The following is a 144,179-nucleotide window of genomic DNA, read 5'->3' as shown; positions in this document are numbered from 1 at the left end:
AAATGCTTGTGCCCTAGAAGCTTTGAAGATAAAGTTCCCAAGGAACCTTGTTCTTAGAATAAAGACCCCAATTCTTTTCCATCCTCCCTCCCCTAAAAACCTTGGTTTCTTCCAGGGCAGAATGCATGTACAATTTTTATGTCTTTTTGCAATAAAACAGAGCGGGCGGATCTACACTCATGGTGTATATCATTAAAATGTGTTATTAAAATGTGGCAGCACAGCAGTGAGCCACCATCAATGAGAAACTGCATTAAACATTAGAGAATATTACCTAACGACAAGGAAACTAGCGCTAATACACCCAGGAACCTCACCAAAATGCTGGAGAGGGTGCATCTCCACAGGCACAATACCTACACATGTGGTGGGAATGCCCCCAAATCCAACTATTCTGGACAGCAGCCATACAAGAAATGTAAAATAACTAAGCAAGTATTAGAAATCACCCCAGAACTGGCCCCACTAAACATATTCCAAGACAACAATGCTCACTCGCATCACAAAGAACTCATAACCCACCTACTCTCAGCAACCACAAACATCATAGTCAGACACTGGAAAGACCTGTCAAGAGTAAGCATGGACCAAGTGTACCAAATAGTATGGGAAACAGCCCTACTAGAAAAATTAACCAATAAACTGAAAGCGATAAAATGACAAATAGAAGAAGATACCTTCACTCCGGTATGGCTCCCCTTTATCACATACACAGCCCAACAAGACAATGACAAGAATCCACCAACAGCATATGAATCAATATGGCTAACCTGATCCAAAACACCCACCTACTCCCACTCCCACACGAAAACAAAGTTCACCACAAGCAACCACAAGCAAGCAACTGCACCCTAGGCCAACCCCAATCTCTCTCACCACCAAAGGAACACATGCAAATAGCAAAGAGCACCTGCACAATGTACACTGACACAAAACCCCACACTTCTATTTTTAAGCAAAATAGAAATATCGCCTCCCGACCCCACCGCCACGCACCATGGCCCCCTCCACCTCTTTCCCCCCTTTTCTCTTCCTAATGTAACCCTAATGTCTCAACAAATGAACTGACCTATGAAAATGTAACTTGAAAAAAGAGACACTGCACATACCTTTGTAAACCAAGAAAACTTTAATAAAAATATATATTTTTTAAAAAATTAGAGAATATTGTATGCAGTAATGTTTAGAATGGGACGTGGGTGGCGCAGTGGGTTAAACCACAGAGCTTAGGACTTGCCGATCAGAATGTCGGCGGTTTGAATCCCTGTGACGGGGTGAACTCCTGTTGCTCGGTCCCTGCTCCTGCGAACCTAGCAGTTCGAAAGCATGTCAAAGTGCAAGTAGATAAATAGGTACCACTCCGGCGGGAAGGTGAATGGTGTTTCCGTGCGCTGCTCTGGTTCGCCAGAAGCGGCTTAGTCATGCTGGACACATGACCCTGAAGCTGTACGCCGGCTCCCTCGGCCAATAAAGTGAGATGAGCGCCGCAACCCCAGAGTTGGCCACGACTGGACCTAATATTCAGGGGTCCCTTTACCTTTACCTTTAATGTTTAGAATATCAATGTATGTAGGTACACTGATGGAAAATCTTTACATTACAGATTACGGTCACATCTTCATGGTATACTCTCTTGAAGGTTAAGATAATTTCTTCATAGTGGCAGCTTTTACAGAGACAGAAGGGATATTATTCTACTACAGTGGTACCTTGGGTTAAGTACTTAATTTGTTCCGGAGGTCCGTTCTTAACCTGAAACTGTTCTTAACCTGAAGCACCACTTTAGCTAATGAGGCCTCCTGCTGCTGCTGCCACGGCGCTGGAGCACAATTTCTGTTCTCATCCTGAAGCAAAGTTCTTAACCCAAGGTACTATTTCTGGGTTAGCGGAGTCTGTAACCTGAAGCGTATGTAACCCGAGGTACCACTGTATTGTTAATAAACAATATTAATTGAGACCATACAGTGCAAATCTCATTGCCAATTTGCTCAGAATTTACTATAATAGCTTGTATATGGTGATATGGCATCTCTCACCCTTCTCATTTGAGAACATCCCAGGAGGACATGGATCACAATCATAACAACAGAACTTCTTCCCCTCCTTCTTTTTCTTCTCATAACCGGGAAGGCAGTTGGCATTACATAAGGAAAGGGGTGGCACCTATCCAAAGAGACACGAAGAAGTTAATATTAAGAAAATGTTTTAGGGGATTCATGTAACAAGAGGTGATCTACCAGTAAGTAGGAGGGCCAGAAATGTTAACTATAGGTTCTCTATGTGCCAAAGCAACACATACACAGTGGGAGAAAAAGTTATAGTTCTAAGCATCATACAAACACAAGAAGATTACAATGTTCATATCTAGATTGACCATTGCTACAACCATCAGATAATTTGATCTAACACACTACTGGTTATTTCTTTTTATGGTATTACAGCCTCCTGCTCTTTGCTGCTGTAATTTCACTTGATGTCCCCTTAGTGAGCTTCAAGGAGTTGGGATTTGGAGGTAGTGAATTACTGTGGTTTTGCTCCTATTTGGACAGCCCTATCACTTATACCATTGGAAAAAAGAGAGGCAGCGAAGATGGTGCACAGAAAATGTAGGAACACTGATGGAAAATGTATTGGGGTTGTGGTGGACTGGTTTTAGAAAACCAACTTCATAAAAAGCAGGGAACTACAATAAAATGTGTACATAAAATAAGTTGCGACTTTTTCAAAAAGACACATTTCCAACATTTTTCCAATGACCTTTTTAAAAAATATATATGATTTTGTAGGCAACTAGTGCTGACAAGCCTTGGATTGAATAAATCAGAAACATGAGGCTTTGAGAGGAGCCTGCAAGCCTTGTCCACAGCCGATGGAGTATATGGATGAGCAGCCAGGCTAGTAACCACTCCGAGCAAGGCATGGTTTGGGGGGCTACCCCTGGGCCTGGGCCTGTGGCAGGAGCCAACCTGACCCACAATTACGTACATCCCGGCTTCTAGCATTCCAACTCGACACTAGAGTTACAAGAGGCACCAGAAGATTACAATGTTAGCAATCTGTCTAATGCTACTAACTGGAAAACCGCCTTGGACCAACAAGCATGTTGGACAACACAGTCTGATGGCCATTGGTCCTTCCTGGTGTGACATGTCTTCTGTGCATATTGCTCTTTATGATTTTGTGGTTCATTTGTTATTAATAAAATTATTAGTAGCAGCATTATTAGTAGTGGCAGCAGCAGTTGGGCAGCACCTCCCCCCACAGTGATTTCCTTACCTGAGTGAAGAGACTGTGCCATTGGATTCCGTTCCCATTAATGATGAGTTCTTTGCCAGGAGGGGCCTGAGGATCCAGCTTTCCGACTTTGACCCTGACATAGGAATTATTTGGGAAAGTGACCAGGTTTGCAATATCAAAGCCAGCTGCTATTTCTCCATGTTCATTCAATGTGATTTCATCCCCAGCACTGTTGTTGAATGAGATCCTTTGCAGCAATGAGTGGATCTAGGTGGAAAGAGAATCAGAAGGCCTAGAAAATGTTGTAATATTCTTAAATCCCAGAAGGATTTAAGTTATTTTTCTACAAGAGTTATCCACTTCAAGCAATCTTTTTTTATTACCATCGTAGACGAGCATAAGTAGGGTGGGGCACTGTCATTTAAAATCTGTAAAATGGTTTGGAAAGCTAAAAAGTATTTAAACAGAAGGTACCGTATTTTTCCATGTATAAGACGATGCTCGTCTTATATGCGGATAGGCATATGCCCATGCACCCACAAATTGTTCAAGGAGGGGGTCAGACCAATTTTCTTAGTGCTCTTTGTGGGAGTTTTGTAGTTCTTTATCTCCTTGACCTCTGAAGGGCAGGTGTTACCCAGGGAAGGCGTCACTACCAAGAAGGCTCTCTGCCTGTTTCCTACTTAGATAGATGATAGATAGATAGATGATATATATAGATAGATAGAAAGATAGAAAGATTGATAGATGATAGATGATAGATGATAGATGATAGATGATAGATGATAGATGATAGATGATAGATGATAGATGATAGATGATAGATATATGGATCAAGGTTTCGAAGCTGCTAGAAATGTCAAAATTTGTTCATTTGTACTATGCTTTAATAAAATTGAATTGGTCTCTGCTCCAACTAAATCTTTGTCATTTTTGCATGGTAAAATCACAAATTTTATGGTCTGTTTTTTAGTAAACTAAAAATCCACTACTTATTTGGGGCTACCCCACATTTTCTTCGAAAAATTGCTTTGCTACCTTACAGTTCTCAAAATTTTCAAAAGCAGGGGTTCCATGGTTTAGCTTTTGAAAAATAGTGGATCCTCACTAATTAGCTAATTAGGAACCAATGGTCTAATTAAATGCCAGTTGAAATACTCGAACAGTGCCAGTTCTAAATGTTTAAATAGCAGCGTATTTTTAGAACAATTATTAACCTTTCAAGTAGTTGCTGCTATTCTGTCACTTATGAAAGTCTGTGTAATCTAAAGTCTGTTTAGTGTAATTGTAGGAAATAAAACATTGTAAGGTTAATCTTTCATGTATATATTATTTTCAGTTATTTACTTATAGATGAATACCAACTCACATTATATATCAGTACAGCACACAACACGGAATACTTTGCAAGGTGAACACTTTATAAGTTACCTGCCAAGGCTCTACATTCTGAGAAGAGAGTCTGTCTCCACCCTTTGTCCTTTTGCTGATGGCTTCAGAGGAGTACCTAATATGTAAGGCGTGTGCCAGAGCATAGACAGCATTATAGATACTGTAGCTGTGACCGGTCATGCTCATTTCAAAATATGGTGCAGCAAGGCTCTCCAGCATCTCCTCTCCAGTACATATGTCTGCTGACCCAGTGGAATTTGAAAGTGAACAAACAAATGCTTGTTCCCAGAAATCATTGGTAAAACCATCCGCATCTGCCCAGGAAGGCTTTACATTCCTCAGAAAGTCTGAGAAGTCTTGAATGTCCTTGGAGTGAATGGCAAAGGAGAACGCACCATGGCATATTTGTATATTTATTTCAATAGGTTTTTTTAAAAAAGCTAATGAGAAATCAATTTGGGCAGTTGTAATCCATACTTTTCCTACATGTTGCTTCCTCTTAGATGGAGGCAATAGCATCTGAATCATATTCCTTGCTTCTATAGCAACAGTTACCCACCAAATAGATTCTCCATATATAACAACCACATTTGCTTTGCTTGATATGAAAGCTGGGGTCAAAATCCCTGTGTCATCCAGCATATCCAGTATGTTACCAGTGAAATGCGGAATTTCTTCATTTTTATCTGTGAATTCTGAACAGATTCCATTCTGGAAAAGCATTGGTTCAATGATCTGCAAGAAATGTTCTCCAGCTTCATTCTTTGGAGTGATGAGCCCGACCCATTTCCATCCAAAATGCAGAAGTAACTGGATAATTCCCTTGTACTGAAGATCTTCATTGGGGACCATGCGGTAGAAGAAACCACGTTTGATTTGATCATTTGTGGCTGGTTCAAATGAACCATATGAAATCTGAAAAGGAAAAAGTCAAACCTTTCCATGTGAAAACAAGAATTCAAAACACACACATTTATCTGAGTATAAATCCTGTATATCCCATACTTACTAATCTTCGCCATGGCGAACCCCCATTTACATAGAAAATATATTTCTCAAAAACCAAACAAACAATATTTCTTATTAAATTCTGTAGATATTAATTCCTATTATTATGGTAGTCATCACAGCTGCATACTTGTACACACAGATTCTCTCCAGGAACAGGAGAGCTTTTATCCTTGCACTGTCTTCAATAATACTCTAAAGTGGACCAGGAGAAATACAAGTTATTGATCAGGATCTTTTTGTCTATAATCTTTAAAACAATAGTAGAGAGAGGTTGGTGGCATTTCTACTAAGAACTCTTGTGGGAGGATCTCCTGGAAATCCTGTACGTATCCTGCATATTGTACATTTTATTTTTTTGACCACAGTAAACCATATCCTATAAAAGTAAAATATCAGCAAAAATTAAGGCAACTAATATGAAGTCAAGTAATGCAGCAGAACAACACCATATTGATAAGAATACATCCATCCCCAAATGCCAGAAAGATAACAAGAAATTTGTTTTTGATTAGCTTCTGAAAATGGACAGTACTAAACATCATCATACGTACACAGGGAGTGGATCTTATGATTCCTAGGGTGAGAGACATTGTTGTCTCAAGTTATTTATGGCTTTGTAAGCCAGCTTCAGGGGGACGTGGGTGGCGCCGTGGTCTAAACCACTGAGCCTCTTGGGCTTGCCGATCAGAAGGCCGGTGGTTCGAATCCCCGCAACGGGGTGAGCTCCAGGTGTTTGGTCCCAGCTCCTGCCAACCCAGCAGTTCGAAAGCACGCCAAAAAGTGCAAGTAGATAAATAGGTACTGCTCTGGCGAGAAGGTAAATGGTGTTTCCGTGCACTGCTCTGGTTTCGCCAGAAGTGGCTTAGTCATGCTGGCCACATGACCCGGAAAAACTGTCTGTGGACAAACGCCGGCTCCCTCGGCCTGTAAAGCAAGATGAGCGTCGCAACCCCAGAGTCGTCTGTGACTGGACTTAACTGTCAGGGGTCCTTTACCTTTTTTTTTAAAAAAAGCAAGCTTCATCACTATGAATTGGGACTGGTATATCTGTCATGCAGCTAGGGCAGTGCTTTCAGGAATGATGTGATGTGAACCGATCAAGATGCTCCATTTATCAAACTGGAATATTCGAAGAATTTTCCATTAAATATACTGTACACACATTCTATAGAACCTGGATCATTTCATGTACATTGTTGAGTACTAATATTATACCCCCCAAAAATGTATCCATATATGGCAACCCATTTCCCCTTTCCATTTTACCAGTTCATATTTATGTATCAACAGATTCCTATTCAGTGGCGTAGCGTGGGTTGTCAGCACCCGGGGCAAGGCAAGTAATTTGCGCCCCCTAACCCATGGATTTGCGCCCCCTAACCCGTGGATTTACGCCCCCTAACCATAACCCCCAGATGTTGCGCCCGGTGCGCCCGGCCCCCCCTGCACCCCCCACACTACGCCACTGTTCCTATTGGAAGGAGAAAAGAGTGAAGTATAATATGAAATACCAATTTTTCAATACCCATATTCTACCTGTGGAATCTTGTGAAGACCTAAGATATCTGCCATGGATGAGGAGATTTCAGAGCTAAGTCCCCCAATGACTCCTACTACATTTTTCTGAGTGCCACATTTGTAGTTGGGGACAAAGTGATGTGATTTAAAGAGCAGATCCAGAGTGGTTCGGTAGGCCATCTTTGAATCAGAATAGCTATCATAGATGTGGAATCCAAGAGTGACATTGGGCAAGATCTTGGGATTCTCATTGATCTCATCAAAAGCAAACACCAAGGCAAGGAGGTGTTGGTAGGCTTTGGTCGTCACTCTGCAAATAAAGTGCCTTATTATTTTATGGGCAATTAAACAGTGCACAACACCTAGATCTGAGGGATACAACTGCCTCAATTAAATTGTGTTGGAAATATAGAAATTGTTTTCTGCCTTTAGAGCTAATGTTTGGATCTCTGTTCCATCCGAGAAAGATTTTTTTACTTTTCTGAACACATTGATTGAGAAGTGATCTTCACTTGTTTTTCTAACCATGCTGCTTTTTATCACTAGCAACATGCCCCGCTATTGACATCATTACTACACCCTTTTTGTCAGTTGTTGTCCCTAGCAAAACAAACTGGTATGAAATGAAAATAAAATAATTTAGATATAGCTATATGGGATTGACTGGCAGTGCAGACTTTGGTACTATGGCACCCTGGGCAAGGCCAAAATTTTGCTCCCACTTGGCCCTTCCAAAAGGAGGGTATAGCTGTGCCAGGCTTAAGGAAGGAGACACAAGGCTCGCTTGGGTAGGATCCAAGAGCCCCCCCCCCCCAGTTCCCAAAGTTTGGGAAGTGCTAACTAGGCTTTGGGAAGGAAGCAAGAGGACTCCAAGACCTCGTCAGAGCGCATGACTCCTTCCCAAAGCCAAGTGCCTTGCTTACCAGGTTAGGTTACAGCACTCCAATGGCTCTGTGTCCAATGTGTGCACACTGCTCGCAGATCGTAAACATCACCCTTGTGACTACTGAGGTCTAGCAAGCGATCTTTGCTTCATTGGAGGATAGAGAGATACCATGTATCTTGAAGCAGGTTATAAAATAGTCTTATAAAATCTTATTATTGGCTTTAATCTTCCATTGGGTTTCAAAGCAAACCAAGTGCTTTATAGTCAGATATAATTGTAGAAAGAATAAATGAAATGATCTTAAGAGCCGTTTACTTACATTGGGCTGTTAATAAAGACCCGAGATGGGTGTTCATGGAAGGAGATTCTGGGCAATATGTAATAGAGGTGAGTCACTATCTCACCAATGATAAGGTCACCTTGTTCATACCACTCATGTGGAATATGCACAGGATTATTTCCGCTGCAAAGAACAGTATGCACTTGGGGCACCATATTGGGAAGCAGCAAGAGAAGCAGCAACAACAACATCCTCATCACAACTATCCTTCTACACATGGAATCTCCTTTACCTGTCTACAATATTGTAATTGTCATCAGCCTAACTTGAACAGGATGTATTTTGTGACCACTGACTCTGCCAATTCTGTAGTTAATGGGGCAGGTATCCACCTGCTCATTAACTTCAACACTGCCACAAAAAAGTCATTGAATGCTATGATTTGAAATCTAAGCAATACAATGAAAAGCAAAAGCTGGCCTCACCTCTCCTTAGCTTACCTTAGCTCTCTATGGAACACCGGGGTGCTTTTAATCATTTCATATTTAATTATTTTTTCTTATTTCCCATTCAGCCTTCTGGAGCTTTTCCAGGTGAATTGATTACCATAATTTTAATAATTATAGAGAAGATAATTACTTTTGCAATATTTTTGGACTCTGTGTTGCATCAGCAGTAGGTGAACTGCCAAAGTAAACATATTTGTCACATCACAGAAAAAAAAGTTAGGAAGAAACCTCCAAGGTCTTCTTGTCCTATCCTCTTGCTATTGCAGGACATCCAGAACTAAAAATAACCCAAGAAAAAGAAAAGCACACTACCTGTAGACAGGCATCCATATTTCACCTAAAAACTTCTCTATCAAAATGTCTTTATAGGTGAGCCAACTGCATCCTTTCCCCATTTGTCTAATTTCCTACTGCTATTGGCCCTGACACTCTCTGACATATGTAATATTGATTCCAGTTGCTAGATCTTGGAAACAATGATGGAAATGGTCCAAACCATATCAGGATATAGAGACCCTGGACCCAGTCCAGCTACTTTTGAAAGAACATGTATATACCGTTTGAAGCAGAGTGACATGCTTGGGAACATCTAAGAGAGTGTCATGGCCTGGCTGGACGAGGAGAGTAGTGGCAGCCGATGGCCCAGGAGGCACCTGAGGGGGAAGGAGACTTTGAACAGGTTCAGACAGGTGGGACAGAGAGGAATCACCAGCAGAGACTGAACAGAAAAGGGAGAGGCTTGAGGTAGCCATGGAGGTGATAGAGAAGGATAGGATGTGTCTTCTGCTCTGCCATACAGAACTGATTCATCCCCTTCCCCTTCGCCATTCTCAGTGCAGGAACAAAGAGTTGAGAAAAGGCTGGAACAATTAAGAATGGAGGTATAAATAGGGGATGAAAGGGGCAGGAATTTACTTTCTGCAACTGACCTGCTTAGCTGATGGAAGTGCCATGTGATGTCTCGTTGGTTACTGAGCTATAAAGTTGATTACTCTCAAGCCCTGCCTTTTTCTGCTTACATGTTGAACCACAAATGGAAGGGCTTTTCTGGCAGCCTTACAGACAGAGGCTTTTGAGTCCATGGGTCACTTCTCCAACTACATTCTTTCTGTGGTACCCCTGTGAGGCTCAGGACCCCAGCTATGTTACCCGTTGCCTGCAGAGCTGGCAGCCTCCCACCTTTTTTTAAACACCCACCCTTGTGGTGTTTTCCCTCAGCCTCCTCTCCTCTGCCCTATCCTTGGGAGTCCTCCAGGAAGCTGATGCATCTGGAGAGCATGTAGCCAAGGCTGTGGAACCCTTTGGGGGACCGAGTCACAAGAGGGCATGAGAGGAGGGAGGGAAGGAAAGAGGAACAGAGGCCGGTGTTGTCCGTGGTACCCCTGACCATCATTCAAGGCACCCCAGTGTAAGGCACTGATAGGCACTGTTATGCCGTCCCGATGTTTTTGGTCTACAGCTTCCATCATCCTTGATAGCAGTGGTCTGTTGCAAGGCTCCATCGCAAGGATGATATTGATCCACTAGGGGTATGTTAGGTATTAGAGACATCTGAATCTGGAGCAGTCTCTACATATGGCAAGGTGAGTAACCTCCTGGCTCCCTGTACAGTCTTTTGTCGATTGAGTTAAGAGATTCCAGAAATGTAGAAATCCAGGTTTATACTGGGAATTCTAAAATTGGTTAGAGGTGTCTTTTTGTGCCTGGAATTTCTAGTGGAATGCCCATATGATTTTCGGTTTGGAGCACTTTTAAATGTTCTGCTTCCACATATAATGAACATCATGAATGAATTCATACATAAATGTAGACTCGTCAAAATGAATCACACAAAACATGACCCATGATTTAATAGAATTACTGTTACCATGAAATTGTCACTTTCCATTCATTTCTTAAAATAATCAATACATGTAGGGGAATGGTTGAGTTGGTAATGAACATAGAGCCATTTCTTGATTGGCTTCCTTGAGGTGTGATGACACAAGCTGGAAACTGAATCTTGAGAGTGGCAGTGGGCAAGCAATCTTTGGCCATTACTACTGGATTCTTACCTTCTTCTTCATCCTTACCTAAACATAAAGTATCTTTATTGCCTGGCTTCCTTCATTTACTTGCCTGAAATTTTTGAAATGGCTCAGCCTCTTTGCTAGTGCAGTTAGGCATATAGTGAAGACAAAGTATCCAGATCCAGTCTTCTGAAATTTTATGGCTGTCTAACATGAACCTGATAGACGGTCACCCAAAATAGGGACAATATGGCTTGGGGCATGGTCAAATCTGGAGCACAGCCCTGCTGGATAGACTCATGGACTCATTATAAGACAGCTTCTCAAATGTTTGTGTTCCTTTTCATCTCTTCTCTCTGTACCCCATCACCTCCTCCTCAGGAGAGGTTCAGGGCCTCTTGGGGGGCATTTCTTTGGATGCAGGAGAAGAGAAACAGAATGTATAGGCATTCAAAGTTTTTGCATATAATCCATGGTTTCTTAAATAAACATAACCCCGTTTCATTTACAGCTCATATGCAACTATGCTGGATATAAAGAACATAGATGATAACACCAGTGATCCCCCCCCCCCGGAGGGGAGATAGGGAGATGCATAACCCTGAACATTTTGTGCATCTAAGTTTGGCCTCATTAAGGGGCAGAATTTCAATATGAGTAGGAAACTGAGAGTACCACTAAACATTTTCTCTCCTTTTTATAAAATAAGCAATGGATAAGACAATTCTCTTCTGTTATTTTCATCATTTCATTTAACTTCCCTTCTTGAAAAAACACACAGTGAGATTACCATGCCAACAAGTCTACAGAGTCTAAATACAGAAATGACAAACTATACTGTTATTTACATCTTTCTCCGTATCAGCTGCTCTCTGTTATTCAGCTCAGGCCTCACGACAATAATGTAGCATTTAGGGGAAAAGATGCAACCCAGCAGCCCAGCACTGGAAGCCAAGATGGAGAAGATCTCCACAGCTACCATGTATTTTCCTCTGGTGCTCAAGTATGTGGGAATAAAGGAGAACCAAACACTGCAGAAGACCAGCATGCTGAAGGTGATGAACTTGGCTTCATTGAAGCTGTCCGGCAACTTCCTGGCTAAGAAGGCCACAGTGAAGCTGATAATGGCCAGGAAGCCCATGTAGCCTAAAACAGCATAGAACATGAGAACTGACCCTTCGTTACATAAGAATATAATTTCTTCACTGCTTGAGTGCATGTCCACATCTGGGAATGGGGCAGAGGTTGCCAGCCAGAAGCCACAAATTCCTACTTGAATCAAAGAGCAGGAAAGGACGATGGAGTAAGCCAGCTTTTTGCCTACCCACTTCCTGATTGTGGAATCTGGCTTGGTAGCCATGAATGCCAAAACCACTGAAATAGTCTTGGCCAAGATGCTGGAGAGGGCCACAGAGAAGACAATGCCAAAAGCCGTTTGTCGGAGAAGGCAGGTTGTCTTATTAGGCATTCCAATGAACATCAAAGTGCAGAGGAAACACAAGAGAAGGGACACAAGGAGAATGTAAGTGAGGCTTCTGTTATTGGCTTTGACAATGGCAGTGTCCCGGTGCTTAATGAAAATGCCAAGTACCATAGCTGTGATCAGAGAGAATAAAAGCGCAGAGAAAGTTGAAACAATGGCCAAAGTTTCCCCAAAGCCTAGGACGTGTGGTTTCTTGGGAATGCACTGATTCTGCTCTTCATTTGGATATTGCTCTGGAAGACATCTGGCACAGGTTTCCAATCCTGAAAAAAGGTAGTATGACAATTGGAAACAATCCAGTATATGCTTGAGTTTTTTTTTAAATCATGAGTTCCCTTACCGTAGTGTTTCCACGAGGATAAGTTTCAAAACTTCTAGTCGAAATGCTCGTGCCCTAGAAGCTTTGAAGATAAAGTTCCCAAGGAAGCTTTTTGCAGTATGGTAGCGCTGCAGAGAGCTTCCTGGGGAGACCATGCATTAAAAAGGGACTCAAAAAGTACTTAAACAAGGTTTTAATTACAAAAACAAAAACTCCTTTTACACTAAATACATCAACAAACCAGACCCAACCACCAACCCATCCCCCAGGGTAATGGGAGAGCTAGGTGCTGCTCCTTATATACTACACCCAGATGCTGACACACCTTAATCAAATACAACTCAGCAGCACCTGCTATGTTTCACAGCTGTAAAGCTGGGTCTCGTTATCTTGCTCTGGCCCTTGCTCTGGCCCCTTAAAGACATACACATGGAGTGGAACAATGATGAACCTTTACATTTAAAGAAACCATTCAACATTTCCCCTGCGGTTCATCATTGTGGAACAAAAACATAAAGCATACTTTGTACATGTTTTTCATGTGTAACCTTTGGAAGAGCTTTAGTAAAAATGTCTGCAATTTGACTGTCACCTGGAACATATTCAAATACAACCATTTCATCAGCAATTAGTTTCTTTACAAACTGTAAACGTAACCTTAAGACTCTAGTGCGCTGCGTATTGGTCTCTGAACACAGGATAGCAAGTCCTCTCTGGGAATCAAGGTAAACTTTTACTGGTAGTGTTACTTGCATCTGTAGGTCTGCAAATACTTGCAGATACCATTCTACATCACGAGTGGCCTGAACGCATGCACATAATTCACTCTCTGTTGTGGAGAGACAAATAATGGTTTGTGTCTGGGACTTCCATTCAAAAGGACAACCGTTATAACAAAACACTATACCAGACACACCCCTGCAATTATTTTGTTCCACTGCATGAGATGCATCGCAGAAAATTTCAAAACCTTTGTCAATACTTGATGTAAACCGCAACTGTCAGGGGTACAGGGACAGAGGCACAGGGAAGGCAGGAAATGGAGAGCGATGGAGAGGAATCCCAGGGCAGCGAGGAAGAGGATAGCAATGACGCAAGGGATTCCATGAGTCTCTCCAGCGAATCAGAGGATTCCCAGAAGGGGGCGCCTGTGGTAAGGGCAAGGGGAGCCCCAGGGGGAAAGTGTCAGGAGCGGGGGGCCAGCAGGGGACCCCAAAGCGGCAGCTGGGAATCAGGGCCAGCCTCCCCACCAGAGCGCAGCGAAGGGGGGGGGAGGTTCCAGTGTGTCAGAGGGAGCAGCTCCGGCGACAGAGAAAGAGGAGGGATCAGAGCAAGCCGTTCTCCAGGAAGAGGAGGAGGGCAGTGAGGGGAGTAGCATAACTGTCAAAAGGAAGGTCAGAGGTTGGGCGCGCGCGCCAAGTTCAAATGAGGAGGCGCGTGGAAGAACAGGGAGCCCGGAGGAGGAGCCAGGTCCCAAAGCCCGCAGGAGGGGGGAGGAGCAGTCTGGAGATTCCGCTTCAGGAGAATCCAGGAGGGGAGGAACCCCGGCGGGCAGAAAGACCCTGCGGAAAAGGAAAGAGAGAAAAAGGTGGAGCAGCATTAGCTTATTAAACTGGTGTAGGGGAGGGACCGATTCAGAGGGGACTTCTACCGTCTAAGGTTAACAGACGTGGGGGCTGCGCGCCTCGGTTGTGGAACTTACTATGAACTGCAATAAACGTCCTTGTATATAAGAAGAACCTGGCGTTGATCTTTTGTGAGCTGAGATCTGAGGCAGCCCTGACAGCAACCTATAATGTTTGGTATGTTTAAGGTACATTACCACTCTCTTAAGAGCAGAGAAACATTGCGTAGTGGGCTTTTCCACAAATTGATGCATCTTTTAACAAAAGCTTAACTGTTTCATATTTTACACTTGGTGAATAGCACAAATCATAATCTTCGCCTGGAATTTGTTGAAAGCCCCTAGCAACTAGTCTTGCCTTGTACCTTACAACTTCATTTTTGTCATTCATTTTAACTCTATAAACCCATTTTGAATCAATAAGTCTCATATCTGGGGTTTGTGGTACAAGAGACCAAGTGTTATGCTCTTTTAAAGAAGCTATCTCAGAGTTCATAGCTTTATACCAATTTACAGCTTGGTGCTTAGGTAAATTCTGAACATCATTGTAGCTTTTTGGCTCAAAAACCGCCTTATTGGCATACACAGTATTAAAATGTTCATCTGCAAATCGTTGTGGTTTCTGCCTCTTTCTATCTGAACGTCTCAGTCCGGAAGGAGAGTCAGACTCCTCAGACTTAATGGGACTAAGTGAACTACTAGTTTCAGGTTGTAAATCATCATTGTCAGACTGAAGAGATGCCTGTAGGCTAAGCTCACGGTCAGAAAACTCAAGAGAATCTAACCTCCCCTCGGGTGCCTGTGACTTTAAATCATCAAACAAATCAGATTCAACAGGCTTTTTGTCTTGTTCCATTAATTCAGAAGCATCATTTCCTCCTGCTGCTGCTGCTTCTTCCTCTTCTTCCTCAGTATCATTTATACCATCAGTATCTTGGAAAACAGCAACTCCATTCCAATTTACAGTTTGTCTCATCCTTCTGGTAATATGAAATTTGCCAGTTGCTTGTATGTAAATTCTGTACGCCCCCTGCTGGTAGCCCATTAATTTTCCCTGAACACTACGTTCACCTAATTTCTGCTTAGCGGGATAATGCATAATTACATCTGAACCCCAAATACGTAGGTATTTCAGATTAGGGCGTTTTTTAAACAGCTTCTCATAGGGGGTGACATCTAAACCAGAATGATAACTGCGATTTCTAACATAACAAAAGGCATTGAGTGCTTCAGCCCAAAACGCTTTGGGCAGATTAGCATCGTGCAGATAAGTTTTAACCCCTGCCTGCAAGTCACGCTGCACAACTTCAACAAGCCCATTTTGCCAGGGACTTCGGGGGCAAGATAACTCATGAGTAGTCCCCTGCGCTTCCAGGAATTTCTCAAAAATCCTCAGAAACAAATTCCCCGCCCCGGTCAGAAAATAGGTTCTTAATAGGTTTGTTAAAGTGCGTTTTTACCCAGTTGCAAAAAACCTTGTACTTCTCAAATGCTTGGGACTTCTCAGCTATTGCATAAGTCCAACAATATCTACTATACTGGTCTATCAGGGTAAGCCAGTACTTCGAACCTCCTAATGATGGTGGGAGTGGCCCAACTAAATAACAATGTACACGCTCAAATGGCTCAGTTACTTTCCTATCTGAGCACCTACCCTTGCGTGCAACCTTAATCTTATTCTTGCAACAGGATAGACACTGCATAAAGAATTTGCATGGTTTTAAGTTGAGGCCATTGACAATATTCTTTGTCCTATCTTCCGGGGGCGGCGCGAACGGCAATGGCGGTCCTCTTCTAACCGGGAGAGGAGGCTCCCCAGGCAACGGGTCGTCCGCTACGGCGAAGCGGAGACCCACTTCGGAAAACCCCAGGCGGCAAGAGCCTGGGGTCCTGAGGCTCGGTGGGCGCCTAGAGCGACCCTCCAAGTGCAGAAGGAACCCCGTAAGGGGCTCCGGAGCACGGAGGGGGGTTGCGGCGCTGTGAGCTGTTTCACAGCCTGAGGAGCGAAGCCGCGCTGCTACTGTCGGTGAGCGCTGATCCCTTTTCCTGCTAAATTACGGATCCGGACGAAAAAGCAACTAATTTGTGAGTAAAAGACTGAATCACTTGAAATTTGAGATTTTAAAAGGGAAACTTGAATTGGCTTGAACTTGGCTGTGAGCGGAGAGACGTGGAAGCAGGAAGTCCGTCTTCCGCAGCCATTGAACTTGAAAAAAAAGCAATCAGCTGGAGGAGTGGAGGCTGAAAGAAAGAGACTTTAAGTTTTACAGATCTAAGCATCTATTTGAACTTGCATTTTAAAGTAAAGACTTTAAGTTAAAGATTTGGGATTTCTATTTGCACTTGACTTTCCTCCTCTTATTGGATTACAAATTAAAAGGTGAAACCCAGAGTCAGGAGCTGCCTGAGTACTAAGGGAGCTGTCAGTACTGCAGATTTGGATACTGTATATTGGAACTTGAAACAATCTGAGGGTATTGAGACCTTTTAAATTTGAAACATTCTTTTTGGAGATAAATAAGCACTGTCTGCAACAAGGTGACCATTTATAAACTCTGCTAAACATTTGTATTTGAAGGTTCTTGGACATTAAATTAGACTCTGAAAGACAGATTAAGCTCCCTCTAGAGGATTGGATTATAACAGTGATTTTACATACACTTTTTACTTTCGATTCCTTTGCTGTTTGCTTGCTCTGGACCTTTCCATTCCCATGGGAACAACTCAGTGTGACCTTGACTGACAGATAACGTTGGAATGAGTGGCACAAGAAAAAGAGGGAGAGCTAAACAAACAACTCTAACAACTCTAACCTCAGCTTCACAGACACGCAGATCATCTGTGCCTACTTTGCCCTCAGAAGTGGAGGGTGAGGGCGAAGCAGAGCAGTTACAACTGGAAGATATGGCCTCAGGAGCATCTGCTTCTGTACTAGACAAAATCTTTGAAAAATTGGAAGCTTTGGACAAGAAAGCAGATGCGCAATCAGCAAAGATTGATAAAAATACAGAATGTCTAAATAAATTAACCACACAAGTGGCACAGAATGCACAAGCAATTGGACAGCTAACGGAGGCCTCAGCAGAAAATCGGAAATTGACTGAGGACACCAGACAAAGATTTGAAAATTTAGAGCAAGAGGTAAGACCACTCACTAAACAAGTTGGGGAACACCAGATTTATCTCTCGATGATAGAACTGCGAAACCGTGAGAACAACTTAAGGATTAGATCACTACAAGAGGCAGAAGAAGGAAATCTAACTGAGTTTTTGACCAAAGAATTCTCCAAGTTCTGGAACTTGGAAGAAAAGGACTTTAAAATTGTGTCAGCTTTCAGACTTGGAAGATTCATAAAGAAGGAGAGGCCCAGAGACTGTTTGATAACATTGAGATCAAAGGAGGAAAGGGATAAGATTTTGGGACTACACTTTGTAAAATCACTGGAGGTGTTGGATAGAAGAATTGAAATTTATAAAGATATCCCAAGACTACTGCTTGACCTTAGAACCGCCTATTCTGAACTTGTTAAACTACTAAGGAGCAACGCAATTCCATTCAGGTGGGAATTTCCTCAAGGATTATCTTTTACCTTTAGAGGGAGAAAGGTCAAAGTGAGAACACTGGAAGAGAGAGACAAATTCCTGTCTACACACGGAGAGGACCTTCAAAAAAGAATTGAACTACCTTCTGGGCCTGAGGCAACGCCAATACCAACATCAGCATCTGTGGAACCTGAAGACCCTGAGAAGATACCACCCCTTGAAAAATAACCAGATAGATCAGGATGTCTCTGCAATTGTTGAGCTGGAATATTAATGGTTGTAACATTCCGGAAAAAAGGAAGAAAATATTTCATATATTAAAAAAAGAACAATTGGACATTATTTGTTTACAAGAAACACATGTGACGAGGCTCCACAGAAAAGTGTTAATAAATAAAAGATTGGGCCAGGAATTTGTATCGTCGGACAAAGTTAAGAAGAGAGGCGTGGTGATATATGCAAAAGAGAGCCTGTCACCTAAATTCCTATTTAAAGATGAACATGGAAGAATTTTGGCTATTGAGATACAATATCAAGGAGAGAAACTGCTGATATTAGGAATCTATGCACCTAATGAAGGGAAATCGGAATTTTACAAGAAGTTGCAGGAGACAATGCTGGACTATCTAGACTACAACAACATCATAATGATGGGAGATATGAATGGGGTCGTATCAACTAACATGGACAAGTCACAAAGTCAAAATGTTACAAAAGACGGCAGACTACCTAAAACCTTTTTTGAAATGACTGACAATATGGATTTGATTGACATTTGGAGGACAAAGAACCCACTAGGAAGAGAGGGAACATTCTTTTCTGAAGCCCAACTGACCTGGACAAGAATCGACCAAATATGGATTTCTAGAGGCCTGGCACCTAAGGTCAGAAAAGTGGAAATCTGCCCAAAGACCTGCTCCGACCATAATGCAGTAAAGATGGATATGACACTATTACCAACTGGATCCTTTAGATGGAAGATGAATGACAATTTGTTTAGAGATCAGGAAATTACCAAGAAGGCCCAAAAAGTTTTGAAGGATTATTTTGAGATAAACATGAATAACATGGTGGAAAAAAGAATAATCTGGGACGCAAGCAAAGCTGTAATGAGGGGATTCTTGATACAACAGAATGCAGTGAAGAAAAGAACACAAAATGAGAAAAAAGATAAGATCTTGGATAAAATAAAAGAATTAGAGAAGAAACTAAGAGTGAATCCGAAGTCACAGCTAACTCTGAGAGAAATTAAACTCTATCAAACACAATATTCTAAATTGATAAATCAGGAAATTGAATGGAAGGTTAAATTAATGAAACAAAAAACGTTTGAGTCGGCGAATAAATGTGGAAAACTGCTAGCTTGGCAGTTGAAGAGAAGACAAAGATTAAATACTGTTACAAACTTAGAGGTTGATGGAAAAAACATTCAGAATCCAGTGGACATTAGAAAGTGTTTCCAGAGATACTTCAAAAAACTATACACCCAAGGGCCGCAAGATGATGTTGAGATTAAACAATTTTTGGCAAAAAACGGATTATCTAAATTGTCACAAGAAAATAGAACAATCCTGAATTCTAAAATAACACGACAGGAGATCGAACAAGCTATCCAGAACATGCAACTTGGCAAATCTCCAGGACCAGATGGGCTGACCTCCAAGTACTATAAGACATTGAAAGACTACTTGATACAACCTTTGATGGAGGTCAGCAATGAAATTATGGAGGGGAGGAGGGCACCGGAGTCGTGGAAGGAAGCGTTTATCACATTAATACCAAAGTCGGAAGCTGAAAAGACACAACTTAAGAACTACCGTCCCATCTCTCTCTTAAATGTGGATTACAAAATATTTGCAGACATTTTGGCAAATAGATTTAAAAAAGTTTTAAATGAAGTAATTCATAAGGACCAGGCTGGCTTTCTCCCAGGAAGACATCTGTTTGCTAATACAAGGAACATTATTGACATTTTGGAACTTTTGCAAACAGATATAAATACAAAAGCAGTTTTAATTTTTATAGATGCGGAGAAGGCCTTTGACAATATCTCCTGGAAATTTATGATGGGAAATTTAAAAGAGATGGGAGTGGGACGGGGTTTTGAGAATGGGATTGAGGCGATATATTCAGAACAGAAAGCTAAACTGATAGTTAATAATGTGGTTACGGAAGAGTTTAAAATTGAAAAAGGGACACGACAAGGTTGCCCTATCTCCCCTTTGTTATTTATTTCGGTTCTGGAAGTGCTATTGAACATGATTAGAAGGGATCAGTTGGTGGAAGGAATTCAGGTCGGCCAGAAACAATATAAATTAAAAGCTTTTGCAGATGACCTGGTTTTGACCTTGCAGAAGCCAGAGCCCAGTACGAAAAGAGTATTACAACTGATTAATGACTTTGGTCGGGTGGCTGGATTTAAATTAAATAAACAGAAAACCAAGGTTTTGGGGAAAAACTTGACTAATACAGAGTCAGAACGGTTTCAGAATGAGATGGAACTTAATGTGGTGAAAAAAGTAAAATACCTAGGGGTAAACATAACAGCAAAAAATCTAAGTCTATTTAAGGATAATTATGAAAAATGTTGGACAGAAATTAAGAGAGACTTAGATAGTTGGTCAAAATTGAAACTTTCTTTGTTAGGCCGAATTGCTGCTATTAAGATGAATGTATTGCCAAGGATGTTGTTCTTATTTCAAACACTTCAGGTTTTGGACAAAACGGAGTGCTTTCAGAAGTGGCAGAGAGACATTTCCAAGTTTGTCTGGCAGGGCAAAAAGCCCAGAATTAAGTTTAAGATATTAACCGATGCAAAACAAAGAGGGGGCTTTGCCCTGCCAGACTTAAAGTTGTATTACGAAGCCGCAGCGTTTTGCTGGCTAAAAGACTGGCTACTTCTTGAAGACACCGATGTGTTAGATTTGGAAGGGTTTAACAATACCTTTGGATGGCATGCATATTTATGGTATGACAAGGTTAAAGCAAACAAGGCCTTTAAGAACCATATTGTCAGAAAATCATTGTTTAATGTCTGGTCAAAATATAAAGACTTGCTGGAAAATAAAACACCAAGGTGGCTTTCACCTTTGGAAGCCAAGGCCCGAAAAAGACCCAATATGGAGGCTAAATGGCCAAAATATTGGGAAATACTAGAAAAGGATGGAGACAAATGGAAATTGCAGAGTCTAGAGAAAATGAAAGACAAAGTGCGAGATTGGTTACATTACGCTCAGATCAAAGAAGTTTTTAAAAATGATAAGAAATTAGGGTTCCAGGTGGAGAAATCGAAACTAGAAACAGAATTGTTAGAACCAAAGATTAAGGTACTTTCAAGGATGTATAACTTGCTGTTGAAATGGAATACACAAGACGAAACGGTTAAATCGGCTATGATAAGGTGGGCACAGGACATTGGGCATAATATCATGTTTGAGGACTGGGAGAGGTTGTGGAGTAATGGATTGAAATTTACTGCATGTAACGCCCTGAAAGAAAATGTAATGAAAATGATTTATAGATGGTATATGACCCCAGTCAAACTTGCTAAAATTTACCACCTGTCTGATAATAAGTGTTGGAAATGCAAAGAGTGCGAGGGAACGTTCTTCCACCTCTGGTGGACTTGCCCTAAAGTGAAGGCGTTCTGGGAAATGATTTATAATGAACTGAAAAAGGTATTTAAATATACCTTCACTAAGAAACCAGAGGCTTTCCTTTTGGGTATTGTCGGCCAAGGGGTGGCAAAGAAGGACCAGACATTTTTTATGTATGCAACAACAGCAGCAAGGATACTTCTCGCAAAACACTGGAAAACTCAAGATCTACCCACACTGGAAGAATGGCAGATACAACTGATAGACTACATGGAACTGGCTGAAATGACTGGCAGAATCCGTGACCTGGGAGAAGAGAGGATTGAGGAGGACTGGAAGAAATTTAAGAACTATTTACAAAAGCATTGTAATTTGAGTGAATGCTAAATAAGATGCTAGACTAAAACAACTGAGCACCACTAAATTTAGAAGTCTTTTTTTTTAAGAAAATAAGTAAGACTGTGAAAACTTAGCTCCTTTTGAGAATTATATGATTATGAAATATAGAAGGGATATAAGATTTTAAATAAGATGATAAATTGCTGACAAAATGTTTCAACGATGAAAATGGGAGCGGGAGATGTGAGGAAGTCCAAAGAAAATGTGAAAATATGTTAAGAATGATGTTACATTGTTTATCATGTCTATTTTTATTGTAAAATTTAATAAATTGCTTTAAAAAAAAAAGACAATATTCTTTGTCTTAATTACATCAGCAAAATTCAGGTGTCCCAGAATTCTGTGCGCCTCGTGGACACACCCAGAATGTGGCCTTACATTCCTCAACCCCTGGCTTGACTGTGCTGCTCTGCAATTTATAGACGATTGTGAGTAGGTGCGAAAATACAGTCTATATAAACCATCAGATTCCCGGGCATACAATAGACGTTTGTTCCCATCGAAAAACTCACACATAGACTTTATGAAACGCACAGTTATGCCTTGACGGGCAAAACACCTTACTGACAATAAATTGTCCATTGATGGGCAGTAAATGCAGTTCGCTATTGTAATGTTTAAAGAGTCAAGTTTAACCGTACCCCTGCCAAGCGACTGCAGGACTTGTGAATTGGCTAAATGTACATTATCAATTTCCTCTTCGAAAGAAATAAACAAGCTTCAATCGTTGCAAACGTGCTGAGATGCTCCTGAGTCGATAACAAAAGACTTCCACTTGGCATCTTTAATTCTTTTACGATCTGTTGTCCGAGCATGAAAAGCTCGCGGCTCGTTTCTGTCTTTACGGTACGATGTCGGCTGCTGGGCTGACGACCGCGATTGACGAACAGAAACAGGCTTGGGAGTACTTTGCTTTCTTTTGGATCTGCAGTCCCTTGCAAAATGTCCTTGCTTATTGCAGAACCAACAACGCTTTGCAGCTTTAAATGCAGTTGTATCACCACAGGTTTGCATATGGTGTTCCTCATTCTTTCTGGAAACAGGAGTGCTTATGGCACAAGCCTCCCTTCTATCCAACTCGCCCATTAATCTTGCCGTTACCCCTTCCACAGTTAATTGTGCTGGTGGAACGGCAGATATCTGGCTAGCTATACCATCAAAGTCCTCATTAAGAGAACATAGAATGATAAAAATATACTGAATATCAGGTATCTCCATGTCCCTTCGAATTAATTCGCCGCGTATCGCCTCCAGACGTCTTAAGTGTGCTGCCAAATCACCACCAGGCTGCAACTTCGTCTGGTACAACTGCTTGAAAAACGTCAATGCAGACGCTGACTCTTTTCTAACATGCACTGCTGCAAGACTGTCCCACATTTCTTTGGCAGTTTTCTTATTTCTTATATAGACTACTTGCTGGTCACTGACTGCCAAATTAATTATCGCCCTAGCTTTTGCATCTCCTTTCGACCAAGCATTAGTTACAGGGTTAGGAGGGTCATCAGTTACATAGGTCCATACTTCTCTAGAGGTCAAAAGCGCCTCCACCCGAAAAGACCATAAACTATAGTTCTCATCTGTTAGCTGTGGGAAGACCAGAGCCTTCTCAGCTTCAGGAACCCGGTCAACCATTCTGGATATCTTCCAGACCCACAAAAACTACGCTAACAGGAGAAGGAGTTTTCAAACCTTTCTTAGAGTCCAAAAATATGCAGTCATTCACTCAGCAGCTGGGCCCATAACCAAAGATGTTGGCTTTTTGCAGTATGGTAGCGCTGCAGAGAGCTTCCTGGGGAGACCATGCATTAAAAAGGGACTCAAAAAGTACTTAAACAAGGTTTTAATTACAAAAACAAAAACTCCTTTTACACTAAATACATCAACAAACCAGACCCAACCACCAACCCATCCCCCAGGGTAATGGGAGAGCTAGGTGCTGCTCCTTATATAATACACCCAGATGCTGACACACCTTAATCAAATACAACTCAGCAGCACCTGCTATGTTTCACAGCTGTAAAGCTGGGTCTCGTTATCTTGCTCTGGCCCTTGCTCTGGCCCCTTAAAGACATACACATGGAGTGGAACAATGATGAACCTTTACATTTAAAGAAACCATTCAACAGTTCTTAGAATAAAGACTCCAATTCTTTTCCATCCTCCCTCCCCTAAAAACCTTGGTTTCTTCCAGGGCAGAATGCATGTACAATTTTTATGTCTTTTTGCATTAAAACAGAGCGGGCGGATCTACACTCATGGTGTATATCATTAAAATGTGTTATTAAAATGTGGCAGCACAGCAGTGAGCCACCATCAATGAGAAACTGCATTAAACATTAGAGAATATTACCTAACAACAAGGAAACTAGTGCTAATACACCCAGGAACCTCACCAAAATGCTGGAGAGGGTGCACCTCCACAGGCACATACCTACACATGTGTTGGGAATGCCCCAAAATCCAACTATTCTGGACAACAGCCATACAAGAAATGTAAAATAACTAAGCAAGTATTAGAAATCACCCCAGAACTGGCCCTACTAATCATATTCCAAGACAGCAATGCCCACTCGCATCACAAAGAACTCATAACCCACCTACTCTCAGCAACCACAAACATCATAGTCAGACACTGGAAAGACCTGTCAGGAGTAAGCATGGACCAATTGTACCAAATAGTATGGGAAACAGCGCTACTAGAAAAATTAACCAATAAACTGAAAGTGACATGATGACAAATAGAAGAAGATACCTTCACTCCGGTATGGCTCCCCTTTATCACATACACAGCCCAACAAGACAATGACAAGAATCCACCAACAGCATATGAATCAATATGGTTACCTGATCCAAAACACCCACCTACTCCCATTCACACATGAAAACAAAGTTCACCACAAGCAACCACAAGCAAGCAACTGCACCCTAGGCCAACCCCAATCTCTCTCACCACCAAAGGAACACATGCGAATAGCAAAGAGCACCTGCACAATCTACGCTGACACAAAACCCCACACATACATTAAGCAAAATAGAAATATCGCCTCCCGACCCCACCCCCACGCACCATGGCCCCCTCCACCTCTTCCCCCCTTTTCTCTTCCTAATGTAACCCTAATGTCTCAACAAATGAACTGACCTATGGAAAATGTAACTTGAAAAAAAGAGACACTGCATATACCTTTGTAAACCAAGAAAACTTTAATAAAAATATATATATTTTTAAAAATTAGAGAATATTGTATGCAGTAATGTTTAGAATGGGACGTGGGTGGCGCTGTGGGTTAAACCACAGAGCTTAGGACTTGCCGATCAGAATGTCGGCAGTTCGAATCCCCGTGATGGGGTGAACTCCTGTTGTTCGGTCCCTGCTCCTGCCAACCTAGCAGTTCGAAAGCACGTCAAAGTGCAAGTAGATAAATAGGTACTCCTTCGGCGGGAAGGTAAAGGGCGTTTCCATGCGCTGCTCTGGTTCGCCAGAGTCATGCTGGACACATGACCCTGAAGCTGTACGCCGGCTCCCTCGGCCAATAAAGTGAGATGAGCGCTGCAACCCCAGAGTCGGCCACGACTGGACCTAATGGTCAGGGGTCCCTTTACCTTTACTTGTAATGTTTAGAATATCAATGTATGTAGGTACACTGATGGAAAATCTTTACATTACAGATTACGGTCACATCTTCATGGTATACTCTCTTGAAGGTTAAGATAATTTCTTCATAGTGGCAGCTTTTACAGAGACAGAAGGGAGATTATTCTACTACAGTGGTACCTTGGGTTAAGTACTTAATTCGTTCCGGAGGTCCGTTCTTAACCTGAAACTGTTCTTAACTTGAAGCACCACTTTAGCTAATGAGGCCTCCTGCTGCTGCTGCCACGGCGCTGGAGCACAATTTCTGTTCTCGTCCTGAAGCAAAGTTCTTAACCCAAGGTACTATTTCTGGGTTACCTGAAGCTTATGTAACCTGAAGCGTATGTAACCCAAGGTACCACTGTATTGTTAATAAACAATATTAATTGAGACCGTACAGTGCAAACCTCATTGCCAATTTGCTCAGAATTTACTATAATAGCTTGTAAATGGTGATATGGCATCTCTCACCCTTCTCATTTGAGAACATCCCAGGAGGACATGGATCACAATCATAACAACAGAACTTCTTCCCCTCCTTCTTTTTCTTCTCATAACCGGGAAGGCAGTTGGCATTACACAATGAAAGGGGTGGCACCTATCCAAAGAGACACGAAGAAGTTAATATTAAGAAAATGTTTTAGGGGATTCATGTAACATCAGGTGATCTACCAGTAAGTAGGAGGGCCAGAAATGTTAACTATAGGTTTTCTATGTGCCAAAGCAACACATACACAGTGGGAGAAAAAGTTATAGTTCTAAGCATCATATAAACACAAGAAGATTACAATGTTCATATCTAGATTGACCATTGCTACAACCATCAGATAATTTGATCTAATACACTACTGGTTATTTCTTTTTATGGTACTACAGCCTCCTGCTCTTTGCTGCTGTAATTTCACTTGATGTCCCCTTAGTGAGCTTCAAGGAGTTGGGATTTGGAGGTAGTGAATTACTGTGGTTTTGCTCCTATTTGGACAGCCCTATCACTTATACCATTGGAAAAAAGAGAGGCAGCGAAGATGGTGGACAGAAAATGTAGGAACACTGATGGAAAATGTATTGGGGTTGTGGTGGACTGGTTTTAGAAAACCAACTTCATAAAAAGCAGGGAACTACAATAAAATGTGTACATAAAATAAGTTGCGACTTTTTCAGAAAGACACATTTCCAACATTTTTCCAATGACCTTTTTTAAAAAATACATATGATTTTGTAGGCAAGACAAGCCTTGGATTGAATAAATCAGAAACACGAGGCTTTGAGAGGAGCCTGCATGCCTTGCCCACAGCCGATAGAATCTATGGATGAGCAGCCAGGCTAGTAACCACTCCGAGCAAGGCATGGTTTGGGGGGGCTCCCCCTGGGCCTGGGCCTGTGGCAGGAGCCAACCTGACACACAATTACGTACATCCCGGCTTCTAGCATTCCAACTCGACACTAGAGTTACAAGAGGCACCAGAAGATTACAATGTTAGCAATCTGTCTAATGCTACTAACTGGAAAACCGCCTTGGACCAACAAGCATGTTGGACAACACAGTCTGATGGCCATTGGTCCTTCTTGGTGTGACATGTCTTCTGTGCATATTGCTCTTTTTGATTTTGTGGTTCATTTGTTATTAATAAAATTATTAGTAGCAGCATTATTAGTAGTGGCAGCAGCAGTTGGGCAGCACCTCCCGCCACAGTGATTTCCTTACCTGAGTGAAGAGACTGTGCCATTGGATTCCGTTCCCATTAATGATGAGTTCTTTGCCAGGAGGGGCCTGAGGATCCAGCTTTCCGACTTTGACCCTGACATAGGAATTATTTGGGAAAGTGACCAGGTTTGCAATATCAAAGCCAGCTGCTATTTCTCCATGTTCATTTAATGTGATTTCATCCCCAGCACTGTTGTTGAATGAGATCCTTTGCAGCAATGAGTGGATCTAGGTGGAAAGAGAATCAGAAGGCCTAGAAAATGTTGTAATATTCTTAAATCCCAGAAGGATTTAAGTTATTTTTCTACAAGAGTTATCCACTTCAAGCAATCTTTTTTTATTACCATCGTAGACGAGCATAAGTAGGGTACTGTCATTTAAAATCTGTAAAATGGTTTGGAAAGCTAAAAAGTATTTAAACAGAAGGTACCGTATTTCTCCATGTATAAGACGATGCTCGTCTTATATGCGGATAGGCATATGCCCATGCACCCACAAATTGTTCATTGAGGGGGTCAGACCCCCCTCAATATTCTGCAGCCAGAAGGGCTCTGGTGGGCCCGCCTGCTACAGCAGTGGGCTCCTATGGAGCAGTGGGAAGGGGTGATGAAGCCCCTTATAGACTCTGAAGGCCACTAGGAGATACCCTAAAAAGGCCTCTGAAAAGCCCGGAGGGGGCAGCTGGGGCTCCTCCCAGTGTGTGACATCACATGGAGCATGTGACATCACACATGTTCATGGGACACCCACAATGTGGGGAGGAACATGGTGCAGGTGGCCCCAAGTGTCATTTTTGACAGCTTGAGATACATTCCACTTGGCCAATTGATGCCATTAACCTCATACAACAAGTTGTCTAATTCAGTGGTTCACTATTAGAGGTCTGGGGACCCCAGAGTTTCCACGGAACACACCCAGGGGGTCTGCAGTACCATCCCCTGCTGGGGTATTCACTTTTCTTGTTAATTGCACAGGGAAAACCTTCCACAGATCATCTCCTTGACCTCTGAAGGGCAGGTGTTACCCAGGGAAGGCGTCACTACCAAGAAGGCCCTCTGCCTCTTTCCTACTTAGATAGATGATAGATAGATAGATGATATAGATAGATAGATGACAGATGATAGATAGATGATAGATGATAGATGATAGATAGAAGATAGATAGATAGATAGATAGATAGATAGATAGATAGATGATAGATGATAGATGATCAATGAGAGATGATAGATAGATAGAGCTAGATATATGGATAAAGGTTTCGAAGCTGCTAGAAATGTCAAAATTTGTTCATTTGTATTATGCTTTAATAAAATTGAATTGGTCTCTGCTCCAACTAAATCTTTGTCATTTTTGCATGGTAAAATCACAAATTTTATGGTCTGTTTTTTAGTAAACTAAAAATCCTCTGCTTATTTGGGGCTACCCCACATTTTCTTCGAAAAATTGCTTTGCTACCTTACAGTTATCAAAATTTTCAAAAGCAGGGGTTCCATGGTTTAGCTTTTGAAAAATAGTGGATCCTCACTAATTAGCTAATTAGGAACCACTGGTCTAATTAAATGCCAGTTGAAATACTGGAACAGTGCCAGTTTTAAATGTTTAAATAGCAGCGTATTTTTAGAACAATTATTAACCTTTCAAGTAGTTGCTGCTATTCTGTCACTTATGAAAGTCTGTGTAATCTAAAGTCTGTTTAGTGTAGGAAATAAAATAATTTAAGGTTAATCTTTCATGTATTTATTACTATTAATTATTTACTTATAGATGAATGCCAACTCACATTATATATCAGTACAGCACACAACACTGAATACTTTGCAAGGTGAACACTTTATAAGAGGAAACACTACCTGCCAAGGCTCTACATTCTGAGAAGAGAGTCTGTCTCCACCCTTTGTCCTTTTGCTGATGGCTTCAGAGGAGTACCTAATATGTAAGGCGTGTGCCAGAGCATAGACAGCATTATAGATACTGTAGCTGTGACCGGTCATGCTCATTTCAAAATATGGTGCAGGGAGGCTCTCCAGCATCTCCTCTCCAGTACATATGTCTGCTGACCCAGTGGAATTTGAAAGTGAACACATGAATGCTTGTTCCCAGAAATCGTTGGTAAAACCATCCGCATCTGCCCAGGAAGGCTTTACATTCCTCAGAAAGTCTGAGAAGTCTTGACTGTCCTTGGAGTGAATGGCAAAGGAGAACGCACCATGGCATATTTGTATATTTATTTCAATAGGTTTTTTAAAAAAAGCTAATGAGAAATCAATTTGGGCTGTTGTAATCCATACTTTTCCTACATGTTGCTTCCTCTTAGATGGAGGCAATAGCAGCTGAATCATATTCCTTGCCTCTATAGCAATAGTTACCCACAAAATAGATTCTCCATATATAACAACCACATTTGCTTTGCTTGATATGAAAGCTGGGGTCAAAATCCCTGTGTCATCCAGCATATCCAGTATGTTACCAGTGAAGTGCGGAAGTTCTTCATTTTTATCTGTGAATTCTGAACAGATTCCATTCTGGAAAAGCATTGGTTCAATGATCTGCAAGAAATGTTCTCCAGCTTCATTCTTTGGAGTGATGAGCCCGACCCATTTCCATCCGAAATGCAGAAGTAACTGGATAATTCCCTTGTACTGAAGATCTTCATTGGGGACCATGCGGTAGAAGAAACCACGTTTGATTTGATCATTTGTGGCTGGTTCAAATGAACCATATGAAATCTGAAAAGGAAAAAGTCAAACCTTTCCATGTGAAAACAAAAATTCAAAACACACACATTTATCTGAGTATAAATCCTGTATATCCCATACTTACTAATCTTCGCCATGGCGAACCCCCATTTACATAGAAAATATATTTCTCAAAAACCAAACAAACAATATTTCTCATTAAATTCTGTAGATATTAATTCCTATTATTATGGGAGTCATCACAGCTGCATACTTGTACACACAGATTCTCTCCAGGAACAGGAGAGCTTTTATCCTTGCACTGTCTTCAATAATACTCTAAAGCGGACCAGGAGAAATACAAGCTATTGATCAGGATCTTTTTGTCTATAATCTTTAAAACAATAGTAGAGAGAGGTTGATGGCATTTGTACTAAGAACTCTTGTGGGAGGATCTCCTGGAAATCCTGTACGTATCCTGCATATTGTACATTTTAATTTTTTTGACCACAGTAAACCATATCCTATAAAAGTAAAATACCAGCAAAAATTAAGGCAACTAATACAAAGTCTAGTAATGCAGCAGACGAACACCATATGGTAACACTATACCCCTCCCCAAAGGCCTCAAAAATAACAAGAAATTTGTTTTCGATTAGCCTCTGAAAATGGACAGTACTAAACATCATCATACATATACAGGGAGGGGATCTTATGATTCCTAGGGTGAGAGACATTGTTGTCTCAAGTTATTTATGGCTTTGTAAGCCAGCTTCAGGGGGACATGGGTGGCACTTTGGTCTAAACCACTGAGCCCCTTGGGCTTGCCGATCAGAAGGCCGGTGGTTCGAATCCCCACGATGGGGTGAGCTCCAGTTGTTTGGTCCCAGCTCCTGCCAACCCAGCAGTTTGAAAGCATGCCAAAAAGTGCAAGTAGATAAATAGGTCCTGCTCCAGTGGGAAGGTAAACGGTGTTTCCGTGCACTGCTCTGGTTTCGCCAGAAGCGGCTTAGTCATGGTGGCCACATGACCCGGAAAAACTGTCTGTGGACAAACGCTGGCTCCCTCGGCCTGTAAAGCAAGATGAGCGCCGCAACCCCAGAGTCGTCTGTGACTGGACTTAACTGTCAGGGGTCCTCTACCTTTACCTTTTTTTAAAAAGCAAGCTTCATCACTATGAATTGGGACTGGTATACCTCTCTTGCAGCTAGGGCATTGCTTTTAGGAATGATGTGATGTGAACCGATCAAGATGCCCCATTTATCAAACTGGAATATTCGAATAATTTTCCATTAAATATACTGTACACACATTCTATAGAACCTGGATCATTTCATGTACGTTGTTGAGTACTAATATTATACCCCCCCAAATTTATCCATATATGGCAACCCATTTCCCTTCTCCATTTTACCACTTCATATTGATGTATCAACAGATTCCTATTGGAAGGAGAAAAGAGTGAATTATAATATGAAATAACAATTTTTCAAAACCCATATTCTACCTGTGGAATCTTGTAAAGACCTAAGACATCTGCCATGGATGAGGAGGTTTCAGAGCTAAGTCCCCCAATGACTCCTACTACATTTTTCTGAGTGCCACATTTGTAGTTGGGGACAAAGTGATGTGATTTAAAGAGCAGATCCAGAGTGGTTCGGTAGGCCATCTTTGAATCAGAATAGCTATCATAGATGTGGAATCCAAGAGTGACATTGGGCAAGATCTTGGGATTCTCATTGATCTCATCAACAGCAAACACCAAGGCAAGGAGGTGTTGGTAGGACTTGGTCGTCACTCTGCAAATAAAGTGTCTTATTATTTTATGGGCAATTAAACAGTGCACAACACCTAGATCTGAGGGATACAACTGCCTCAATTAAATTGTGTTGGAAATATAGAAATTGTTTTCTGTCTTTAGAGCTAATGTTTGGATCTCTCTTCCATCCAAAACAGATTTTTTTATTTTTCTGAACACATAGATTGAGAAGTGATTTCCACTTGTTTTTTCAACCATGCCGCTTTTTATCACTAGCAATATGCACCGTTATTGACATCATTACTAAACCCCTTTTGTCAGTTGTTGTCCCTAGCAAAACTAACTGGTATGAAATGAAAATAAAGAAATTTAGATATAGCTATATGGGATTGACTGGCAGTGCAGACTTTGGTACTATGGCACCCTGGGCAAGGCCAAAATTTTGCTCCCACTTGGCCCTTCCTAAAGGTGGGTAAAGCTGTGCCAGGCTTAAGGAAGGAGGCACAAGGCTTGCTTGGGTAGGATCCAAAAGCCCCCCTCCCCCCGGTTCCCAAAGCTGGGGAAGTGCTAACTAGGCTTTGGGAAGGAAGCAGGAGGACTCCAGGACCTCGTCAGAGCACATGACTCCTTCCCAAAGCCAAGTGCCTTGCTTACCAGGTTTGGGGACAGCACTCCAATGGCTCTGTGTCCAATGTGTGCTCACTGTTCGCAGATCTTAAACATCACCCTTGTGACTACTGAGGTCTAGCAAGCAATCTTTGCTTCATTGGAGGATAGAGAGATACCATGTATCTTGAAGCAGGTTATAAAATAGTCTTATAAAATCTTATTATTGGCTTTAATCTTGCATTGGGTTTCAAAGCAAACCAAGTGCTTTATAGCCAGATATAATTGTAGAAAGAATAAATGAAATGATCTTAAGAGCCCTTTACTTACACTGGGCTGTTAATAAAGGCCCGAGATGGGTGTTCATGGAAGGAGATGCTGGGCAATAGGTAATAGATATGAGACATTATCCCACCGATGATAAGGTCACCTTGTTCATACCATTCATGTGGAATATGCACAGGATTATTTCTGCTGTAAACGACAGTGGTCACTTTGGGCACCATATTGGGAAGCAGCAGGAGAAGCAGCAGCAACAACAACATCCTGATCACGACTATCCTTCTACACATGGAATCTCCTTTACATGTCTACAATATTGTTACTATCATCAGCCTAACTTGAACAGGATGTATTTTGTGACCACTGACTCTGCCAATTCTGTAGTTAATGGGGCAGGTATCCACCTGCTCATTAACTTCAACACTGCCACAAAAAAGTCATTGAATGCTATGTTTTGAAAACTAACCAATACAATGAAAAGCAAAAGCTGGCCTCACCTCTCCTTAGCTTACCTTAGCTCTCTATGGAACACCAGGGTGCTTTTAATCATTTCAGATTAAATTATTTTTTCTTATTTCCCATTCAGCCCTCTGGAGCTTTTCCAGGTGAATTGATTACCATAATTTTAATAATTATAGAGAAGATAATTACTTTTGCAATGTTGTTGAACTCTGTGTTGCATCACCAGTAGGAGAACGGCCAAAGTAAACATATTTGTCACATTGCAGAATCAAAGGTTAGGAAGAAGCCTCCAAGGTCATCTTGTCCTATCTGCTTGCTATTACAGGACATCCAGAACTAAAAACAAGCCAAGAAAAAGAAAAACACTCTACCTGTAGACAGGCATCCATATTTCACCTAAAAACTTCTCTATCAAAATGTGTTTATAGGTGAGCCAACTGCATCCTTTCCCCATTTGTCTAATTTCCTACTGCTATTGGCCCTGACACTCTCTGACATATGTAATATTGATTCCAGTTGCTAGATCTTGGAAACAATGATGGAAATGGCCCAAACCATATCAGGATATAGAGACCCTGGACCCAGTCCAGCTACTTTTGAAAGAACATGTATATACTGTTTGAAGCTGAGTGACATGTTTAGGAATATCTAAGACAATGTCAGGGCCTGGCTGGATGAGGAAGAGTAGTGGCAGCCAGTAACCCAGGAGGCACCTTAGGAGGAAGGGGACTTTGAACCAGGTTCAAAATGGTGGGACAGAGAGGAATCACCACTGGAGAGTGAAGGTGAAAGGGAGATAATTGAGGTAGCCACAGACACTGATAGAGAAGGAGTAGAGGGTCTCCTGCTCTGCCATACAGAACTGATCCATCTCCTTCCCCTTCCCCATTCTCAGTGCAGGAACAAAGTGTTCAGAAAAGGCTGGAACAATTAAGAATGGAGGTATAAATAGGGGATCAAAGGGGGAGGAATTTAGGGGACCACTAGGGGCGCATTGGAAGATGTCCGACAATACCATCTCTCTGACCCACACGGGGTAATTAAGAGGCTGTTATGGGAGTAGGCATCCTCCCTTGTTGCCCCAAGGGAATGGGGAACACTGCCCTTGCCTGATGTGCCCATAAATCACCCTGAAATTCGAAAGAAGGGGGTGAGGGCACTAAGCAGAATGCCCCCGTGTGGACCTCGGCTCTCCTGGGCACTGTCTCTGATCGCACACTAGCTGCAGCAATTTGGAATATTTAATTACAAAAGAAGCAAATGCACATATTTCAAGTGAAGAAGGGGAGTGAAGTCTGCTAATTTAAGGGACCTCTGCGAAAGAAGACGACGGGTTGGAGAAACAGGAATATTTTACGATGAAGATACACCAAAGGCTGGGTATGTCGGCAACGGGACTGAAAGGGGGGGGGGACCTTTTTTACTTTCCTTCTATGTGATTTACCAAGAGCCCCTCCTCATTAGAACCGTCGGTTTAACTGACCCAAACAGGATGATTAAGGTCTGTGTGGAGATATACTTTAACCAAAAGTATGCTTTATGGAGATCGAGAAGCAATAAGAGCTTTTGGAATGGCGCAGCAATTAATTCAGAGTCGCCATCTTGCCAAAGGATTTATAGCCGGGGGGAGGACGGACTTGTTTTCAGACTGCATTCCTGGTGAATCTCCTCAGAGGTTTGTGAAAGGAGGCAGACTGGTGAAGATTAATGATGCTAAGACTGTTTTGATGTATGGAAAACGTCTGGATATGGCTACTGGATAAAAAAATAATAATATCCATTCAGGATTACAAACTGTTTTAACCAGCTTGTGGAGACTATCAGAGGTCACAAGGAGAAAGGAGAAATATATGAAAATAACAACAAGAGATGTGGAAAAACAATAAGAAAGGACTGGATAGTACAGTGAACATCATATGGTTAGATTTGTGGACATTAAAACAGCAGCAAGAAGCAAGAAGTTGATTGGATCCCCTTCGGAACTTGAAATATGGGTACCCCCAACAAAAATTTAAAATTCGGCTGTGTAATTTGGAATTTATGTAATCTGGTTTGATTTGATGTGATTGGTCGGTTAATAAAAAATTATTCTGAAAGGGGCCGGAATTTAATTTCTGCAACTGACCTGCTTAGCTCATGGATGTGCCATGCGATGCCTCCTTGGTTACTGGGCTATGAAGCTGATTACTCTCAAGCCCCGACTTTTTCTGCTTACAGCATTGAACCACAAATGGAAGGGCTTTTCTGGCAGCCTGACAAGAGGCTTTTGAGTCCATGGGTCGCTTCTCCAACTACATTCTTTCTGTGGTACCCCTGTGAGGCTCAGGACCCCAGTTATATTACCCCTTGCCTGCAGAGCTGGCAGCCTCCCACCTTTTTTTTAAACACCCACCCTTGTGGTGTTTTCCCTCAGCCTCCTCTCCTCTGCCCTCTCCTTGGGAATCCTCCAGGAAGCTGATGCTGCTGACCCTGGTTTCTGAGCTGCCCCCTTACCCCAAACAGGGGTACCTCCTAACAGCCCTACTGCTGTGAAGCACCCCCTGGCCAGTCCCAGAGACACCATTCATCTGGAGAGCATGTAGCCAAGGCTCTGGAAACTTTTCGGAGACCGAGTCACAAGAGGGCATGAGAGGAGGGAGGGAAGGAAAGAGGAATAGAGGCCAGTGTTGTCTGCGGTACCCCTGACCATCATTCAAGGCACCCCAGTGTAAGGCACTGATAGGCACTGTTATGCCGTCCAGATGTTTTTGGTCTACAGCTTCCATCATCCGTGATAGCAATGTACTGTTGTAAGCTGGTGGGAGCTGCAATTCAGCAACATCTGGAGGGCCACAGATTGATGACCACTGGTGCAAATAAGAGTGGGGTGTAGAATAAGGCTCCATCGCTCGGATGATATTGATCCACTAGGGGTATGTTAGGTATTAGAGACCTCTGAATCTGGAGCAGTTTCTACATATGGCAAGGTGAGTCACTTCCTGGCTCCCTGCACAGTCTTATGTCGATTGAGTTAAGAGATTCCAGAAATGTAGAAATCCAGGTTTATACTGGGAATTCTAAAATTGGTATAAAAAGAGTATCTAAAAGAGGTGTCTTTTTGTGCCTGGAATTTCTAGTGGAATGCCCATATGATTTTCGGTTTGGAGCTTTTTTAAATGTTCTGCTTCCACATATAATGAACATCGTAAATGAATTCATCCATAAATGTAGACTCGTCAAAATGAATCACACAAAACATGACCCATGGTTTAATGGAACTACTGTTACCATGAAATTGTCACTTTCCATTCATTTCTTAAAATAATCAGTACAGGTAGGGGAATGGTTGGGTTGGTAATGAACATAGAGTCATTTCTTGATTGGCTTCCTTGAGGTGTGATGACACAAGCTGGAAACTGAATCTTGAGAGTGGCAGTGGGCAAGCAATCTTTGGCCGTTACTACTGGATTATTACCTTCCTCTTCATCCTTACCTAAACATAAAATATCTTTACTGCCTGGCTCCCTTCATTTACTTGCACAAATTTTTTGAAATGGCTCAGCCTCATTGCTAGTGCATTTAGGCATATAGTGGAGACAAAGTATCTCAGATCCAGTCTTCTGCAATTTTATGGCTGTCTAACATGAACTTGATAGACGGTCACCCAAAATAGGGACAATATGGCTTGGGGCATGGTCAAATCTGGAGCACAGCCCTGCTGGATAGACTCATGGACTCATTATAAGACAGCTTCTCAATTTTTTGTGTTCCTTTTCATCTCTTCTCTCTGTACCCCATCACCTCCTCCTCAGGAGAGGTTCAGGGCCTCTTGGGAAGATAGGGGGCATTTCTTTGGATGCAGGAGAAGAAGAGAAACAGAATGTATAGGCATTCAAAGTTTTTGCATATAATCCATGGTTTCTTAAATAAACATAATCCCATTTCATTTACAGCTCATATGCAAATATGCTGGATATCAAGAACATAGATGTTAACACCAGTGATCCCCCCCCCCCGAGGGGACGCAGGGAGATGCATAACCCTAAACATTTTGTGAATCTAAGTTTGGCCTCATTAAGGGGCAGAATTTCAATATGAGTAGGAAACTGAGAGTACCACTAAACATTTTCTCTCCTTTTTATAAAATAAGCACTGGATAAGACAATTCTCTTCTGTTATTTTCATCATTTCATTTAACTTCCCTTCTTGAAAAAACACACAGTGAGATTACCATGCCAACAAGTCTGCATAGTCTAAATACAGAAATGACAAACTATACTGTTATTTACATCTTTCGCCGTATCAGCTGCTCTCTGTTATTCAGCTCAGGCCTCACGACAATAATGTAGCATTTAGGGGAAAAGATGCAACCCAGCAGCCCAGCACTGGAAGCCAAGATGGAGAAGATCTCCACAGCCACCATGTATCTTCCTCTGGTGCTCAGGTATGTGGGAATAAAGGAGAACCAAACACTGCAGAAGACCAGCATGCTGAAGGTGAGGAACTTGGCTTCATTGAAGCTGTCAGGCAGCTTCCGGGCTAAGAAGGCCACAGTGAAGCTAATAATGGCCAGGAAGCCCATGTAGCCTAAAACAGCATAGAACATTAAAACTGACCCCTCATTACATAAGAATATAATTTCTTCAGTCATTGAGTGCATATCCACATCTGGGAATGGGGCAGAGGTTGCCAGCCAGAAGGCACAGATTCCTACTTGAATCACAGAGCAGGAAAGGACAATGGAGTAAGCCAGTTTTTTGCCTACCCACTTCCTGATTGTGGAATCGGGCTTGGTAGCCATGAATGCCAAAACCACTGAAATAGTCTTGGCCAAGATGCTGGAGAGGGCCACAGAGAAGACAATGCCAAAAGCTGTTTGTCGGAGTGGGCAGGTTGTCTTATTAGGCATTCCAATGAACATCAAAGTGCAGAGGAAACACAAGAGAAGGGACACAAGGAGAATGTAAGTGAGGCTTCTGTTATTGGCTTTGACAATGGCAGTGTCCCGGTGCTTAATGAAAATGCCAAGTACCATTGCTGTGATTAGAGAGAATAAAAGTGCAGAGAAAGTTGAAACAATGGCCAAAGTTTCCCCAAAGCCTAGGACGTGTGGTTTCTTGGGAATGCACTGATTCTGCTCTTCATTTGGATATTGCTCTGGAGGACATCTGGCACAGGTTTCCAGTCCTGAAAAAAGGTGGTATGACAATTGGAAACAATCCAGTATATGCTTAAGAGTTTTTTTAAAATCATGAGTTCCCTTACCGTAGTGTTTCCACGAGTTTCAAAACTTCTAGTCGAAATGCTTGTGCCCTAGAAGCTTTGAAGATAAAGTTCCCAAGGAACCTTGTTCTTAGAATAAAGACCCCAATTCTTTTCCATCCTGCCTCCCCCAAAACATTGGTTTCTTCCAGGGCAGAATGCATGTACAATTTTTATGTCTTTTTGCATCAAAACAGAGGGACGGTTCTACACTCATGGTGTATATCATTAAAATGTGTTATTAAAATGTGGCAGCACAGCAGTGAGCCACCATCAATGAGAACCTGCATTAAACATTAGAGAATATTACCTAACAACAAGGAAACTAGCGCTAATACACCCAGGAACCTCACCAAAATGCTGGAGAGGGTGCACCTCCACAGGCACAATACCTACACATGTGGTGGGAATGCCCCAAAATCCAACTATTCTGGACAACAGCCATACAAGAAATGTAAAATAACTAAGCAAGTATTAGAAATCACCCCAGAACTGGCCCTACTAAACATATTCCAAGACAACAATGCCCACTCACATCACAAAGAACTCATAACCCACCTACTCTCAGCAACCACAAACATCATAGTCAGACACTGGAAAGACCTGTCAGGAGTAAGCATGGACCAATTGTACCAAATAGTATGGGAAACAGCGCTACTAGAAAAATCAACCAATAAACTGAAAGTGACACGATGACAAATAGACGAAGATACCTTCAGTCCGGTGTGGCTTCCCTTTATCACATACACAGCCCAACAAGACAATGACAAGAATCCACCAACAGCATATGAATCAATATGGCTAACCTGATCCAAAACACCCACCTACTCCCATTCACACACGAAAACAAAGTTCACCAGAAGCAACCACAAGCAAGCAACTGCACCCTAGGCCAACCCCAATCTCTCTCACCACCAAAGGAACACATGCAAATAGCAAAGAGCACCTGCACAATCTACGCTGACACAAAACCCCACACATACATTAAACAAAATAGAAATATCACCTCCCGACCCCACCCCCACGCACCATGGCCCCCTCCACCTCTTCCCCCCTTTTCTCTTCCTAATGTAACCCTAATGTCTCAACAAATGAACTGACCTATGGAAAATGTTACTTGAAAAAAAGATAGGTAGCCGTGTTGGTCTGCCATAGTCAAAACAAAAAAATTCCTTCCAGTAGCACCTTAAAGACCAACTAAGTTAGTTCTTGGTATGAGCTTTCATGTGCAAGCACACTTCTTCAGATACACTGTGTATCTGAAGAAGTGTGCTTGCACACGAAAGCTCATACCAAGAACTAACTTAGTTGGTCTTTAAGGTGCTACTGGAAGGAATTTTTTTGTTTTGAAAAAAAGAGACACTGCATATACCTTTGTAAACCAAGAAAACTTTAATAAAAATATTTTTTTAAAAACAAAATAGGGAATATTATATGCAGTAATGTTTAGAATGGGACGCGGTTGGCACTGTGGGTTAAACCACAGAGCTTAGGACTTGCCGATCAGAACGTCGGCGGTTTGAATCCCCGTGACAGGGTGAACTCCTGTTGCTCGGTCCCTGCTCCTGCCAATCTAGCAGTTCGAAAGCATGTCAAAGTGCAAGTAGATAAATAGGTACCACTCCAGCGGGAAGGTAAACGGCGTTTCCGTGCGCTGCTCTGGTTTGCCAGAAGCGGCTTAGTCATGCTGGACACATGACCCTGAAGCTGCACGCCGGCTCCCTTGGCCAATAAAGTGAGATGAGCGCCGCAACCCCAGAGTCGGCCACGACTGGACCTAATGGTCAGGGGTCCCATTACCTTTACTTGTAATGTTTAGAATATCAATGTATGTAGGTACACTGATGGAAAATCTTTATATTACAGATTACGGTCACATCCTCATGGTATACTCTCTTGAAGGTTAAGATAATTTCTTCATAGTGGCAGCTTTTACAGAGACAGAAGGGAGATTATTCTACTACAGTGGTACCTCGGGTTAAGTACTTAATTCGTTCCGGAGGTCCGTTCTTAACCTGAAACTATTCTTAACCAGAAGCACCACTTTAGCTAATGAGGCCTCCTGCTGCTGCTGCCACGGCGCTGGAGCACAATTTCTGTTCTCATCCTGAAGCAAAGTTCTTAACCCAAGGTACTATTTCTGGGTTAGCGGAGTCTGTAACCTGAAGCGTATGTAACCTGAAGCGTATGTAACCCGAGGTACCACTGTATTGTTAATAAACAATTTAAATTGAGATTATACAGAGCAAACCCCATTGCCTATTTGCTCAAAATTTCCTAAAATAGCTTGTATATGGTTATACGGCATCTCTCACCCTTCTCATTTGAGAACATCCCACGAGGACATGGATCACAATCATAACAACAAAACTTCTTTCCCTCCTTCTTTTTCTTCTCATATCCAGGAACACAGTTGGCATTACATAAGGAAAGGGGTGGCACCTATCCAAAGAGACACAAAGAGGTGAATATTAAGAAAAAAGTTTAAGGGGATTCATCTAACATCAGGTGATCTATCAGTAAATTGGAGGGCCAGAAGTGTTAGCTGTAGGATCCGTATGTGCCCAGGTAGCACAAATAGTTTGAGAAAAAGTTACAGTTCGAAGCATCATATAAACACAAGCAGATTATAATGTTCATATCTAGATTGACCATCACTGCAAACCATCAGATTTTTTTAATCTAATACTACTACTGGTTATTTCTTTTGATGGAACTACTTTCTCGTGCCCTTTGCTGCAGGAATTTCACTTGATGTCCCCTTAGACAACTTCAGGTAGTTGGGATTTGGAGGTAGTGAAATATTGTGGTTCTGCTCATATTTGGATGGTCCCTACCACTTATACCATTGGAATACGGTGAAGATGAAGTGAAGATGGTGGGCAGATGTATTGGGGTGGTGATGGGCTGGCTTTATAAAACCAGCTTCATGAAAAGCAGGGAATTACAATACAATGTGCACATAAAATAATTTGGGACTTCTCTACAAAATCAATGTATAGAGTCTGGTGTCATTTTGCAAAAAGAAATATTTCCAACATTTTTCCAATGACCTTTTAAAAAAATATGATTTTGTAGGCAACTAATGCTAACAAGTTATGGATTGAAAAAAAATTGGAAAGATTTGTTAAACTATGGCTGCCGAGATACTCTCAACATATGCAAAAGAATCTCTCCATCCTTCATATACAAGGAAATGGGAATGGGATTTATCAAATATTGGTTTAACAATCCTAAAAGCAAAAGGGATGTGGGCATTAAAGTATTGTAAATATGTTTATTACTTTGAACCTGAAATAGTCAATATCCAAATGGTACTTAAATTTACATTTTATTTATTTATTTATTTTGCAAAAACAGGCATTGTTTGAGGTATAACTCAATTAAGGTAGATCTAATAAATATCTGTTGAAATTTTAAATAATATTGCCATTGAATAGAAAATCAAAAAGTTTGAAACGGGGCCATGGAACAGAAACTCAAAAAGTTTGCATCTTGTAACCAGTGACTTTCTCCTTGACCATCGGCTCCTGTCCTCATTGGTCTGTCTGTCTACCTTCTTTTCTGAATCCCTCCTTCACTTACCGCCTTCCTTCCTTCCTTCCTTCCTTCCTTCCTCTGCTGCCCCCCCCCACTCTCCAAGTCCTTCTTGGCAGTCTGCTCACACTTATAATAGTGCCACTGGGCAATTGGGGATGCGGAACCACGCAGATCCTCTGATGACCAATGGCAGCAGCTGGATTCCTCCACTGAGGCACAGAGAGGATCATTCATGCCTTGCCCAGCAGCCCATGGAGTACATCAAGGGGCAGCTGGGCTCTTAGCCACTCTGAGCAGGGTGTGATTTTGGGGGCTCCTTCTGGGCCTGGGCCCGTGGCAGGGGCCAACCTGGCAAACAACTACATACACCCCTGCTTCTATCATTCCAACGCAACAATAGTGTCACAAGCAGTATCAAAGAAAACTCATGAAGATTACAATGTTCATTCACAATGATACAGTTAGCTTAGCATTCTATCTAATGCCACTATGTAGAGAGCTGCCTTGAACAAACAAACATGTTGGACAACACTGTCTGATAGCCATTGGTCCTTCTTGGTGTGACATGTCTTTTGTGCATATTGCTCTTTTTATGACGTGGTTCATTTGTTTATTTATTAATCAAATTATTAGTAGCAGTATTATTAATATTGGCAGCAGAAGTTGAGCAGCACTTTCCTTTTCACCTCAAGTGGCAAAACTACACGCTCTCCCACTTGTGTGCAGTGATTTCCTTACCTGGGTGAAGGCTCTGTGCCATTGGATTCTGTCCCCATTTATGGTGAGCTCTTTGCCAGCAGGGGCCTGGGGATCCAGCCTTCCGACTTTGACCCTGATATATGAATTATTCGGGAAAGTGACCAGGTTTGTAATATCAAAGCCAGCTGCTAATTTCCCATGTTCATTTAATGTAATTTCATCCCCTGCACTGTTGTTGAATGAGATTCTCTGCAGCAATGAGTGGAGCTAGGTGGAAAGAGAATCGGAAGAAATAGAAAATATTGTAATTGACTTATACTGATAAATAGCTTTCCTAGAAGGATTTAAGCTATTTTCCTCCAGGAGTTATCCACTTCAATCAATACTTCTTTATTACTGTTGTAGACCAACATAAGTAGGGTGGGGTACTGTTATTTAGAACCTGTAAAATGTTTTGGAAAGCTAAAAAGTATTAAAACAGAAGGTACCGTATTTTTCCATGTATAAGACAATGCTCGTCTTATATGCGGATAGTGAATGCAGAAGGGGGATGTGCGATCAATGGCAGCAGCAAGCAGGAGATTGGCTGTGGCTGCGGCAGTTGGGCAGATGATTGGCGGTTGCAACAAGTGGGCAGGTGGGCTGTTGGAGGCGGTGAGCAGACAGACAATTGATGGCTGTGGTGAGGTGTGTGATTGGCAGGGGCTGTGGTAAGCGATTGGCAGTGGTGGACAGGCGGGTGAGTGATTGGCAGAAGTGACCTCCCCCACCACCCAAAAAGCTAAACAACTTAATTTCTTAATTTTGGGTTTAAAAATATAGGGGTTGTCTTATACATGGGGCGTCTTATACACGGGAAAATACGGTATATGAAAAAGTATACAAGAAGCCAAAAGAAGCTAAAAGAAAGGTTAGGAGCATTAAATGTGTGTGGAAGAACATGAAAGATTAGTATATAAAAGACTATGGTTATCAATTTACAGAACACTTTGATATGAGTGTTCATTAAATCTGGTCTGTGGCACAGGTTAACCACTTCAGTTCATATTGGAGAGAAGCCAAATTTCAGTGGTAGGTACAGGAAGAGAGGAAAATCATGAATCAGCATAAACTTAGCAGTCAAGAGACTTCCAGGAAGAAGAAGAAGAAGAAGAAGAAGAAGAAGAAGAAGAAGAAGAAGAAGAAGAAGAAAAGTAGTTTGGAGTTGATATTCTGCCTTTCACTACCCTAAGGAGTCTCAAAGCGGCTAACAATCTTATTTCCCTTCCTCCTCACAACAAACACTCTGTGAGGTGAGTGAGGCTGAGAGATTTCAGAGAAGTGTGACTAGCTGAAGGTCACCCAGCATCTGCATGTGGAGGAGCGGGGAAGTGAACCCAGTTCACCAGATTACGAGTCCACCGCTCTTAACTGCTACACCATGCTGAAAAATATATAATAGAGGCATAAGGCTATAGACCTGCTTGTTTCAGATCACCCTTTGTAAATAATTAAGAATTGGAAGGGATTTGAGTTGATGTTCTGGAGACTGAACCCACCCTGGTCATGCTGGTCAATGATTTCTGGTGGGACAGAGGTGAAACTTGGTCCTGCTAGACCTCTCAACCTGGTTAGATAGATAGATAGATGATAGATATAGATAGATAGATAGATAGATAGATAGATAGATAGATAGATAGATAGATGATAGATAGATATAGATAGATAGATAGAGCTAGCTAGATAGATGTAGGTTTAGAACCTGCTAGAAATGTCTAAATTTGTTCACTTGTACTTTACTTTAATAAAATTGAATTTGTCTCCGCTCCAACCAAAACTTTGTCATTTTTGCATGGTAAAATCACAAATTTTATGGTCTGTTTTTTAGTAGACTTAAAATCCTCTGCTTCTTTTGGACTACCCCACATTTTCTTCAAAACATTGGTTTGCTACCTACAGTTATCAAAATTTTCAAAAGCTGGAGTTCCATGCTTTAGATTTTGAAAAATAGGGGGTTCTCAGTAATTAGCTAATAGGAAATCACTGCCAGTTGTAAGACTGGGACAGCGCCAGTTTTTAATCTTTAAATAGCAGTGAATTTTCCGAACTATTATAAACCTTTCAAGTAGTTGCTGCTATTCTGTCACTTATGAAAGTCTGTGTAATTTAAAGTCAGCTTAGTATAATTATAGGAAATAAAATAATTATGGTTAATCTTTCATGTATTTATTACTTTTAATTATTTAGGTAGGTAGCCATGTTGGTCTGACGAAGTAGAAATATATATAAAAAATAAAAAATTATCTAGTAGCATCTTAGAGACCAACTTAGTTTGTTCTTGGTATGAGCGTTTGTGTGCATGCACGCTTCTTCAGATACACGTCAGATACACTTCTTTTAATTATTAAGGGTTAAGTACTTAATTCGTTCCGGAGGTCCGTTCTTAACCTGAAACTGTTCTTAACCTGAAGCACCACTTTAGCTAATGGAGCCTCCTGCTGCCGCCACACCACTGGAGCACGATTTCTGTTCTCATCCTGAAGCAAAGTTCTTAACCTGAAGCACTATTTCTGGGTTAGCGGAGTCTGTAACCTGGAGCGTATGTAACCTGAAGCGTATGTAACCCGAGGCACCACTGTAGATGAATGCCAACTCACATTATATTATCAACACAGTGCAGAACACTGAATACTTTGCAAGGTGAACATTTTATAAGAGGAAACATTACCTGCCAAGGCTCTACATTCTGAGAAGAGAGTCTGTCTCCACCCTTTATCCTTTTGCGGATGGCTTCAGATGTGTCCCTAATATGTAAGGCGTGTGCCAGAGCATAGACAGCATTATAGATACTGTAGCTGTGACCGGTCATGCTCATTTCAAAAAATGGTGAAGGAAGGCTCTCCAGCAACTCCTCTCCAGTACATGTGTTTGCAGACGCAGTAGAATTTGAAAGTAAACAACTGAATGCTTGTTCCCAGAAATCACTGATAAAACCATCTGCATCTGCCCAGGAAGGCTTTACACTCCTTAGAAAGTCTGAGAAGTCTTGAATCTCCGTGGAGTGAATCGCAAAGGAGATAGCACCGTGGAACATTTGTATATTAACCTTCACCATTTTTTCAAAATAATATAATATGAAATCAGTTTGGGCTGTTGTAATCCATACTTTTCTTTCAGGTTGTTTCCTCTTAGATGGAGGCAATATCAGTTGAATTGTATTCCTTACCTCTATAGCACATGACAACCATAAAATAGATGTACTTTCTCCATATATAACAATTGCATTTGCTCTGCTTGCCATGAAAGCTGGGGACAAAATCCTTATGTTACCCAGCATATCAAATACGCTACCAGTGAAACGCATATTGTTTTCACTTTTTTCTGTGAATTCTGAACAAATTCCATTCTTGAAAAGAATTGGTTCAATGTTCTGAATGAAACGTTCTCCAGCTTCATTATCTGGAGTGATGAGCCCGACCCATTTCCATCCAAAATGCAGAAGTAACTGGATAATTCCCTTGTACTGAAGATCTTCACTGGGGACCATGCGGTAGAAGGAAGCAACTTTGCTTCGATCTTTTGTGGCTGCTTCAAATGAACCATATGAAATCTGAAAAATAAAAAAAGCCAAACCTATCCAAGTGGAAACAAGAATTCACAACACACTCATTTATCTGAATATAAATCCTTTATATCTCATATTTCCTAATTTTAGACAGGGCCGACCCCCATTTACATAGAAAATATATTGCTCATTTATTATTGCAGATATTAATTCCTATTATTATGGGAGTCATCACAGCTGCATACTTGTACACACAGATTCTCTCCAGGAACAGGAGAGCTTTTATCCTTGCACTGCCTTCAACAATACTCTAAAGTGGACCAGGAGAAATACAAGCAATTGATCAGGATCTTTTTGTCTATAATCTTTAAAACACTTGTAGAGAGAGGTTGATGGCATTTCTACTAAGAACGCTTGTGGGAGGATCTCCTGGAAATCCTGTACATTTCCTGAATATTGTACATTTTATTTTTCTTTGACCACAATAAACCATATCCTATAAAAGTAAAATACCAGCTAAAATTAAGGCAACTAATATGAAGTCCAGTAATGCAGCAGAAAACACCAAATTGGTAGCACCATTTCCCTCCCCAAATGCCAGAAAAAATAACAAGAAATTTGTTTTCGATTAGCCTCTGAAAGTGTATAGTACTAAACATCACCATACATATACAGGGAGAGGATCTTATGATTCCTAGGGAGAAGGACATTGTTGTCTCAAGTTATTTATGGCTTTGTAATCCAGCTTCAAGGGGACGCAGGTGGCTCTGTGGTCTAAACCACTGAGCCTCTTGGGCTTGCGGTTCAGAAGAGTTAAAGTAAATTACCAAACCTTCAATTCCAGCATGTGGCGGGCCACCTAAATTAAGTAATTGGGTATTTGATTGATTCATATTGGATCTGATGTTATAATTTGGTATTGATACATCGAGGTGTATATTGGAATTTTGTATTTGAAAACTGATAAAATTATATATTAAAATTAATGATAATATGTCCCTTTTATCAAATTGAAACTTTTTGAATAATCCTCCATTAAATATATTATATAAACTTTCTTTAGAACCTAGGTGCTTTCATGTATATTTTTGGGTACTAATATTATACACTTCCAGGCATAATTCAAAGTGTTGGTGCTGACCTTTAAAGCCCTAAATGACCTCAGTCCAGTATACCTGAAGGAGCGTCTCCACCCCCATCATTCAGCCTGGACACTGAGGTCCAGCACCGAAGGCCTTCCCTCACTGCAAGAGGCAAAGTTACAGGGAACCAGGCAGAGGGCCTTCTTGGTAGTGGCACTCGCCCTGTGGAATGCACTCCATTCATGTCAAAGAGAATAATAACTACCAGACTTTTAGAAGACATCTGAAGGCAGCCCTGTTTAGGGAAGCTTTTAATGTTTGACGCACTATTGTATTTTGATATTTTGTTGGAAGCTTCCCAGAGTGGCTGGGGAATCCCAGCCAGATGGGTGGGGTAAAAATGAATTATTATTATTATTATTCCCCCTAAATATATCCATATATTGCAACCTGTTTCCCTTTTCCTTTCCCCCCACTTCATATTTATGCATCAACAGATTCCTAGTGGAAGGATGAAAGAGTGAATCACGGCATGATATATGAATTTTTCAATACCTATATTCTACCTGTGGTATCTTGTAAAGACCTAAGACATCTGCCATGGATGTGGAGGTGTCAGAGCTAAGTCCCCCAACGACTCCTACTATGTTTTTCTGAATGCCACATATGTAGTTGGGGACAAAGTGATGTGATTTAAAGAGCAGATCCAGAGTGGTTCGGTAGGCCATCTTTGAATCAGAATAGCTATCATAGATGTGGAATCCAAGAGTGACATTGGACAGGATCCTGGGATTCTGATTGATCTCGTCAACAGCAAACACCAAGGCGAGGATGTGTTGGTAGAACTTTCTAATCACCCTGCAAATGAAATGTCTTACTATTTTATAGGGAATTAAAAAGTACACAACACTTAGATCTGGGGGATACAACTGCCTCTATTAAATCATGTTGGATATATGGAAACGGTTTGGTTCCATTAGAGTTAATGTTTGGATCTCACTTCCATCTGAACCAGATTTTTTTATGTGTCTGAATACATATTGATAAGTGATCTTCACTTAATAACATTCGGTTTTTCTAACCATGCTGCTTTTTATCCCTAGAAACATGTACAGTTACTGAAATCATAACTACACCCTTTTGTCAGTTGTTGTCCCTAGCAAGACAAACTGGTATGAAATGAAAATAATAGTATTGGCAGTTGTCATTTTGAAAATGAAGGGATACAGGAAGCAAGGAAGGCAGACAGATGAAGGAAGGCAAGAAGCAGAGCCTATGGCCAAGGTGAAAGTCACTGGAGGAGCACAAAAAGTGACAAAAAGCAAACCTTGTCAGAGCCCATGCCTCCTTCCCAAAGCCCAGCGCCTTGCTTACCAGGTTTTGAGACAGCAGTCCCATGGCTCTGTGCCCAATGCGTGGCCACTTCTCGCAGAACCCTAATGCCGCCCCTGTGACTGGGGAGGTCTAGTGAGTGATCTGTGCTTCATTGGAGGATGGAGAGATACCATGTACATTGAAGCAGATTATGGAGTGTCCCCACTTTCTAACTACTGCTCTGAAGCATAAATGAAATAGTCTTATAAAAATCTTACTATTGGGTTTCATCTTCAAAGAAAACCAAGAGCAGTTTAGTCAGATATAAATGTAGAAAGAACAAATGAAATGATCTTCAGAGCTGTTTACTTACATTGGGTTGGGAATAAAGACCTGAGATGGGTGTTCTTGGAAGGAAATGCTGGGGAATATGTAATGGATATGAGACACTATCCCACCAATGGTAAGATCACCTTGTTCATACCATTCATGTGGAATATGCACAGGATTATTTCCGCTGCAAACAACAGTGTGCACTTGGGGCACCATATTGGGAAACAGCAAGAGAAGAAGCAGCAACAACAACATCCTCATCACAACTATCCTTCTACACCTGGAATCTCCTTTGCTTCTCTGCAATATTGTAATTGTCATCAGCCTAACTTGAACAGGATGTATTTTGTGACCACTGACTCTGCCAATTCTGTACTTAAAGGGGCAGGTATCCACCTGCTCATTAACTTCAACACTGCCACAAAAAAGTCATTGAATGCTATGATTTGAAATCTAACCAATACAATGAAAAGCAAAAGCTGGCCTCACCTCTCCTTAGCTTACCTTAGCTCTCTATGGAACACCCGGGTGCTTTTAATCATTTCAGATTTAATTATTTTTTCTTATTTCCCATTCAGCCTTCTGGAGCTTTTCCAGGTGAATTGATTACCATAATTTTAATAATTATAGAAGATAATTACTTTTGCAATGTTTTCTGGAGCTTTTCCAGGTGTATTAATTATAATAATTATAATAATTACAGAAGAGATAATAACTTTGGCAATGTTGTTGGACTCTGTGTTGCATCACCAGTAGGAGAATGGCCAAAGTAAACATGTTTCTCACATTGCAGAATCAAAAGTTAGGAAGGGATCTCTAAGGTCATCTTGTCCTATCTGCTTGCTAATGTAGGACATCCAGAACTAAAAACAAACCAGAGATACAGAAAAACACCCCACCTGTAGACAGACATCCATCTTTTCACTAAAAACTTCTCTATCAAAATGTGTTTGGAGGTGAGCCAACTGCATCCTTTTCCCACTTGTCTAATTTCCTACTGCTATTGGCCCTGACACTCTCTGGCATATGTAACATTGATTCCAGTTGCTAGATCTTGGAAACAGAGATGGAAAGGGTCCAAAGCATATCAGGATATAGAGACCCTGGATAATACAGTCCCAGTACTTTTCACAGAACACATATATACCATTTGAAGCTGAGTGCCATGCTTGGGAACACCTAAGACAGTGTCAGGGACTGGCTGGACGAGGAAGAGTATTGGCAGCCAATGGCCCAGAAGGGACCTGAGGGGGAAGGAGACTTTGAACCTGGTTCAGAGTGGTGGGACTGAGAGGAATCATTTTTTTTTTGTTAAAAATAATTTTTATTAAATTTCCATTTACCAAATTAAACATATAATACCAATTAGTCCAAGTTGTATCAATACACATCATAAAGTCCAAATATTTTCCAAATTATAAATTTTTGTGGGGGATTCCCATGCTTCGTGATCAGCCGGAGTCCAATCATCTATATTTATGCTGCTTTCATGTTTACAATGATGTTTTCAGTCCCGTTTTCTCAACTCTTTGTCGTTACTCATTTTCCTTTTCTGTCACCTCCGAGTTCTCTCCACAAGTGGATTGAAAAAAACAGTCTTGTTTATATCTCTGTGTGGGCTTTGTAATGCTCTCTCGTAGATCTCTCACAGAAATCCAATAGTCCAGGCATTCGTTCGAGCAGACACGCCATCTTGCCGCTCCGATGAAATACAGTCTAAATGTCCGCTCATTAACTTTCCAGACCCGCTGCATCGTAAATTAGTCCTCCAGGAGGGTAATAGCCTTTCAAATTTACGATCCCAAACTGATAACCAGTCCACGGCTCTTCCTCCCTAAGACCATATATCATGTAGCGAAGGTCTGCCTGTCCATATCGAGTCACAATTCTTGCTGCGTCACAGAGAGAGCTTCTTTTCGTTTCCAAATCTTTCACAGAATAAAACCTTTAATTCATATTATTTCCCCCACACACAGTTCATTTTTAATCCCTCTTGCAAATTAGTCATTGAGACGGTTCTTTAAGGGGGAGGGTTGTTAAATTAATCACATGAAAAAGTAGAAAGTCTTCCCCCCCTTCCGTTCCATTCCTCCTACCAGCATGTCTGCAATTCTCTGATGTTATCTCTGTTCCTTCCGTCCCGATCTTCTTCATCTCAATGGTAAAATTATTAGCAGATAAAAACAGAGACGGTTCTTTAAGGGGGAGGGTTGTTAAATTAATCACATAAAAAAGTAAAAAGTCTTCCCCCCCTTTCCGTTCCATTCTGTTCCACCTACCAACATGTCTGCGATTCTCTGATGTTATCTCTATTCCTTCCGTCCCGATCGTCTTCATCTCAGTGGTAAAATTATTAGCAGATAAAAACACTCCTGACCTCTCTTGAAGCATGTGCGCTTACTTCTCCAATTTTTTCTTCTTTTTAAGCAACGCAACCAGATTCGCTCCTGAAAGCAGCTTCAGGGAGTTCCGAGCCTGTTCGAGGGCTTTCTGCCCAGTGCCTCTCACCGCCTCCTTCATCCGAACTCGGGGGTGATTTATGGCAACCGCGGGCGAGGGCAGCATCTTCCGACTGAGAGGAATCATTAATGGAGAGTTAGGGTGAAAGGGAGAGTCTTTTCCAAACACTCTCCCTTGTGGCGTGTTCCCTCTGCTTCCTGTCCTCTCTCCTCTCCTTGGGAGTCCTCTGGGTTGTTGTTGCTGGTCTCTGAGCTGCTGCCCTACCCCAAAGAGAGGCATCTCCTAACACTGCCCCACAGGGAGCTGGGAAGCTCTCCCTAGCCAGCCCCAGAGGCACCATTCATCTGGGGAGCTTGTATCCAAGGCAGAGATGAGAGAGGGCATCAGAGGAGGGAGGGAAAGGAACAGGGACAGAGGCCAGTGTTGTCCACGGCACACCTGACCAGCATTCAAGGCATCCCAGGATGCCACACTAATTAAAACCACTGGTTTAAGTCATCTCTCTCTTACTCTGGTATCAAGCGTCATTCCAGAATCCAGGGTGGCCCATCAGTGTAAGGCAGTGATAGGCACTGTTATGCCGTCCAGAAGTTTTGACTATAGCTTACATCATCCTTGATAATAATGGTCTGTTGTAAGCTGGTGGGAGCTGCAGTTCAGCAACCTGTGGAGGGCCACAGATTGACTACCCCTGGTGCAAATAAGAGTGGGGTATACAATAAAGCTTCATCTCTAGTGTGATATTTATCTGCCAGGGCTGTGTCAAGTATTAGAGACCTCTGAGTCTTGAGCAGTGTCTATGGCAAGGTGAGTCACTTGCCTCCCTACACAGCCTTATGTCGATTAAGGTGAGAGTGTAGAGGGTGCAAAACACAACACAGATAATTACAAAATTGTATTATTTGCGGATGATAATCTTTTATTTATTACAAAACCAGAAGATACAATTCCAAAAATTATGGAGATAATAAAAACCTTTGGCAGAATATGAGGATATTCTATAAATTGGACAAAATCAGAGATTTTACCAATTGGGCCAAGGGCTACATTGTATAGAAACCATCAATTTCGGATGTGCAGGGACTTTATTAAATACTTGGGTATAATGATTTCATCAGATATAGACCAAATTGTAAAATTAAATTTCAATCAAATTATAAATGAGATTTCTTTTGATATTGAAAGGTGGGGACCTCCAAACTTTTCCCTTTGGGGACAGGTTAATGCCCTCAAAATGAATGTTGTTCCAAAGCTTTTATACATTCTTAGAGGATTACCAATACATATTCCCAAATTTTACTTCCAAAAAATAAATCAACTATTTAGATCGTGCCTGTGGGGTACAAAGCCACCAAAAATATCACTACATAAAATGCAACTTCCAACTAAGGAAGGTGGCTTTGGTCTCCCAAATCTGGAACTATATCATCAGGCCTAACCTGCTGAGTAGCTAGCAGGGATCCCAATTGGGCTACTCTCGAATATAGTTTCTTTGAACCTCTTGTAGGGTGGACTAAACTTGGCTCCAATTTTATGAAATATCCTATTATCCTGGAGAGTATTAAAGCACCTATAAAAATTTGGATGAATATAAATAAAAATAATAAGGATGACCCCTATCAGCATGAGAAATTAACAATATGGGCCAACCCAAAATTAAAAATTGGAAATCAAGTAATAATTTGACAAAATTGGCTGAAAAAAGGTATTTTGACATTGAATCAATAAATTGATGAAAATTACAAATTTGTGGAATATAATACTTTGCAATTAAAGTATGGATTAACCAGTGAAACACAATGGCAATACATCCAATTGAAACATATATTGGAAAGGCAGTTTGGCCCTGACGCTATGGCAGGGGGAGGAGAGGTGGGAAAATATTGTTAAAAAGGTGTAGTCATAGGTATATCAGTACTCAAATCTGAATTGTTAAATTGTGTTATTAGTGTTATTGTGGTTTTTGTTGTATGTGTTTTTTGTGGTTGTTCTTTGTGTTGAAAAAATGATTAAATAATTTTTTTATTTTTTTTTAAAAAAGGTATGAGTGTAGAAATCCAAGCATATCGACTTCCTGCTTCCGGCGGTGGGAAATGGTGAACTCCCACATGATTGGACTCCAGTCGTTCCGATAATTCAGGGCTGATATGGGGGTTATTAGCCCTGGAGCCTCCCCAGGGCAGGGGAGGGCTGTCTCGACGACCCGCGGTTTGCCCCAGATTGCCGATGTGGTAGGCGGCAGGGGCACTGGGTCACGGAGCAAGGGACGGACTGATACTCCTGCAATGCCGCCCCGTAGCAGGACGCATCTGTTTGGGAAAATATAAAGATTTGAAAAACAAACAGACACACTCTGAACTGACGAAGCTGGAAAAAAATCTGCAGTATGTACAGTGTCTGGTGTAAAAGATTGAACTTCAAAGAGATCCTCATCATGATGTTTGGAATCTGGAGGGGCTTGATTTGAAATGCCTGTTAAAGACGAAAATAAAGAACAAAATGGCGCCTACTACGCAGTTATGGAATATCTGAAATACCTCCCTGATTAAGAGAAACAGGAGCTAAGCGATGGCTGGTTATAACAATTGGAGACAATATTCAATCAATCAATCAAATCCGTTTATTGTGAGGACCATGCCTGTACACAAACATCAACACAACAATAGTTAAAAAATATTAAAATTCATTACGTACTACGCCAACAAAACCTTCATCCCACAAAATAGAAAGAGAGGGAAAACAAGCAACGAGTTAAACAGACGATGAAGGGGTCTTTACATTGTCATCCATAAATCTTTCCCTGGCTTTCATGGCCTTCATCACAAAAACCGCTACCACATGGGTAATACGTGGGTTTGCATCAACTAACAAAAATTTTACTCTATCTTCAGGATTGGTTATAGAGTTGGGTATAATTTGCAGCAATGCGTCTCTAAAGCCCGAGTAGATGGGGCAATAGAGGAGGTAATGTGTAAGATCCTCTTTAATTTTCATAAGGCAAGGGCATAAACGATGTTCTACTGGGGTTTTTGTGAATCTACCGGTCAGATATGCAGTTGGCAGTGTTTGAAACCGTGCCATAGTGAAAGCTCTCCGAAGGGTGGGATCAGTGATCTCCACCAAGTAGTTGGCACAGATTTTGACTGCTTTTACTCGGGGAAACCAGTAGGAAAACCCAGAGTTTTTTATCTTTGTGGAGTCCAAAAAGGCGTCTTTTTCAAAGATCCATTCCCGAACTTTATCAGGGCTCCACAATTTGAGGGTATTAAACTCAGGTAGATTGTATCTGGATAGGATATCTAGTAGGTTTTTATGCCAAGTAGTATTATTTTGTAATGATACAAAGGCTTGTTTAGCCAATAAGGTGTTCGGGGCATCTGTGAGGTTGGTGAAAAAATGCAGGAATCTTAAGTGGGCCCTGGCAGACACAGAAGGTAATCCTACTTCCACTCTTAGGAGAGCTGCCGGAGTACTCTGAGGGAGGCCTAGAATTCTTCTGAGATAAAAATTTTGGAAGATTTCAAGCCGTTCTAACAGCTTCTGATTCCATCCCCAGAGTTCTACTCCATATAGCATCTGGGGAATCACTTTTCCAACAAAAGCTTTTAGTGCCGGGATCACCAGTTGCCCTCCCCTCGAATAAAAAAAGCTGAGCAGAGCACCGATTGTCCTACGTGTTAGAAGAGCTACAGTCTTGAAGTGGGCAAGCCAGCTAGATGTAGCTTGGAAAGTGATACCAAGATATTTAAAAAAAAGACACTGTTCAATTTTGTGTTCATCTAAAGACCATCTAAATGTGTGGCGAGCTCTAGTAAATACCACAATTTTTGTTTTGTCATAATTTATCTTTAGAGAGTTTTGGCAACAATAAGCTGCGAGCCCCTCCAGCATGCTATGTAGGCCCCTTCGAGTAAGTGCCATGACAGCCATGTCATCAGCATATAGTAATATATTCAGGTGTTTGCCTTCCAGGGCAGGAGCTGATGACTTATACTTTGCCATATGTTGAACAATGTCATTTATATAGAAATTAAAGAGGAACGGCGCTAACAAACAGCCCTGTTTAACCCCTTTCCCCAGTGGCAGTGGGTCAGTATAGTTGCCTGACATCCCAGTTCTGATTTTAACTGTGGTGTCTGAATGTAACTCTCTAAGTATTTTGAGAAGTCGTCTATCAATATCTGTTTCATATAGTTTTTGCCATAATTTGTCCCTACAGATTGAATCAAAAGCGGATGTGAGATCTACAAAAGCCACAAAAAGTTTGCTCTTATGTACCTTTGTATACTTATCTATCATTGTCTGTAGTACCAAACAATGGCCTGTTGTACTATGGCCCTTTCTAAACCCTGCCTGTTCCGGATTAAGCAGGTTAGAGTGGTCAGCCCAGTCAACCAGTTTATTTAGCAGGTAGCGAGTATAAAGTTTATACACAATGTCCAGGAGACTTATGGGGCGATAGTTTGAGGGGTCTTGGGGGTCTCCCTTCTTATAGATGGGGGCTACCAGGCTCAGTTTCCAGTTTTCTGGGATTTTGCATATATCATTTATTACCGTAAAAAGTTGGGCCAAAATAGCAGCCCACCACTGGGCATTTAGTTTAAACACCTCAGGAGGAATCATATCCTCACCGGGAGCTTTGCCATTCTTGAGTGTTTTAATTAGCTGTAAACATTCTGATTCGGTAACAGGATCCCAGCCCATTAATAGATCGTTTTTAAGAGGAGGAAACTGGCTCGGTTTAGCAATGTTTGGAGCTGTATATAGCCGGGAAAAATGTTGGTACCATAAGTTAGATGAAATACTGTTGGTTACAATTTTCCCTTTGGGTGAAACTCCCTGAGCAATTATTTCCCAGAACTTTTTGTCGTCCCGCAGTTTGATCGCTTTGTCAAGTGCCTCCCATTGTTCCTTTCTGTAGAGGGATTTCTTAAATTTTAGAGTATTTTTATAATGAGAACGCCACCTGTGCAGGTTTTCCAATGAGGACAGGGTCCCTTCCTGTTTTACCTTATTTTGTAATTTCCTAAGCAAAGATCTTAGATTCCTACAGTCTTTGTCGAACCAGGCCCTCGAGTTGTTTTGTTTTTTGGGAGGGTTGGAATTTGTGAGTAGTGGGAAGAGCGACTCTGAGACCTGCTGAAATGTTGAAAAGGGGTCAGAAATAGATGAGATACACTGGTCTCTCAAGGCCAGTAAGTCTGATGAATGCAGGTGTAGTTTGATTTTAGATTCCAGGTCGCTGTTCCATTTACGCCTACGAAGGGCCAGAGTTGGAGGTGGGTCTGCACAGTGATTGCGGTATTGCGGATCCTCCAAACCACGGGGAATTAGTGAAATTGATATAGGAAGATGATCACTCTCAATTCTATTGAAAGTGGAGACAATATTAAATATGCAACTGTTTGCAAAAAGAATTTTTTTCATTATGAGTGAGAGAAAAGGCTAAATGGATGTCTAACAGCCCCCCTCCAGGGTCCGGAGGGGGGATTTGGTGGATTCCAAAGGCTAATTGATCGTCATGTCTGATATATGGCTACATAGCAAGCAGTTTGCTTAAGAATAAATCAACAAGGAGTCTTTGAAGGAGGTTTTCCCCCCGTTTCTCTGATAACAGCTGGACGGGAAAGACTAATGATTTGGGAGTTGCCAAAACAATCATCTTTAAAGAGCTGGACAGAAGCCTGGAATGGAGGCAATTAGATGAAGTGGCGTGATCGAAAAACAAAAACAGTTGAAAGAGTACAACACACTGGCAAATCTGCACTCCATGAGAAAAAAAGCATTCATCTTCTGATATGATTGAGGGTCACAGAGCCAGAGACAAACATGGAGGATAAAATCACAATACAGAATTATGAAAACATCGATGACAAGATGCAGGACTATGATGTTGAAAACACATTGGAAGTCAGACCATGGGAAGTCAAAAAAATTAAGATTACAATTTGGAAGACAATTGGACTTTTGTATTTTAGTTTTTTATTTTTATTGGATTTGATTTGATTTGATATGTTAATTAGATGTTCTTATTGGAAAATTAATAAACACTTTAAAAAAAAGGGGGGGGGAATCCAAGCTTATCCTGAGAGTTATCAAATTGGCTAGAGGTGTCTTTTTGTGTGTAGAATTTCTAGTGGAGTGCTCATGTGATTTTCAGTTTGGAGCACTTTTAAATGTTCTGCTTCAACATATTATGAAGAATGTAAATGAATACATACATACTTGTAGGGGCTTCAAAATGGATCACACGAAACATGACCCATGATTTAAGAGAACTACTGTTGCCACAAAATTGTCACTTTCCATTCATTTCTGAAAATAATCAGTACATGTCGGGGAATGGTTGGGTTGATAATGAACATAGAGTCATTTCTTGATTGGCTTCCTTGAGGTGTGATGACACAAGCTGCAAACTGAATCTTGAGAGTGGCAGTGGGCAAGCAATCTTTGGTTGTTTCTACTGGATTCTTACCTTGTTCTTCATCCTTATCTAAACATAAAGTGAGTATCTTTATTGCCTGACTCCCTCCATTTACCTAGCCTTACTTTGTGAAGTTTGGTTGCTAGTGCAGTTAGGCATGTAGTGAAGACAAAGTATCTCGGATCCAACCTGTTGCAATTCATGGCTGTGTCACATGAACTTGATAGATGCCCAGCTCACCCAAAATAGGGACAATTTGGCTTGGGGCATGGTCAAATCTGGTGCACAGCCCTGCTAGATAGACTAATGGAATCAGCAAAAGGCAGCTTCTCAAGTTTTTGCACTGCTTTTCTTCTCTTCACTCTGCACCCCATCATCTCCTCAGGAGAGGTTCAGGGCTTCTTGGGAAGATATGGGAGGTCAACCCTTTGGATGCAGGAGAAGAAGAGTAGGAGACGAGTAGGGCTTCAAGCTGTTGGAGTTCATCTATAGTTTCTTTCATATACACAATCCCAGTTCATTTACACCGCATATGCAACCACGCTGGATTTCAAGACCATAATTGATAAGAGAATCTCTTCTGTTATTTTGATCACTCCAGGTAACTTCCTTTCCTAAAAATTACAGTGAAATTACCATGCCAACAAGTCTACAGAGTGTAAATACAGAAATGACAGACTATACTGTTATTTACATCTTTCTCCGTATCAGCTGCTCTCTGTTATTCAGCTCAGGCCTCACCACAATAATGTAGCATTTAGGGGAAAAGATGCAACCCAGCAGCCCAGCACTGGAAGCCAAGATGGAGAAGATCTCCACAGCCACCATGTATTTTCCTCTGGTGCTCAAGTATGTGGGAATAAAAGAGAACCAAACACTGCAGAAGACCAGCATGCTGAAGGTGATGAACTTGGCTTCATTGAAGCTGTCCGGCAACTTCCTGGCTAAGAAGGCCACAGTGAAGCTGATCATGGCCAGGAAGCCCATGTAGCCTAAAACACCATAGAACATGAGAACTGACCCTTCGTTACATAAGAATATAATTTCTTCACTGCTTGAGTGCATGTCCACATCTGGGAATGGGGCAGAGGTTGCCAACCAGAAGGCACAGATCCCTACTTGAATCACAGAGCAGGAAAGGACAATGGAGTAAGCCAGTTTTTTGCCTACCCACTTCCTGATTGTGGAATCTGGCTTGGTAGCCATGAATGCCAAAACCACTGAAATAGTCTTGGCCAAGATGCTGGAGAGGGCCACAGAGAAGACAATGCCAAAAGCCGTTTGTCGGAGTGGGCAGGTTGCCTTATTAGGCATTCCAATGAACACCAAGGAGCAGAGGAAACACAAGAGGAGGGAGATGAGGAGAATGTAAGTGAGGCTTCTGTTATTGGCTTTGACGATGGCAGTGTCCCGGTGTTTAATGAAAATGCCAAGTACCATAGCTGTGATCAAAGAGAATAAAAGTGCAGAGAAAGTTGAAATAATGGCCAAAGTTTCACCAAAGCCTAGGACATTTGGTTTCTTGGGAATGCACTCATTCTGCTCTTCATTTGGATATTGATCCGGAGGACATCTGGCACAGGTTTCCAACCCTGAAAAAAGATTGCATGACAATTGGATACAATCCGGAATATGCTTAAGAGTGTTTTTTTAAAAACTCAGGAGACCCCTTACGATTGTGTTTCCCCAAGGAAAAGTTTCAAAACTTCTAGTTCAAATGCTTGTGTCCTAGAAGCTTTGAAGATAAAGTCTCCAAAGAACCTTGTTCTTAGAGAAAATACCACCAATTATTTTCCATCCTCCCTTTGCCCAAACCTTAGTTTCTTCCAGGGCAGAATACATGTACAAATATTATGTCTTGGTGCATCAAAACAGACCTGGTGGACCTACACTCAAGGTTTCTAACTTTAAAATATGTTATTAAAATGTGGCAGCACAGAAGTGAACCCCTGGCAATTGGAAACTTCATCAAACATTATAAAACATTATATGCAATAATGTTTAGAAGATCAATGCACATAGATACAGTGTTGAAAAATTATGGATTAATCTCAGTTCCTTCACCCTTGAAGGTTAAGATAATTTATTCATAATTTATTGATAGCATTTACTCAGAATGAAGATTATTCTACTATTGTTACTATACAGAGCAAACCCCATTGCCAATTTGCTCATAATATACTAAAATAGCTTGAATATGGTGATATGGCATCTCTCACCCTTCTCATTTGAGAACATCCCACGAGGACATGGATCACAATCATAACAACAGAACTTCTCCCCCTCCTTCTTTTTCTTCTCATAACCAGGAAGGCAGTTGGCATTACATAAGGAAAGGGGTGGCACCTATCCAAAGATACGTGAAGAGGTTAAGAAAATGTTTTAGGGGATTCATCTAATATCAGGTGATCTCCCATTAATAGTAGGATCCATATGTGCCCAGGTGGCACAAATAGTGGGAGAAAATGTTACAGTTTGAAGCATCATGGAAACACAAGCAGATTATAGTGTTCATACCTAGATTGACCATTCATGCAACCATCAGATATTTTGATATAATGCTACTACTGGCTATTTCTTTTGATGGAACTACATCCTCGTGCCCTTTGCTGCAGGAATTTCACTTGATGTCCCCTTAGTCAACTTCAGGGAGTTGGCGTTTGGAGGTAGTGAAATATTGTAGTTCTGCTCCTATTTGGATGCTCCCTACCACTTATACCATTGGAATACGGTGAAGATGAAGTGAAGATGGTGGGCAGATGTATTGGGGTGGTGATGGACTGGCTTTAGAAAACCAGCTTCATGAAATGGAGGGAACAGCAATACAATGCGTACATAAAATAAATTGGAACTTATTGTTCTCTACAAAAACAATTCATAAAGTCTGGTGTCATTTTTTCAAAATGAATATTTCCAACATTTCCCTCCCAATGTCTTATTTTTTAATATATGATTTTGTAGGCAACTACTTCTGAAAAGTTATGGATGAAGGAATTGGAACAATATGTCGAACTATAGCAGCAAAGATCTTTTTAATACTCTCAATATATGCAAAATAACCTCTTCATCCTTCATATACAAGCAAATGGGAGTTAGCAAATATTGGGTTAACAATCCTGAAAGCAAAATGGATGTGGGCATTAAAATATTCCAGAAATGTTTATTAGTGTGAACCTGAAAGAGAACTATCTTAAGTCAATATTGCAATGGCACTTAACTTTACACAGAATTTATTTATTTATTTATTTATTTATTTATTTATTTAATTATTTGACAGAAACAGGCATTGTTTGAGGTACAATGGATTTAAGACAGAGCTAATAAATATATTTTGAAATTTAACATAATAATGCTATTCTAGACTGATGCACTGAAGGTTTCTCCTTCGTAAGTCAGCTGTGGTTGAGCTTTTCCCTGTGATGTTTTCCTTTACCAATATATATTCGCAAAGCTGGAGCAATTATGTTGCTACACTTAGTTCCAGTAAAACTGAGATCTGCTTGTGAGGATACTGATGCCTTCAATGTAGACGTGTACCTAGGCTCCCTTGTGCCCTTAGCAAGGAGATATATCAGTGCCTCCAAAGTCATGAGGGATCATGGAACAGAAAATTGAAAAGTTTCCATCTTGTCACCAAAACTTTTTCCTTGGCCATCAGTTCTGCCTCATGCCCTCTTTGGTCTGTCTGCCTGCCTTCCTTCCTGCATCCACCCTTCACCCATCACCTTCCTTCCTCCCTCCCTCCCTCCCTCCCTCCCTCCCTTCCTTCCTTCCTTCCTTCCTTCCTTCCTTCCTTCCTTCCTTCCTTCCATCTCTTGCCACTCTCAACCTCCCTCTCTTTTCTTCCATCCAAGCCCTGCTTAGCGCTCTGTTCAAATTTATAATAGTGCCAGAGGCCCACTGGAGATGCGGAACCACACAGCTGCTCTGATGGCCAATGCCAGCAGCTGGATAAACCCACCAAGAAACTGAGATGAGCCTGCATGCCTTGCCCAGCAACCCATGAAGCCTATGGAGTACATGAATGGACCACTGGGCTCCTAGCATGATTTTTGGGGAGGGTCCCCATGGGCCTGGGCCCATGACAGGGGTCAACCTGACAAACACCTCCTTACACCCCTGCCTCTATCATTCCAACTCAACAATAGTGTCGCAAGCGGTATCAAAGAAATCTATCTCATTCTATCTCATGCTACTAACTGGAGAGCTGCCTTGGACAAACAAGCATGTTGGACATGTTGTCTGATAGCCATCGGTCCTTCTTGGTGTGACATGTCTTCTGTGCATATTGCTCTTTTTATGGTGTGGTTCATTTGTTTAGTTATAAAAAGAACTATTAGTAGCAGCATTATTAATAGTGGCAGCAGAAGTTGGGCAGCACTTCCCTTTTCACCTCATGTGGCAAAATTACACGCTCTCCCACTTGTGTGCAGTGATTTCCTTACCTGAGTGAAATCTCTGTGCCATTGGATTCTGTCCCCATTAATGGTGAGCTCTTTGCCAGCAGGGGCCTGGGGATCCAGCCTTCCAACTTTGACCCTGATATATGAATTATTTGGGAAAGTGACCAGGTTTGTAATATCAAAGCCAGCTGCTAATTTCCCATGTTCATTTAATGTAATTTCATCCCCAGCACTGTTGTTGAATGAGATCCTCTGCAGCAATGAGTGGAGCTAGGTGGAAAGAGAATCGGAAGAAATAGAAAATATTGTAATTGACTTATAATGATAAATAGCTTTCCTAGAAGAATTTAAGTTATTTTCCTCCAGGAGTTCACCACTTCAATTAGCAATGGAGAGAATCCAAATTTTAGTAGGAGATACAGGAAGAGAGGGATATCATGAATTAGCATAAACTCAGCAGCCAAGAGACCTCCAGGAAGATACAGAATGGAGGCATAAACCTTTAGGCCTGCTAATTTCAGATCACCCTTTGTAAATCATTAAGAAATGGAAAGGATTTGAGTTGATGTGCAGGATACTGAATCAACCCTGGTCATGCTGGTCAATCATCTCTGGTGGGCTTGGGACAGAGGCGGAAGCTGTTTCCTGGTCCTGCTAGATCTCTCAGCTGCTTTTGATACTGTCAACCATGCTATCCTCCTGGAGCATCTTGGAGTGCTGGGAGCTGGAAGCACTGTTATGCAGTGGTTCTACTCCTTCCTTCTGGGTCATGTCCAGAAAGTAGTAGTGGGGGATGAGTGTTTGGACCCCTGTGAGCTCACTTGTGGGGTGCCTCAGGCTTCTGTCGTCTCTCCTATGCTTTCCAGATATATTTGAAACTGCTGGAAGAAATCAATGAAGGTTTGTGCTGGGTGTTCACCAAAATGTGTATGATACTCAGCTCCACCACCTAGCATTTAATTCATAACCCGTGAAGGCAGTGAACATCCTGTTAGGGTGTCTGAAGACAGTTAGGGGGTGGGTGGTGGCTAATGGATTGAGATTCAATCCCAACAAGACAGAAGTAGTGTTTCTGGGGGACAGGGGGCAGGTAGGTGTGGGGGATTCCTTAAGCCCTGTGGCCTTAAAGGACCAGGTGTGCAGCCTGGGAGCCATTTTGGACTCACAGATGTTTATGAAGGTCCAGGTCAATTCTGTGTCCAGGGCAGCTTTCTACCAGCTCTATCTGGTATTCCAGCTGAGACCCTACCTGCCTGTGCACTGTCTTGCCAGAGTGGAACATTCTCTGGTTATCTCCTGCTTGGAATACTACAATGCACTTTATGTGGGGCTACCTTTGAAGTTGACTCAGAAACTAAAACTAATCCAAAACACAGCTGCCAGACTGTTGACTGGGAAGACTGTTTCCTAGTTCTGCTGGATCTCTCAGCGGCTTTTGATACCATTTACTATAACATCCTTCTGGACTGTCTAGAGGGGCTGGGAGAAGGGGGCACTGGTGGTTCTGCTCCTTTCTCCTGGGCCGTGTCCAGAAAGTGGTGGTGGTGGGTGAGTGTTCAGACCCCTGGGCTCTCACTTGTGGGTTGCCATAGGGTTCCGTTCTCTCCCTCATGCTTTTTAACATCTATATGAAGCCACTGGGAGAGATCATCAGGGGGTTTGGGTTGGGTGTCACACAGCTGCTAGACTGGTGACTGTGAGTGGCTGCCAGGACCATATAACACGAGTCTGAAAGGAACTCCTTTGGCTCCAGTATGATTCCAAGCAAAATGCAAAGTGTTGATGCTGACCTTTATAGCCCTTAAGCGTCTTTGCTCCTGTATATCTGTAGGAGCATCCACACCCCAATCATCCAGCCCCGACACTGAATGCAAAAATTGAGGTTACAGGGATCCAGGCAGAGGGCTTTCTTGATACCCACACCTGCCCTTTGGAAAACCCACCCATCAGATGTCTAGGAAATGAACAACAATCTGACTCTTAGAATACCTCTGAAGGCAGCCCTGTATGGGGAGGTTTATAAAACTTTTTTATAAACATTTCATATCTTGTTCTGTTTTAATTTGTTGGAAACTTCCCATAGTGGCTGGGATACCCTAATTAGATGAGCGGCATAATAATAATAATAATAATAATAATAATAATAATAATAATAATGTTTTATATTTTGGAATCCCTGCATTACATTGAACACTGTAAAATGGCATCATTTTCCTCTGTAGTCAAACAGCATGGCTCTGTTTGCTCGAGTTGCCATAGAAACCAGACATTTTCATTACTGCACAATACTGAACACTTTGCAAGGTGAACACTTTATAAGAGGAAACACTACCTGCCAAGGCTCTACATTCTGAGAAGAGAGTCTGTCTCCACCCTTTATCCTTTTGCGGATGGCTTCAGATGTGTCCCTAATATGTAAGGCGTGTGCCAGAGCATAGACAGCATTATAGATACTGTAGCTGTGGCCGGTCATGCTCATTTCAAAAAATGGTGTAGGAAGGCTCTCCAGCATCTCCTCTCCAGTACATGTACCCATAATGAGTGCTAATGCAGTGGAATTTGAAAGTGAACAACTGAATGCTTGTTCCCAGAAATCCTTGATAAAACCATCTGCATCTGCCCAGGAAGGCTTTACGCTCTTTAGAAAGTCTGAGAAGTCTTGAACATCCTTGGAGTGAATTGCAAAGGAGATAGCACCATGGAACATTTGTATATTAACCTCCCCATTTTTTTCAAAACGTTCTAATATGAAATCAATTTGGGCGGTTGTAATCCATACTTTTCTTTCAGATTGCTTCCTCTTAGATGGAGGCAACATCAGCTGAAATATATTTTTTATCCCTATAGAAGATAACAGCCATAAAATAGATGTACTTTCTCCATATATAACAACCGTATTTGCTCTGCTTCTCAGAAAAGCAGTGGACAAAATCCTTGTGTTACTCAAATCAAATATGTTACCAGTAAAATGCAGGTGGTATTCAAATTTTTCTGTGAATTCTGAACAGATTCCATTCTGGAAAAGCATTGGTTCAATGATCTGTAAGAAATGCTCTCCAGCTTCATTATCTGGAGTGATGAGCCCGACCCATTTCCACCCAAAATGCAGAAGTAACTGGATAATTCCCTTGTACTGAAGATCTTCACTGGGGACCATGCGGTAGAAGGAAGCAACTTTGATTTGATCATTTGTGGTTGGTTCAAATGAACCATATGAAATCTGAAAAAATAAAAAAGCCAAATCTTTCCAAGTGGAATCAAGAATTCACAATGCACCCATTTATGCTTTCAGGAATGATGTAATGTGAACCCATTAAGGTGCCCCATTTATAATATTGGAACATTTCAAACAATCTTCCATTAAATATAATATACACACATTAATATACACACATATTAAAATAAATTATCAAACCTTCAATTCTAGCATGTTGTGGGTCACCTAAATTAAGTAATTGGGTATTTGATTGATTGATATTGGAATTGATATTATGATTTGGTATTGATACAATGAGGCGTATATTGGAATTTTGTAACTGAAAACTGCTAAAATTATTTTTTTAAAAAATAATAATAATGTGCCCCATTTATCAAAATGAAACTTTTTGAACAATCCTCCATTAACAATATGATATAAAGTTTCTTTAGACCTTATGTCCTTTTATGTAAATTGTTGGGTACTAATATTATACCCCCCAAATATATCCATATACTGCAACCCCTTTCCCTTTTCCATTTTGCCACTTCATATTTATGCATCTACAGATTCCTAGTGGGAGGAGAAAAGAGTGAACTACGGCATGAAAAAGCCATTTTTCAATACCTATATTCTACCTGTGGAATCTTGTAAAGACCTAAGACATCTGCCATGGATGAGGAGGTGTCAGAGCTAAGTCCCCCAATGACTCCTCCTACATTTTTCTGAATGCCACACATGTAGTTGGGAACAAAGTGATGTGATTTAAAGAGCAGATCCAGAGTGTTTCTGTAGGCCATCTTTAAATCAAAATAGCTATCATAGATGTGGAATCCAAGAGTGACGTTGGGCAAGATCTTGGGATTCTCACTGATCTCGTCAACAGCAAACACCAAGGCCAGGATGTGTTGGTAGAACTTTCGCATAACCCTGCAAAGAAAGTGCCTTACCATTTTATAGGGAATTAAACACTGCACAACACTTAGATCTGAGGGATACAACTGCCTCGATTAAATCGTGTTGGAAATATGGAAATGGTTTTGTTCTTTTAGAGTTAATGTTTGGATGTCCCTTCCACCCGAATCAATTTTTTTATTTGTCTGAACACAAGGATTGAGAAGTGATCTTCACTTAATAACATTCTGTTTTTCTAACCATGTTGCTTTTTATTACTAGAAACATGTACAGTTATTGAAATCATTACAGAGCCACTTCATCAGTTGTTGTCCCTAGCAACACAAACTGGTATGAAATGAAGATAATGGAATTGGCAGCTGCCATTTTGAGTATGAAGAATGCCGATTGACTAAATGGCTCTCATCCTATTATTGCTATGTGCACTTGAAGCTTGTCCCTGATTGTTTTCAATGTGCTTTAGACATGACTTCAATTATATATAAGCCTTCACCAAAGCAGCACAAGCTGGGTTTCATAGGTCTCAGTTATCCCCTTGCATACTCATGAAAGTAAATAGGAGGGCCAGAAGTGTTAGCTGTAGGATCCGTATGTGCCCAGGTAGCACAAATAGTGGGAGAAAATGTTACTGTTCGAAGCATCATGGAAACAGCTCCTAGATAATAGTTGGCCAAGAAAAGAAAAATTGGACCCCATATCTCCATAATGAAAGCCTGCCATGCTAAATTACTGTGGGCAGGAGGATCATGGCTAGAGAGCAAGTGCTGGTGACCTGAAACTGAATGAGCTCAAACATGGCTGAGGTTTCATTTCTGCACCTGGAAAGTGGAAGGGAAAGGGCTGTGGTGAAGACAGCTTACTTCTTCACCACAATTGTGTACACAACTAGCTGCATGGAAGAGCTTTTCAATGTTGAATATAGGTTTGTTATCTGGCTAAGAACGCATTTCTCTTATAACATTAGCAGCCTGCTATTATAACTTTAGAAACTTTTTAGGGATGTAATCAATCAGATTTGGAGTTGCATGCCATGACTGAAGCGAGTCAAATGGTATGCAGTGCACTCTCTGTTCCATCTTTGCTAGATCAGTTTAAATTATTGTGGCCTGAGGATGTAGTGAATAGGATTGGAGAACTGAAGCTACCCAACAGACCCCTTGACCTTTGACCATCTTGACTTTTAAAAACTAGTTATATGGGATTGATTGGCAGTGACAGATTTGGGTACTATGGGCAGCCTGGGCAAGGCCAAAATTTTGCACCCACTTAGCCCTTGCATGGCCTTCCCAAAGGCTGGTAAAACTGTGACCGGATTAAGGAAGGAGACACAAGGCTCACTCAGGTAGGTTGCTTGAGCCCCCCGCCCAGTTCCCAAATATGTGAAAGTGCTAACTAGGCTTTGGGAAGGAGGCAGCAGGACTCTCGGACCTTCCGAGAGCCCATGCCTCCTTCCCAAAGCCAAGTGCCTTGCTTTCCAATCTTAGTATTGGGTTTAATCTTACACTGGGTTTCAAAGCAAACCAAATGCTTTATAGTCAGATATAAATGTAGAAAGAATGAATGAAATGATCTTAAGTGCCATTTACTTACTTTGGGCTGTTAATAAAGACTTGAGATGGATGTTCATGGAAGGAAATGCTGGGCAATATGTAATCCATATGAGATGCTATCCCACCAATGATAAGGTCCCCTTGTTCATACCACTCATGTGGAATATGCACAGGATTATTTCTGCTGCAAAAAACAGTATGTACTTGGGGCACCATATTGGGAAACAGCAGGAGAAGCAGCAGCAACAACATCCTGATCACAAATATCCTTCTACACCCCGACTCTCATTTGCCTCTCTACAATATTGTTACTATCATCAGCCTGACTTGAACAAGATGTATTTTGAAACCACTGACTCTGCTGATTCTGTACTTAAAGGGGCAGGTATCCACCTTCTCCTTAACTTCAGCACTGCCAAAAAAAGTAATTGAATGCTGCGATTTGAAATATAGCCAATACAATGAAAAGCAAAAGCTGGCCTCACCTCTTCTCCCTTACCATAGCTGTCAGTGGAACACTGGGGTTGTTTTAATGATTTCAGATTTTATTTTTTATTTCCCATTCTGCATTCTGGAGCTTTTCCAGGTGAATTAATTACCATAATTTTAATAATTACAGAGGAGATATTCACTTTTGTTTGTCACATCACAGAATCAAAGGTTAGGAAGAGACCTCCAAGGTCATTTTGTGCTATTTCCTTGCTGATGTAGGACATCCAGAACTAAAAACAAACCAAGAAAAAGAAAAACACCCCACCTGTAGACTGGCATCCATCTTTTCCCTAACAAAAATGTGTTTATAGGTGAGCCAAATACATCCTTTCCCCATTTGTCTAATTTCCTACTTGTATTGACACTCTCTGACATTTGTAACATTGATTCCACTTGCTAGATCTTGGAAACAATGATGGAAATGGTCCAAACCATATCAGGATATAGAGACCCTGGATAATACAGTCCACCTACTTTTGAAAGAACATGTATATACCGTTTGAAGCAGAGTGACATGTTTAGGAATAGCTAAGACAATGTCAGGGCCTGGCTGGATGAGGAAGAGTAGTGGCAGCCAGTAACCCAGGAGGCACCTGAGGGGGAAGGGGACTTTGAACCAGGTTCAAAATGGTGGGACAGAGAGGAATCACCACTGGAGAGTGAAGGTGAAAGGTGAAAGGGAGATGATTGAGGTAGCCACAGACACTGATAGAGAAGGAGTAGGGATTGTGTCTTCTCTGCAATACAGTAGTGATCCAGCTCCTTCCCGTACCCCATTCTCAGTCTCAAAGAGTCAAGAAAAGGTTGGAACAATTAAGAAGGGAGGTAGAAACATGGTGAAAAGGGCAGGAAATTTAGCTTCTTCAACTGACTTGTTTAGCTGATGGATGTGCAGTGTGATACCTCCTTTGTTTCTGAGTTATAAAGTTGATTACTGTCAAGCCTTGCCTGTTTCTGATTACGGCGTTGAGCCAAAGATGGAAGGGCTTTTCAAGAGAGCCTGACAGACAGAGGTTTTCAACCTTTTTGAGTCCACGGCTCCCTGACCAACTACATTCTTTCTGTGGCACCCCTATGGGAGTGAGGAGCCCAGATATGTCACCCCTTGCCTGAAGAGCTGGCAGCTTCCCTTTCAAACACCCTCCCTTGTGGCATGTTCCCTCTGCCTCCTCTCCTCTCCCCTCTCCTTGGGAATCCTCCAGGCAGCTGCTGCTCCTGCCACTGGTCTCTGAGCTACCCCCCTACCTCAAAAGGGGTACCTCCTAACACTGTTCCACAGGGGCCTTGGAAGCACCCCCTGGTCAGCCCCAGAGGCAGCATTCACCAGGAGAGCTTGTAGCCCAAGCTGTGGAAAACTTTGGGAGGCCAAGTCACAAGAGGGCATCAGAGGAGGGAGGAAAGGAAAGAGGAAGAGAGGCCAGTGTTGACTGTGGCACCCCTGACCATCATTCAAGACACCCCAGGATGCCATGGCACACTGGTTGAAAATCAGTGACTCTTACTCTGGTAGGAAGCATTCATTCAGAAGACTGTCATGGTGGCCCATCAGTGTAAGGCAGTGATAGGCACTGTTATGCTGTCCAGATGTTTCTGGACTACAGCTTCCATCATCCTTGATAATGATGGTCTGTTGAAAACTGATGGGAGCTGATGTTCAGCAACATCTGGAGGGCCACAGATTGACTACCCCTGGTGCAAATAAGAGTGGGATGTAGAATAAGGCTCCATCTCTAGGGAGATATTGTTCTGCTAGGGGTATGTCAAATATTAGGGACCTCTGAGTCTGGAGCACTGTCTACGTATGGGCAAGGTGAGTCACTTCCTGTCTCCCTTCACAGCCCCAGGTCAAATGAGGTATGAAATTCCAGAAGTGTAGAAATCCAAGCTTATCCTGGGAATTCTAAAATTGATTAGAGGTGTCTTTTTGTGCCTAGAATTTCTAACGGAGTGCACATGTGATTTTCAGTTTGGATCACTTTTAAATGTTCTGCTTCAACATATTATGAACAACGTAAATGAATACATACATGTAGGGGCTTCAAAATGAATCAAACAAAACACGATACATGACTTTATAGAATTACTGTTCCCAGGAAATTCTCACTTTCCATTCATTTCTTAAGATAATCAGTACATGGAGGGGGATGGCTGGGTTGGAATTAACACAGAGTCAGTTCTTGACTGGCTTCCTTGAGGTGTGACGACACAAGCTGGAAACTGAATCTTGAGTGTGGCAGTGGGCAAGCAATCTTTGGCCATTAGTACTGGATTCTTACCTTCTTCTTCATCCTTACCTAAACATAAAGTGAGTATCTTTATTGCCTGGTTCCCTCTATTTACTTGCCATTACTTTCTGCAGCTTTTGAAATGGCTCAGTCAACTTTTTACACTGTTTTGGTTGCTAGTGAAGTTAGGCATATAGTGAAGACAAAGTATCTTGCATCCAATGTTCGGCAATTCATGGCTGTCTCACCTGAACTTGATAAATGCCCAGATCACCCAAAATAGGCTCAGTTTGGCATGGGGTCATGGTCAACCCTGCTGGATAGACTAAAGGACTCAGTAAAAGGCAGCTTCTCAAGTTCTAGCATTCATAGAATCATAGAGTTGGAAGAGACCACAAGGGCCATCGAGTCCAACCCCCTGCCAAGCAGGAAACACCTTTTCTCTCTGAACTCCATCATCTCCACAGGAGAGGTTCAGGGATTCTTGGGAAGATAGGTGGCATCCCTTTGGATGCAGGAGAAGATGAGTAAGGGGGCATGTAGGCATTCAAGTGGTTGGATATCACCCACAGTTTCTTGCATACACATAAGCCCAGTTCATTTACACCTCATGCTGGATATCAAGAACATAAATGGTAAGACAATCTCTATTGTTATTTTGATCATTTTGTTATTTTGATCATTTCAGGTAACTTCCTTTCTTGAAAAACCACAGGGAAATTACCATGCTAACAATTCTACAGATTCTAAATACAGAAATGACAAGCTCTACTGTTCTTTACATCTTTCTCCGTATCAGTTGCTCTCTGTTATTCAGCTCAGGCCTCACCACAATAATGTAGCATTTAGGGGAAAAGATGCAACCCAGCAGCCCAGCACTGGAAGCCAAGATGGAGAAGATCTCCACAGCCACCATGTATTTTCCTCTGGTGCTCAAGTATGTGGGAATAAAAGAGAACCAAACACTGCAGAAGACCAGCATGCTGAAGGTGATGAACTTGGCTTCATTGAAGCTGTCCGGCAACTTCCTGGCTAAAAAGGCCACAGTGAAGCTGATCATGGCCAGGAAGCCCATGTAGCCCAAAATGCAATAGAACATGAGAACTGACCCTTCATTACATAAGAAAATAATTTCTTCAGTCATTGAGTGCAGGTCCACATCTGGGAATGGGGCAGAGGTTGCGAGCCAGAAGACACAGAGTCCCACTTGAACAATGGAGCCGAAAAGGACAATGGAATAAGCCAGTTTTTTGCCTACCCACTTCCTGATTGTGGCATCGGGCTTGGTAGCCATGAATGCCAAAACCACTGAAATAGTCTTGGCCAAGATGCTGGAGAGGGCCACAGAGAAGACAATGCCAAAAGCCGTTTGTCGGAGTGGGCAGGTTGCCTTATTAGGCATTCCAATGAACATCAAGGAGCAGAGGAAACACAAGAGGAGGGAGATGAGGAGAATGTAAGTGAGGCTTCTGTTATTGGCTTTGACGATGGCAGTGTTCCTGTGCTTAATGAAAATGCCAAGTACCATAGCTGTAATCAGAGAGAATAAAAGCACAGAGAAAGTTGAAACCATGGCCAAAGTTTCACTAAAGCCTAGGACGTTTGGTTTCTTGGGAATGCACTGATCCTGCTCTTCATTTGGATATTGATCTGGAGGACATCTGGCACAGGTTTCCAATCCTGAAAAAAGGTGATATAACCATTGGAAACAACTCAAATAAGCTTATGAGGTTTTGTTTTGTTTTGTTTTTACACAAGTCCCCTTATGATAGTGTTTGCATGAGGAAAAGTTTCAAAACTTTTTGCCCAAATGCTTGTGTCCTAAATGCTTTGAAGATAAGGTCCTCAAAGAGCTTTCTTCTTAGAGAAAAAAATACCACTTCTATTGCATCCTCCTTCCCCCAAAACTATAGTTTCTTCCATGTAAAATTTTTATGTCTTGTTGCATCAAAACAGAGCGGGCGGACATACAATCATGGTTTAAATTGTTAAAATGTGTTATTAAGATGTGGCAGTACAGCAGTGAGCCACTTGAAATAGGAAACTGCATTAAACAATTTAGAATTTGTGTGGATACAATGTTGGAAAATCTTTACATTACAGATCAAGCTCACATCCTCATGGTATACTCCCTAGAAGGTTAAGATAATTTCTTCATAGTGGCAGCTTTTACTGAGACTGAAGTGAAATCATTCTACTATTGTTTATAAACAATATAAATTGGTATCAGACAGAGCAAACCCCACTTCCAATTTGATCAAAATATGTTAAAATAACTTGTATATGGTACTATGACATCTCTCACCCTTTTCATCTGAGAACATCCCACGAGGACATGGATCACAATCATAACAACAAAACTTCTTCCCCTCCTTCTTTTTCTTCTCATAACCAGGAAGGCAGTTGGCATTACATAAGGAAAGGGGTGGCACCTATCCAAAGAGACACGAAGAGGTTAATATTAAGAAAATGTTTTAGGGGATTCAGGTAACATCAGGTGATCTACCAGTAAGTAGGAGGGCCAGAAATGTTAATGTGCCAAAGCAGCACATACAGTGCGATAAAAAGCTACAGTTCTAAGCATCATACAAACACAAGATTACAATTTTTCATATCTAGATTGATTAATGCTGCAACCATCACATAATTCAATCTAATACTACTATTGGTTATTTGTTTTGATGGAATTGCAGCCTCATGCCCTTTGCTTTAGGAAATTCACTTGATGTCCCTTTAGTGAGGTTCAAGGTGTTGGGATTTGGAAGTAGTGAAATATTGTGGTTCTGCTCATATTTGGACGGCCCCTACGACTTATACCATTGGAATAAAGTGAAGATGAAGTGAAGATGGTGGGCAGATGTATTGGGGTGGTGATGGACTGGCTTTATAAAACCAGCTTTATAAAAAGGCAGGGGACTACAATACAATGTGTACATATAATAAGTTGGAACTTTTTGTTCTCTACAAAATCAATTTATAAATTCTGGTGTCATTTTTCAAAAAGAAACATTTCCAACATTTCCCCCAATGATTCTCAATATATGAAAAAAGAATCTCTTCATCCTTCATATACAAGGAAATGGGCATGGTATTTAGCAAATATTGGTTTAACAATTCTGAAAGCAAAATGGATGTGGGCATTAAAATATTCCAAAAATGCTTATCCATGTGAACCTGAAAGAGGACTATCTTAAGTCAATATTCCAATGGTACTTTACTTTATACAGAATTTATTTATGTATTTATTTTGAGAAAACAGGCATTGTTCAAGGCATAATGGAATTAAGGCAGATCTAATAAATATCTTTTAAAATAATAATTCCTTTCTGGACCAAAGTACTGAAGATTTCTCCTTCATAAGTCAGCTGTGGTTGAGCTTTTCACAGCGCTGTTTTTCTTTACCAATATATATCCTGAAAGCAAGAGCAATCATACTGCCATCTTTAGTTCCAGGATAACTGAGATCTGCTTTTGAGGATATTGATGCCTTCAATGCAGTGGTGTACCTAGGCTCCCTTGTGCGTTGGCAAGGAGATATAGCAGTGCCTCCAAAGTTGGGAGGAACCATGGAAAAGAAACTCAAAAAGTTTGTTTTTTGTCACCTTTTGTGCTCCTTCGGTCACTTTCGCCTTGGCCATCGGTTCTGCCTCCTGCCCTCCTTGGTCGGTCTGTCTGCCTTCTTTCCTGCATCCCCCCCTTCACTCCCTTCCTTCCTTCCTTCCTTCCTTCCTTCCTTCCTTCCTCTCTCCCTCTCTTTTCTTCCCCCCAAGCCCTGCTTGGCACTCCGCTCACACTTATGATAGTTCCACTGGCCAACTGGGGATGCGGTGCCGCACAGCTGCTCTGATGGCCAATGCCAGCAGCTGGATTCCTCCACTGAGGCACAGAGAGAATCCTTCATGCCTTGCCCAGCAGCCCATGGGGTACATGGATGGGCAGCTGGGCTCCAAGACACTCTGAGGAAGGCATTTTGTGGTCTCCTCCTAGGCTTGGGCCCGTGGCAGAAGCCAATCTGACAAACACCTTCATACACCCCTACTTCTATGATTCCAACTCAACACTACAGTCTCAAGCAGCAACAGAAAAAATTATGAAGTCTTTTGTGCATATTGCTGTTTTTTATGAATGTGGTTCATTTGTTTACTTATTAATAAAATTATTAGTAGCAGCATTATTAGTAGTGGCAGCAGAAGTTGGGCAGCACTTCCCTTTTCACCTCATGTGGCAAAACTACACGCTCTCCCACTTGTGTGCAGTGATTTCCTTACCTGAGTGAAGACTCTGTGCCATTGGATTCTGTCCCCATTAATGGTGAGCTCTTTGCCAGGAGGGGCCTGAGGATCCAGTCTTCCAACTTTGACCCTGACATAGGAATTATTTGGGAAAGTGACCAGGTTCGTAATATCAAAGCCAGCTGCTAATTCTCCATGTTCATTTAATGTGATTTCATCCCCAGCACTGTTGTTGAATGAGATTCTCTGCAGCAATGAGTGGAGCTAGGTGGAAAGAGAATCAGAAGTCATCCTGTTTGGGTGTGAACATCCTGTTTGGGTGTCTGAAGGCGGTTAGGGGGTGGATAGTGGCTAATGAATTGAGATTCAATCCCAGCAATACAGAAGTAGTGTTTCTGGGGACAGGGGGCAGGTAGGTGTGGGGGGGATTCCCTAGCCCTGAATGGTGTAACTGTGGCCTTAAAAGACCAGGTGTGCAGCCTGGGAGCCATTTTGGACTCACAGATGTTTATAAAGGTGCAAGTCAATTCTGTGTCCAGGGCAGCTGTCTACCAGCTCTGTCTGGTATTCCAGCTGAGACCCTACCTGCCCGTGCTCTGTCTCCCCAGAATGGAACATGCTCTGGTTATCTCCCGCTTGGATTATTGCAGTGCCCTTTATCTTGGGCTACCTTTGACGTTGACTCGGAAACTAAAACTAATCCAAAACACAGCTGTCAGGCTGGTGACTGTGAGTGGCTGCCAGGAACATATAACACTGGTCTTAAAGGAACTCCATTGGCTCCCATTATATTTCCAAGTAAAATGCAAAGGGTTGATGCTGACCTTTATGGCCCTTAGTGTCTGCTCCTATATACCTGAAGGAGCATCCGCACCCCAATCATTCAGCCCAGATGCTGAATGGAGAAAGCACGGAGCCACCTGCTGAACGCCCTCCCATCAGATGTCTAGGAAATGAACAACAATCTGACTTTTAGAAAACATCTGAAGGGAGCCCTGTATAGGGAAGTTTTAAATGTTTCATGTCTTGCGTTTTAATTTGACAGAGACTTCCCAGAGTGGCTATGGTGCCCCAATCAGATGAGCAGCTGTAGTCAAACAGCCTGGCACTGGCACCATCACTGCATGGCCCTGGGTTCCCAGGCACCCACAAAAATTTTAATGATGGAGCCAGGAGCCCTCAATACTCTGCAGCCGGAAGGGCTCTGGTGGGCCCTCCTGCTGTGCTGCAGCAGTGGGCAATGGAACCCCTTACAGACCCTTTGGGAGAAGTCTTAGAGATCCCTCTGAAAGGCCCGGATAGGCCTGCCCGGGCGCCTCCAAATCTGTGACATCACATGTAGCACATGACATCACACATGCACACCAGACCCGCACAATGTGGGTTGAAACATAGTGTACCTGGCTAGAACGGTCATTTCAGGCAGCTTGAGATACACTCTCAAGTGGCTGAGGCATCCCAGCCAGAGGAATGGTGCATATAAATAATAATAATAAGACTTCCGGGGGCGGCGCGAACGGCAATGGCAGTCCTCTTTCACTAGTGAGGAGGAGGCTCCGCAGAAACTGGGTCGTCCGCTACGGCGAAGCGGAGACCCACCTTGGAAACCCACAGGCAGCAAGAGCCTGTGGTCTTGAGGCTCGGTGGGCACCAGAAGCGACCCCCAAAACGCAGAAGGAACCCCGTAAGGGGCTCCGGAACGTGGAGGGGGGTAGCGGCGCTGTGAGCCGTTTCGCGATCTGTGGAGCGAAGCCGCGCGGCTGCTGCCGGTGAGCGCTGATCTCTTTTCCTGCAAATTCTTGATTCGGAAGAAAGCAACAACCCGTGAGTAAAGACTGAATATTTTAAATTCGAGACTAAAATATTGAACTTGGCTGAAAGCGGAGAGACGTGGAAACAGGAAGTCCGTCTTCCGCTGTCACTGAACTTTAAAGCAAGGAGCTGGAGGAGTGGAGGCGTAAAAAGAACTTTTAATCCTACTGATCTGAGCACCCACTGAATTTTCTTTTAAACAAAGTAAGGACTTTAAGCTTATGATTTTGTACCTTTTATTTGCATCGTTCTACCTTTCTTCTATTGGAATTACAATTGGAATGAGAAACCCAGGGTCTGGAGCTGCCTGAGCTGCCTGAGAGACTGAGCTGTCAGTTTTGCAGATTTGGTTACTGTGTATCAGAACTTGCAACAATCTGAGGGCATCTGGACTTGCTATTTTGAAACACCGTTTGAAATACCAGTAAGCACTGGTAGAAACAAAGTGGCTGTTAACATTAACTCTGCTAAATACTTGTTTTTGAAGGTTCCTGGACACTAAACTGGACTTTAATTTTATTAGAATTCTTCCCTAAAGACATCTTAAGCTCCCTCTAGAGGATTTGAGACTTACAACAGTGACTGTACATTTACTTTCTCTTTCCCGGCCTCCTGTCTTCTCTGGGCTTCTGTTTTCCCATGGGAATAACTCAGCTTGACCTTGACTTTCAGATAACTTTGGAATGAGTGGCACAAGAAGAAGGGGAAGAACTAGACAAACAACCTTGACAACTCTAACCTCAGCCTCGCAGACACGTAGATCATCTGTACCTACTCTGCCTTCAGAGGTAGAAGAAGCCGTTCTGCCACAGGCAAGGGAGGGAGAAACGGAGCAGTTACAATTGGAAGATATGGCCTCAGGATCATCTGCTTCTATTCTAGAGAAAATCTATGAAAAATTGGAATCTCTGGATAAGAGAGTGGAATCTTTGGACAAGAAAGCAGATGAGCAAACAGCCAAGATTGATCAAAATACAGAATGTTTAAATAGATTAACTGGACAAGTCGCACAGAACGCACAGGTAATTGGACAGTTGACGGAGGCCACAGCAGAAAATCGGAAACTGGCTGAGGACACTAGTCAAAAACTTGAAAATTTAGAACAAGAGGTAAGACCACTCTGCAAACAAGTAGGTGAACATCAGATCTATTTTTCTATGATAGAACTGCGAAACCGGGAGAATAATTTAAGGATTAGGTCGGTACAAGAAGCGGAAGGAGGCAACCTAGCTGAGTTCTTGACTAAAGAATTCTCCAAGTTTTGGAATTTAGAGGAAAAGGACTTTAAAATTGTGTCAGCTTTCAGGCTTGGAAGATTTACAAAGAAGGAGAGGCCCAGAGATTGTTTGATAACATTGAGATCAAAGGAGGAAAGGGATAAGATTTTGGGCCTACATTACGAAAAGTCACTGGACATTCTGGACAGAAGAATTGAAATTTACAAAGATATTCCTAGACAACTGTTGGACCTCAGATCCGCCTACTCTGAACTTGTCAAACTATTGAGGAGCAACTCAATTGTTTTTAGATGGGAATTTCCCCAAGGAATATCTTTTACCTTTAGAGGGAAGAAGGTTAAAATCAGAACATTGGAAGATAGAGACAAATTTCTGTCTACATACGGAGAGGACCTTCAAAAAGGAATTGAATTACCCTTTGGGCCTGGAGCACCGGCAGTACCGGCACCCTTGGAACCTGAAGATCCTGTGAATAAGATACCACCCCTAGAAAAATAACCAGATTTATTCAGGATGTCTCTGCAACTCTTGAGCTGGAATATAAATGGCTGTAACATTCCGGAAAAAAGGAAGAAAATATTTCATATATTAAAAAAAGAACAATTGGACATTATTTGTTTACAGGAAACACATGTGACTAGGCTCCACAGAAAAGTGTTAATAAACAAAAGACTTGGCCAGGAATTTATATCTTCGGATAGAGTAAAGAAGAGAGGTGTGGTGATATATGCGAAAGAGAGCCTGTCACCCAAATTCCTATTCAAAGATGAACATGGAAGAATCTTGGCAATTGAGATACAACATCAAGGAGAGAAGCTTTTGATATTAGGAATCTACGCACCAAACGAAGGGAAATCGGAATTCTACAGGAAGTTGCATGAGACTATGCTGGACTATCTGGACTATAACAACATCATTATGATGGGAGACATGAATGGGGTCGTATCAACCAACATGGACAAGTCACAAAGTCAAAATGTTACAAAAGACGGCAGACTACCCAAAACTTTTTTTGAAATGACAGACAATATGGATTTGATTGACATCTGGAGGACAAAGAACCCCTTGGGAAGAGAGGGAACATTCTTCTCTGAAGCCCAACTGACCTGGACAAGAATCGACCAAATATGGATATCTAGAGGTCTGGCACCTAAGGCTAGAAAGGTGGAAATCTGCCCAAAGACCTGCTCCGACCACAATGCAGTAAAGATGGACATGACACTGTTACCAACCAGCTCTTTTAGATGGAAGATGAATGACAACTTGCTTAGAGATCAGGAGATTACCAAAAAGGCCCAAAAAGCCCTGAAGGACTATTTTGAGATAAATATGAACACCACGGTGGAAAAAAGAATCGTCTGGGACGCAAGCAAAGCCGTTATGAGGGGATTCTTGATACAACAGAATGCAGTAAAGAAAAGGACACAAAATGAGAGAAAAGACAAGATTTTGGACAAAATAAAAGAATTAGAGAAGAAGTTAAGATTAAACCCGAAGTCACAGCCAACTCTGAGAGAAATTAAACTCTATCAAGCACAATACTCTAAATTGATAAACCAGGAAATAGAGTGGAAGGTCAAATTAATGAAACAAAAAACGTTTGAGTCGGCGAATAAATGTGGAAAACTGCTAGCTTGGCAGTTGAAGAGAAGACAAAGATTAAATACAGTTACAAACTTAGAGATTGAAGGAAGAAATATTCAGAATCCTGTGGACATTAGAAAGTGTTTCCAGAGATATTTTAAAAAATTATACACTCAAGGGCCGCAAGACGAGGCTGAGATTAAACAATTTTTGGGGAAAAATGGACTACCAAAATTGTCACAAGAAAATAGGACAATCCTGAATTGCAAAATAACACGACAAGAGATTGAACAGGCCATTCAGAACATGCAATTGGGCAAATCTCCAGGGCCAGATGGGCTGACCTCCAAGTACTATAAGACACTAAAAGATTATTTGATACAACCTTTGATGGAGGTCAGCAACGAAATTATGGAGGGGAAGAGGGCGCTGGAGTCGTGGAAGGAAGCGTTTATCACATTGATACCAAAGTCGGAAGCTGAAAAGACACAACTTAAGAACTATCGTCCCATCTCTCTTCTAAATGTGGATTACAAAATATTTGCAGACATTTTGGCAAGTAGACTTAAAAAAGTTTTAAATGAAGTAATCCACAAGGACCAGGCAGGCTTTCTCCCAGGCAGACATTTGTTTGCTAATACAAGGAATATTATTGACATTTTGGAACTTTTGCAAACAGATATAAACACAAAAGCAGTCTTAATTTTTATAGATGCGGAGAAGGCCTTTGACAACATTTCCTGGAAATTTATGAAGGGAAATTTAAAAGAAATGGGAGTGGGACGGGGCTTTGAGAATGGGATTGAGGCGATATATTCAGAGCAGAAAGCTAAACTGATAGTTAATAATGTGGTTACAGAAGAGTTTAAAATTGAAAAAGGAACACGACAAGGCTGCCCCATCTCCCCTTTGTTATTTATTTCGGTTCTGGAAGTGCTCCTGAATATGATCAGAGGGGACCGGTTGGTGGAAGGAATTCAGGTCGGAGAGAAACAATATAAGCTTAAAGCTTTTGCAGATGACTTGGTTTTGACCCTGCAGGAGCCAGAGTCTAGTACGAAAAGAGTATTACAACTGATTTACGACTTTGGTCGGGTGGCGGGATTCAAATTAAATAAACAGAAAACTAAGGTTTTGGGAAAAAACTTGACAGATACAGAGTCAGAACGGTTTCAGAGAGAGACAGAACTAAATGTGGTTAAAAAAGTAAAGTACCTAGGGGTAAACATAACAGCAAAAAATCTGAGTCTATTTAAGGATAACTACGAAAAATGTTGGTCAGAAATTAAGAGAGATTTAGACAGCTGGACAAAATTGAAACTTTCTTTGTTAGGCCGAATTGCTGCTATCAAGATGAATGTATTGCCAAAGATGTTGCTTTTGTTTCAAACACTCCAGGTTGTGGATAAGACGGAGTGTTTTCAGAAGTGGCAGAGAGATATCTCTAAGTTTGTCTGGCAGGGCAAAAAACCCAGAATTAAGTTTAAGATATTAACTGATGCGAAAGAAAGAGGGGGCTTTGCCCTGCCAGACTTAAAGTTGTACTATGAGGCCGCAGCTTTCTGCTGGCTAAAAGACTGGCTACTTCTCGAAGACACTGACGTGTTGGACTTGGAAGGGTTCAACAATACTTTTGGATGGCATGCATACTTATGGTACGACAAGGTTAAAATCAATAAGGCCTTTAAGAACCATATTGTCAGAAAATCACTGTTTAATGTCTGGACAAAATATAAAGACTTGCTGGAAAATAAAACTCCAAGGTGGCTTCACCTTTGGAAGCTAAGGCCCGAAAAAGACCCAATATGGAGGCCAAATGGCCAAAATACTGGGAAATACTAGAAAAAGATGGAGACAATTGGAAATTGCAGAGTTTGGAGAAAATGAAGGATAAAGTGTGAGACTGGTTACACTACGCTCAGATTAAAGAAGTTTTAAAAAATGACAAGAAACTAGGTTCCAGGTGGAGAAATCGAAACTAGAAACAGAACTGTTAGAACCAAAGATTAAGGTACTTTCAAGAATGTATAACTTGCTGTTAAAATGGAATACACAAGATGAAATGGTTAAATCGGCTATGATAAGGTGGGCGCAGGACATTGGGTACAATATCATGTTTGAGGACTGGGAAAGGTTGTGGAGTACTGGGTTGAACTTTACTGCATGCAATGCTTTGAAAGAAAATGTAATGAAAATGATATATAGATGGTATATGACCTCAGTCAAACTTGCAAAAATATACCACCTGTCTGATAATAAGTGCTGAAAATGTAAAGAGAGTGAAGGAACATTCTTCCACCTCTGGTGGACCTGCCCTAAAGTGAAGGCGTTCTGGGAAATGATCTATAATGAGCTGAAAAAGGTATTTAAGTATACCTTCACAAAGAAACCAGAGGCCTTTCTTTTGGGTATTGTCGGCCAAGGGGTGGCAAAGAAGGACCGGACACTTTTTATGTACGCAACAACAGCAGCAAGGATACTTCTTGCGAAGCACTGGAAAACTCAAGATCTACCCACACTGGAAGAATGGCAGATGCAACTGATAGACTATATGGAATTGGCTGAGATGACCGGCAGAATCCGTGACCTGGGAGAGGAGAGGATGGAGGAGGATTGGAAGAAATTCAAGATTTATCTACAAAAATACTGTAATTTGATTGAATGTTAAGCAGGATGCTAGATCATAAATAATCGAGCACCACTAAATTAGATGATTCAGGATGATAAGTGAGATTGAGAAAACATAAACTTTTTCGAGAATTACTAGACTATAAATAAATAGATGGGACATAAGAATGCAAACAAGATGATAAATTGCTGGTAAAAATTTATAACGATGAAAGTGGGAGCGGGAGACGTGAGGGAGTCCAAAGAAGATGTGAAATTATGTTAGGACATATGTTATATTGTTTATTATATCTATTTGTATTTTAAACCCTAATAAATATTTATAAAATAAATAAATAAATAATAAAAAAAAATATCAAACATTAAATACTTCCCAATGCAGGGTTGCCTTCAGATGTCTTCTAAAAGTTTTGTAGTTCTTTATCTCCTTGACATCTGAAGGGAGGGCGTTCCACAGGGAGGGTGTCACTACCAAGAAGGCCCTCTGTCTGGTTCCTGGTATATATTTCATTATAGTACAATGAAGAAATTATGACATTTCTAGCAGCATGTGTATGTGTGTCATAATTTCTACATTATACTATACTTTAATGAAATTAAATTTGTCTCCCCTCCAACTAAATCTTGGTCATTTTTGCATGGTAAAATCACCAATTTTATGGTCTATTTTCCAGTATACTTAAAATCCATTGCTTATTCTGGGCTACCCCACATTTTCTTCAAAACATTGCTTTGCACAGGTAACTACCATAGAGTTATCAAATTTTTCAGAAGCAAATTAGGAAGCACTGGTCTAATTAAATACCAGTAGAAATACTGGAACAGTGCCAGTTGTAAATATTCAAATTTTTAGAAAAATTATTAACTTGTCAAGTAGTTGCTGCTTGTGTGTCACTTATGAAAGTCTGTATAATCTAAAGTCTGCTTAGTATAATTATAGGAAATGAAATAATTTAAAGTTAATCTTTGAAGTATTTATTACTTTAATTATTTACTTATAGATGAATGCCAACTCACATTATATTATCAACACAGTGCAGAACACTGAACACTTTATAAGAGGAAACATTACCTGCCAAGGCTCTACATTCTGAGAAGAGAGTCTGTCTCCACCTTTTGTCCTTTTGTGGATGGCTTCAGATGTATACCTAATATGTAAGGCATGTGCCAAAGCATAGACAGCATTATAGATACTGTAGCTGTGGCCAGTCATGCTCATTTCAAAAAATGGTGCAGGAAGGCTGTCCAGCATCTCCTCTCCAGTACATGTGTCTTCTGATGCTGTGGAATTTGAAAGTGAACAACTGAATGCTTGTCCCCAGAAATCGTTGATAAAACCATCTGCATCTGCCCAGGAAGGCTTTACATTCCTTAGAAAGTCTGAAAAGTCTTGAATCTCATTGGAGTGAATCGCAGACGAGATAGCACCATGGAACATTTGTACATTAATTTCAATAATTTTTTTAAAAGCATATAATATGAAATCAATTTGGGCTGTTGTAATCCATACTTTTCCTCCAGGTTGCTTCCTCTTAGATGGAGGCAATATCAGCTGAAACATATTCCTTACCTCTATAGTACTTGATAGCCATAAAATAGATGTACTTTCTCCATATATAACAACTGCATTAGCTTTGCTTGACATGAAAGCTGGGAACAAAATCCTTGTTTCACCCACCATATGAAGTATGTTACCAGTGAAATGCAGATGGTATTCAATTTTTTCAGTGAATTCTGAACAGATTCCATTCTGGAAAAGCATTGGTTCAATGATCTGCAAGAAACGTTCTCCAGCTTCATTATTTGGAGTGATGAGCCCGACCCATTTCCATCCAAAATGCAGAAGTAACTGGATAATTCCCTTGTACTGAAGATCTTCATTGGGTACCATGCGGTAGAAGGAAGCAACTTTGATTTGATCATTTGTGGCTGGTTCAAATGAACCATACGAAATCTGAGAAAGGAAAAAGCCAAACCTTTCCAAGTGGAAACAAGAATTCACAATGCACCTGTTTTCTGAGCATAAATCCTGTATATCCCATATTTACTAATCTTAGTCAGGGCCGACCCCCATCTACATAGAAAATATATTGCTCAAAAACCAAACAAACAATATTGCTCATTTAATTTTGTAGATATTAATTCCTATTATTATGGGAGTCATCACAGCTGCATACTTGTACACACAGATTCTCTCCAGGAACAGGAGAGCTTTTATTCTTGCATTGCCTTCAACAATACTCCAAAGTGGAACTGGAGAAATACAAGCAATTGATCATGTTCTTTTGGTCTATAATCTTGTAGAGAGAGGTTGATGGCATTTCTACTAAGAACTCTTGTGGGAGGATCTCCTGGAAATTCGGAAGATTTCCTGAATATTGTGCATTTTAATTTTATGTGACCACAATAAGCCATAACTTATAAAAGATGCAGAGATACCAAAGGAGCAGAAATGATTATTTATGTATGTGACTACAGCAGCACATATACTACTGGCCAAGAGATGGAAAGAAGTCCCGACCAGAGAGGAATGGCTGCTGAAGTTGATGGACTACGCTGAAATGCTGAAAATGACCGGGAAAATCAGAAGAGAAGAACTTTAAAAAGGAATGGGAAAAAATCATAATGTATTTAAGAGAACAAGGAAAACAACTAAAAACTCTGACAGGATTTGAATAATGCTTGTAATGTATGAAAACCTATGGTAAAAATGGAATAGAGAAAGTAAGAGAAACAGTTGGGGGGAAAAGATTGATAATAGTAACCATGGAATGGCAGAAGGAATGGAAGGATTCAGGGGATCCTAAAGGATGATCCTGCAAAGATTAAGGCAACTAAAAAGTAGTCTAGTAATGCAGCAGAACAACACCATATTGGTAAGAATATATCCATCCCCAAATGCCAGAAAAATAACAAGAAATTTGTTTTCAATAAGCCTCTGAAAGTGGACAGTACTAAAGATCATCATACCTGTGCAGGGAGGTACCCCATTTATAATATTGGAACATATCAAAAAATTGTTCATTAAATATATTATACACACATTCTTTAGAACCTAGGTCCTTTCATGTACCTGGTTGGGTAATAATATTATACCTCCCCCCCAAAATTCCATAAATTGCAACCCATTTCCCTTTTCCATTTTGCCACTTCAAATTTAGGAATCAACAGATTCCTAGTGGGAGGAGAAAAGAGTGAACTACGGCATGAAATATCAATTTTTCAAAACCCATATTCTACCTGTGGAATCTTGTAAAGACCTAAGACATCTGCCATGGATGAGGAGGTGTCAGAATTAAGTCCCCCAATGACTCCTACAACATTTTTCTGGATGCCACACCTGTAGTTGGGGACAAAGTAATGTGATTTAAGGAGCAAATCCAGAGTGTTTCGGTAGGTCATCCTTGAATCAAAATAGCTATCATACATGTGGAATCCAAGAGTGACATTGGGCAAGATCTTCAGATTCTCATTGATCTCATCAACAGCAAACACCAAGGCCAGGATGTGTTGGTAGAACTTTCTCATAATCCTGCAAAGAAAATGCCTTACCATTTTATAGGGAATTAAACAGTGCACAACTCTTAGATCTGAGGGATACAACTTCCTCAATTAAATCATGTTAGAAATACGGAAATGATTTTGTTTCTATAGAGTTAATGTCTGGATCTCTCTTCCACCCAAATCAATTTTTTTATTTGTCTGAACATAAAGATTGAGAAGTGATCTTCACGTAATAACATTCTGTTTTTCTAACCACGTTGCTTTTTATTACTAGAAACATGTACAGTTATTGAAATCATTAAAAAGCCCCTTCATCAGTTGTTGTCCTTAGCAACACAAACTGGTATGAAATGAAGATAATGGAATTGGCAGCTGCCATTTTGGATATGAAGAATGCCGACTGATGATCTGGAAGTGATGATTTTAAAGTGGCTCTCATCCAATTCTTACTCAGTGCATTTAATGCTTATCCCTGATTGTTTTCAAAGTGCTTTAGACATAACTTCTATTTTACACCATCTTTCACTAAAGCAGCTCAAGCTGGGTTTCATAGCTCTCCTCTCTCCCCTTGCTTATGCATGAAAGCCCCTAGTGTGTAGCTGGCCAAGTAAATGGAGATTTGAACCCTGATCTCCCCAATGCAAGTCTGCCATGCTAAATTACTGTGGGCAGGAGGATCATGGCTAGAGAGCAAGTGGTGGTGATGTGAAACAGAATCAACTCAAACATGGTTGAGGTTTCATTTCTGCACCTGGTACATGGAAGGGAAGGGGCAGTGGTGAAGACAGCTTACTTCTTCACTACAATTGTGTCCACAACTAGCTGTCTGGAAGAGCTTTTCAATGTTGAATATAGGTTTGTTATGTGGCCAAGAGAACATTTCTCTTATAACTTTAGCAGCCTGCTATTTTAACTTTAAAAACACTTTAGGGATGGAATAAATCAGATTCGGAGTTGCATGTCATGATTGGAGAGAGTCAAATGGTATACAGAGCACTCTCTGTTCCATCTTTGCTGGATCAGTTTAAATTATTGTGCCCTGAGGATGTAGTGACTGTGCTTGAAGATTTGAAGCTGCCAAATGGACCCCTTGACCCTTGCCCATCTTGGCTTTTGAAATCTAGCTATATGGAATTGACTGGCAGTGGCAGACTTTGGTACTATGGTACCCTGGGCAAGGCCAAAATTTTGCACCCACTTAGCCCTTGCATGGCCTTCCCAAAGGTGGGTAAAGCTATGACTGGATTAAGGAAGGAGACACGAGGCTCGGGTAGGGTCCTCGAGCCCCCACCCCGTTCCCAAGGCTGGGAAAGCGCTAACTAAGCTTTGGGAAGTGGGGAGGAGGACTCTAGGATATTGTCAGAGCCCATGCCTCCTTCCCAAAGCCCAGCGCCTTGTTTACCAGGTTTTGAGACAGCACTCCCATGGCTTGTACCCAATGTGTGGCCACTTATTGCAGAACCCCAATGCCACCCCTGTGACTGGGGAGGTCTAGCTTCATTGGAAGATGCTCTGATCAAGGGTAAAATAGTATTATAAAATCTTACTATTTGGTTTAATCTTACTTTGGGTTTCAAAGCAAACCAAGTACTTTTGTTGTTGTTGTTGTTGTTTAGACGTTTAGTCGTGTCCGACTCTTTGTGACCCCATGGACCAGAGCACTCCAGATGTACTTATAGTCTTTATAGTACTATAAAGTACTTCATACTCAGATATAAATGTAGAAAGAATAAATGAAATGATCTTAAGAGCCATTTACTTACATTGGGCTGTTAATAAAGACCTGAGATGGGTGTTCATCGAAGGAAATGCTGGGTAATATGTATTGGATATGAGACATTATCCCACCAATGATAAGGTCCCCTTGTTCATACCACTCATGTGGAATATGCACAGGATTATTTCCGCTGCAAACAACAGTATGCACTTGGGGCACCATATTGGGAAACAGCAGGAGAAGCAGTAGCAACAACATCCTGATCACAAATATCCTTCTACACCCCGACTCTCATTTTCCTCTCTACAATATTGTTACTATCATCAGCCTGACTTGAACAAGATGTATTTTGAAACCACTGACTATGCTGATTCTGTACTTAAAGGGGCAGGTCTCCACCTTCTCATTAACCTCAGCACTGTCACAAAAAATTCATTGAATGCTATGATTTGAAATCTAACCAATACAATGAAAAGCAAAAGCTGGCTTCACCTCTCCTCCCTTACCTTAGCGCTCTATGGAACACCAGTGTACTTTTAATCATTTCAGATTTAATTTTTATTTCTTATTTTGCATTCTGCCTTTTGGAGCTTTTCCAGGTGAATTGATTACCATAATTTTAATAATTATAGAGGAGATAATTACTTTTGCAATGTTTTTGGGCTCTATGTTGCATCACCAGTAGGAGAACGGCCAAAGTAAACATATCTGGCACATCACAGAATCAAAGGTTAGAAAGAAGCCTCCAAAGGCATCTTGTCCTATCTGTTTGCTAATGCAGGACACCCAGAACTAAAAACAAACCAAATACCTTGACCAACTACACTCTTCCTGCGGCACCCCTGTGGGGCTCCAAAGCCCAGTTATGTCACCCCTTGCCTGCAGAGCTGGCAGCCTCCCACCCTTTTACAAACACCCTCACATGTTCCCTCTGCCACCTCGCTTCTGCCCTCTCCTTGGGAGTCCCCGGGCAGCTACTGCTGCCTCCCCTGGTCTCTGAGCTGCCCCCTACCCCAAAGAGAGGTACCCCCTAACACTGCCCCACAGGAGCCTTGGGAGCAGCCCTGGCCAGCCCCTGAGGCAACATTCATTAGGGGAGCTTCTAGCCAAGGCTGTGCAAGCCTTTGGGAGGCCGAGTCACACGAGGGCATCAGAGGAGGGAGGGAAGGAAAGAGGGAGAGAGGCCAGTCTTGTCCGTGGCACCCCGACCATCATTCAAGACACCCCAGGATGCCACACTGGTTGAAAACCACTGGTTCCAGACATCTCTCTCTTACTCTGGTAGGAAGCATTAATTCAGAAGATTGTCTGGGTGGCCCATCAGTGTAAGGCCATGATAGGCACTGTTATGCAGTCTAGATGTTTCTGGACTACAGCTTCCATCATCCTTGATAATAATGGTCTGTTGTGAGCTGGTGGGAGCTGTCATTAAGCAACATCTGGAGGGCCACAGATTGACTACCCCTGGTGCAAATAAGAGTGGGGAGTAGAAAAAGGCTGCATCTCTAGGGTGATATTGATCTGTCAGGGCTATGTCAAGTATTAGAGACCACTGAGTCTACAGCAGTTTCTACCTATGGCAAGGTGAATCACTTCCTGTCTCCCTTCACAGCATCATGTCTATTGATGTATGAGATTCCAGAAATGTAGAAGTCCAAGTTTATCCTGGGAATTCTAAAAGCCTGCAAGAGGCATAGATGCCATGGAGTGGGGTGTCTGGCAGGGAGGAGTGCCGGATAGTGTCAGGGTTCTGCCTTCTCCCAGGAAGGTACAGCTTATGATCAGATAGGATTCTGCCTTTTCAGAAGTTTTCCAGTCTGATGCTGGCACCCACATACTGACTGATGCACCTCTCCACAGCAGCCCTGGATCATTCCGCTTCATCTAATCCAACCTGCTGCAAAATATGACTATCCCACATGAATTTGATAGATACCCAGATCTCCCAAATAGGCACAATTTGGCTTGTGGCAACTTCTCAAGTTCTTGTGTTCTTTTTCTTCTCTTCTCTCTTTTCCCGAGCATAGCTTCAGGAGAGGTTCAGGGCCTCTTGGGAAGATAAGAGGGCATCTCTTTGGATGCAGGAGAAGAAGAGTAAGAGGACGTGTAGGCATTCAAGTAGTTGGAAATCATTCATAGTTTCTTTCATACACGTAATCCCTGTTCATTTACACCTCATATACAACTACACTGGATATCAAGAATATAAATGATAAGAGACTCTCTTGTGTTATTTTGATCATTTCAGGTAACTTCCTTTCTTGAAAAAGGATGGTGAAATTACCATGAAAACAATTCTACAGATTCTAAATACAGAAATGCCAAACTATACTGTAATTTACATCTTTCTCCGTATCACCTGCTCTCTGTTATTCAGCTCAGGCCTCACCACAATAATGTAGCATTTAGGGGAAAAGATGCAACCCAGCAGCCCAGCACTGGAAGCCAAGATGGAGAAGATCTCCACAGCCACCATGTATTTTCCTCTAGTGCTCAAGTACGTGGGAATAAAAGAGAACCAAACACTGCAGAAGACCAGCATGCTGAAGGTGATGAACTTGGCTTCATTGAAGCTGTTCGGCAACTTCCTGGCTAAGAAGGCCACAGTGAAGCTGATCATGGCCAGGAAGCCCATGTAGCCTAAAACACCATAGAACATGAGAACTGACCCTTCGTTACATAAGAATATAATTTCTTCACTGCTTGAGTGCATGTCCACATCTGGGAATGGGGCAGAGGTTGCCAACCAGAAGGCACAGATTCCTACTTGAATCACAGAGCAGGAAAGGACAATGGAATAAGCCAGTTTTTTGCCTACCCACTTCCTGATTGTGGAATCGGGCTTGGTAGCCATGAATGCCAAAACCACTGAAATAGTCTTGGCCAAGATGCTAGAGAGGGCCACAGAGAAGACAATGCCAAAAGCCGTTTGTCGGAGTGGGCAGGTTGCCTTATTAGGCATTCCAATGAACACCAAGGAGCAGAGGAAACACAAGAGGAGGGAGATGAGGAGAATGTAAGTGAGGCTTCTGTTATTGGCTTTGACGATGGCAGTGTCCCGGTGCTTAATGAAAATGCCAAGTACCATAGCTGTGATCAGAGAGAATAAAAGCGCAGAGAAAGTTGAAACCAAGGCCAAAGTTTCACCAAAGCCTAGGACGTTTGGTTTCTTGGGAATGCACTCATTCTGCTCTTCATTTGGAAATTGATCCACAGGACATCTGGCACAGGTTTCCAACCCTGAAAAAAGGTTGCACGACAATTGATAACTATCCAAAATATGCTTAAGAGTGGTTTTCTTAAAAAAAACAGGAGATTCCTTACCATAGTGTTTCCATGAGGAAAAGTTTCAAAACTTCTAGTGCAAATGCTAGTGCCCTAGATGCTTTGAAGATAAAGTTATTGTGATGGGACGATGAGCTGCTTGTGTGTAAAATCCAAGTCCCTCAGAGTTTGGTCAAGTTTGCAAACCTCTGTCTGTAACGGAGCCCCTTAAACATGGCTCCGTCAGTCGCTGGCAGATTCCGACAGTGGTTGCTTTCGGAATCGCTTCCAACATAAAAGCTCCTTAACGGAAACACGTCTTCTGGACTCTCTGCGTGACAGTTTCCGGCGAGGAGTGGGTGTCCCTACAGGAGGTCCTGAAACCTCCCCACTGTTTTCGCTGGAAGTGTCTCTGAGCCATCCCTCCAGCTCACTTTCCCTCAGCTCACCTCCTCTCCCCCTACTGGTTCCCTCTTCAGCTGCTGAGTCTCTCCCAACCTGTGTGAGCCCTTTCACCTCCCTTCCTTCCGATGGCAGTTCCCTGACATCCACCTCCCCTCCAGGGCCCCCTTCACCCCCTCCCGCCCCCTCCTCTATGGGCGGTGAGGAGGCAAAACCCCGGAATGAACTTCCTTCATCTTCCGATGTCTCGAACACTTCTCTCCACGTGTTGCGGTTCCTGGTCTCGAAGTACTCCTCCTCCTCAGAGTCCATCTCCCCTTCCCCTTCCGAGTCCGGGAATCCTTCCAACTCCTCCTCCTCATCGGTGGTCCCAAAGTATTCCCTCCGGAACCTCTCCACAGGCTGAGGTTTCCTTGGGAACCTTTGATGGAACGTTTCTATCAATACCTCGTCATTGATATCTTCTGCCATTACCCAAGTGTTTTCTGACTCCGGTTCTCCTTCCCACGCTACCAAATACTCCACCTGATCCCCCTTCCACCTGGCGTCGAGGATTTCTGCCACATGGCTGCTGCATTCCCTTTCTTCTATGATCGGTCCCCGAGTGGACATCCCTTCTCGTCCCCCCTCATACGGTGACAGTAACGACCTGTGAAATACTGGGTGCAGTTTCATGTGGTTGGGTAACCGGAGCCTGAAAGCCACTGGGTTGACCTGTTGAATGACCTCAAAGGGACCCAATCTCCTGGGTCTTAATTTCTTACAACCTCCTTTGAACGGCAACCCTTGGGTTGACAGCCACACCCTATCTCCCACCCTTATGGTTTCACCTTCCCTTCGGTTTTTGTCTGCCTGCCTCTTGTATTCTTCCTTCGCCCTTTCTAAGTTGAGTTGGAGCTGACGATGGATTGCTTCCATTTCTTCTACAAAATGCTCGGCTGCCGGGACGCTCCATCTCTCCCCTTCTCCCCCTGGGAAAGCCCTGGGATGACACCCATAATTAGCCAAGAAGGGGCTCATCCCTGTGGACACATTCTCTGCATTGTTGTAGGCAAATTCCGCCAGCGCCAACTTTTCTACCCAGTCATTCTCTCTGTCATTGACATAACACCTCAGGTATTGCTGGAGGACACCGTTTGCTCTTTCCGCCTGCCCGTTGGTTTCAGGGTGCCGGGCAGTCGAAAAGTTGACCTCCACCTGCAGTAAGCTCATGAGCTTCCTCCAGAACCTGGAAGTAAATTGCTTTCCCCTGTCTGAGACCACCCTCAATGGCACTCCGTGCAACCTAAAAATGTGTTCTACAAATAACTTCGCTGTCTCTTCCGCCGTGACTGCATGCGAGCAGGCTACAAAGTGGCACATCTTTGTTAGTAGGTCTACCACCACCATGATGGCTGTTTTCCCCTTGGACTTCGGCAGATCAGTCATAAAATCTATCGACACTGCCTCCCAAGGTCGTTCTGGGGTTGGTAAGGGTTCTAATAGCCCCGCCGGCGCCCGCCTCTCCCCTTTGGCTCGCTGGCATTGCTCGCACCCTCTTACATACTCCCGTACATCTTCCCTCACCTTAGGCCACCAAAATTCCCTGGTGACCAACCACATGGTTTTGTGTTGTCCAAAATGCCCCGCCGTGGGGCTGTCGTGCAACTGCTTGAGTACCCTCCCCCTTAAGTCTCCTTCAGGGATATACAGTGCCCCTTTGTAATACAAAGCTCCATTTCTTTCCTCGAAACCCCCTGGTTCCTCTCCCTCACCCCTAAGACCTCAGAGCTTATTCTGGGCGTATTCATCATTCTCTGTTTCCTCTACCAGTTCTCTTTGCCCCACCAATGCCGCCCCACACACCCAGCGGTCCTCTGGGATGACATGTCTCTCTTCGGGTGCCCCCTCCCCTTCCAAATATTCAGGTTTGCGTGAGAGAGCGTCCGCCCTAACATTTTCTGGACCTGGCACATAACAAATTTCAAAGTGGAATTTGGAGAACTCCTGGGCCCATCTCACTTGCCGTTGGTTGAGCACTCGTGCCGTTCTCCAATACTCTAAGTTCTTGTGGTCCGTGCACACTTGCACCTTATGTTGTGCCCCAATTAATAAATGCCTCCATCTCCTGAACGCTTCATGAATGGCTAGTAGTTCTCGGTCATACACCGTGTAGTTCCTCTCAGATTTGTTCAGCTTTCGCGAAAAAAAGGCACACGGTCTCCACTCCGACTCCTCCTTGCCAGGCTGCAGAAGCACCGCCCCCACAGCCCGGTCTGATGCGTCCGTTTCCACTCGCATCGGTTTTTGTAAATCCACATGCAGGAGCTGTTCTTCCGAAGCAAACGCCCTTTTCAGCTCCTCAAAAGCTCGCCCCGCCTCCGCCGTCCAAACGAATTTCCTCTTACTGCTGAGACAGTCCGTAATGGGCGCCGTCAAGTGGGCAAAATTTCTGATGAACTTCCGATAGAAGTTTCCAAATCCAAGGAATCTTTGCACATCCTTCCTTGTTTTCGGTGTTTTCCATTCCAGTACCGCTTGGACCTTGCCAGGATCCATGGCCAATCCCTTGTCCGACAAGCGGTACCCCAGGAATTCCACCTCCTTGGCATGAAACTGACACTTCTCTAGCTTCACCCACAGCTGATTGGCTTGCAGTCTGCCCAACACTTCCCTGACGTCTTTTACATGCTGCTCCTCATTCTCTGAATATACTAACACGTCATCTAAGAAGGCCACACAATTCTTGTAAAGCAAAGGCCCCAGGACGTGGTTCATAAACGATTGAAAGCACGCGGAGCCTGCTTGTAAGCCGAAGGGCATAACTAAATATTCAAATGCCCCCAAAGGGGTGAACATGGTGGTTTTCCATTCATCCCCCTTCCTTATTCGTATCAGGTTGTACGCCCCCCTCAGGTCCAGTTTAGTAAAAATCTTTCCCTTCCTGACCCTTGTCAAAATGTCATCAATTCTGGGCATCGGGAAAGTCACTGGTTCTGACACTGCATTTAAGGCCCTGAAGTCCACTACAAGTCTAGGTTTGTCCGTGTTTTTTTTATCCACAAAAAACACTGGGCTGCCCCCCACCGCCCTGGACTCTCTGATGAACCCTCTCTTCAGGTTCTTGTCAATGAACTCCCTTAGCTCCTGCATCTCTCTGTCTGACATGGCGTACAGCTTGCCTACAGGGAGCTGTGCCCCAGGGAGTAAATTGATTTGACAGTCAAAGGGTCTATGTGGGGGTAGTTTGTCTGCCTCCCTCTCGCTGAAGACGTTGCTCAGGTCGGCGTATTGTTGGGGAACCTTCCCCTTCTCCGTTACTTCCGTCCCTGCTAGAGTGGCTCTGGCTCCTCCTTGAGCCTCCCGCTCTTTGCAGTGTTCTAGACAATGTGCTGACCCAAAGGAGACCACTCTCTGATGCCAGCCCACTAGCGGATCATGTAACGCTAGCCAGCTCATCCCCAAAATAATGGGAGCTCCTCCCAAGGTAGCCACATTAAACGCTATTAGCTCAGTGTGTCTTGCTACCCTCATTATCATTGGGACGGTCTGCTGGCTGACTTCTCCTCCCAGCAGCTCCCTTCCATCGATCGTGGTCACCTGCAAAGGGTTACTTAAAGGGATAGTCTGTATCTGGTGCTCAGCAGCAAACTCCTTACTCATGAAATTGCAGGAGCTGCCTGAGTCCAATAGCGCCTTTATCTTTAGTGGGTGTCCGTTAGGCAGCTCTAGTAACACCTCTATCACTAGGGCGGGTTTAGGAGGTTCCGGCGTGGGCACTTTCACTGCTCTTTGGCCTGGCTGCTGTGCCCTGACGGTGGCAGCCAGGCGTTGGCTTTTACTTGCTCCGGTACCTTTTCCTCCCTCTCCCCAACAGCTCCCGCCATTCCTTGCCATTCCTTCCTTTGGGGGCAGACTCTGGCAAAATGACCTGGCTGTTGGCAGAGATAACATTTCTTGGCGCCCTTCCCCTCCTTCTTCCGCTCTTCACTGGGCTTTGAAACTGCGCGCGCGCGCGCTGTTCCAATTTCCATCGGCTCTCCCGGCGGGAACGGTGGCTCTGGAATCTCTGGAATGCGAAGCTCCCTCCAACGTTCCCCCTTCCCTTCCCGCCTCTCCAAGGCTCTCGCCTCTTGGCACGCTCCTATGGTCAGCGCTGATTTGGTCAGCTGGTCCATAGATTCCGCCCTGGGCGCCCGGGAAAGTTCGTCTTTCACAGCCGAAGAAAGCCCTTCTTCAAAGAGCATTTGAATGGGTTCCGCCGATAGATCCCACCCCAATTTATGGATCAACATGGTAAACTCAGTCCAGTACTCACGAACAGATCGGCTCCCCTGTTTGCACGCCATTAACTGTCTGCGTACCACTCCCTGCTCAATATCGCTGGAAAACATCAGATCCATGGCACGAAAAAACTTCCTCGTGTCCTTCAGGATGTCATTATTCGTTGCCATCAGGGGCCTCACCCAGTCTTTCGCCCCCTTTTCGAGATGCCCAATCACAAAAGCCACCCGCGATTCCTCGTCGGGAAAGTCATCAAACTGCAGATTAAGGGCATATTGCATCTCTGTCCTAAAGGCATGATAGTCCTTGGGCTCCCCCCCATACTTCTGTACCAATCCTGGAAACTTTCTGGCGAGCGGGGTGGTTTTCCCCTTCTCTGCATCTTGAGCCCTCCTCTCCTCGAGCCTCGCCATCTGCAGCGCTAGCTGGACCTCCAACGCCCGGTACCTTTCTTCCAGGCTTGGACCCGCTCCAGCTCCTGCTTCTCCGGTTCCGGCTGGGTTGCTCATGATGCCTTCTCCTGCACAAGCTGCTCACGGAGACTGTTGGAATGCTGTGATGGGACGATGAGCTGCTTGTGTGTAAAATCCAAGTCCCTCAGAGTTTGGTCAAGTTTGCAAACCTCTGTCTGTAACGGAGCCCCTTAAACATGGCTCCGTCAGTCGCTGGCAGATTCCGACAGTGGTTGCTTTCGGAATCGCTTCCAACATAAAAGCTCCTTAACGGAAACACGTCTTCTGGACTCTCTGCGTGACAGTTTCCGGCGAGGAGTGGGTGTCCCTACAGGAGGTCCTGAAACCTCCCCACTGTTTTCGCTGGAAGTGTCTCTGAGCCATCCCTCCAGCTCACTTTCCCTCAGCTCACCTCCTCTCCCCCTACTGGTTCCCTCTTCAGCTGCTGAGTCTCTCCCAACCTGTGTGAGCCCTTTCACCTCCCTTCCTTCCGATGGCAGTTCCCTGACAGTTATGCATGGAATTTAACATTTCCTATATGGAGAAACTATGTTTATAGTGATCCTCTTCCATATTCTTAGAACAACAGATACTGCATAATGAAATCAGAGAAATATTACAGCTGGAATCTTGGAAACAAGAGGGGTGATTTTTATAGGATTTTAACCCTGTCCCCAAAATCCTTGTTCTTAGAGAAAAGACAATCACTCCTATTACCTCCTCCCCCCTAAAATTTTTAGTGCTGTCTTCAGGACAAAACAATCTTGGGGTGGAGCTACACTAGTGATTTATAACGGTAACATGCATTATTAAAATGTGACACCACAGCAGTGAGCCACTGGCAATGGGAAACTGCATTAAACATCATGGAACGTTATATTTAATAACGTTTCAAAGATCAATATAGATAAAGTGATGGAAAATCTTTACATTACAGGTAAAGTCACATTTTCATGTTATACCCACTAGAAAGCTAATATAATTTCTTCATACTGGCAGCTTTTACTGAGACAGCAGGGAGATTATTGTTAATAGTAGAATAAAACAGAGCAAATCCCATTGCCGATTTGCTCAGAAGTTTCTAAAATGACTTTTATATGCTAATATGGCATATAAAAAATATAATATGGCATGTCTCTCACCCTTCTCATCTGAGAACATCCCACGAGGACATGGATCACAATCATAACAACAAAACTTCTTCCCCTCCTTCTTTTTCTTCTCATAACCAGGATGGCAGTTGGCATTACATAAGGAAACGGGTGGCACCTATCCAAAGGGACACGAAGGGGTTAATATTAAGAAAATGTTTTAGGGGATTCAGGTAACATCAGGTGATCTATCAGTAAACACAAGGGTCAGAAATGTTAAATGTAGGAACCATATGTGCTGAGGCAGCACATGTTGTTTAGTCGTTTAGTCGTGTCTGACTTTTCGTGACCCCATGGACCAGAGCACGCCAGGCACTTCTGTCTTCCACTGCCTCACACAGTTTGGTCAAACTCATGTTGGTAGCTTCGAGAACACTGTCCAACCATCTCATCCTCTGTCGTCCCCTTCTCCTTGTGGCCTCAATCTTTCCCAACATCAGGGTCTTTTCCAGGGAGTCTTCTTTTCTCATGAGGTGGCCAAAATATTGGAGCCTCAGCTTCAGGATCTGTCCTTCCAGTGAGCACTCAGGGCTGATTTCCTTAAGAATGGATAGGTTTGATCTTCTTGCAGTCCATGGGACTCTCAAGAGTCTCCTCCAGCACCATAATTGAAAAGCATCAATTCTTTGACTATTAGCCTTCTTTATGGTCCAGCTCTCACTTCCATACATCACTACTGGGAAAACCATAGCTTTAACTATACGGACCTTTGTTGGCAAGGTGATGTCTCTGCTTTTTAAGATGCTGTAGGTTTGCTTTTCTCCCAAGAAGAAGGCGTCTTTTAATTTCGTGACTGCTGTCACCATCTGCAGTGATCATGGAGCCCAAGAAAGTAAAATCTCTCACTGCCTCCATTTCTTCCCCTTCTATTTGCCAGGAGGTGATGGGCCCAGTGACCATGATCTTAGTTTTTTTGATGTTGAGCTTCAGACCATATTTTGCGCTATGTACATCCCTGCTTCTATCATTCCAACTCAACATTAGAGTCTCAAGCAGCATCAGAAAAACTCTAGAAGATTACAATGTTCATTCACAATGATACAGTCAGCTTAGCATTCTATCTAATGCTACTAACCGGAAAGCTATCAACAAACAAGCATGTTGGACAACACTCTCTGATAGCCATTGGTCCTTCTTGGTGTGACATGTCTTCTGTGCATATTGCTCTTTGGTTCATTTGTTTATTTATTAATAAAATTATTAGGAGCAGCATTATTAGTAGTGGCAGTAGTAGTTGGGCAGCACTTCCCTTTTCACCTCATGTGGCAAAACTACATGCTCTCCCACCTGTGGGCAGTGATTTCCTTACCTGAGTGAAGACTCTGTGCCATTGGATTCCGTTCCCATTAATGGTGAGCTCTTTGCCAGGAGGGGCCTGAGGATCCAGTCTTCCAACTTTGACCCTGACATAGGAATTATTTGGGAAAGTGACCAGGTTTGTAATATCAAATCCACCTGCTAATTCCCCATGTTCATTGAATGTAATTTCATCCCCAGCACTGTTGTTGAATGCAAGCCTCTGCAGGAATGAGTGCAGCTAGGTGGAAAGAGAATCAAAAGGTCTATGAAGTGTTGTAATAGTGTTACTAAGATAATTTATGGGGTCATGAAGAGTCGGATACAACTAGACAACTGAAGAACAACAACAAAATAATTCAATAGTTTTCCTGGGAGAATTTAAGATCTTTTCCTGGCTCTGTTTGTTTGGGTTACCATGGAAGCCAGACATTTTTATGCATATTATCTGATGATAAGAAACTACAGAAAGCCACAAGCACTGGCACCATCTCTCTGGGGCTCTGAGTTCCCAGGCACCCACAAAATTTTCAATGAGGGGGCCATGCTGGAAGGGCTCTGGCAGGCCCTCCTGCTGCTGTGATGGGCTCCATCACTGCCACCTGCTGCAGCAGTGGGCTCCTAAGGAGCAATGGGTGGGGTTGATGGAGCCCCTTACAATCTCTGAAGGCTATTGGGAGATGCCTTAGAGAGCCCTCTGAATGGCTGGGGCTCCTGCCAGTGTGTGACATCACATGCAGCGCATGACATCACATATGCACGCCAGACACCCACAATGTGGGGCAGAACATGGTGCACTTGGCCACAATGGTCATTTCAGGCTGCTTGAGATACACTACATGTGGCCAATTTATGCCATTAACCTCATACAAGAAATTTTCTAATTCAGTGGTTCCCTTTTAGGGGTCTGGGGCACCATCCCAGCACCATCCCCTGCCAGGGTACTCACTTATCTTTTTAATTACACAGGGTAAACCTTCCAACCTCAGCTTGCAACCAATACCTGCTTGGTGGCAAGAGAAAAACTTGTGAAAGAGTCGCTGGATGCCAAGTGAGGTGGGACTGGGAGGAAAACCTCTGACACAGTTTCTTAGGGCTCTTGCAATTGGTGGGGTGTGGGGTAGGGAGAGAGCACAAAAGGTTTTCTGCACAGGGTGGGTTCACATGCTTATCCTAAATATATATATGTGTAGGGATCCCTTCCTCTTGCTCTCTACATTTTAACTGAAGAGAACTTCTAATTGCTTTTAACGATTATCAAGTTTAAAGGACTATTCCACTGCCTGTAAGGAGGGTTTTCAGTGAATCTTGTCTTATGAGTTGGGGATTCATCTCATCTTGGAAGTCTAAAAAGGGTTTAATGTGTTTTTAACATTTTGTTGGGAGCTGCCCAGAGTGGCTGAGGCAACTGAGCCAGACGGGTGGCGCACATATAAAAACATAATAAAATATCATACATTAAAAACTTCCCAATACAAGGCATTGGCAGGGTGTCAGATCACTCTTTTCCCTAGACTGAGAGAATGGTGAAAAGAAATAAAGTGAAAAAATAAATTGGGATAAAGTGACATTTGCAGCTATCGTCAAAAGTTGCAAAAACAAAGAAGCACGGGACTGAGTGAGGGACAAACTTTTGGAATAACATCAGGATATCAGCTACGTGCAAGGCATGACAGATAGCAGTAACAACTGGTAAAAATAGACATAATGTTTTATAAGGACAGGAAGAAACAACATGGACATATTAAATGTCACATACAGGAAGAATAAGGATGCATGAGAACTTCACTTGTAGACTAATAAATCACTAAATGTGTTAATACGAATAGAAGTTATCAGTATTGCATCTGTTGTATAAGGGATTACTATTATGACTGGAATATAATTGAAATTAATAAGATTTTGGAGCGCAGAAGTAAAGTAAATCGTCAAAGCATCAATTCTAACACACAGAGGGCCACCTAAATTATGTATTTGTGTATTTGAATCGATATTAGGAATTGTGTTGCAATTTGGCATTGATATAATGAGGCTATTATTGGATCATTGTAATTGAAAACTAATTGAAAAAATTACAAAAAAACCTTATTGATACAGGGCTGCATTCAGATGTCTACTAAAAGCTTTGTAGTTCTTTATTTCCTTGACATCTGAAGGGAGAGCGTTCCACAGGGAGGGTGTCACTACCAAGAAGGCCCTCTGTCTGGTTCCTGGTTTGACAGATATATTCATAAATAGATAGATAGAGATAAATACATAGATATAGGTTTAGAAGCTGCTGGAAACATCGTAATTTGTTCATTTGTACTAAAATAAAATAAAATTTGTCTCCGCTCCAACTAAATCTTTGTCATTTTTGCATGGTAAAATCACAGATTTTATTATCTATTTTCCTGTATACTTAAAATCCTTTGCTTATTCTGGGCTACCCCACATTTTCTCCAAAAAATCGCTTTGCAGTTATCACAATTTTCAAAAGCAGGGGTCCAGAGGGTCCTCAGTAATTAGCTAATTCGGAACCACTGGTCTAATTAAATGCCAGCTGAAATACTGGAACAGTGCCAGTTCTAAATGTTTAAATTTTTAGGAAAAAAATTAACTTGTCAAGTAGTTGCTGCTAGTGTGTCACTTATGAAAGTCTGTGTAATCTAATGTCTGCTTAATATCATTATAGGAAATGTTCGGTAGATTTATTGTTTTATTGTTCGGCGCCCAGCCATGCTTCCCCTGGGAGCCTCTGTAGCTTCTGTTTACGCAGTGTGGCTTTCGAGCGGTCGTAAAGCAATTAGCAGAATTACACAGCATCACTGTGTCGAAAAAGCAGTGAACAAGTCCCACACGTTTCTTCTGTCCTAATATCCCTTTATTTGCTCAAAAGTAGCATATTTACAATCGATAACAGCCATCAGATTCAAGCTGCATCTTCTCCCTCTTTCGTTTTTCACTTAGCTCACAGCATTCCAAAGCTGCTTTCATCACGTCCTGGCGTACTTCCCTTGTACGCACCTCCTCTCAGGCTTGAGGCACAGAAGGTTAACCCTTCACTACACCCAACACCCCCTCTTGCCTCACGCCTGAGGGGAGAATCGACCCTTGGTCGTCCCAAACCCAGACCTTCACAAAACTCCCCATGTCTTTGGAAGGTGAGTGGCTTCGTGAACCAATCAGCTAGGTTCTTGGCAGAGGGACAATACTTCAGCGCAACTAATCCCTCCTGAACACTCTGGCACACATTCCAAAAGCAAATGTCTAGGTGTTTAGTTCTAGCCTTGAACTGACCTGACTCTGCCAAACGCAGGCATGGTTGATTGTCCTTGAAAACACGTATCGGTAGGCAATCCACTTCGCAGAGTTCCTGCACTAAGCAAGCATAGAACTCTACTTCTCTGCACACCTCTGAAAGAGCACTGAACTCAGCCTCAGTGGATGAGAGCACTATAAGACTTTGCTTCTTGGACCTCCATCCAACTACTGAGTTTCCAAACTTCACCACTAGGCCAGACACAGACTTGCGATCCTCAAGATTAGCCCAATCCAAGTCCACAAAGCAAGTCAGTTTGACTTCTCCTTGTGCTGGCAACCTAAGACAAAAGTCTTTGGTCTCCTGCAAATACCTCAGAACTCTCTTGATGCCATTCCAGGCTTGCACACTAGGGTTTGAAGCTTCCCTGCTGAGCAGATTGACAGAAAACGCTATATCAGGTCTGCTCCACTGGGACAGGTACAACAAAGTCCCTAGGGCTGACTGAAACACTTCAGTATTTCCGAACGCAGCGCATTCTACTTGCTGGCTGTCCTTCACAAAACTAGTCTCCATAGGACTTCTCACTCCTGCACAATCACTCATCCTCATTTTCTGAAGCAATTGCTTGATTTTACCTCTCTGGCTGAGCAAAAAGCTTCCATCCTGTGCACGCTCAACACTGACACCTAGATAGGTTTTGACAGCACCAAGCTGTTTAAGCTTGAACCGTTTACCTAGGTCTTCGGCAAACTTCTCCACCTGTTCATCTGTCTCTGAGAAAAACAACAAGTCATCAACCCAAATCTGCAAATACTCTTGTGTTGCCCCTGATCCTCTCAGATAAAAGCAACTATCAGCAACACTTCTCCTGAAACCTAGCTCCTCTAAGGCTTCATTCAGGCACATGTTCCAGTTTCTAGCAGATTGACGTAATCCATAGATGGATTTGTGCAATCTCCACACAACATCCTTCCTTAAGTTCTCAAACCCCGGAGGAGGAATCATGTACAGCTCCTCCTGGAGATCTGAGTTAAGGTAGGCAACATCCACATCAAAGTGGTTTACCTTCCAGCCTCTCTGTGCTGCACAAGCTAAAAGCGTTCTCAGAGTCTCCACTCGTGACGTTGGCGAATACACCTCCGTGAAGTGTATTCCCTTCCTCTGAGTAAATCCTCGAGCAACTAACCTGGCTTTATACTGCGGCTCTCCTGCGTCAGTGGGTTTCAAGCGGTAAACCCATCTGGAACTCACAGCCTGCTTCCCCGGTGGCAACTCTGTGAGTGAGAACACACCTAGATCTTTCATGGACTTCATCTCTTTGTCCATTGCTCTGTGCCACTTATCTGCTTCTTCCTCAGGTAAACTCTGAATATCCTCGAAGGATTCAGGTTCACATCTGGCTGAACCTACCCAGACGCTAGAAGCGTCGTACCGATCAGGAGGCCTCCTTGTCCTCGCTGATCTCCTCAGTGTGAATCCTGGTGACCCTGCTGCTTCACTGGGTCCAGCTAAATCATCCTCAACTTCAGTGTCTTCCCCCTCTGACCTGCTGCGCCACTTGAGCCTTACAGCTGGTCCAGCAGGTGAAGAAGGCTCACTCTTTGGCTCAAACTTGACACTTGCCTGAGGAGGTGTTCTAGGTTCCCCCCTCTGAGGGATCCTGAGCTGTCCCTGCCTTGGACTCCGCCCCTGTGGTGGACCCTGTTGCTCTGGACCATGGTCCCCAGCACCAAGTTCCTCTTCCTCCTCAACGTCTGAGTCATAGAACTGCTGTGGAAAATCTGCATGAATTAATTCAAAGGGTTGTGTGGTCTGCCTCTCTGACTTTGGATAGGAGCATGTCACAATTTCTGCCTGTTTACATGCATTGCAATCTAAAAATTTGTCACAAACATTAAATTTGCACCCTTGCGTCAGCTCTGGTGCTTTCTGGAGATATCTCCAATTCAAATGGGTGAAGCGTCGGTGCCAAATATGTAAACAACCATGGTGGGGCGCTACATTTACACACTGGTCCTTCGCATCTTCGGTGTCATCCTCTCCTGTGGAAAAAGGCACATTTACAGCAAACAAATTGCCTTTAGACTGCACTGTGTACACGTGTTTCCCATCCTTGGAAACCTCACATTTTGTACCTGCAAAAGAGACATGATAACCATCAGCGAGTAGATCATGCACACTTAACAAACAGTTAGTTAAACCGGGCACTGCAAAAGCTTTGACTTCATGCTTAAGAAAGGGACAGAAGAAGAAGCCTGTCTCTGTTAGTCTTCTTCTACTTCCATCTGCGATCGTCACAAATTTCTCAGTTTTTACTGTCCTGCAATTTCTCAAAAGACCAGGAGATGGCACCAACGAGTTTGTGGCACCACTGTCGATTATTACAGTGAGAAAGTCTTGTTGTTGACATTCCTGGGTCGCCAGGGCAACAATCTCCTTGCTACCCCCCTCCTTGGGGCTTCTGCAGATGTCCTCTCTGGTTGTCACGGCAACAGACTTCCCCCTGGCAGGAAGACTTGCCCACGACCTTCACAGCTTCCGTAGATGCACCTCTCTCAGTTGCCATGGAGACTGGACTTGTCTTGGCGTTCTCACACAACTCCACAGCTCTTATCTCTACTTGCTGCAGGTGGCCGGCCTTGAAGCCTCCAGCACGGCTAGGCTTCAGCTCTTGGCATAAACAACTCTTGGCAGCTTTTGGAGAAATAGGCATCTCTGAGCTTTCACTGCTCACTGCCCCCCCACCTCTCACGGGGCCTCCAGGACGTTTTCCTGCACCCCCTCTGATGGGTAAAGGGCTCCCAACACTTGGCCTCTCTCCAGGTTCCTCACACAGACACGTTGCAGCATCCACACAGCTCCCAGGCTCAGCAAAAACACCAGCAGCATTGCCAGCAACAGCAACAGTCCCTTCGCCCCCCTGTGGGGGCTCCCAGCTCCTCCCAGCTGTGTATCGACTCTCAAAAATGTGGCCAGCGCCATCTTGCCTCTCCCTTTCGGATGCAGCCACTTCTCGGCCCTTGATACCACCCCAGCTCCACAAGCTTCTCGGAGTGCTAACCAAGTGGCCTCTGGCCATCTTGCACCCAGGACAACTGGCACCAGTTGAGCATCCACATTTTCTGCCAAAAAGCAAGCACACGCTTCTCAACTTCACTTTGCTCTGCAGCCCTCTTAGCCTCTGCTTTCCCAGCTGCAATCTGTGGGGGCTGTACTACGTCCCAAAGCTGCTCCCCCACCAGCAAAAGCTCCACTTGAAAGCTCCACTGCAGCCAATTTTGGCTGTTCAGTTTCTGACACGGCAGTTTAAACTCAAAGCCATATCCATGGGGCTGAGCCATTGCCTCCCTTCCCTTCTGTTGGCCTTTGCAAGAGCAGCCGATAATACTCACTCTGCAGCCAAACCGGGCACTCCGGACGACGTGGCTCCCACCTCCCACTCCGTCAGCCTCCTCCAATCTGCCCTTTGAAGTCTTGGCAGTCGATCAAGCTGACGTTCAGTCCATTTTTCAGTCTTCCAAGCCCTTTCTCACACGCTGCACGTTGACACATAACCTTGTTCGGTAGATTTATTGCTTTATTGTTCGGTGCCCAGCCACGCTTCCCCTGGGAGCCTCTGTAGCTTCTGTTTACGCAGTGTGGCTTTCGAGTGGTCGTAAAGCAATTAGCAGAATTATACAGCGTCACTGTGTCGAAAAAGCAGTGAACAAGTCCCACACGTTTCTTCTGTCCTAATATCCCTTTATTTGCTCAAAAGTAGCATATTTACAATCGATAACAGCCATCAGATTCAAGCTGCATCTTCTCCCTCTGTTTGCAGCTACGCAACAAAAACTGCTTTCGTTTTTCACTCAGCTCACAGCATTCCAAGGCTGCTTTCGTCAGTGTCCTGGCGTACTTCCCTTGTACACACCTCCTCTCAGGCTTGAGGCACAGAAGGTTAACCCTACACTACACCCAACAGGAAATAAAATAATTTAAGGTTAATCTTTGATGTATTTATTACTTTAATTATTTACTTATAGATGACTGCCAACTCTCATTATATTATCAATACAGTGCAGAACACTGAATACTAGGTGAACACTTTATAAGAGGAAACATTACCTTCCAAGGCTCTACATTCTGAGAAGAGAGTCTGTCTCCACCTTTTGTCCTTTTGCGGATGGCTTCAGATGAGTACCTAATATGTAAGGCATGTGCCAGAGCATAGACAGCGTTATAGATACTGTAGCTGTGGCCGGTCATGCTCATTTCAAAAAATGGTGCAGGAAGGCTCTCCAACAACTCTTCTCCAGTACATGTGTCTGCTGGCCCAGTGGAATTTGAAAGTGAACAAACAAATGCTTGTTCCCAGAAATCGCTGAAAAAACCATCTGCATCTGCCCACGAAGGCTTTACACTCCTTAGAAAGTCTGAGAAGTCTTGAATCTCCTTGGAGTGAATCGCAAAGGAGATAGCACCATGGAACATTTGTATATTAACTTTCACCATTTTTTAAAAATAATATAATATGAAATCAATTTGGGCTGTTGTAATCCATACTTTTCCTCCAGGTTGTTTCCTCTTAGATGGAGGCAATATCAGCTGGATTACATTCCTTACCTCTATGGTACTTGATAGCCATATAATAGATGCACTTTCTCCATATATGACAATTGCATTTGCTCTGCTTGCCATGAAAGCTGGGGACAAAAGCCTTGTTTCATCCAACATATCAGCTATGTTACCCGTGAAATGCAGATGGTATTCAATTTTTTCAGTGAATTCTGAACAGATTCCATTCTGGAAAAGCATTGGTTCAATGATCTGCAAGAAACGTTCTCCAGCTTCATTATTTGGAGTGATGAGCCCGACCCATTTCCATCCGAAATGCAGAAGTAACTGGATAATTCCCTTGTACTGAAGATCTTCATTGGGGACCATGCGGTAGAAGGAAGCAACTTTGATTTGATCATTTGTGGCTGGTTCAAATGAACCATATGAAATCTGAAAAAGGAAAAAGCCAAACCTTTCCAAGTGGAAACAAGAATTCACAATGCACCCATTTTCTGAGTATAAATCCTGTATATCCCATATTTACTAATCTTACAGAGGGTCAAACCCCATTACATAAAAAGAATATTTCTCAATTATTTTTGTAGATATTAATTCCTATTATGGGAGTCATCACAGCTGCATACTTGTACACAAGGATTCTCTCCAAGAACAGGAGAGCTTTGCCTTCAACAATACTCCAAAGTGGAACTGGAGAAATACAAGCAATTTATCATATTCTTTTGGTTTATAATCTTTATAGCACTTGTAGGAAGAGGTTGGTGTCATATCTACTAAGAACACTCGTTGGTGGATATCTTGGAAATCCTGTACATTTCCTGAATATTATACATTTTATTCTTCTGTGACCACAATAAACCATATCCCATGAAAGTAAAATACCAGCAAAAATTAAGGCAACTAATATGAAGTCAAGTAATGCAGCAGAACAACACCATATTAATAAGAATACATCCATCCCCAAATGCCAGAAAGATAACAAGAATTTTGTTTTTGATTAGCCTTTGAAGGTGGACAGTACTAAACATCACCATACCTATAAAAGAGGGGATCTTATGATTCCTAGGGAGAAGGACATTGTTGTCCCAAGTTATTTATGGCTTTGTAAGTCAGCTTCATCACTACGAAGTGGGACTGGTATACCTCTCATGCAACTAGGGCAGTGCTTTCAGGAATAATGTAATGTGAACCCATTAAGGTGCCCCATTCATCCAACTGGAACTTTTTGAACAATCTTTCATTAAATATATTATACACACATTCTTTAGAACCTGGGTCCTTTCATGTACATTGTTGGGTATTAATATTATACCCCCCATACCCATCTATTGCAACCCGTTTTCCTTTTCCATTTTACCACTTCATATTATCCATAAACAGATTCCTAGTGAAAGAAGAAAAGTGTGAACAATGGCATGAAATAACCATTTTTCAATACCCATATTCTACCTGTGGAATCTTGTGAAGACCTAAGATGTCTGCCATGGATGAGGAAGTGTCAGAGCTAAGTCCCCCAATGACTCCTACTACATTTTTCTGAATGCCACATATGTAGTTGGGGACAAAGTGATGAGATTTAAAGAGCAGATCCAGAGTGTTTCGGTAGGTCATCCTTGAATCAAAATAGCTATCATAGATGTGGAATCCAAGAGTGGCATTGGGCAAGATCTTGGGATTCTCATTGATCTCATCAACAGCAAAAACCAAGGCGAGGATGTGTGGGTAGAACTTTGTCATCACTCTGCAAATAAAGTATGTTACCATTTTATGGGGTATTCAACAGTGTACAACACTTAGATCTGAGGGATACAACTGCCTCAATTAAATCATGTTGGAAATAGGGAAATTGTTTTGTGCCTTTAGAGTTACTGTTTGGATCTCTCTTCCATCTGACTCACTTTGTTTGACAACATAGCTTGAGAAATGATTTTCAGTTTTTATAACCATGTTGCTTTTCATCACTAGAGCCATGCACAGTTATTTAAATCAATACTATAGCTAGGTAGTAAACTACAATCCCTTTGTCAGTTCTTTTTCCTAGCAATGCAAACTGTTCTGAAATGAAAATAAAGGAATTGAAAATGAAATGAAATGAAAATAAAGGAATTGGCAGCTGCGATTTTGAATATAAAAAATGGCAAGTGATGATCTGGCAGTGAAGATTGTAAAATGGCTCTCATCCTATTATTACTACATGCATTTGAAGCTTGTCCCTGATTGTTTTCAATGTGCTTTAGACATGAATTCAATTTTATACCATCCTTCAACACAGCGGCTCAAGCTGGATACAACAGCTCTCCTCTCTCCCCTTACATACTCATGAAAGCCCCACATTGTAGTTGGCCAAGAAAATGGAGATTTGAACCCAGATCTCCCCGATGCAAGTCTGCCATGCTAAATTACTGTGGGCAGGAGGACCAATGGCTAGAAAGCAAGTGGTGGTGATGTGAAACTGAATCAGCTCAAACATGGCTAAGGTTTCATTTTGCACCTGGAACGTGGAAGGGAAGGGGCAGTGGTGATGACAGCTTACTTCTTCACTACAATTGTGTCTACAACTAGCTGTCCGGAAGAACTTTTCAATGTTGAATATACGTTTGTTATCTGGCCAAGAGAAGATTTCTCTTATAACGTTAGCAGCCTGCTATTATAACTTTAAAAACACTTTAGGGATGGAATCAATCAGATTTGGAGTTGCATACCATGATTAAGGGGGATACGGGTGGCGCTCGTGGTTTAAACCACTGTGCCACTTGGACTTGATGATCGGAAAGTTGGCAGTTCGAGGCCCACCATGACGGGGTGAGCTCCAGTTGTTTGGTCCCAGCTCCTGCTAACCTAGAAGTTCGAAAGCACGCACTGCAAGTACATAAATAGGTACCACTCCGTTGGAAAGGTTAATGGTATTTCTGTGCTCTGCTCTGGCTTTGCCAGAAGCGGCTTAGTCATGTTGGCCACATTACCCAGAAAAACTGTCTGCGAAAGCCGACAAACGCTGGCTCCCTTGGCCTGTAAAGCGAGGTGAGCGCCGCAACCCCAAAGTTGTTCACGACTGGACTTAACTGTCAGGGGTCCCTTTACCTTTACCATGATTAAAGCCAGTCAAATGGTATGCAGTGCGCCCTCTGTTCCATTTTTGCTAGATCACTTTAAATTATTGTGGCCGGAGGATGTAGTCAATGCACTTGAAGAAATGAAGCTGCCAAATTGACCCTTGCCCAGCTTATGGAAGGAAACGCAAGGTTCAGGTAGAGTCCTAGAGCTCCCCACCTCGTTCCCAAAGCTGGAAAAGTGCTAACTAGGTTTTGGGAAGTAGACAGGAGGATTCTGCACCTTATCAGAGCCCATGCCTCTTTCTCAAAGCCCAGCGCCTTGCTTACCAGGTTTTGAGACAGCACTCACATGGCTTGTACCCAATGCGTGGCCACTTCTCGCAGAACCCTAATGCCGCTTCTGTGACTTGGGAGGTCTAGCGAGTGATCAGTACTTCATTGGAGGATGGAGAGATACCATGTATCTTGGAGCAGGTTATGGCGTAGCCCCTCTTTCAGAGTACTGCTCTAAACTAAGAGTAGAATAGTCTTATAAAATCTTACTATTGGGTTTAATCTTACTTTGGGTTTCAAAGTGAACCAAGTGCTTTATAGTCAGCTATAAATGTAGAAAGAATAAATGAAATGATCTTAAGAGCTGTTTACTTACAGTGGGTTGGGAATAAAGACCTGAGATGGGTGTTCATGGAAGGAAATGCTGGGGAATATGTAACGGATATGAGACACTATCCCACCAATGGTAAGGTCACCTTGTTCATACCATTCATGTGGAATATGCACAGGATTATTTCTGCTGCAAACAACAGTGTGCACTTGGGGCACCATATTGGGAAACAGCAAGAGAAGAAGCAGCAACCACATCCTCATCACAAATATCCTTCTACACCTGGAGATTTGTAACCACTGACTCTGCCAATTCTGTACTTAAAGAGGCAGGTATCCACCTTCCCATTAACTTCGGCACTGTCACAAAAAATTCATTGAATGCTATAATTTGAATTCTAACCAATACAATGCAAAACCAAAAGCTGGCCTCACCTTTCCTCCCTTACCTTAGTTGTCAATGGAACACTGGGGTGCTTTTAATCATTTCAGGTTTCAGATTTCATTTTTTATTTCCCATTCTGCCTTCTAGAGCTTTTCCAGGTGAATTAATTACCATAATTTTAATAATTACAGAGGAGATAATCACTTTTGCAATATATTTGGATTCTATGCTTCATAATCAGTAGGTGAATTTCTGAAGTAAACATATCTGTCACATAACAGAATCAAAGGTTAGGAATCTCTAAGGGCATCTTGTCCTATCTGCTTGCTAATGTAGGACATCCAGAACTATAAACAAAGAAAAAGAAAAATACCCCACCTGTAGGCAGGCGTCCATCTTTTCCCAAAAAATCCATCTATCAAAATGTGTTTTGAGGTGAGCCAACTGCATCCTTTCCCCATTTGTCTAATTTCCTACTGCTATTGGCCCTGACACTCTCTGACATATGTAACATTGATTCCAGTTGCTGGATCTTGGAAACAACAATGGAAAAACAAGCTGGTCTCTGATCGTAATAAATTATTGATTGATTGACAATGATGGAAAAGGTCCAAAGCATATCAGTATATAGAGACCCTGGATAATACAGCCTCTATACTTTTGAAAGAACATTTATATACTGTTTGAAGCTGAGTGACATGCTTGGGAATGCCCCAGTGTCAGGGCCTGGCTGGACGAGGAAGAGTAGTGGCAGCCAGTGGCCCAGGAGGGACCTGAGTTGGAAGGAGACTTTGAACCAGGTTCAGACTGGTGGGACAGAGAGAAATCACCAGCGGAGAGTGAAGGTGAAAGGCTTTTTTTTTTTTTAAAATAATATTTATTAAAAGTTTCAGGATTACAGAAAAGAAGAAAAAATAGGAAACAACACTACAATACATAAAAAAGAAGAAAAACAAAACAAAACAAAACAAAACATAAAAACCAATACAACAATACAACAAAAAGAAAAAAATACACAAATCCCATATTGCATATCTTTAACTTCCATTTGCTTGTTTCATTGACCTCCTCACACCTCCCTTTTTGTATTCTAGTTTAATTAGTTATTTCAGCAAACTCTTTCCATCTTTCTCAATTTTTATTGAATAATTTATCTTAACAATTTAACCTATTAATTAACTCAGCGAATCCTTTCCATCTTTCCCCATATTCTGTTATTCAAATTGCCTTGATTTATTTAACCTTATCTTACCGTAAAATACCTTAGAGCTTGAAACTTAATACTCATTTATACGTGACTCCTTATATCATTTCTACTAAAGCCATATAGTTTCATTCCAACATTTTCCCTAATATTCATTAATTTTAGGCTAATTCCCTAAATAAAAATTTTTCTTTATAAATTTTCTTCCAATCTTCATCCAACGTCTCTTCTTCCTGGTCTCGGGTCATGCCAGTCCTTACTGTCCATTCCATCTAGTCCATCAACCTGGTAATCTTATGTCCGAGGCTCTTAAGTCTCTTCCATGTCCCTTCTGCAGATCTTCTTCTTCTTGTTTATACCTGCACTTTTCCTTGTCTTTTGTTGGTCTCTTTCTTAATTTCTTTCCTTTCTCATTGAGGAGTAGGTCTCTGGGAGATTCCAGCCCAAAATTATCTCCATCTCCCTTCATCAAACCAGCCCATTCCCCACAGTTCCACTCCCCACAGTCATCAATGTAATCCAAAAAATATTTAAGAGCATATTTCAAAGTCCCTCCGAAGTTAAGAACCTCCTCAGCTCCAGACTCCCCCTGGCCCACTCCAACTTCAATCTTCAAAAACAGCGGCTTATGCTCCTGCAGGGCCTCGGATCTCTCCATTTGTATTATTTGAGGTGCAACCGCAACCTCCTCCATTATCTTCTGCACTTGCACTTGCCCAATCAATACAGGTTCCTGAGTTGGTCCCTGAATGATTTCTGTATCAGTATTCCCTGTTTGTCCGCAGTTACTGACCACAACAGTCATCAAATCCGTTTTCTCATTCATCAAATCCATCTTCTCATGCATCTGTTCCAACAAAGCACTTGTCTTGCATAAAGCAAGCACCAAAACTTCCTCCCAGCACATTTTTATTCAAGGTCAAAGGACTGGTCCCACGATCTTAATCTCACAGCTGTAAAGTCCCCAAGTAGACTGCAGCAACAATTTAACAAGCTCCCTCTAGAGGAGACAATTTCTATTTGTATCCATCTTTTTAAGGCAAGTCCAACAAAGGAAAATTACTTTCATTTTTCAGATATTTTGTTTCTTTAGAATGCAAAAGGCAACATTGGAATCAGTTTATTTCTCTTTTTTAGCTATCTGTCAAAGTGTTCCATTCACAGTCAATGAACATCTCCAACAATTTCTGTCTCTGACACCCCGTTCCCAGGTTTGAGACGGTGGAAACTTGTCTTTCTTTACTCCCTCCCCTGCAGGCTTAAACAGTCAAAGCCCCCCCCCTTTTCTCCTGCTTCCAAGGGGGTTTTAGTGGTTATAAATGAAGGAAATTTAGACTTTTATAAACGACTTTCCAGGCTTTAGCTTACAAGGTTTTTGCTTCAGTCTATTTACAAAAAGCGAAAGGCGGACTTCCTGTTTTGAACCTTCCCGCTTCGGTGCCAAATTAGGATATTTCTTGATCCAATTTTCCGTTTCTACTCACGGGTACTTGTTTTAAATCCAATTGTCCACAGGAAAAAGTCAGCGCTCTCCGGCAATGGCTGTGCGGCTTCACTCCATGAAAGTAGCAATCAGTTCGCAGCACCGCGCCGCTCACCCCACTTCACTCCAGAGCCCCGAAATGGGGTTCCCTGTGAGTAGGGGAGGCGCTCCTGGTGCCCTGCCGAACCCCACGTTCCCAGGCTTCCTCCGCCTGGGATTTCTAGCGGGTCCCCACCTTCGCCGCGGCGGGAAGACCCAGTTTCCACGGAGCCAGTTCCTCCAGTCGGTGGAACTCCGCCATTCGCCGATGGCGCTAACCCGGAAGTTCGAGTGAAGGTGAAAGGCTTGAGGGAACCAGAGATGCTTATAGAGAAGGAGTAGGGGTTGTGTCTTCTGGTCTGCAATACAGTACTGATTTGTCTGCCGAGCTGGCAGCTTCCCACACTTTTTCAAATACCCTCCCTTGTGGCATGTTCCCTCAGCCTCCTCTCCTCTGCCCTCTCCTTGCTGCTGCCGCCACCACGCCTAGTCTCTAAGCTGCCCCCTACCCCTCCTAACACTGCCCCATGGGGGCTTTGGAAGCACCCTCTGGTCAGCCCCAGAGGCACCATTCACCTGAGGAGCTTGTAGCCAAGGCTGTGCAAATCTTTGGGAGGCCGAGTCACAAGAGGGCATCAGAGGAGGGAGGAAAGGAAAGAGGAAGAGAGGCCAGTGTTGACTGTGGCACCCCTGACCATCATTCAAGGCACTCCAGGATGCCACAGCACACTGGCTGAAAACCACTAGTTCAAGACATCTCTCTCTTACTCTGGTCGGAAGCATAAATGCAGAAGACTGTCAGCGTGGCCCATCAGTGCAAGACAGTTATATGCACTGTTATGCCATCCAGATGTTTCTGGACTACAGTTGCCATCATCCTTGATAATAATGGTCTGTTGTAAGCTGGTGGGAGCTGTTGTTCAGCAACATCTGGAGGGCCATAGATTAACTACCCCTGGTGCAAATAATAGCATGGTGTAGAATAAAGTTCCATCTCTAGGGTGGTATTTATCTGCCACTGCTATTATTTATTATTATTATTATTATTATTATTATTATTATTATTATTTATACACCACCTAATAAACAGAGGTCTCAGGGTGTTTCACAAAGAAGACCACAACATATAAAATCACCTTAGAGCCTGGAGGAGTGTCTACGGCAAGTTGAGTCACTTCCATCTGATTTTCAGTTCAGAACACTTTTAAATGTTCTCCTTCAACATATTATGAACAATGTAAATGAATACATACATAAATGTAGGGGCTTCAAAATGAATCACCCAAAACATGATCCATGATTTAATGGAACTACTGTCGCCATGAAATTGTCATGTTCCACTCATTTCTTAAAATAATCAGTATATGTAGGGGAATGGTTGGGGTGGTATTTAACATTGTGTCAGTTCTGCTTTGGTTTGTGAGTTGTGATGATAGAAGCTGCAAACTGAATCTTGAGAGTGGCAGTGGGCAAGAAATCTTTGGCTGTTATCACTGGATTCTTCGCTTGTTCTTCATCCTTATCTAAACATAAAGTTAGTATCTTTATTGCCTGCCTCCCTTCTTTTACCTGCCCTTACTTTTTGAAATGGCTCAGTGAGGTTTTCTAGCCTGATGCTGGCATCCACACACTGACTGATGCCCCTCTCCACAGTGACCCTGGATCATTCTGCTTCATCTAATCCAACCTGCTGCAATTCATTGCTGTCCAACAGGAACTTGATAGATGCCCAGCTCACCCAAAATCGGCACATTCTGGCATGGAGCATGGTCAAATCTGGTGCACAGCCCTGCTGGATAGACTAATGGAGTCAGTATAAGGCAGCTTCTTAAGTTCTTGTGTTCTTCTTCTTCTCTTCTCTCTGCACCCCATCATCGCCTCAGGAGAGGTTCAGGCCTCTTGGGAAGATAAGAGGGCCTCTCTTTGGATGCAGGAGAAGAAGAGTAAGGGGACGTGTACGCATTCAAGTGGTTGGTTATCATCCATAGTTTCTTTCATACATGTAATCCCTGTTCATTGAAATCTCATAAGCAGCTATGCTGGACATCAAGAACATAAATGATAAGACAATCCATTCTGTTATTTTGATCATTTCAGGTAACTTCCTTTCTTGAAAAACCACAGGGAAATTACCATGCCAACAGGTCTAGAGTGTAAATATAGAAATGACAAACTATTCAGTTATTTACATCTTTCGCCGTATCAGCTGCTCTCTGTTATTCAGCTCAGGCCTCACCACAATAATGTAGCATTTAGGGGAAAAGATGCAACCCAGCAGCCCAGCACTGGAAGCCAAGATGGAGAAGATCTCCACAGCCACCATGTATTTTCCTCTGGTGCTCAAGTATGTGGGAATGAAGGAGAACCAAACACTGCAGAAGACCAGCATGCTGAAGGTGATGAACTTGGCTTCATTGAAGCTGTCCGGCAACTTCCGGGCTAAGAAGGCCACAGTGAAGCTGATCATGGCCAGGAAGCCCATATAGCCTAAAACACAATAGAACATGAGAACTGACCCCTCATTGCATAAGAATATAATTTCTTCACTGCTTGAATGCATGTCCACATCTGGGAATGGGGCAGAGGTTGCCAGCCAGAAGACACAGAGTCCCACTTGAACAATGGAGCCGGAAAGGACAATGGAATAAGCCAGTTTTTTGCCTACCCACTTCCTGATCGTGGAATCTGGCTTTGTAGCCATGAATGCCAAAACCACTGAAATAGTCTTGGCCAAGATGCTAGAGAGGGCCACAGAGAAGACAATGCCAAAAGCCGTTTGTCGGAGTGGGCAAGTTGTCTTATTAGGCATTCCAATGAACACCAAGGAGCAGAGGAAACACAAGAGGAGGGAGATGAGGAGAATGTAAGTGAGGCTTCTGTTGTTGGCTTTGACGATGGCAGTGTTCCGGTGCTTAATGAAAATGCCAAGTACCATAGCTGTGATCAGAGAGAATAAAAGTGCAGAGAAAGTTGAAACCATGGCCAAAGTTTCACCAAAGCCTAGGACATTTGTTTTCTTGGGAATGCACTCATTCTGCTCTTCATTTGGATATTGATCCGGAGGACATCTTGCACAGGTTTCCAACCCTGAAAAAAGGTTGCATGACAATTGGAAACAATCCAGAATATGCTTAAGAGTGTGCTTTGTTTTTTAAAAAATCAGGAGACCCCTTACCATAGTGCTCCACCAAGGAAAATGTTTCAAAACTTCTAGTTCAAATGCTTGTGCCCTTGATGATTTGAAAATAAAGTTATGTATGAAATCTTACATTTCCTATATGGAGAAACTATTATTTTGGTGGTCCTCCTCCATTTTCTTAGAACCACAGATACTTCATAATGAAATCAGAGAAATATTATAGCTGAAATCTTGGAAGCAAGAGAGGTGATTTTTATAGGATTTTAACAGTGTCCCCAAAGAGCTTTGGTCTCAGAGAAAAAACCGCCACTTCTATTCCATCCTCACTTCCCCAAAACTTTAGTGTTGCCTTCCAGGACAAAATGTATGTACAATGGTACCTCGGGTTAAGAACTTATTTCATTCTGGAGGTCCATTCTTAACCCGAAACTGTTCTTAACCTGAGGCACCTCTTTAGCTAATGGGGCCTCGCACTGCCTCCATGCTGCCGCCACCACGCGATTTCTGTTTTCATCCTGAAGCAAAGTTCTTAACCTGAGGTACTATTTTTGGGTTAGCAGAGTCTGTAACCTGAAGCGTCTGTAACCCGAGGTACCACTGTATGAAATTTATGTCTTGTCGCATCAAAAGTGACTTGAGGTGAAGCTACACTAGTGGCTAATAAAGTTAAAATGCATTATTAAAATGTGACACCACAGCAGTCAGCCACCAGCAATGGGAAACTGCATTAAACATTATGGAACATTATATTTCATAACGTTTAAAAGATCAATGTAGACACAGTGATGGAAAATCTTTACGTTACAGATAAAGTCACATTCTGATGGTTTACTCCCTAGAAGGTTAAGATAATTTCTTCATAGTGGCAGTTTTTACTGAGACTGAAGGGAAACTGATATACTATTTTTAATAAACAATATAAATTGAGTCCATACAGAGCAAACCCCATTGCCCATTTGTTCATAATTTACTAAAATAACTTGTACATGCTAATATGGCATCTCTCACCCTTCTCATTTGAGAACATCCCATGAGAACATGGATCACAAGCATAACAACAGAACTTCTTCCCCTCCTTCTTTTTCTTCTCATAACCAGGACGGCAATTGGCATTACATAAGGAAAGGGGTGGCACCTATCCAAAGGGACACAAAGGGATTAATATTAAGAAATTGTTTTAGGGATAACATCAGGTGATCTATCCGTAATTAGGAGGGCCAGAAATGTTAACTGTAGGATCCATATGTGCCCAGGTGCCACATACCTTGGGAGAAAAAGCTACAGTTCATTTTTTTAAAAAAATTATTGACTATTTTCACATAACAAATTATTCCAACAATTGTATTTTCCCCAATTTCCCCCATCTCCCCCACATACCCCCTCCCCCTCCCCCATACGACTTCCCTCAGTTCCTCTTTCTGATTTGTTAACACATATTATTCTCTGCATGTTATAAAAATGTAAAAATCTATAAATTATCCATCTATTATATTAACAAATATATTTGTGTTTGTTTTTTCAAAACCTGCCAAGGATCCAATTCATTTTGTTGTTTCTTTAAGTACTTTGTAAAATGTTCCCATTCTTCTTTAAAGTCACAGTTGTCCTTATTGCGCAGTTTCTGCGTCAACTTTGCCAGTTCCGCATAGTCCATCAATTTCTCTTGCTACTCTTCTTTTCTTGGGGTTTCTTCATTCTTCCATCCTTGTGCTATTAAGACTCTTGCCGCCGTTGTTGCATACATAAATATGTTCTTCACTTTCCTTGGCAGGTCTTTTCCTACAATTCCTAACAAAAATGCTTCTGGCTTTTTCTTCTTCTTCAAATGTTAGTTTAAACATTTTCTTCAACTCATTATATATCATTTCCCAAAATTTTTTAATTTCTCTACAATCCCACCACATATGATAGAAAGTCGCTTCTTTTTCTTTACGTTTCCAACATATGTTTGAGCCAGTTTTATACATTCTTGCTATCTGTACTGGTGCTATGTACCATCTATACATCATTTTCATGTAGTTTTCTTTCAATAAAGAATTATCTGTAAATTTTAAATTAGTTTTCCACAATCTTTCCCAATCTTCAAAAAATATATTATGACCTATAACTTGTGCCCATTGGATCATGACTGATTTCACCTCCTCATCTTTTGTCTCCCATTCTACCCTTGTCTCCCATTCTACCCTTAAGTAGCTTTACCTTCCCTGCCACAACTTCCTTTTGAAATCTAGATATCGTATAACTAAATCATTTCTTATTGTCTTCACTTTTAAAAGGTGGATTAGCCAATCAAGTGGCAAGAAGTTTTGTTTGTTTGCTTTTTGGGGGATTGATTTATTATATTCTTTTTTTAAATTATATTTGGATAACCCAAAGTTGGAATAGCCAGACAAGTGGCAGAAGTGTATTTAAGTGTCTAATTCGGAAAAAGAAAATGTCACATTCACAGAAAAAAGCAAGTGAAGGAGCGACGCCTGGGGAAAGGAAGAGTTCAAGACAAGAAACAGAGCTTAAAGGGGATATATTAAAAATGTTTGCTGAAATAAAAAAAGATATAAAACAAAGTGAGAAAAATATAGAGTCAAAATTGGAACAGATGGATAAAAAAATAGAGGTGACGGTAAATGAACTGAAGGGACAAATAAAGGATATAACAAAAAGAATGCAGAGTTTGGAGGAGGGGATGAAGAGGGCAAAAATGGAGGTGAAAGAAGTGAAAGAAGTAAAAAGCGAAGAAGAAAAAATTAAGTTGGGGTGTCAGAAATTAATAAGTACCAAGAGAAATTATGGGATGCGATTGCTATGAATGAATTGAGGCAAAGAGAGGTAAATTTAAGGTTTAGGGCTGTGCCTGAAACTCAAGGTGAGAAGATTAAGGAGAAATTTATATCAGAGATAGCCCAATGGTTAGAAATGCAAATAGAAGAGGTGGCCAAAACAGTTCAAAAGGCATTCCGAATTAAGATTAGAACTACCAAAGCAAAGAAATCTCCAGGTGATTGTTTACTTATTTTTAAAGACAGAGAAATGGCGTTTGCCGATGATTTGGTATTAACAGTGGAAGAACCATTATCAAGTGTTAAGGAGGTATTAGAGGAAATAGAACAGTTTGGCCAAATGGCAGGTTTTAAATTGAATAAGAAAAAACCTAAAGTAATTGCTAAAAATATGAAACAAGAATTGATAGAAACATTGCAGCAACAAATAGGTATAGAAGTGGTAAAGAAAGTTAAATATTTGGGAATTTGGTTAACTCCCAAAAATATTGATTTATTTCAAAATAATTATGTACCAATGTAGAACAGAATTAAAAGAGATCTAGAGGGGAAGACTGAAGTTGTCATTTTGGGGAAGGATTTCAACGATAAAGATGAGCGTGCTTCCGAAAATGTTATTTCTGTTTCAGATGATTCCAGTAATTAAAGGAGTTGCAATCTTTAAAGAATGGCAAAAGACAATTTCAAGGTATATCTGGCAGGGTAAGAAGCCAAGAATACAATTTAAGTTACTAACGGATGCTAAAGAAAGAGGGGGCTTCGCCCTGCCGATTTGAAATTGTACTATGAAGCAGCATGTCTTTGTTGGTTGAAGGAATGGATAAAACTAGAAGATACAGAATTGTTAGATTTAGAAGGATTTGATAATAGATTTGGTTGGCACGCGTATTTATGGTATGATAAGAAAAAAATCCATAAAGGATTTGGAAACCACATATTTTGAAGATCTCTTATAGATGTTTGGGATAGGTATAAAAACCTATTGGAACAAAAAATAACACATTGGTTGTCTCCTTTAGAAGTGATGAGTGTTACAAAAGTCAATATGAGTGGGAGGTGGATAACATATGGGAAATTAATAATTAAAGAAGGGGGTAAATGGAAACTGAAACCATATGAGGAGGTGAAAGAATATGTTAATGATTGGCTGCATTTTTATCAGATTAATGAAACGTTTAAAAAAGATGTTAAAGAAAAAGGTTTTTCAGAAAAGGAGTCGAAGTTTCAACTTGAAATATTGAATAATGACTTTAAAATTCTGTCTAAAATGTATAAATTGCTGCTGGAATGGCATACTAAAGATGAAGAAATTAAATCGGTTATGATTCATTGGGCCAAAGACTTTGGTTATAATATACAATTAAATGAATGGGTAAAATTATGGAATGAAGGTTTAAAATTTACTGCATGTACTGCGTTAAAAGAGAATGTGATGAAAATGATATATAGATGGTATATTACACCAGTAAAACTAGCAAAAATGTATAAAGTAAGTAATAAATGCTGGAAATGTCAGGAAAAAGAGGGGACATTCTATCATATGTGGTGGGAATGTAAAAAGGTGAAAAGCTTCTGGGAGATGATTTATAATGAATTGAAAAAAATGTTGAAATATACATTTGTAAAGAAACCAGAAGCATTTCTGTTAGGTATAGTAGGAAATGAAATAAATAAAAAATAATGCAAGCTTTTTTTGTATGCGGTAACAGCAGCAAGAATATTACTGGCCCAAAAATGGAAACAGGAAGAATTACCAACGATAGAGGAGTGGAGAATGAAAGTAATGGACTATGCAGAACTTGATAAACTGACAGGGAAGATCCGAAACCGGCAGGATCAGAAGTTCACCGAAGACTGGAGTAAATTTGTGGACTATCTGAAAAGTATATGCAGTGATGAAACAACGTTTGTGGGCTTACAAGAAGCTCTGTGAAGAAAAAATATTAGGAATATTGTAAAAAAGGGAAAGGAGGGAGGAGAGGTAATTAGTATAAGGCAATATAAAATTAGGAAATGCGTAAGAAATGATTAATATGGAGGATTATCAGAAGAGCTGAGGGAAGTCCATAATGAATGTAATTTGTGAGAAAATATGTGCTGTATTCTTTATAATTTTGTACTGTAAAAGTAATAAAAAATATTGTTTTTTAAAAAAATGAAATCTAGATATGGTATAATTAAATCCTTTCTTATTGTCTTCTTTGTATATCTCGTGTAGTTGCCAATAGTGTAACCAGCTCTGAAAATGGTCTTTTATTTCCTTGTAATCTCTTAATTTCCATTTTCCTTCTTGGTCCTTTAATAAATCAGCATACATGAGCCACTTTCCTTTTTTACTGAGTGGCTTGAGCAATAAAGCTTCATGTGGTGAAAGCCATCAAGGAGTCTTCTGTTCTAATAAGTCTTTATATCTCTCCCATACTCTCATTAGTGATTTCGTAATTATACGGTTATTTTCCCTTTCCCATACCTGAAATATGCGTGCCATCCAAATCTGTTGTCATGTCCTTCTAGATCTAATGCTTCTTGCTTTTCCAACTTTATCTAGCCCCTGATCCATACCAGGCATGCAGCCTCATAGTATAATTTAAGGTCTGGGAGGGCAAAACCACCTCGTTCTTTTGTATCTGTAAGTGCTCCTCCTCAGCCATCGGGGTTGGGTCTGCTCTGCTCCTCATCCTGCCTTCCTCGGTCTCCCTGCCTGCCTACCTCCCTCGCTTGGCATACCACCTGCCAACCTTCTATCTATTGCAACTCCATCCACCAGCCTCTCCTTTCTTCCCTCCGGGCCGTGCTTAGCACTCTGCTCACACTTATAATAATGACAACAGCTAACCAGGGATGAAGAACTGCACAGCTGCTCTGATGGCCAATGCCACCAGTGTCATGGTCCAAGCGTTGGCTTCCCCTACTGAGCAGCAGCCTAAAGGAGCAGAAAGCAAAGTGACTCCACCTGCTGCTGATCTGCCTTCTTGCTCCTGATGAGAACCAGCAGGCTCCAGCTTTCTTAAGCAGGGTTTCCAGCCTCAGTCAGTTACTGGAAACAACTTTTGTCATTCCTGACCAGACCTTGCTGCTTCTTGTTTCTTGTGACCTTTGACCCTTGGCTTTCTTGAGCCCCAGATTGTCGGACTACATGAACTGAGATACTCGTGACCTTAGGACTGGACTGGACCTTTTATGTGGACTCTGCCTCCAGGCAAGCAACCCCCTGAGACTTGACTGGTTGTCTGGCTTCTCCCTCCACTGAGCTCTGCCATGGCTGGCAGCACAGGACAAAGACAAGCAGCTGGATTCCTCCCCCGAGACACTGAGAGGAGCCTGCATGCCTTGCCCAGCAGCCCACGGAGTACATGGATGGGCAGCTGGGCTCCAGAGCACTCCGAGCAAGGCATGATTTTGGGGGAACCTCCTAGGCCTGTGGCAGGAGTCAACCTGACAAACACCTCCCTACATCCCTTCTATAATAATAATAATAATAATAATAATAATAATAATAATAATAATAATTTTTATTTATACCCCGCCCTCCCCAGCCAAGGCCAGGCTCAGAGCAGCTTACAAGCAATAATAAAAACAAGTTGAATGATTGCAACTTAAAAACAAAATTAAAATACAACATTAAAATATTAAAATGTAACCTCATCGCAGGAGGAGAAGGAAAGGAAAAAAGAAAGACAGGGAGGGAATCAAATTGGCTCCAAGCCAAAGGCCAGGCGGAACAACTCTGTCTTACAGGCCCTGCGGAAAGAAATCAGATCCTGCAGGGCCCTGGTCTCTTGAGGCAGAGCGTTCCACCAGGCCGGAGCCAGAGTTGAAAAGGCCCTGGCTCTGGTTGAAGCTAATCTAACTTCCTAAGGGCCCGGGACCATTAGGGTGTTGCTATTTATGGACCTTGAGGCTCTCCGTGGGGCATACTGGGAGAGGCGGTCCCGTAGGTACAAGGGTCCTAGGCCGTGAAGGGCTTTAAAGGTCAAAAGCAGCACCTTAAATCTGACCCTGTACTCTACCGGGAGCCAGTGCAGTTTGAAAAGCACTGGGTGAATATGCTCCCATGGCAGAGACCCTGTGAGGAGCCTCGCTGCAGCATTCTGCACCCGCTGGAGTTTCTGGGACAGCTTCAAGGGCAGCCCCGCGTAGAGCGAATTACAGTAGTCAAGCCTGGAAATGCCCGTCGCATGGATCACTGTGGCCAGGTCGGGGCGGGAAAGGTAAGGGACCAACTGCTTGATGTGGCGAAGGTGGAAAAATGTTGCCTTGGCTGTTGCTGTAACTTGCGCCTCCATGGAAAGGGAGGCGTCAAGGATTACACCCAAACTCTTAACGGAAGGCAATGGCACTAATTGGGCCCCCGCAAAAGAAGGGAGTTGGTCCCTCATCCCCATGCCATCCGGACCCAGCCATAGGACCTCTGTCTTCGAAGGATTTAGTTTCAATCGGCTCCCACGAAACCATCCAGCCACAGCTTCTAAGCATCTGGTCAGTGTATTCGGGGCCGAGTCGGTGTGGCCATCCATCAGCAGATAGAGCTGAGTGTCATCAGCATATTGGTGACAGCCCAGCCCAAAGCTCCGGATAATCTGGGCAAGGGGGCGCATAAAGATGTTAAAAAGCATTGGGGAGAGAATTGCGCCCTGCGGCACTCCACACACCAAGGAATGGCGCGACGACATATCCCTCCCTAGTGCCACCCTCTGTCCCCAACCAGAGATAAAAGAGCACAGCCAGTTACAGGCTATGCTCTGTATCCCCACATCTGTGAGGCGGTGGTCCAGAAGATCATGATCAACCATGTCAAAGGCTGCTGACAAATCTAAAAGGATCAGTAGTCCTGACCCGCCTCGATCCAGTTGTCTATGGAGATCTTCTGTTAGGGCAACCAGAGCTGTCCCGGTCCCAAAACCAGGATGGAAACCGGACTGAAATGGAACTAAAGCCGGTTTCCTCCAGAAACCTACCAAGCTGTTCAGCAACCGCTCTCTCAATTACCTTACCCAGATATGAAGATTTGAAACTGGGCGGTAATTGGATAGGTCTAAGGGATCTAATGAAGTTTTCTTTAAGAATGGACACACTACTGCTTCCTTCAGTTCCCCTGGGAATGTCCCCGTGTCAAGGGATAAATTGATAATTTCAACCAGGGGGGTCCGCGCAACATCTGGACACTCCCTAATCAGCCAAGATGGGCACGGATCAAGGAGGCAGGTGGTGGGCCTACCAACTTGGAGGAATCTATCCACATCAGCAGGGAGTATCCGATCGAAATGGTCCAACATTGGACCTGAAGTCAGTCGAGGGGCCTCCAGTTCAGTCACTGTATCGAAATTGGCAGGGAGGTCACGGCGGAGCAACAGGACTTTCTCCGCAAAAAAGCTTGCGAATGCCTCACAGCTGTGGTCCATATGATGGCAACCCAACACTAGAGTCTCAAGCGGTAACAGAAAAACTCATGAAGATTACAATGTTCATTCACAAAGATACAGTTAGCGTAGCATTCTATCTAATGCCACTAAATAGAGAGCTGCCTTGGGGATTTCACAAACAAGCATGTAGGACGACACTCTCTAATAACCATTGCTGTTTCTTAGTTTGACATGTTTTCTTTGCACATTGCTCTTTTTGTACCAGTGGTTCATTTTATATTTACTAATACAATTATTATTGGCAGCATTATTAGTAGTGGCAGCAATAGTTGGGCAACACTAGTCAAAGCTAGACAAGCCACTCCTGTGTGCAATGATTTCCTTACCTGAGTGAAGGCTCTGTGCCATTGAATTCTGTTCCCGTTAATGGTGAGCTCTTTTCCAGGAGGGGCCTGAGGATCCAGCCTTCCGACTTTGACCCTGACATAGGAATTATTTGGGAAAGTGACCAGGTTTGTAATATCAAATCCAGCTGCTAATTCTCCATGTTCATTGAATGTAATTTCATCCCCAGCACTGTTGTTGAATGAGAGCCTCTGCAGGAATGAGTGTAGCTGGGTGGAAAGAGGATCAAAAGTTCTATGTAGTCTTGTAAAAGCCTTACTAAGACAATTCAATAGTTTTCATGGAAAAAATTAAGTTCTTTTCCTCCAGGAGTTCACCACTTCAGTTCCCAATGGAGGGGACCCAAATTTCAGCAGGGAAATCATGAATAAGTGTAAACTCCATAGTCAGGAGATACATTTCAGAGTAGCCTTTGTTAAGATTCAATATATAAAAGGAATTTGAGATGATGGGCATGAAAAGGGCCAGGAGCTCTTTTTGAGCAGTCTTGTGTGAGTATATGTACCTGGGTAGTAGGGATTATTTAGGGCACATAGTAGAGCAGTGTGCAATTGAGCCTTCATATGGAAGTCCTCACCTCTAAAGGGAATATGTTCTAGGTGGACTTGTGAAGGGGCTCCCACAGCAATCAATGGCAGACTAGCTACAACCTTTGCCACACCTCAAGATGTACTGGACTCTTCCACTAGCCATCACATATCCAACACAAGTGGAGGGCATCAGCTCTTGGCTACAGCATGTTACACCAATGTGCTCTACACAGGACATAAGAATTGAGAGGGGCTTTATTGAAGATATACAAAAAGTCCCTAGAATTCATGTTCTGCTATAAGAAAGGCCGCCTGCCACTGAAAAATAATCTTTACTTTGCTGGAAGTCAGGCAGGGTAAGTTCAAACAAATATTTTCAAGAATCATAGGGTCATATAATTATAGAGTTGGAAGGGATCACAATAAAACTAGTTAATGTTCATTTTCTTGTATTAACATTTATTATTTTATTTATTATAAAGAAATCCCAACCCATATTTTACATCAGTGGAGTGCACAACAATGAGCAGGTTATAAAGTAAAGACTTTGTAACAGAAAACACTACCTGCCAAGGCTCTACATTCTGAGGAAAGAGTCTGTTTCCGTCCATTGTCCTGTTGCAGATGGCTTCAGATGAGCACCTAATATGTAAGGCATGTGCCAGAGCATAGACAGCATTATAGATACTGTAGCTGTGGCCGGTCATGCTCATTTCAAAAACTGGCGCAGGGAGGGTCTCCAGCATCTCCTCTCCGGTACATGTACCGATAAGGAGTGCTAATGCAGAAGAGTTTGAAACTGAACAACAAAATGCTTGTTCCCAGAAATTCTTGATGAAAGCATCTGTATCTTGTCCAGAAGGCTTTACACTCTGCAGAAAATCTGAGAAGTCTTGAATCTCCTTGGAGTGAATTGTAATGGAGATAGTACCTTGGAGCATTTGTATATTAGGGTCAATCAGTTTTCCTACAATATTTGATATGAAATCTATTTGGGCTGCTGTAATCCATACTGTCCCTTCAGGTTTGTTCCTCACAGATTGATGAAGAATTAGCTGAACCATATTCCTTGCAATAAAAACAGACGTAAGCCATATAATAGATGTACTTTCTCCATATATAACAATCGCATTTGCTTTGCTTTTCATGAAAGTTTGTAAGAAAAGCTTTGATTGATCCACTATATCAAATATTTGACCGCTGAATTGCACATAGTATTCCGTTCTTTCTGTGAATGCTGAGCAGATTTCATTCTTGAAAAGCATTGGTTCAATGGTCTGCAAGAATTGTTCTCCAGCTTCATTAGCTGGAGTGATGAGCCCAACCCATTTCCATCTGAAATGCAGAAGTAACTGGATAATTCCCTTGTACTGAAGATCTTCATTGGGGACCATGCGATAAAAGGAAGCGAATTTGATGTGATCATTTATGGCTGGTTCAAATGAACCATATGAAATCTGAGAAAGAAAAAAGCCAAACTTTTCCATGTGGAAACAAGAATTCACAACACACTCATTTATCTAATATAAATCCTATGCATTCCATCTTTTCTAATCTTAGAGAAAGGGCCACCCTCCCATTTACATAGAAAAACGCACAAAACAAACAATCTTGCTCATTTATTTATGTAGATATTGATTCCTATTATTGTGGAGTCATCACAGTCGCATACTTGTACACATGGATTGTGTCAAAGAGAGGAGAGCATTTATCCCTGCTCGATTCTACATACTGCTTGGATAAATCAACAAAACTTGATTGTGGAAATGGAGGGAGACAAACCATGGATCATGTTCTTTTGGTCTATAACCTTTACAGCAGTTGTAGAGAGACTTTGATGGTTTATGTACTAAGAACTCTCATGTGAGTTCTCCTATAGGTTTCTTGAATATAATATGTTTTATTCTTCTGTGATCAACAATAAACCATTACTGTATATACAATGAAAATAAAATACCAGCAAAAATTAAGGCAACTAAAATGAAGTTCAGTAATGTAGCAGAACAACACAAAATTGGTACCACTATTTCTCTTTCCCCAAATGCTAGAAAAATAACAAGAAAAGTGCTTTTCATTAGCCTCTGAAAGAGGACAGTGCTGAATAACATCATACTTCCACAAGGTGGGAATTTCATGATTCCTAGGGAGAGGGCCATTCTTGTCTTGAATTATTTATGCCTGTGCATGCGATTATCAACAGCATGAATTGGGATTGGTACTTTTCAGACAGCTAGGACAATGCTTGCAGAATTGAAATAATGTGAGCCGAATCCTCTACTAAATATATTAAACACACATCTTTGGGAAAATGGCTCTCTCATAAAAGTTGGTTTATGCACATACTAACGTGCTCCAATATATTGCAACCATTTTCCTTTTTCGACTTGATACTTATGAATCAACAGCTTCCTAGTGGAAGGAGTGTAGATTGAACTACAGTATGAAATATCTATTTTATGTACCTGTGGAATCTTGTAAAGACCTAAGACATCTGCCATGGATGAGGAGGTGTGAGAGGTAAGTCCCCCAATGACTCCTACTATTTTTTTCTGAATTCCACATATGTAGTTGGGGACAAAGTGATGTGATTTAAAGAGCAGATCCAGAGTGTTTTGGTAGGTCATCCTTGAATTAGAATAGCTATCATAGATGTGGAATCCAAGTGTGGCATTGGGCAAGATCTTGGGATTCCCATTGATCTCATCAACAGCAAATACCAAGGCAAGGATGTGTTGGTAGAACTTTCTTGTCACCCTACAAATAAAGTGTGTTACTATTTTATGGGGAATAAAGCAGTGCACAACATCGAGATGTGAGAGATTCAACTGCCCCTGTTAAATATTCTTGTAAATATCAAATTGCTTTGTCCTTTTAGAGTTAATGTTTGGATATTTCCTCCATCCACGTCAGATTTTTTTATTTGTCTGAACACATAGGTTGAGAAGCGATCTTCACTTATGAAGCTTCAGGTTTTTAAAAAAATGGAGATTTGAACCTAGAAGGTTGCCATGATGTATTACTGTGGGCAGGAGGATCAATGGCTAGAGAGCAAGTGGTGGTGATCTGAAACTGCATCAGCTTAAACACAGTTGAAGTTTCATATCTTCATCTTTACCAGCACTGCGTCCACAACCAGCTATTTGGAAGAACTTTTCAGTGTTGAATATTCTTTTGTCATCTGGCCAAGAGAGCATTTCTCTAATAAAGTTAGCAGCCTGCTGCTACGTCTTTGGAAGCACTTTAGAGATGGAATCAGTCTCAGACAGAATTGCATAATACTATGGAGCCTGTCAAATGGTATGCAGTGCACTCTCTCTTCTATTTTTGCTGGATCAGTTTTGATTATTGTGGCCAGAGGATGTAGTGAATGCATTTGAAGAAATGAAGTTGTCAAACTGACCCCTTGACCCTTGCCTGTCTTGGCTTTTTAAATGGAGCTTTATAGGATTGACTGGCAGTGGCAGACTTGGGTACTATGACGCCCTTAGCGAGGATGAAAATTTACACCCACGTAGACCTAGAGTCCTAGAGTCTACCTAGTTCTCAAAGCTGAAAAATTGCTAACTAGGCATTGTGAAGGAGGCAGGAGGACTCCAGGACCTTGTCAGATGCTCATGGCCCTCTCCTCAAGCCCAGTGCCTGGTTTACCCAGCTTTGAGGCAGTGCTCCCATGTGTATACACTGCTCGCACAACCCTAATTCTGCCTCTTTGACTGGGGAAGTTCAGTGAGTTTTCTATGCTTCACTGGATAATAGAGAGATACTGTCCAACTTGAATCAGGTTATGCTGTGTCTCCTCTTTACTCTGAACCAAGAATAAAATATTTGTATAATTTTTTATGGCTGTTTTATTTTTAAATAAATTAAAAATATTTTTTCATAGCACTTTTTCCAAAGCAAAAGTACTTTCTAGACAGATCTAAGTGTATAAAGCATAAAGGAAATAATCTTAAGGTCCATTTACTTACACTAGACTGCCAACAAAGTCGTGAGATGGGTGTTGATGGAAGGAAATGCTGGGGAATACGTAATGGATATAAGACACTATACCACCAATGATAAGGTCACCTGGTTCATACCACTCATGGGGAATATGCACAGGATTATTTCTGCTGCAAACAACACTGTGCACTTGGGGCACCATATTGGGAAGCAGTAGGAGAAGCAGCAGCAACAACATCCTCATCACAAATATCCTTCTACTCTCTACAATATTGTTACTATCATCAGCCTGACTTGAACAGGATGTATTTGGTGACAGCCGACTTTGGCAATTCTGTCCTTAAAGGGGCAGGTAGCCACTTTCTTTTTAACTTTATCACTGTTACTAAAAAAATTAATTGAATGTGAATAAATCTGGAGTGATTTGAAACCTGACCTATACAATGAAAGAAGGAAACTGACTGAAATAACAGAGCCTGGCCTCCTCTCTCCTCCCTTACCATAGCTGTCAATGGAACGCTAGGGTGCTTTTAATCATTTGTGATTTAGTTTTTGAATCTTTATTTTTCATTATGCCTTCTGGTGCTTTGCCAGGTGAATTGATTATAGTAATTTTAATAATTACAGGTCAGATAAACTTTTTTTTGTTTTTGACTCTATAGTGCATCAGAAATGATTTCCAAAGTAAACATATCTGTCACATCATACAATCCTAGATTAGGAAGAGATTTCTACGGTCATCAAGTATTATCCGCTTGCTAATGCAGGACATCCATAACTACAAACCAAAACAAAAACACCCCACCTGTAGACAGGCATCCATCTTTTCCCAAAAAATTCCTCTATCAAAATGTGTTTAGAGGGGAGCCAACTGCATCCTTTCCCCATTTGCCTAATTTCCTCCTGCTATTGGCCCTTACTCTCGCTGTCATATGTAACATCGATTACACTTACTGAAACTTGGGAACAATGATGGAAAGGGTCCAAACCATATCAGGATATAGAGACCCTGGAGAACACAGCCGAACTGCTTTTGAAAGAGCACATATATACAGGTTTGAAGCAGAGTGGCATGCTAAGGAAAAACTGTGCCATCCGTATTTTACTCTTGTAAGAAGTAGTAATTCTGAAGACTAGGTGGTCTATCACTGTCAGGCAGTGCTAGGCAGTATTTTCCCCTCCAGATGTTTCTGGATTACAGCTTTCATCATCCATGATAATAATAGCCAATTGGAAGCTGATGTGAGCTGTAGTCCAGCAATATCTGGAGGGCCACAGATTGGGTACCCTTTGTGTAAGGAAGGTTTGGGCTGTTGAAAAAATGCCTCATGCTGACCTGTCAGGGCTTTGTTTGGATTTTATATCCTGCTTTATCACTACCCGAAAGAGTCTTAAAGCAGCTAACATTCTCCTTTCCCTTCCTCCCCCACAACAAACACTCTGTGAGGTGAGTGGGGCTGAGAGACTTCAAAGAAGTGTGACTAGCCCAAGGTCACCCAGCAGCTGCATGTGGAGGAGGGGAGATGCGAACCTGGTTCACCAAATTAAGAGCCTACCGCTCTTAACCACTACACCACACTGGTTCTCTTTCTCAAGAATTTGAGCCCTCTGAGACTGATGCAGTGTCCATGTGAAGGTGAGTCACTTTCTGACTCCCTTTCCAGCCCCATGTCAAGGCAGGTATAAGATTACAGGTCTGGAAACAACAGCAAATACCAACAGTAGAAGAATGGCGACAGAAGGTAATGGAATATGCAGAAATAGCCAAATTAACAGGAAAAAATAGACAACAGGGGAGGAAACATTTCAAAAAGAATGGGAAAATTTATGTCGTATATAGGAAAGATACGATGAAACAGTGAAACCAGTAGAACTGGAAATAAACCTTATAACTGGAAAGATTAGGAAAAGTGATGGATAATGAAAATAACAGGAAGCAAAATGAATAAGGAGATTAATATAACTAAGAGTAGTTGTAAATAAATACAGACAGACAATAAGAATTGTCTAAAGAGGAGGATTTATTAGGTTTCAGACTACACACAATTTCCCTGGGCTAGTGCCTGCCTCCACTTCTTGCCTGATATTCTTTCCCCACAGCCACAACCCAAACTGCCCAAATTCTTCCATAATTTGGGTGGAGACTTGGTTGAGTCTATCGCATGGCCCTGATAGATTGAGCAATGCTCTTGCATAACATAAGGCAGTTTACAATGTTCCCTTTCCCCTTTCCTCTATCTGCAGTTTCCAACACACACCAACATCTGCTCAGGAGTTTCAGAACCTATTGGGAAAGTGGATGCTGGAAAAGTAGAGTAAGGGATTCAAATGGTTGGATATGTTGGATTTGATCCATAGTTTCATTCATACACATAGTTCCAATTCATTTCCAGCTCATATGTAACTGTGGTGGATGCCAAGAACATAAACGATAAGGCAAGCTCTTCTGTAATTTTGACCCCCACATCTGACACTGGCCAGAAAGTTTCTAGAGCCTAACTCCCAACATAAACTACAATCTCTTCTGCCATTTATACATTGCTCCATATCAGCTGTTCTCTGTTATTCACTTCAGGCCTTATCACAATAATGTAGCATTTAGGGAAAAAGAGGCATGCCAGCAAGCCAGTACTGGAAACCAAGATGAAGGAAATCTCCACAGCCACCATGCATCTTCCTCTGGTGCTCAGAGGTGCTACGGATATCATCCATAGTTTTTTCATACACATAATCCCTGTTCATTTATACCTGATATGCAACTATGTTGCATATCAAGAAAGCCACTTCTGAGCTAGGGAGGAGGTGGGGTTGCGGGCTTCACGGCTGGCTCGGGGGCTTGGCCTCGCCTACTTAGGTCTGGCGCAGCCGAGGCTCTTCCTATTTCCCGCGCCACAGCTGACACATAATCCCAGTTCATTTATACTTCATATGCAACTATGCTGCATATCAAGAACATAAATGATAAGACAATCTCTTCTGTTGTTTTGATCATTTCAGGTAACTTCCTTTCTTGAAAAACCACAGTGAAATGACTCGGCTAATAAGTCTACAGAATCTAAATACAGAAATGACAAAATATTCTGTTATTTACATCTTTCTCCGTATCAGCTGCTCTCTGTTATTCAGCTCAGGCCTCACCACAATAATGTAGCATTTAGGGGAAAAGATGCAACCTAGCAGCCCAGCACTGGAAGCCAAGATGGAGAAAATCTCCACAGTCACCATGTATTTTCCTCTGGTGCTCAAGTATGTGGGAATAAAGGAGAACCAAACACTGCAGAAGACCAGCATGCTGAAGGTGATGAACTTGGCTTCATTGAAGCTGTCCGGCAACTTCCGGGCTAAGAAGGCCACAGTGAAGCTGATCATGGCCAGGAAGCCCATGTAGCCTAAAACACAATAGAACATGAGAACTGACCCCTCATTGCATAAGAATATAATTTCTTCAGTCATTGAGTGCATGTCCACATCTGGGAATGGGGGAGAGGTTGCCAACCAGGAGGCACAGATTCCTACTTGAATCACAGAACAGGAAAGGACAATGGAGTAAGCCAGTTTTTTGCCTACCCACTTCCTGATTGTGGAATCTGGCTTGGTAGCCATGAATGCCAAAACCACTGAAATAGTCTTGGCCAAGATGCTGGAGAGGGCCACAGAGAAGACAATGCCAAAAGCCGTTTGTCGGAGGCGGCAGGTTGCCTTATTAGGCATTCCAATGAACATCAAGGAGCAGAGGAAACACAAGAGGAGGGAGATGAGGAGAATGTAAGTGAGGCTTCTGTTATTGGCTTTGACGATGGCAGTGTTCCTGTGCTTAATGAAAATGCCAAGTACCATAGCTGTGATCAAAGAAAATAAAAGTGCAGAGAAAGTTGAAACCATGGCCAAAGTTTCACCAAAGCCTAGGACATTTGGCTTCTTGGGAATGCACTCATTCTGCTCTTCATTTGGATATTGATCCGGAGGACATCTGGCACAGGTTTCCAACCCTGAAAAAAGGTTGCATGACAATTGGAAACAATCCAGAATATGCTTAAGAGTGTTTTTTTTCAAAAACTCAGGAGACCCTTACCATTGTGTTTTCCCAAGCAAAAGTTTCAAAACTTCTAGTTCAAATGCTTGTGCCCTTGATGATTTGAAAATAAAGTTATGTATGAAATCTTACATTTCCTATATGGAGAAACTATTATTTTGGTGGTCCTCCTCCATTTTCTTAGAACCACAGATACTTCATAATGAAATCAGAGAAATATTATAGCTGAAATCTTGGAAGCAAGAGGGGTGATTTTTATAGGATTTTAACACTGTCCCCAAAGAGCCTTGGTCTCAGAGAAAAAACCGCCACTTCTATTCCATCCTCCCTTCCCCAAAACTTTAGTGTTGTCTTCCAGGACAAAATGTATGTACAGTGGTACCTCGGGTTAAGAACTTATTTCGTTCTGGAGGTCCGTTCTTAACCTGAAACTGTTCTTAACCTGAGGCACCACTTTAGCTAATGGGGCCTCCCACTGCCTCCACGCGGCCACCACGCGATTTCTGTTCTCATCCTGAAGCAAAGTTCTTAACCTGAGGAACTATTTTTGGGTTATCAGGGTCTGTAACCTGAAGCGTCTGTAACACAAGGTACCACTGTATGAAATTTGTGTCTTGTTGCATCAAAACGGACTTGAGGTGAAGCTACACTAGTGGTTTATAAAGTTTAAATGCATTATTAAAATGTGACACCTCAGCAGTGAGCCACCAGCAATGGGAAACTGCATTAAACATTATGGAACATCATATTTAATAATGTTTAAAAGATCAATGTAGATACAGTGATGGAAAATCTTTACGTTACAGATAAAGTCACATTCTGATGGTTTACTCCCTAGAAGGTTAAGATAATTTCTCTATAGTGGCAGCTTTTACTGAGACTGAAGGAAAATCAATATACTATTTTTAATAAACAATATAAATTGAGGCCATACAGAGCAAACCCCATTGCCAATTTGTTCAGAATTTACTAAAATAACTTGTATATGCTAATATGGCATCTCTCACCCTCCTCATTTGAAAACATCCCATGAGGACATGGATCACAATCATAACAACAGAACTTCTTGCCCTCCTTCATTTTCTTCTCATAACCAGGACGGCAGTTGGCATTACATAATGAAACGGGTGGCACCTATCCAAAGATATAGGAAGAGGTTAATATTAAGAAAATGTTTCAGGGATTCATCTAACATCAGAAGATCTATCATTAAATAGGAGGGCCAGAAATGTTAAATGTAGGATCCATACTCTCAATATATGCAAAAGAATCTCTTCATCCTTCATATAAAGGAAATGGGAATGGGATTTAGCAAATATGGGGTTAACAATCCTGAAAGCAAAATGGACGTGGGCATTAAGACATTCCAAAAATGTTTATTAGTGTGAACCTGAAAGATATATTGCCTGCCTGCTCGCCTTCTATCTCTTGCAACTCCATCCACCAGCCTCTCTTTTCTTCCCTCCAAGCTAAGCTTTGCACTCTACAACACTTACAACAGTGCCAGCAGCTAACTAGTGATGTGGAACTGCACCGCTGCTCTGATGGCCAACGCAAGTGGTGTCATGGGCCAGGAGTCGGCTTCACCTACTGAGCAGCAGCCTGAAGTAGCAGACGGCAAAGTGACTCCACCTGCTGCTGATCAGCCTTTTTGCTCCTGAAGAGAACCTGCTGGCTCCAGCTTTCTTAAGCAGGGTTTCCAGCCTCAGTCAGTTGCTGGAAACAACTTTTGTCATTCCTGACCAGACCTTGCTGCTCATGGTATTCTCGTGACCTTGGTTCACGTGACCTTGGCCCCTTGACTTTCTTGATCCCCAGATTGTCTGACTATGTGAACTGTAATACTCCTGAGGTTAGGACTGGACTGAACCGTCCACCCCATTGAGCGTCCATTCCGCTGAACGTCTGCAGCAAATCCAGAAGTACGGGAACGGGTTACTTCTGGGTTTGCCGCTTGAGAATGCGTGTGTGTGCAGAACAGCCCTTTGTCATGCATCCCTATCACTGAGCATCTGGGACTCTGCCTCCAGTCCAGTGCCCCCCTGAGATGTGGCTGGTTGGCTGGCTGCTCCCTCCTCTGAGGGAGCACAGGACCATGACATGCCTTGCCCTACAGCCCATGGAGTACTTGGATGGGCAGCCAGATTTCAAGCCACTCTGAGCAAGGCATGATTTGGGGGGCTCCTCCTGGGTCTGTGACAGGGGCCTACCTGACAAACACCTCCCTACACTCCTGCTTCTGTCATTCCAATTCAATACTAGGGTCTCAAGTGGCATCAGAAAAACTCATGAAGATTACAATGTTCATTCACAAAGATACAGTTAGCTTAGCATTCTATCTAATGCCACTACGTAGAGAGCTGCCTTGAACAAACAAACATATTGGACAACATTCTTTGCTAGCCATTGGGCCTTCTTAGTTTGGCATGTCGTCCTTGCATGTTGCTCTTTTCAAAGGAATGGTTCATTTCATATTTACTAATACAGTGGTACCTCAGTTCTTGAACTTAATCTGTTCCAGAAGTCCATTCGACTCCCAAAGCTGTTAAAAAAACCCAAGGCGTGACTTCTGATTGGGTGCAGGAGCTTCCTGTACTCAAGTGGAAGCCACATCAGACGTTCAACTTCCTGAAAACATTCGCAAACCAGAACTCTTACTTCAAGGTTTGTGGAATTCGGGCGTCGATTTGTTCAGGAGCCAAGCCATTCGAGAACCAAGGTACCACTGTAGAATTATTAGTAGCAGTGTTATTAGTAGTGGGCAGCACTTCCCTTTTCTCCTCAAGTGGCAAAACTAGACATGCCACCCCATATGCATTGATTCCCTTACCTGAGTGAAGACTCTGTGCCATTGAATTCCGTTCCCGTTAATGGTGAGCTCTTTTCCAGGAGGGGCCTGAGGATCCAGCTTTCCGACTTTGACCCTGACATAGGAATTATTTGGGAAAGTGACCAGGTTTGTAATATCAAATCCACCTGCTAATTCTCCATGTTCATTTAATGTGATTTCATCCCCAGCACTGTTGTTGAATGAGATTCTGTGCAGAAATGAGTGCAGCTAGGTGGAAAGAGAATCAAAAGGTCTATGTAGTCTTGTAATAGCCTTACTAAGACAATTCAATAGTTTTCGTGGAAAAAATTAAGTTCTTTTCCTCCAGGGGTCCCCCCACTTCAGTTTCCAATGGAGAGCACCCAGATTTCAACAGCAGATCAAATAGAGAGGGAAATCATAAATCAGTGTAAACTCAACAGTCATGAGATATAATAAATAGCAAGATGAAAGATTAATTTTTTTTAATTAAAAGATGATCCAAAAAGAGCTTCCTGAAGAGAATCAAGTCTTTTTGTCTTAAGGCAGTCTTTAAAAGAATCTCTTTTCCCAATTTTTTAAAAATAATTCCAGTAGCACCTTAAAGACCAACTAAATATAAGCTTTCTAGGTATGAGGTTTTGTGTGCATACACACATCTTCAGATACTCTGAAGCTGAGGTCACTACAACCTTATAACTGTTGATGACTGTTAATGATGGCAGTTGGTTCCACAGGGAAGGGCAAGGGATGTAAGGTGCTACTGGAATTATAAATATTTTTTGGGAAGTATTCTTTTAAAGACTGTCTTAAGAAAAAAAGACTTGATTCTCTTAAGGGAGTTCTTTTTGGATCATCTTTTAATAATTTTTTAAAAAAATCTTTCATCTTGTTATTTATTATGACTATGACAGACCAACACGGCTACCTACCTGAATCTATAGTCATGAAATATGTATATAAAGGATGTAGACCTGTTTCCTTCAGAGCAGCCTTTGATAAGATTCAAGATATAGAAGGGATTTGAGATGATGGGCAGGAAAAGAGTCAGGTGCTCGTGTTCTCAAGACGTTATATTACTGCAACATGGAAACGTGCAGCTATAGCCCTCATGTTAGGAGCTGGAGTTTCTTAGTTCAGGGCATCCATGATTTCTGTATGTGTGTAGCTGTATGCTGCTCTGTATTAGTTACTGTGCCTTTAGTCAATGTATGCCCTCTTCTGATAACCAAGAAAATTCTTTTTGAGCAGTCTTGTGTTAGTATATGTTCCTTGGTAATAGGGACTAATTAGGACACACAGTAGAGCAGTGTGCAATTGTTTCCCCATATGAAAGTCCTCACCTCTAAAGGGAATATGTTCTAGGTGGACATGTGAAGGGGCTCCCACAGCAATCAATGGCAGACTAGCTACAACTTTTGCCACGCCTCTAGATGTACTGGACTCTTCCACTAGCCATCACATATCCAACACAAGTGGAGGGCATCAGCTCTTGGCTACAGCATGTCACATGCTTTGTTCTACACAGGACATAAATGAGAGGGGTTGTGCTGAAGATATACAAAATGTGCCTAGAATTCATGCTCTGCTATAAGAAAGCAGCCCGCCACTGACAACGGATCTTTGCTGACCATGCTTAAAGCTTGGAAGAAAGAAGTAGGTAAACTGTCCCTAACCCCATCCCTACTAATAACCCTGGCACACCACCCACTATTCCACCATGCAGCACAAAATCTCCAGATAAAAACATGGCATGCCAAAGGCTTATACTGCCTAGCAGACTTCTACAAAAACAGCAAACCCTTATCAACACAAGAAATACAAGACAAACTAGGGGCTACCCAGATGTCCTGGATATCCCATCACCAAGTACATGCCCTCCTAAACAACCCAGTAGTAATATCTGCAGAAACCAGGCCCTTGACAACCTTCAAAAACCTCCTCCTAACATCAAACTGACACAGCAAAGGGATGGTATCCACAATATATGAAATACTGCTCCAAAATCCCACACCCCCCTTGACATAATAAAAAAAAATGGGAGGACAACATAGGCCATGAGATTAACCCCACCCAATGGACCAAAATGTGGTCTAAACCTCCCTTTAAATCCATATCAGCAAAAAAGAAAGAACTCACTCTGAAACTCACTTACAGATGGTACCTAACACCATGGAAACTAGCACTAATACACCCAGGAACCTCATCAAGATGCTCAAGAGGATGCACCTCCACAGGCACATACCTCCATATATGGTGGGAATGTCCCCTAATCCAGCCCTTCTGGACAGCAATGATACAAGAAATATGCAAAATAACTAAGCAGGTATTTGTAGTCACCACAGAACTGACCCTACTAAACATATTCCAAGATAATAATGCCCACTCACATGGTAAAGAGCTGATAACCCACCTACTCTCAGCAGCCAGAAACATCATAGCCAGACCCTGGAAAGACCAGTGGTATAAGATAGTATGGGAAACAGCCTTATTAGAAAAATGAACCAATAAACTGAAACTGACATGGGGACAAATAGAAGAAGACGCCTTCACCCCGTTATGGTTCCCCTTTATCACATACGTAGCCCGACAACACAATAACAAGAATCTGCCAACAGCATACAAATCAATCTGGCTAACCTGATTCAAAAATACCCCCCCCCACCTCACTACAGCTAACCAAAGACAAACAACCACACCCTCAGCCACCCCCAACCTCTCTCAACAACAAGCAAATATAACAAGTGTATAGTCAGAGAACCCATACAAGTAACCCCACACATACACTAAGTAGAAGAATAGAAGAATAACCACCCGACCCATTCCCCCATCCCTTCTTTCCCCCTCTTTTCTTCCTAACAACCCCCCCTCTGTTCTATCCCCATTGTTTCTCCTTTGTTTAAACAAATTCATGAACCAAGAACTTATACATTGACTAATGAAACATATGTTGCATATATTACTCCATATTTATTATGCTATTTTTGTGATATACAAAAGACATGAGAAAATTGGTATACTTATTTGTATAACATTATTCTTGTTTATAAAACCCAATAAAAAGTTATTTTTTTAAAAAAATCTTTGCTTTTATGGAAGTCAGACAAGGCATGTCAAAGCAAATATTTTCTAGAATCATAGGATCGTATAATTATAGAGTTGGAGGGGATCACAATAAAATTAGTTATTGTTCATTTTGATGTATTAAGATTTATTATTTTATTTATTATAAATAAATCACAACCCATATTGTACATCAATGGATTGCAAAACACTGAGCATGTTATAAAGACTTTGTAACAGGAAAGACTTTGTAACAGGAAACACTACCTGCCAAGGCTCTACATTCTGAAGAAAGAGTCTGTTTCCACCCTTTAACCTTTTGCAGATGGCTTCAGATGAGCACCTAATATGTAATGCATGTGCCAGAGCATAGACAGCATTATAGATACTGTAGCTGTGGCCAGTCATGCTCATTTCAAAAAATGGTGCAGGGAGGCTCTCCAGCAACTCCTCTCCAGTACATATACCGAAAATAGCTGCCATTGCAGTGGTGTTTGAAAGTGAACAACCAAATGCTTGTTCCCAGAAATCCTTGATAAAACCATATGTATCTTGTCCAGAAGGCTTTACACTGTGCAGAAAGTCTGAGAAGTCTTGAATCTCCTTGGAGTGAATTGTAATGGAAATAGCACCTTGGAGCACTTGTATATTAGGGTCAATACCTTTTCTTGCAACATTTGATATGAAATCTATCTGGGCTGCTGTAATCCATACTTTCCCTTCAGGTTCTTTCCTCACAGATTGATGAAGAATTAGCTGAATCATATTCCTTGCAGTAAACACAGCTGTAAGCCATATAATCGATGTACTTTCTCCATATATAACAACTGCATTTGCTTTGCTTTTTATGAAAGCTTGTGAGAAAAGCTTTGATTGATCCACCATATCAAATATTTTACCGCTGAATTGCAGATAGTATTCTGTTCTTTCTGTGAATGCTGAACAGATTCCATTCTTGAAAAGCATTGGTTCAATGGTCTTCAAGAATTGTTCTCCAGCTTCATTAGCTGGAGTGATGAGCCCAACCCATTTCCATCTGAAATGCAGAAGTAACTGGATAATTCCCTTGTACTGAAGATCTTCATTGGGGACCATTTGATAAAAGGAAGCGAATTTGATGTGATCATTTATGGCCAGTTCAAATGAACCATATGAAATCTGAAGAAGAAAAAACCAAACTTTTTCATGTGGAAACGAGAATTCACAACACACTCATTTATCTTATGTAAATTATATGCATTCCATCTTTCAAATCCACCCTCCCATTTACATAGAAAAACACAGAAAACAAACAATCTTGCTCATTTATTTATGTAGATATTAATTCCTATTATTGTGGAGTCATCACACGGATTGTGTCAAAGTCAGGAGAGCATTTATCCCTGCTCATTTCAACATACTACATGGATAAATCAACAAAATTTGATTGTGGAAATGGAGGGAGACAAACCATTGTTCATGTTCTTTTGGTCTATAACCTTTAAAGCACTTGAAAAGACTTGGCTGGTTTTCATACTAAGAACTCTCATGGGAGTTCTCCTATAGGTTTCCTGAATATAATACGTTTTATTCTTCTGTGATCAACAATAAATCATATCCTATAAAATGTAAGGAAAATACCAGCAGAAATTAAGGCAATTAAAATGAAGTTCAGTAATGTAGTAGAACAACACAAAATTGGTACCACTATTTCTCTATCTCCAAATGCCAGAAAAATAACAAGAAAATTGCTTTTCATTAGCCTCTGAAAGTGGACAGAGCTGAATAACACCACACTTCCACAAGGTGGGAATTTCATGATTCCTAGGGAAGAAGAAGAAGAAGAAGAGTTTGGGTTTGATATCCCGCTTTATCACTACCCGAAGGAGTCTCAAAGAGGCTAATGTTCTCCTTTCCCTTCCTCCCCCACAACAAACACTCTGTGAGGTGAGTGGGGTTGAGAGACTCCAGAGAAGTGTAACTGGTCCAAGGTCACCCAGCAGCTGCATGTGGAGGAGCCGAGATGCGAACCCGGTTCTCCAGATTATGAATCTACTGCTCTTAACCACTATACCACCCTGGCTGGGAGAGAGCCATTCTTGTCCTGAGTTATTTATGCCTCTGCAAGCGATTATCAACAGCATGAATTGGGATTGGTGCTTTTCATGAATTGGGATTGGTGCTTTTCATGAATTGGGATTGGTGCTTTTCAGACATCTAGGACAATACTTGCAAGATTGAGCCCAATCCTTTACTAAATATATTAAACACACATGTTTCGAAACATGACTCTCTCATAAAAGTTGGTTTATGCACTTACTAACCCCCACAAATATATCAATATATTGCAACCATTTTCCTTTTTCAGTTTGATACTTTTGAATCATCAGCTTCCTAATGGAAGTGTAGAGTGAACTACGGTATGAAATATCTATTTTTTGTACCTGTGGAATTCTGTAAAGACCTAAGACATCTGCCATGGATGAGGAGGTGTCAGAGCTAAGTCCCCCAATGACTCCTACTACTTTTTTCTGAATTCCACATTTGTAGTTGGGGACAAAGTGATGTGATTTAAAGAGCAGATCCAGTGTGTTTTTGTAGGTCATCCTTGAATCAGAATAGGAATCATAAATGTGGAATCCAAGCGTGACATTGGGCAAGATCTTGGGATTCCCATTGATCTCATCAACAGCAAACACCAAGGCGAGGATGTGTTGGTAGAACTTTCTTATCACCCTACAAATAAAGTGTGTTACTATTTTATGGGGAATAAAACAGTGCACAACATCAAGATGTGAGAGATTAAACTGCCTCTGTTAAATATTCTTGTAAATATTGAAATTGCTTTGTCCTTTTAGAGTTAATTTTTGGATGTCTCCTCCATCCAAGTCAGATTTTTTATTTGTCTGAAAACAAAGGTTTAGAAGAGATCTTCACTTACTAAGCTTCAGGTTTTTTAACCATGTTGCTTTTTATTACTAGAAACATGCACAATTATTGAAATCATTTCTACACTTCTTTGTCAGTTCTTGTCCCTAGGAAGATAAACTGGTATTAAATGAAAAGAAAGGAATTGGCAGCTGCCATTTTGAATACGAAGAATGCCAAGTGACGATCTGGCAGTGAAGATTGTAAAATGGCTCTCATCCTATTATTACTAAGTGCATTTATGGCTTATCCCTGATTGCTTTCAATGTGCTTTAGACATGACTTCAATTTTATACCACCCTTCACTGAAGCATCTCAAGCTGGGTTTTACAGTTCTCCTCTCTCCCTTTGCATACTCAGGAAAGCTCCTAGGTTGTAGTTGGCCAAGCAAATGGAGATTTGAACCCAGATGTCCCCAATGCAAGTCTGCCATGCTACATTACTGTGGGCAGGAGAATCAGTGGCTAGAAAGCAAGTGGTAGTGATCTGAAACTGAATCAGCTCAAACATGGCTGAGGTTTCATTTCTGCACCTGGTACGTGGAAGGGAAGGGGCAGTGGTGATGACAGCTTACTTCTTCACTATAATTGTGTCCACAACTAGGTGTCTGGGGGCCACATGACTTGGAAAAAATGTCTGAGGAAGTGGACAAATGCTGACTCCCTTGGGAAGTAAAGCGAGATGAGCAACCCCAGAGTAGTTCGTGATTGGACTTAACTGTCAGGGATCCCTTTACCTTTACCATGATTAAAGCCAGTCAAATGGTATTCAGTGCACCCTCTGTTCCATCTTTGCTAGATCACTCTAAATTATTGTGGCCGGAGGATGTAGTGAACGCACTTGAAGAAATGAAGCTGCCAAATTGATCCCTTGCCTGGCTTATGGAAGGAAAAGCAAGGTTCAGGTAGGGTCCTAGAGCTTCCCACCTGGTTCCCAAAGCTGGAAAAGTGCTAACTAGGCTTTGGGAAGGAGGGAGGAAGACTCTAGCACCTTATCAGAGCCCACGCCTCTTTCTCAAAGCCCAGCGCCTTGCTTACCAGGTTTTGAGACAGCACTTCCATGGCTCTGGGCCCGATGTATGGCCACTTCTCACAGAACCCTAATGCTGCCCCTGAGACTGGGGAGGTCTAGCGAGTGATTGATGATTCATTGGAGGATGGAGAGATCCCATGTATCTTGGAGCAGGTTATGGTGTATCCCCTCTTTCAGAGTACTGCTCTAAAGTAAGAGTAGAATAGTCTTATAAAATCTTACTATTGGGTTTAATCTTACGTTGGCTTTCAAAGTGAACCAAGTGCTTTATAGTCAGATATAAATGTAGAAAGAATAAATGAAATTATTTAAGAGCCATTTACTTACCTTGGGTTGTCAATAAATAACTGAGATGGGTGTTTATGGAAGGAAACGCTGGGGAACATGCAATGGAAATGGGACAGTATCGCGCCAATGGTAAGGTCACCTTGTTCATACCATTCAGGTAGAATATGCACCGGATTATTTCTGCTGCAAACAACAGTATGCACTTGGGGCACCATATTGGGAAACAGTAGGAGCAACAGCAGCAACAACATCCTCATCACAAATATCTTTCTGCACTTGGACTCTCCTTTACCTATCTACAATATTGTTACTATCATCAGTCTGACTTGAACAGGATGTATTTGGTGACAGCTGATTCTGCCAATTCTGTACTTAAAGAAGCAGGCATCAACCTTCTCATTAACTTCAGCACTGTCACAAAGAATTCATTGAATGCTATCATTTGAAATCTAACCAATACAATGAAGAGCAAAAGCTGGCCTCTCCTCTCCTCCCTTACCTTAGCTGTCTATGCAACACCACGGTACTTTTAATCATTTTAGAATTAATTTTTCATTATATTTCATTATGCCTTCTGTTGCTTTCCCAGGTGAATTGCTTATAGTAATTTTAATAATTACAGGTCAGATAACTTTTTGTGCAATGTTTTTTGACTCTTTGGTGCGTCATCAGTAGAACTGCCAAAGTAAACATATTTGTCACATCGCAGAATCAAAGGTTAGGAAGGGATTTCCAAGGTGATCCTGTGCAATTGCTTGCTAATGTAGGACATCCAGAACTACAACCAAACCAAGAAAAATAAAAACACCCCACCTGTAGGCAGGCATCCATCTTCTCCCTAAAATCATAGAATCATAGAATTGGAAGAGACCACAAGGGCCATCGAGTCCAACCCCCTGCCAAGCAGGAAACACCATCAGAGCACTCCTGACATATGGTTGTCAAGCCTCTGCTTAAAGACTTCCAAAGAAGGAGACTCCACCACACTCCTTGGCAGCAAATCCCACTGTCGAACAGCTCTTACTGTCAGGAAGTTCTTCCTAATGTTTAGGTGGAATCTTCTTTCTTGTAGTTTGGATCCATTGCTCCGTGTCCGCTTCTCTGGAGCAGCAGAAAACAACCTTTCTCCCTCCTCTATGTGACATCCTTTTATATATTTGAACATGGCTATCATATCACCCCTTAACCTCCTCTTCTCCAGGCTAAACATGCCCAGCTCTCTTAGCCGTTCCTCATAAGGCATCTTTTCCAGGCCTTTGACCATTTTGGTTGCCCTCCTCTGGACACGTTCCAGTTTGTCAATGTCCTTCTTGAACTGTGGTGCCCAGAACTGGACACAGTACTCCAGGTGAGGTCTGACCAGAGCAGAATACAGTGGCACTATTACTTCCCTTGATCTAGATGCTATACTCCTATTGATGCAGCCCAGAATTGCA

At 42.0% G+C, this 144,179-nt stretch overlaps 3 protein-coding genes and 1 long non-coding RNA gene across 4 annotated transcripts; all 4 read right to left on the bottom strand.

The window, feature by feature from the left end:
* Positions 1-12,397: 12,397 nt before the first annotated feature.
* Positions 12,398-27,820, bottom strand: LOC308461125. The gene is made up of 4 exons (XR_013978809.1): positions 27,573-27,820; positions 27,143-27,370; positions 25,909-26,035; positions 12,398-12,588 (listed from the first exon to the last, which is right to left on the bottom strand). It is a non-coding gene; the product is annotated as an uncharacterized lncRNA (long non-coding RNA).
* A 43,142-nt stretch (positions 27,821-70,962) lies between these two features.
* On the bottom strand, positions 70,963-105,083 carry LOC308461100 (vomeronasal type-2 receptor 26-like). Its single transcript, XM_080977725.1, has 7 exons — positions 104,524-105,083; positions 97,901-98,128; positions 96,583-96,709; positions 82,911-83,792; positions 74,613-74,840; positions 72,650-72,776; positions 70,963-72,024 (listed from the first exon to the last, which is right to left on the bottom strand). Exons 2-7 carry the CDS (start codon positions 97,999-98,001, stop codon positions 71,123-71,125), a joined length of 2,367 nt encoding a protein of 788 aa, XP_080833851.1. The 5' UTR covers positions 98,002-98,128; positions 104,524-105,083; the 3' UTR covers positions 70,963-71,122.
* On the bottom strand, positions 104,188-136,490 carry LOC308461902 (vomeronasal type-2 receptor 26-like; the record flags this gene model as incomplete). Its single annotated transcript, XM_080979070.1, has 10 exons — positions 136,386-136,490; positions 135,475-135,568; positions 133,652-133,778; positions 125,173-126,126; positions 124,121-124,348; positions 116,603-116,729; positions 114,972-115,542; positions 107,138-107,429; positions 105,737-106,120; positions 104,188-104,253 (listed from the first exon to the last, which is right to left on the bottom strand). The coding sequence occupies exons 3-10, from the start codon at positions 133,694-133,696 to the stop codon at positions 104,188-104,190; spliced, it is 2,667 nt and encodes an 888-aa protein (XP_080835196.1). The 5' UTR covers positions 133,697-133,778; positions 135,475-135,568; positions 136,386-136,490.
* LOC308461904 (vomeronasal type-2 receptor 26-like) lies at positions 131,699-132,495 on the bottom strand (the record flags this gene model as incomplete). The annotated part of the gene is made up of 1 exon (XM_080979074.1): positions 131,699-132,495. The coding sequence occupies exon 1, from the start codon at positions 132,491-132,493 to the stop codon at positions 131,699-131,701; it is 795 nt and encodes a 264-aa protein (XP_080835200.1). The 5' UTR covers positions 132,494-132,495.
* Positions 136,491-144,179: the final 7,689 nt, after the last annotated feature.

Source organism: Podarcis pityusensis (assembly GCF_964106645.2).
Source record: "Podarcis pityusensis genome assembly, chromosome: 13".
NCBI classification, from domain to species: Eukaryota; Metazoa; Chordata; class Lepidosauria; order Squamata; family Lacertidae; genus Podarcis; species Podarcis pityusensis.
Note: the sequence above shows the minus strand (reverse complement) of the source record. Positions and strands in the feature narration are given on the sequence as shown.

What these genes read in the sequence shown, in the direction of transcription:
- LOC308461100 (XM_080977725.1), bottom strand. Translation starts at nt 98,001, where the DNA reads ATGTCAGGGTCAAAGTTGGAAGACTGGATCCTCAGGCCCCTCCTGGCA. An exon ending in AGAATGTAGAGCCTTGGCAG is followed by an intron (nt 74,841 to 82,910) that starts GTAATGTTTCCT and finishes CTTTCCACCTAG; the next exon opens with CTCCACTCATTGCTGCAGAG. An exon ending in GGCACAGAGTCTTCACTCAG is followed by an intron (nt 72,777 to 74,612) that starts GTAAGGAAATCA and finishes CTCTTTGGATAG; the next exon opens with GTGCCACCCCTTTCCTTATG.